Consider the following 120,456-nt stretch of genomic DNA (forward strand, 5'->3'; position numbering starts at 1 on the left):
AGCATATTGGGGTCATATGACAACCCTTGTAGTATGTTAGTGTCGGGGCCCAAGGTTTTCAGAGTGATTTTCACGAAGACAAACAGCCCCCTCTCGCCTCACACACGCCTCTTCTAAGTATGCTAAGGAGAGCGGGAGTTGTAGTTAAATGCAGAAAGAGATTGAAAGCGAGGGATGAAGATAAGTGGGACAGGATTAAGTTGTCTTGAGTCTGTCTGAGGGTCTACATGGCAGAATGGCAGCTGCTGAAGTGTTTATCAACGGGAGTCCTGCACCGACGCTCTGTTTGTTTTCAGCTGTATGCAGACAGCTCAGCAGTTCACACGCAGAGACGGGCGCGAGCTGTTTGATACAGTTATATTGACACTGACGGTGATATTCACATGGTCAGATCTGCTGTTATATGATGTACACTCTTAGAAGGAAAGGTTCTATATAGAACCTTAAAAGGTTCTATCGGCGCTATTTGGAACCCCTAAAAGGTTCACTGCAAAAAATGCTTTTCTTACTTTTCTTAAAATTCTTAAAACAAGAAGTATTTAGTAGACAAGCAAAAGTAATCGTCTTGTTTTGGAGAAAAATAACAAAAAATTAAGAGAATTTTTGCTTAAAATAAGCAAAGTAATCTGCCAGTGGGGTAAGCAAAATGATCTTAAAACAACATTATTTTACTCACCCCATTGGCAGATTATTTTACTTATTTTAAACAAAAACTCTCTTCATTTTGAGTTATCTTTTTCCAAAACAAGACAATAATTTTTACTTCTCTGGTAATTGTTTCCTAAATGTAATAATTGTTAGATATTTAGAATAGAAACAAGACAAAATAAGGCATTTTTTGCAGTGTTTTTTTGTTGTTGTTGTATACTCAACTCCAAAGAACCTTTTATGCAAAAAAGGCTCTAAAATGACAAGAAAGAACCTTTTTGGCACTTAAAAGTTCTGTATAGAACCTTTTAGGGGAACCTTTTCTTCTAAGAGTGTGCTGTAGCTGTAGGTACACTTTAAAGTCCCCATGAAATCAAAATGTAAGTTTTTGGGCTTTTAGTATAAATATGTTAGGCTTTAGGTTATCTGCAAGTGTCCTCCAAAACAATAATGCAATTCACATTTAGAAGATATAAGCATTCAAAACTTAGAGTCTCTCATTTCTGCCAGTAGAGGGTAGGCATTGACATTACATTACCGCTGGAACACTGCAAATCTACGTTTCACCACTGTGAATGCAGTTTATCCATTTGCTTCTCTTTTCTGTAGCTTTTGGCAGTCGGTAAAAGTATACCTCAGATTTCAATTTATGCAGTCAATCTCAAAGCTCTTTCCCATTTTAGATGTGTTTTGTGTATTATTCGCAGCATTGACGCTGAAACAAATGCTGCTGCTCAGTCTTTTTGCCACTCAGAGTCAGTGGGCGTAACCACAGTCACTCATCACGTGCATACCCTCTATATAGAGTAATGATTTTGATGACATCACTCTGCTTCGCATCAGATTTTCTGTCCAATCAAATCCTCTCTAGAATCTGAAGCGTCCCGGCCCCTACACTATAAATAGATGTCGAAACTGCAACTGAAATCAGTCATTTGTTCACACATTTACTATTTTCTATATGGTGAAAGGCGCAGTTCACTATATAGGGAGTGGAGAACAATACAAAGAGTGTAAATATGCTTTCAATTGAGGCGAATTAAATCTGATTTGACATTAGTGTCACGCGAACTGCCGCAGCGCACACAGTCAGCTCCGGTCCAGAGACTTGATAGCACAGAACAGATCAGCGCAGACGAGAAAACGTGTCCATTTCAATTCTACAGAAAATGCTATATTTTAACACGAAATCGAGAAGATTAGGAGTGGAAAAGCTTCGAAGAGTCTGCATTAGAAACAACATTGATGAGTAGAAGAAAAAACACTGGCGCCATAAATTACACACTTTTTAATCTACACAACAGCATGATTATGATCACTGTTTTGCTTAAAGGTGCACAGTTTAGGATTTTTGCAGTCAAATATCCAAAAACCACCAGGCCATAGTTATATACTGAGTTCTTACAATATCCCAAATATTCTTAACTATTTGTAAATTGTGAGAAAATTGCTAGTTTAACCAAGGAGCCGGGACGTCTGAGGGAGTCGCCTGTCAATTGCATAATATCTGTGTTACCCTCGTTTTTTTCAGTTTTATTTTGGCAGATGCGCTTTACTCTTAGCAATGTACAACAAATGTGACAGCAGCCACTGAGCAAACGCACAGAGTAATGTTATAGCATAATTTTAAACACACTTAAATGTATCTAATATGATAAACAGAACTGCGTTACCTCATACTCATGACCCGAAAAGTGGAAATGGCGCCGGCGACTGTGTCCCCGTCATAATAAAAGTCCCGTCGCTTGCGAGGCGTGTGTTGTGCAGCAAACCGCTCCAGCGGCCTTGCTCAGCTCCTCAACATTCGGTCCTGCTCTGCTTCACACTACAGTAATGTTAATAATCGCATCCATGAACACGTTTTCTGCCCGAGTCCAATCCCGATTCTTTTTCACCCGCTGTGAGGTTGTCCCACATGTCCCAAGATCAAACTACACCTTTGTTTTGAATAGGCTTTAATATCCTCCTTTTGTTTGGAATATGTTGCAGAAACACTGGAAATTGACTGCGTTTATGTCTTTAAATGCTTTTAAAACCAAGCTTAAAACAGTAGAGACTGCCTCAGTTGTTTGTGATTGCTTCTCATAAGCTGTTATTTTAATGTTGAATGTACGTTTTAACAGTTTTTAATTGTATAACTTTGCTGCTTCTTGACCAGGTCTCCCTTAAAAAAGAGGTTCTTAATCTCAATGCGACTCTCCTGGTTAAATAAAGGTTGAATAAAATAAAATAGTGCAGCTTTAATATTTCAATAATTCAACAATAAATTAGCATGGTTATGTTTATCTGATGGTCACATGACTATAGGTTAACAAATAAACAATTTTTTTTATATAAATGTGTGATTTCACTTTAAATTATAATATTTTATTTATTTTTTAATATTAATTACATTTTTTAGTTTTATAACCCCAGGGGATTGAGAAATGTATTAATTATTGAGTCAATTATTCATTATTACACAGCTGGTCATATAATCATGGACATGGCAGACGAACCTAATGTGGAATAAAACTGCTTCATCTTAATTTTATGCACATGTGCATGATTGTAAAACATCCTGTATTTGTCAAAGTACAGTCACTCACTGCTGTATTCGTAAAGCTCTTAATTACTCACAGTGAGACGCAAGTCCACGTTTTAAGCTGTCAGGCAACACACTGAAGTTTCTTATCTAAGGTGCCCCTTGCAGCGGTCTGGGTTTCTGGTCCTGTGGTCAGCATGGACAGTGTCCATATAGTGGCATGCAGCGATCAGCATCGGCCCTGCCGGGATAAGAATGGCAGCGGTGAGGTGAGGGATGAGGAAGGTGACAGAATCCTGTGTGAACTGGCTGATAGAGGAAGCTATTCCTGCCCATTCCCACGGGCCGGCCCAAAAAACATACGCTAGAGTGTCAGGCACGCCGGCATCACTGCTGACCATGCAGAAAGTGACAAGTGTGTTTGCTGCCACCTCTCTGAAGAGACGCAGCAAGGCCCTCACGTGTGCGTTTACGTGTACATCATGCTCTAACAGACATGCACCACGAGCAGTGCTGAAGCTGTGGTCTCCCATGGCTGTTCTATGTAACCTTTCAAACTAATTTAATTGAGGTGCTGATGGCCTTTTCTGCACACTTTGATCATAAAATCTGGAAGGAAACAGAACAAAGCACTGACAGGAAGACAGTCACCATGCGGCCAGTCGATTGCGTGTTTGTGTTTTGAGAGGTTGTTGATTCTGAGCATCAGCACCTTTTGAACTGTGCAAATATAGCATTCAAAAGTTTGGGGCCAGTAAAAAAAATTATATTTTTGAAAAGTGTCATGCTCAGCAACAATTACTTATCAGAAATACAGCAAAAATAGCTATATTGTGAAACATTAGACTCTATGGACATTTTGCATTGTTTTACGGTTAAAAGAAATGTCTGTAAACTTAAAAGATAATGTTTCCCCCTTTTCTATTGCTTTGTTTCTTAAAAGTGTATTAAAGTTTATGCAAAGTGTAACTGTTTTCTATGTTAATATATTTTAAAATGTATTTATTTTTGTGTCGGCAAAGATGAATTTTCAGCATCATTACTCCAGTCTTCAGTATCACATGATCCTTCAGAAATCATTCTAATAGGATGATTTGCTGCTCAAGAAACAATTCTTATTATAATTATCAATGTTGCAGATGTTCTGCTTAATATTTTTGTGGAAACCATTGTGGAAAGCATTTTTTTAAATAATATAATTTATAAAATAAAAGTTATCTAATGTCACTTTTGATACATTTCATGAGTCCTTGTTGAATTAAGAGTTAAAAAACAAACAAACAAATAATATACCGACTCCAAACTTTTGAACAGAGGTGTATTTTTTGCACTGCATCCGGTTTTTAGGTTAAAAGGTTTTATTCTATATGCATGATTTCTGCTCAAGTTTATGTTCTTTTCTATTTTTATGTTCTAGTTCTGCTTTTTGCACTAGAAAAACAAGGAGTGACATGCTTTGTCTGGCATTGAACACGTGGTGCTGGAGAATGGATGCGCTGGCAGTGCGGGAATGAGCTAAGTGATGTTTCACTCTTTGGCCTGCCTTTTTGCTTTCCGCTCCCAGTGTCAGCCGTGGATAGCATCCTTCCATTCAGCTAGTCTGTGGACAGATCCTCAGCCTGCAGACAAAACATTGTCACCCATCACAATTGACTGCAGCGGCCATGCCTCTGCGGCAGATCGGCAGATCGGTCCCTCTTTGGCTCGGCTCAAACCCCCAGCTCCGCTGACAGCTATTCCTTTTGTCCATCACTCAGACCGCCACAAGCCACCCCTGCACGCAGGCCAAAGCGCAAACAAGAGGACAAAAAGAGAAAGGATGACACAGATATAAAAGCCCTCCCCCTGGCTTCCTTTAATCCAATTAGAGGGCTGTAAATTTGATTGGGGCCCTGAGAGTGTGCCTTCAGCTGTCCGTCATTAGCGAGTGGTGAGAGGGGGCTCATACCTCATAGCAGAGGTAAAGACTGAGATCAGAGTACAAGGAGACACGTATGTGAAAATGGAACCGCAAAGGACACGTTTGGATATTGCACAACGTAAGAAAAAAAATCTGTAAAAAACGGAATAGATGCCAGGGCAATTTAAAAAGTTAAACGAAAGTGAATGAAAAGTTTATGGACATTTCATTCAACACTAAAACACAATGCAATGCGAAATTAAAAAATATGGCTAAAACACTTGTGAAAAATCAATATTGAAAATTCCTAATACAATCCATTGTACCCTATTTGTATTAACTGTTTACAGAGGTGGAAGCTGCTGAAAAAATATGATTGTATGAAATGTTAAGTTATGCATGTTAATTACTAACATTCGCTTAGAAATTAATATAAAATCGAACTGCTGATCTTATCTTCTGTGGGGAGGATATTGGTGGGAAAAGTTTTATTGTGATAAAACAAAATGATTGTGATGTAACAAAAAACTAAACAAAAAAACAGCAAAGCAAAACGACACAAACTAAACAAAAACAGCAAAGCAAAACGACACAAACTAAACAAAAACAGCAAAGCAAAACGACACAAACTAAACAAAAACAGCAAAGCAAAACGACACAAACTAAACAAAAACAGCAAAGCAAAACGACACAAACTAAACCAAAACAGCAAAGCAAAACAACACAAACTAAACAAAAACAGCAAAGCAAAACGACACAAACTAAACAAAAACAGCAAAGCAAAATGACACAAACTAAACCAAAACAGCAAAGCAAAACGACATAAACTAAACCAAAACAGCAAAGCAAAACGACACAAACTAAACAAAAACAGCAAAGCAAAACGACACAAACTAAACAAAAACAGCAAAGCAAAATGACACAAACTAAACAAAAACAGCAAAGCAAAACGAAACAAACAAAGCAAAACGACACAAACTAAACAAAAACAGCAAAGCAAAACAACACAAAAACAGCAAAGCAAAACAACACAAAAACAGCAAAGCAAAACAAAACAACACAAAAACAGCAAAGCAAAGCAAAACAAAACAAAACAAAAACAGCAAAGCAAAACAAATCAAAACAAAAACAGCAAAGCAAAACAAATCAAAACAAAAACAGCAAAGCAAAACAAAACAAAAACAGCAAAGCAAAACAAAACAAAAACAGCAAAGCAAAACAAAAACAGCAAAGCAAAACAACACAAAAACAGCAAAGCAAAACAAAACAAAACAGCAAAGCAAAACAAAACAAAACAAAAACAGCAAAGCAAAACAAATCAAAACAAAAACAGCAAAGCAAAACAACACAAAAACAGCAAAGCAAAACAAATCAAAACAAAAACAGCAAAGCAAAACAACACAAAAACAGCAAAGCAAAACAAAACAAAAACAGCAAAACAAAATAAACAAAAACAGCAAAGCAAAGCAAAACAACACAAAAACAGCAAAGCAAAACAAAACAAAAACAGCAAAGCAAAACAAAACAAAAACAGCAAAGCAAAACAAAACAAAAACAGCAAAGCAAAACAAAACAAAAACAGCAAAGCAAAGCAAAGCAAAACAAAACAAAACAAAAACAGCAAAGCAAAACAACACAAAAACAGCAAAGCAAAACAAAACAACACAAAAACAGCAAAGCAAAGCAAAACAAAACAAAACAAAAACAGCAAAGCAAAACAAATCAAAACAAAAACAGCAAAGCAAAACAAATCAAAACAAAAACAGCAAAGCAAAACAAAACAAAAACAGCAAAGCAAAACAAAACAAAAACAGCAAAGCAAAACAAAACAAAACAAAAACAGCAAAGCAAAACAACACAAAAACAGCAAAGCAAAACAAAACAAAACAGCAAAGCAAAACAAAACAAAACAAAAACAGCAAAGCAAAACAAATCAAAACAAAAACAGCAAAGCAAAACAACACAAAAACAGCAAAGCAAAACAACACAAAAACAGCAAAGCAAAACAAAACAACACAAAAACAGCAAAGCAAAGCAAAACAAAACAAAACAAAAACAGCAAAGCAAAACAAATCAAAACAAAAACAGCAAAGCAAAACAAATCAAAACAAAAACAGCAAAGCAAAACAAAACAAAAACAGCAAAGCAAAACAAAACAAAAACAGCAAAGCAAAACAAAACAAAACAAAAACAGCAAAGCAAAACAACACAAAAACAGCAAAGCAAAACAAAACAAAACAGCAAAGCAAAACAAAACAAAACAAAAACAGCAAAGCAAAACAAATCAAAACAAAAACAGCAAAGCAAAACAACACAAAAACAGCAAAGCAAAACAAATCAAAACAAAAACAGCAAAGCAAAACAACACAAAAACAGCAAAGCAAAACAAAACAAAAACAGCAAAACAAAATAAACAAAAACAGCAAAGCAAAGCAAAACAACACAAAAACAGCAAAGCAAAACAAAACAAAAACAGCAAAGCAAAACAAAACAAAAACAGCAAAGCAAAACAAAACAAAAACAGCAAAGCAAAACAACACAAAAACAGCAAAGCAAAGCAAAACAAAACAAAACAAAAACAGCAAAGCAAAACAAATCAAAACAAAAACAGCAAAGCAAAACAAATCAAAACAAAAACAGCAAAGCAAAACAAAACAAAAACAGCAAAGCAAAACAAAACAAAAACAGCAAAGCAAAACAAAACAAAACAAAACAAAAACAGCAAAGCAAAACAACACAAAAACAGCAAAGCAAAACAAAACAAAACAAAAACAGCAAAGCAAAACAAATCAAAACAAAAACAGCAAAGCAAAACAACACAAAAACAGCAAAGCAAAACAAATCAAAACAAAAACAGCAAAGCAAAACAACACAAAAACAAAATAAACAAAAACAGCAAAGCAAAACAAAACAAAAACAGCAAAACAAAATAAACAAAAACAGCAAAGCAAAGCAAAACAACACAAAAACAGCAAAGCAAAACAAAACAAAAACAGCAAAGCAAAACAAAACAAAAACAGCAAAGCAAAGCAAAACAAAACAAAAACAGTAAAGCAAAACAACACAAAAACAGCAAAGCAAAACAAAACAACACAAAAACAGCAAAGCAAAGCAAAACAAAACAAAACAAAAACAGCAAAGCAAAACAAATCAAAACAAAAACAGCAAAGCAAAACAAATCAAAACTAAAACAGCAAAGCAAAACAACACAAAAACAGCAAAGCAAAACGACACAAATTAAACAAAATAAGCAAAGCAAAACTAACTAAAACAAAAACAGCAAAGCAAAAAAATAAACAGCAAAGCAAAACAGCAAAACAAAATGAAATAAAACAAAAAACAGCAAAGCTAAATCTGGGTTTTTTATAATATAGCCTGAAAACAGAAAAAGAAGAAAAAGAAAAAAAGTCCTGTTTGTGTGAGTAATAGTAGAAACTATTAATAAATAAACAAATAACATGCACATTCAACAGTTGTAAAACTGTATCAATTAATTAGCAACTAGTCACAAACCCAGCTAATAGCTGCATTGAATTGAATGCAACGATATAAAATTGCTGCAAATATTTTGTGTTGAAAAATTGGACTCAGTTATCGTAACATAATTCTGTATCCTATTGTAATTGTGCTTTGTGTATTGGTTACACCCCTTTACTATGGTAAAAATCCCTGAAACACAAGGCCTTCATTATCATAGATCTGAATCTTGCATCACTGAATTCGACTAAACTAAAATAATAGTATTATTAGAAACAAAAGGACAGAGGAAACAACTTTGAAAACATCAGATCTGCCATAAGCGAGTACACTGTAATAATGCTGAGGTAAGTTCAGCCATCTTGTTAGTTAAACAAGAAGAACTGACCAACATCTCCATTTCTCCTCTGTCACACAAACACGCGTCTCAGAGTGGCTTTGTAGGAGCTGGTGGATTATGGGGGTGGCGGTGGTCAGAACCTTGGACGCTGTGGTAACCAGGTTTGCTTGCCGCGCATACAACGGGACAGCAGGGCCTTTTCTTTAGGTCATTGTGTAATTATTGTGTCAGAGCTGCATTAGTCTGATGGCTGTCACAGGCCTGTCCTCAAGCTCTTAGGGTCAGACTAATGGATGTAGTTACAGTGGTCGGTAAACAAATTGACTGTGGAATCCATACGGGAAAATAAAAAGAGAAAAACAGAGAGAGAGACCGAATGAGCAGAAAAGAGTTAGACAATAGAGAGAATGACAGGAGAATGAAAAAAGGAAAAGGTAAAAGAAGAATACGCAGGAGGGAAGATGAAACAAGAAAAGACCAAAATCAATAAAAGTCTGCGGGATCAATAAGAGCTACATTTTCATCTGTAACAGGATTGACTCTCTGCGACCTTATTTAACTATTCCCAGTGCATATGTTGAATAGAGGAAGTCCTGCCCTGGGGACGTGACTGACAAGACTGAATCATCCGACTACAATTTGATTTGAATTGTAAAGAACAAATGACAAAAACAACTGTAAAGCAGAGCTGTGCAATTTATGGAACTAAATTGTCCTGTATGTTTATTGTTTTCATATATTCACCTTAAAAAAAACTTTTACACATTTTCATTGACTGCTCACATCTTTTTAGAGGTGGTATACATGCAATCCCATAATCACCCTTATGTATTATGTTGAATAAAAATATTTGGTAACACTTTATTTTAAGGTTCAGTAATTAACTATTAACTAGTTGCTTATTAGCATGCATATTACTAGGATATTATTGGCTGTTTATTATTACTTACAAAGCACTTATTAATGCCTTATTCTACATTCCTTAATCCCACCCAATACCTAAACTTAAATGCTACAAAAACTACCTTACTAACTATTAATTAGCAGTAGATTAGAAGTTAATAGGCAAAAGTCAAAAGTCAAAAGTCGTAGTTAATAGTGAATAAGTGTTCCCCATACTAAAGTGTTACCAAATATTCAAAATAAACTGATAACATATTTATTTTTATTTATTTTAAAATAAATAAAATATTTTTATTTAGTCATTTATTTTTATAAGAAATAAAAGGTATTGACAAAATATGTTTTTGTGAACACTAAATTCTGAGTAAAAAACAACCCAATGTTGGGTCAAATATGGACTAACCCAGCAGTTGGGTTGTTTTAACCCAGCGATTGGGTTGTCTTAAGCAAATATTTAACCCAACCCTGGGATTAAAACAACCCAATCGCTGAGTTAGTCCATATTTGACCCAACACTGGGTTAAAACAACCCGGCCTTTTTTTAAGAGTGCAGTAACTACACATATTTAAAGATAGTTCACCTAAACATTACAATTCTATCATTGTTTATTCACCCTCATGTTGTTCCCAACCCTATGACTTATTCTATCTTCTGTGAAACATGAAGGAAATTATTTTGAAGAATGTTGGCAACCAGTTTTGGTTCCCTTTTGTTCTCTTCGGTCAATAGGGAACCAACACTGCCAGCAATCTTCAAAACATTTTCTTTAATGTTCTGCAGAACACAAAAATCTATATAGGTTTTAAATGACCCGAGGGGTAATAAATGATGACAGATTTTTTTTATTTTTGGTGGTACAGTCCCTTTAAATCCTACAGTTGTAAGCTACATGAGTTTGTTTCACTAAAAATAAACTGCTCATTAGAGTCATTTGTTTTAGAATCTGATTCGGTTTGCTGTGCCATATAAAACATTTTTTAACTAAAAAGAACTAGAAACCATTTAAAGGGTACATAATACACAGTTTCTGCCAGTCTCATAATCCTGAGCACCTATATAGTAGTTTTGCATCCTTTATATCTCTGAAGAGTCTTTAGTTTTATCATATTTATAAAAGAAAGACAGCCAATGCTGTACCGATTCTTTCCAAAAACAGCCAAGCTCGTTCAGGCGTGCAGTGGGCGGAGCTAAAAAGTCGAGAGCACCCACACACACACAATACATAATGGCATTATCCCTGGATAACTGTCAATTTACTATAAGTTCATGTTGTTTACATCATATGCATCATCACGCGGCGATTGCCAACAAAACACAGACATTTGATGCAGAAAACTCTTTACATTCGATTTCCATGAAAACGCATCCCAGAGAACAATCTACTCGGTAACCATCTGTTAATTACCCCTAGGTTCATTTCTCACCGGAGTTGTCCTTTAAGCATGAGAATGCAATAAGTCACATTTACACTGTCAAAGTATACACCCCCCCCCCCCTCCACCCCCCAAGAATGCAAGCATGAGACCTGCTCACAGAAACAAACGATCAAAAATGGAAAGAATTCTGAATAGCAACTGGTTCTTGGTTCCCAATTGTATGATATGTGGGACCTAGTGGCACTGAGAGTATTTGTGCCATAATTAATATCTGCAGTGTACTCCCCACTACGGAAATCAAAGATACACTCAATCTTATCTTTTATTGGCTGGCTCCTCTCAGACTTATCTTTTATTGGCTGGCTGCTCCTGATGAGAACCTATAAGCTGAGGCAGGCCTGCCCAACTGTCCAGCAGATAAGTCTATCGCCACAGTCTGGGAAAGCAAGCCTGTTTCCACTTTCTCTGTCTCCTGCGCGTTTCTTTCTCCTCTAGGCCTCTTTCTCTTTCAGTGTAGGGTATTTGTGGGGACAGAGAGGCCGGACAGGGATTAGAGTCTGCAGAGCTCGTACATTCATCATCGCCCTACGTGCTCTTTTGATCTCGCTGCTGAGCGACAGTAAGGGAAGATGTTCAGAGTCAGGAAGGTTTCCACAAATTAAAGAGACATGTAAAGAGAGGTCGTTTTTAATGCACCACTTTGTCTGACATGACCTGCTGGTTTATGAAAATCTGCAGATGAAATGATATGCATTACATACATACAATTTGTATGCATGCAATTTTAAGGGCTCGACAACAATGCTTTTTTTCAGATTTCTTCAGATTTGCCATAACCATTTAGCCTGACAAGCCAGAGCTACATCAAGATGTTTGGTCTGGGAACTCACCATTGACAGGGCTCAATCCGAGGGGCGGGATAAACGGTTGTCTTTAAAACTCCCTCTACACGCGATAGGATAGCGCTACCACCAACCAGAGCAACGAAGGTGAAGCAGAGCTTGTTGATAGATTAAACATTCGCCGTAACCGGTCAGCAAAACTCCGAACACATCTTCCCTTCTTAAGAATGACTTCAGTGCCGTTCTTTGTTCTTTTCTCAGAGAAAAGCTTAACTCCAAGTCTTCCAGAGACGCGGTCAAAGCTGATTCGAAAGACCGCCGTTCGCCAGTTTCTGTGTTTACTAGAAGCACGCAAACGCAACTCGGCCGTCGTCATTATGGCCCCGCCCACCGACTCTATACATGATGTGATTGGGCCATCCAGATTTTGAGGAATACAGCTCAGAAGGGTATTGAGAGTTCCTAGACGACACTTGCGGGCAGATTCAATTTGTTGCCGCTAGGGTGCGTCTAGATTTTGTAGGCTAATAACCATTTTCATTGGCCCCCAAAAAAATATATATAAATTTTTATGCATTCAAATTTATAATTTAGTATATACAATTATACTTGTAACTAATTAAATAATCTTAAAAGTGTTATTTAATTTTTTTAAAGCCACAGTATGTTATTTTTCGCTGCTAAAGGTCGCTTATTCAAAATAAAGGCGTAGCTCGATGACTCGCAGACAAACTCTTGTGCTTTTTTCCAGTGAGGCGTATGTGCAGTGCTCATATTAGACACATTCTTTGAGTGTGTTGAACGTTATGTTATGATGTTACTCTGTGCGTTTGCTCGGTGGCTACTATGAGACACTTGTTGCACACTGCAGTGAGCTAGATCAAAATTAGGCACAGTAAAACATGGTATACTCGCGGTAAATCAAGAAAAGGAGATTTGAACAATAAGACTAACTGTGTTGAGCTATATAACAATTCGTTTTCTGTAGATGACTTTTCAAACAGTTGCTCACTCACGTGTCTAATAAAACACATGATATATTAAAGCGTCTTTGGTGTTTCAAAATAAAAACAGAAATTGTGGGTAACATGATGTCACTGATAGGTGACGCACAGACACATTCCATGTCCTGGTTAAAATCGCTTATTTACATTTACGCATTTAGTAAACGCTTTTATCCGAAGCGACTTACAACTTATTCAGGAGTACAGGAAGCGATCTGTCAAGAAGAGGCAAAGAAATGCAAAAGGTGGCCTAAATACCAAGATCTGTATACTACTCAGAGTAGGAAAAAACAGAAAAGGGAAGGAAAAAATAAAAAGTAGTGGAGGCAGGGGCGTCGGACTGGGGGGGTAAAGGGTACTGAGTACCCAGGGCCGGAGGCAGGGGGGCCCTTAGAAGTCAGTTTTCTATATACATGCACTAACATTTGTATAGAATTTATGTACAAATGGCTTATTTGGTTTACATTTTAAGTGTTTTTATGATAAAAATGCAATACCCCACCCATTGGTATCACTATGGTATTTGGTACAGGGGCCCAACAAGATGGTTTGTACCCAGGGCCCAAAATTTGGTGCTACACCGAATATATACATATATTTTTAAATATATACATACTTCTTTACATATATATATACAGTCTTGTTCAAAATAATAGCAGTACAATGTGACTAACCAGAATAATCAAGGTTTTTCGTATATTTTTTTATTGCTACGTGGCAAACAAGTTACCAGTAGGTTCAGTAGATTCTCAGAAAACAAATGAGACCCAGCATTCATGATATGCACGCTCTTAAGGCTGTGCAATTGGGCAATTAGTTGAATTAGTTGAAAGGGGTGTGTTCAAAAAAATAGCAGTGTGGCATTCAATCACTGAGGTCATCAATTTTGTGAAGAAACAGGTGTGAATCAGGTGGCCCCTGTTTAAGGATGAAGCCAACACTTGTTGAACATGCATTTGAAAGCTGAGGAAAATGGGTCGTTCAAGACATTGTTCAGAAGAACAGCGTACTTTGATTAAAAAGTTGATTAGAGAGGGGAAAACCTATAAAGAGGTGCAAAAAATGATAGGCTGTTCAGCTAAAATGATCTCCAATGCCTTAAAATGGAGAGCAAAACCAGAGAGACGTGGAAGAAAACGGAAGACAACCATCAAAATGGATAGAAGAATAACCAGAATGGCAAAGGCTCAGCCAATGATCACCTCCAGGATGATCAAAGACAGTCTGGAGTTACCTGTAAGTACTGTGACAGTTAGAAGACGTCTGTGTGAAGCTAATCTATTTTCAAGAATCCCCCGCAAAGTCCCTCTGTTAAAAAAAAGGCATGTGCAGAAGAGGTTACAATTTGCCAAAGAACACATCAACTGGCCTAAAGAGAAATGGAGGAACATTTTGTGGACTGATGAGAGTAAAATTGTTCTTTTTGGGTCCAAGGGCCACAGGCAGTTTGTGAGACGACCCCCAAACTCTGAATTCAAGCCACAGTACACAGTGAAGACAGTGAAGCATGGAGGTGCAAGCATCATGATATGGGCATGTTTCTCCTACTATGGTGTTGGGCCTATTTATCGCATACCAGGGATCATGGATCAGTTTGCATATGTTAAAATACTTGAAGAGGTCATGTTGCCCTATGCTGAAGAGGACATGCCCTTGAAACGGTTGTTTCAACAAGACAATGACCCAAAACACACTAGTAAACGGGCAAAGTCTTGGTTCCAAACCAACAAAATTAATGTTATGGAGTGGCCAGCCCAATCTCCAGACCTTAAGCCAATTGAGAACTTGTGGGGTGATATCAAAAATGCTGTTTCTGAAGCAAAACCAAGAAATGTGAATGAATTGTGGAATGTTGTTAAAGAATCACGGAGTGGAATAACAGCTGAGAGGTGCCACAAGTTGGTTGACTCCATGCCACACAGATGTCAAGCAGTTTTAAAAAACTGTGGTCATACAACTAAATATTAGTTTAGTGATTCACAGGATTGCTAAATCCCAGAAAAAAAAAAAAATGTTTGTACAAAATAGTTTTGAGTTTGTACAGTCAAAGGTAGACACTGCTATTTTTTTGAACACACCCCTTTCAACTAATTGCCCAATTGCACAGCCTTAAGAGCGTGCATATCATGAATGCTGGGTCTTGTTTGTTTTCTGAGAATCTACTGAACCTACTGGTAACTTGTTTGCCACGTAGCAATAAAAAATATATTAAAAACCTTGATTATTCTGGTTAGCCACATTGTACTGCTATTATTTTGAACAAGACTGTATATATATATATATATATATATATATATATATATATATATATATATATATATATATATATATATATATATTTTATATATATATATATATATATATATATATATATATATATATATATATATATATATATATATATATATATATATATATATTTATATATATATAAAATATCTAGTAGTTTTTGGATATTTTAAATAATTATTATTGACACTTTAGGGCCTGTCAAGAATATCCCCAAATTATCCATTTTAAAATCATTTTAAGTTTATAATTAAGTTTTATTATACATGTTAAGTTTTCCCTTAAAATACGGGAGGTAGAAATTATGCATTTTATATTACATTATTCAGAAAACTAAAAGACAACCATATATTCATAAACACTTGCTGGGAAATGACAAGTAGCAAACCAAATTCATATAAAACAGCAGAAGTGATTGCCGTGAAAAGACAATAACTTAATAAAAATGTATTTGGCATACCGTCATTTCAGTGCATTTAGCATCTGGATAAACTGGATTGTGGTGCAACTGCTTCGTGAATTCACCCTTTAGCGTTACCATGTCAGAGATCGGTCAAGAGCAGACACCAAGTCTCATCCAATCAGTCATTGACCCCAGACCCTCAAACCCCCAGCCAGTGGAATCTGGAGTCAGGAGCCAAAGTTAATCCCTGGCTCTCATCAGGATCTCTAAAGTTGAGCTGGGCAGAGGTAATGTACCATGGTTTTGTCTCTCTCTCTCCACTCACTGACATATGACAGAGCAGTAAAGAGCATCTTCAGCACTCATCTCCATAGCCCTAAATCACACTAAACCTAAACAAGACATTCCCAACTCAAAGCCTTTTCACCACAGTAGCACCACAGTGCAGAGGGAAAAATCATCACGTTGGCTTTTATCCATCATTCCCTCTGACACAGATGCATTCATCCCCTGTCAATGATCGAATCAGTTAACATTCATGTTCTTTATAACAGGGATTTTTAAACTTTTTGATGCCAAGGTAGGACCCATAAATATGACAATCCCTTTGCAAGAACTAAAAATAAAAGTGTTTATTATGTCTGAGACAATATAGACAACTAAATTAAAGGGGCTATGTGTAAGAATTGTCATGTATTAATCACTATTTTATTGCCGATGTGTAAACAGCTTGAGACAAAACTTACAAGATCTTGCGGACTTCCTATGAAAGCCTGCATGTGGACTGATTGTGAAGGACTCAGGGCATTTTTGCAGTAAAAATCAAAAGGGTGTGATGTTTATTCACGCTGTTGGGAGCCTCTCCTCTTGAAATGAATGCTTATTCAATATTCAGGATAATGCTGAAAGAGCATTCTGTACTGTAATGTCAATGTGTCATGTATTTAAAGGGTTACTTCAGCGATTAGCATATGGCTTTGTATCAGTAGAAACCCTGGAGTATATTCATATAAATGTGCTTTCCCCCCTCATATCCCCCTGAGACAAAAGATATATGCATTTTATTTCTGGAAAAATTCCTCCTACGATGCAGATTGATGATATTTGCATCATAGAAGGAATGTTTGGCCAAAGGCTAAAGACTACAGCCAGCAGAGGGAGCCATTTCCGCATGTATTGAACCCGCGCATGGGGGATGGAGATCACACTCACAGCTCAGCTCAGCTACAGGCACTCATTTAAACAGAGCTATGCTGAGCAATGTAAGTCTTTTAACTTCTCAAATTAATTTTTTTGAAAGTTAAACTTGCAAAGGCATGAACTGAAACACGCCAGACTGAACTTGCGTTGTGACTTTCACGTGCACACGCAATAGTTTCTCGTGATTTTTTTGTGCGTGCTCATGTGTAACAATTTCCGGTTGATGTATACTATAACCTTTTTCATTTGTGCATCATTGAAGAAAGCGTGAGTATGGAGGCACATGAATTAATAAAGTTGTATTTGCTTAAAATGTGACTTTCGTTAGGGCAGTAGTAGCCTAGGCTATCTCTATATCACAGCCTTACGTCCACTATAACGCATTCTCTGTGACGGCAGAAAAAAATATGACTGTTTTTTTTTCTTTCTTCTATTTGCCAAGTTTAAGGGTCCATAAAGCCAAGTTCAAGGGTCCAGATCACTAATATCATATCACAGCTTTATGTCCGCTTTAACATAGTCTCTGTGGCGGCCCGGAAACCGTTCTGTGAAATGGGCTGATGGCACAATAACGTTGAGTGCATTGGGCAGATAAAATGTGCTCAAATTTGGATTTCATTAGAGCAGTTTGTATGAGGATGAATCCAGTTACTTATTATATAACCTTGGTATTTACTGTACCAAGATTTTTTCAAGAACAATTAAACTTGGAATATGACAATGCACACTGATTCTATTTCACTGCGCAATTTTGGCCACCACAAAGTTAAATTCGTTAAAGTGGGCATAAGGCCTTGAAATATGACGTACTGCCCTACCCATAAAAATAATGCCCCCACCAAAAAAAAATATATAAAAAAACATTTACTAAGTGCAGGAAAGACACTAAAGCCCCTTTCACACTGCACGTCGGACCCGCAATATTCCCGGAACATCGCCGGGTCGCCTTCTGTGTGAAAGCAACCACGTCCCGGAATTGATTACCGAATTGAACCCGGGTCGGGGACGTAGTAACATTGGGGGTTCGATCCGGGACAAGCGCTGTGTGAACAAAAGCCGAAACTAATGCCGCAAGGTGTACGTAGTTAACGTGCGACTCCTAGAGCTTGTTTTTTCAAAAATACAACCCTGCAGTGCCAGAAGAGCTAGTCAGTGTTTTAAACGCAGAGAGTGTTCGTATACAAAAGAAACTAAAATCAAAAAAGCAGAAATGTGTGCAAACTGGACACAATTCGAGACCACGGAGCTCCTTACTATCCGCGCTGAAGCGGAGATCGCTCGCCATTGTACATCACCTCCGGATGTCACGTGTCAACTCGATCCGGGACCGTTACGGGTTGTGTGTGAAAGCGCACATATTACGGTATTTTGCTGGCAGTGTGAATGGGCCAAATCTAGCGGCCCAGGAACAAATGTCGGGTCGCATTATCCGTGTATTTGCCGGAATCGCAGTGTGAAAGGGGCTTAAGACACTAATTATTTTTAGAAATAACTTTGTTGAATCGTCATTTCACTTAAGTAAATTATGAAAATATTATCTGGGGAATATACATTTTTAAAAGTTTCTTTTGTTTTGTTTACAAAACTATAACAACTTGAATTTTAGCAGCTACAACACAACACCTGCCTGATTTCTTGTTTTTCACAATTCCTTTTAATAAAACATAGCTGTTTCCTTCATTGGCCAAAACCGTTATCTCTTTTCTTAACTGTTAGCAATTAGTGACTGGATAATGGGTCCACGGCCACACCAGACACTCCTGGTCCTCATACACACCAAGCCTGGTTCTGTCAATGACGCACAATCAGCCACCCCATCCTATGAGTTTAGACGGCTGCGGTGCAGGTTGGGTGAGCAGGTGCAGCTGTCAGGGAGGGTTCTGTAAGAACTGGGTCTGCTTGTTTGTTTTGGACAGACAGGGTGTCATGGCCCTTAGGGCTTCACTGTCCAATATCACAATCAACAGTTAAAGCCAGGTCTGTTTTTAATGAAGATGTTAAAAAAGAATTATGGGTATTATGGGGTATTTCCCTGTTGAAAAGATCTGCAAATGGCTCTGTGTATTAACAAACGCTCAGTAAGTGATCTTTTTGTGTTTAAATGAAACCCATGTGCTGGAAAAAGCTGATCTTTTCAGGAGGTTTGCTCTAAAGCCGAGGTTTTAAAACTGGGTTCCAGGGGGCCACAAGGTGGTGACCCCACAAAACTTTTAAGAAAAATAAATGACAAAATTTTGACAAACAATTACATCCCATTAAAACAAATAATTAATGGAAGCATAGCTAAAAAAAAACTAAAATTACAAAATGTTTACTTTTGGGCCATATCAATTTCAGCAACTGTTTTTAAAAAATGTATTGCAGGATCAAAATATATGAGCTCCATATATTGCCAAACGTATTGGTACACCTCTCCAAATCATTGAATTCAGGTGTTTCAATCACTTACTTAGCCAAAGGTATGAAATCAACCATCTAGGCATGCAGACACTTCTACAAACATTTGTGAAAGAATGGGTTACTCTCAGAGCTCAGTCAATTCAAGCGTGTTACCGTGATAGGTTGCCACCTGTGCAATAAGTCCATTTGTGAAACGAAATATTCCACTGTCAACTGTTAGTGGTATTATAACAAGTGGAAGCAATTGGGAACAACATCATGAAGCCACGAAGTGGTAGGCCAGGTAAAAAAAAAAAAAAAAAATCACAGAGTGGGGTCAGCGCATGCTGAGGTACACAGTGTGCAGAAATTGCCCACTTTCTGCAATAGTCAGTAGCTACAAACCGCCAAACTTTGTGTTGCCTTCAGATTAGCTCAAGAACAAGTGCGTAGAAAGCTTCATGAAATGGGTTTCCATGGCCAAACAGCTGCATCCAAGCTTTATATCACCAAGTGCATTACAAAGCGTCGGATGCAGTGGATTAAAGCATGCTGGACTAGAGTAGTGGAGACGTGTTCTCTGGAGTGATGAATGACGCTTCTCTGTCAGCCAATCCGATGGACGAGTCTGGGTTTGGCGGTTGCCAGGAGAACAGTACTTGCCTGTGTAAAGTTTGGTGGAGGAGGGATTATGGTGTGAGGCTGTTTTTTCTAGGGGTATGGCTTGGCCCCTTAGTTCCAGTGACAGTAACACTTAATGCTTCAGCATACCAAGACATTTTGGACAATTTCATACTCCCAGCTTTGTTGGAACAGTTTGGCAATGACCTCTTCCTGTTCCAACATGACCGCGCACCAGTGCACAAAGCAAGCTCCATAAAGACATGGATGAGCGAGTTTGGTGTGGGGGAACTTGACTGGCCTGACCTCAACCTGATAGAACACCTTTGGGAGGAATTAGAGCGCAGACTGTGAGCCAGGCCTTCTCGTCCAACATCAGTGCCTGACCTCACAAATGGGTTTCTAGAAAAACATGTAAACGCAGACGTCTCAAAACTATAGGCAATATAGTGTATGTCTTAAAAGCCTGATGTATCAAATATGATACTCAACAAAAGACACATGCAACCTTAAGGGGATAGTTCACCCAAAATTGAAACTTCTATCATCATTTACTCACCCTCAAGTTGTTCCCAACCTATAAACATTTTTTTTTTTTTGTTCTGCTGAACACAAAGGAAGATATTTTGAAGAAAGTTTGTAAGCAGGCTGCTTTGGGGAACCATTGACTTCCACAGAAGAAGAAAAAAATACTATGGAAGTCAATGGTGCCCCAGACTGTTCAGTTTCCCACATTTTTCAAAATATCTTCCTTTGTGTTCAACAGAAGAAAGAAACTTGAGGGTGAGTAAATGATGACAGAAGTGTCATTTTTGGGTGAACTATCCCCTCAGGTTCAATTAACGGTTCCATTTCTATATGTAAAAAAAATATTTTTCCAGCTATATCCAGTCTATTATTATTGTTTGGATAAAAGATTAAAAAAAAAAAAAAATAGTCCTGATTTCAATAAGGAGGTTCAACCAACTAATTTGGTAATAGAGAGCTCTTGAAACCCCTTTCACTAAGAGGTGAGAAGATAAAGAAAAAATTGACTGAATTGACAGAAGACTGCCCCTGGCCTGAGAGTAAAATGAATATGAGACACTGAAGCTGCACAAAAGTGAGTGACCTTCACATGGCCTTTGTGTCCTTTGTGAAACTGTCAAAAGTCCAACACTGGAAGTGAGAAAAAAATGCAAAAATATACATTTTCACACTATATTTACTTTGAATAAGGCCAAACAATTCCGTCCCAGGACAGATCATAGCCTGAAACAGGAGCTTTAAAACTTTTGATGACAGACGCACAAATATTAACCACCTGTTAATAAAAATTATAAATATAATATTAGTAAGTCTTTTTGGAAAGGAAATACATAATACGAAAAAATCTTCATTAAAAAACAGGTCTGGGTTGAACAAAAGCATTGATTATTTAAAAATATATATATAATAATGGTGGTGTAACATTATTACATTATTATAACTTATAGGAAAAAGGGGGTAAATAATTCCCAGTAATTTAACATGTTAAATTAAAGAAGGCTTGATCTTACTTTATCTTGCCAATCACAAATGTTGAGTGTCACATTTACACAAAAAGGATGCAAGACTGAAGAGGTCCCTTTGTGTGATGAATAAATCAATAACTGATATAAACTTCAGACAGTCATTTATATTATACAAATACACAGTAAATGTCCTTTTACAACATAACGTTTATGATTAAGCACAAACTTTTTGTCCTTGTAGTTTTATTTGTGCCACTTTTAACAGAGGGGAGACCAGAAATGATTTGGGGAGGAAATGAGATCACAATGCAGACTATATTTAGACCTACATCTTCTGAACGATCACTATGGATTAACATGTCATGTGCTCTAACCACTGTGACAAGAGTTCGCCCTGTTTTCTGATAAATTTCTTTCTGAATCTGACCTAAATGGTGCCCACACTGGCCAGGGTGTGAGAGCCTGATGAAGGAAAGTTTCCTTCTATCAGTGCTGCTGCTTCCCTCTCCAGCCTGCCTGTCTCCCTCTTATCAGAGCAGACCTCCCCCTGCCGGCTCCTATCAAACCCTGCTGTAGCCATTCTCTAACCGTCTACCACTCCGCATTCTCTCTCTCTCTCTCTCTCTCTCTCTCTCTCTCTCTCTCTCTCTCTCTCTCTCTCTCTCTCTCTCTCTCTCTCTCGCTCTCTCTCGCTCTCTCTCGCTCTGGAATATCTCTCTTTCTTTTGTCTGCAGCCCCACTATAGTTCAGCATAACACTGCAGTAAAGCTCTCGTCCTCTCTTTGGCTTTTCATAGACTCTCTTGGGATTGGCCTGCTGTCCGTGCCGCACTATCAGAGTGTGAGGGAGCGCTGTGGCTCTGCACAGTGTCTCAGAGCTGGAAGTGTGCGCACATACACAAATATATACCGGTTAAAAGTTTGGGGTCAGTACTTTTTGTTCTTTAATGAAATAAATTAATATTTTTATTCAGCATTAAATTCACCAAAAGTGACATTAGTAATGCTACAAGCAAATAAATGCTGTTCTTTTGAACTCTCTGTTAATCAAAGACTAAGACTTTCAACTTAAAAAAAAATAAAAAATCTTTCTTCTCAAAAGTTTATTTACAATCTAAAAGGATTGTTTTGTATATATTTTAATTTCTTCATTGTTAGTTCATGTTAACTAACCAAGTAACAAAGTGCTGTCAAAAAATCTTACCAACCCCAAACTGTTGAAAGGTATAGTGAATATATCACAGCACCTGTTATTGGGTGGGTTATAATGGGCAGCAAGTGAACATTTTGTCCTCAGAGTTGATGTGTTAGAAGCAGGAAAAATGAAGAATTTGAGCAAGTTTGACAAGGACTAAATTGTGACGGCTAGACGACTGGGACAGAGCATCTCCAAAACTGTAGCTCTTGTGGGGTGTTCCCGGTCTGCAGTGGTTAGTATCTATCAAAAGTGGTCCAAGGAAGGAAAGGTGGTAAAATGGCAACAGGTTCATGGGTGGCCAAGGCTCATTGATGCACGTGGCGAGTGATGGCAGGCCCGTGTGGTCCAATCAAACAGACGAGCTACTGTAGATCGAGAATTGCTCATGAAGTTAATTCTGATTCTGATAGAAAGTTGTCAGGGTGCCAATGCTGTTCCTTATTCACCGCCAAAAGCACGAAAAGTGGAAACATAAGAATCAGAACTAGACCACGGAGCAATGGAAGAAGGTGGCCTGGTTTGATGAATGCGTGTGTGTCACTTACCTGGGGAACACATGGCACCAGGATGCACTATGGGAAGAAGACAAGCAGTGCCAGCAGAAGCCAGCAGACGCAGTGTGATGCTTTGAGCAATTTTCTGCTGGGAAACCTTGGGTCCTGCTATTTATGTGGATGTTACTTTGGCATGTACCACCTTGGCATTGTTGCAGACCATGTACACCCTTTCAAGGAAATGGTATTCCCTGGTGGCTGTGGCCTCTTTCAGCAGGATTATGTGCCCTGCCATAAAGCAAAAATGGTTCAGGAATGGTTTGAGGAGCACAACAACGACGTGTTGAGTTGCCCTTCAAATTCCCATCTGTGGGATGTGCTGAACAAACAGGCCTTACAGGACTTAATGTCATTATGTTATGTCATTAAGGTCATAATGTTATGCTTGATCGATATATATATTATTTCATTATAAAACCTCTTCAACATTGTTATGTTAACTAATGTATTTTAAGTAGTTGAATTTGTATAGTGTTACCCCCCCAAACTGTTGAATGGTATAGTGTTTGCTTACATATGAACATACTATTATACAAGTATTCACATACTAACAAAGAGAAACATCAAACTATTTTCAAAACCCCTTGAGTCTAGTTATCCACATCTACAAACAAAGGAGGTAGCATTATTTAACACATACATGCTTCATCCACATAAAAGAAAGCAGGAGACTTTATCAGTACTCTGGAACCAATCCAATTGCTGTAAGCAATCTCACTTCTTGTCACTGAACAGACAAAACTGTTTTGGTCACCCTGACAGAATTGTGTGGTCTTCCACGGATACCTTCGTAGTGACGTGAACATTTTGAATTTCACCCAGTCTGGATTGATTTTGCTTAAACACACATAACACACAAACGTCCCTTTGACCACCCACATTCCCTCCCCAAAAACATGCTCTGCCAACAGACGAGAGCTGCCATGCTTCGCCTCAGTCAGCGTTGAGCTGTCATCTTCATGCGTTACGTCACGTCGTGAGTGTGGGAGCTCTGTTCTGCTCTGCACTTCAAATGTGTGAGAAACAAACTGATGTACATGTCTGCGGACCACCCTGCTTCTGTTCAGATAGTGCCAAGATAGGATAGCAAACCTAAAGCGGAGACTAATCTATTGTATATTTGTAGCTCATCATAGTTGATAGGGACAGCACGTTTAACCCCCATAATATTATATTAGTCACATAAACAAAATTATATTGCACCCTATCATCCATACAGGACTATAGTTGTGGGATACTATAAAAAACAGGATATAATATACACTACCTTTCAGTATTCAGTAAGACTTTGTTAATGATATTAATACTTTTATTCAGTAAGGACGCATTACAATCATTAAGTGATAGTAAAGACATTTTTTATTGTAGAAGATTTTTCTTTATATATATATATATCTTTTACATTTTCTATTCATCAAAGATTCATGAACAACTGTATTACGATTTCCCCAAAAATATTAAAGATTCCCATTACTTAGTCATCCTTAAGCCATCCTATAGGTGTATATGAGATTATTCTCCAAATACAATCGGAGTTATATAAAACAATGTCCTGGCTAATCCAAGCATTATAATGGCAGTGAATGGCAGCCCAAAGTTTGAAGCACATAAAAAGTGCATCCATCTATTATAAAAGTAATCCACACAGCTCCACACACATAAAAAGTAATACACACAGCGGGTTAATAAAGGTCTTCTGAAGCAAATCAATGGATTTGTGTAAGAAAAATATACATATATAAAACTTTATAAATTAAAATATCTAGCTTCTGGCAGACCACCTTCCATATTCAACTTATGAAGAAAGTGTAAAACGCTTATGCTACGTCCGACGCCATCGTCGCACCAGTTACACTTTTCCCCAAAACTGAATACAGAAGGCGCCGGAAGCTAGATATTTTACTTTAAAAGTATAGCGTTAAATATGGATATTGTTCTTAAAAAAAAAAAAAGCATATATTCACTTCAAAAGGGTGAATCTCCTTAAGCAGCACAACTGTTTTCAAGATTATAAAATCAGCCAATTAGAATGATTTCTGAAGGATCATTAAGACTAGAGTAATGACTGCTGGAGTTGTAGCATATACATTTTATATATGATATCATATCTACTGTATTGTGAATTTGTGATACTATCAACAAATGTGGCATTTTTTCCTAAATGGTGTCCAGGGACCCCCAGAGAGCCAGAAGTGCATACTCCCGGACAATTTCACAGAAAAAATATATATATTTACCATTAAAAGAGCAATACAAATAAATCAGAATTAAACGTAAAAAGGTTTATCTTAATTTGTATACATATAACACTGCTGATTATATTTTCCAGATATTATGATTACCAAAATTATGTAATTTATCCAACAGTGCTGTCTCTATCATATCTTATTTATTCTTATTTTTCACACATGCTATAATGCATCTTCATACATTAATATATATTTACATTTAGGGAGAGGATAATCCTCATATCTGGAATCCCTGGCATCAAAAAGTCTGAAAACAGCTATAAAGTATATGGCATACAATAAATGCTGAATATTTCATAACTGTAGTCAAAGTGTACTATAATACAAAATAGTTTACAAGGTGTTTTGGTCTGGTTACACAAGATGTTTAAAGAGATTCCACAAATGGAAGTTCTGTTACATTCCATGAGTTTGACTTCTTTCTTCTGTGGAACCGAAAAATACATTTTTTTTTTTTTTTTTTTACAAATAGTTTGTTTGGACCCCGACATTCTTCCCCCCCAAAAAAAACATGTTTTGGAGTCCAGAAAAAAAAGTCATATATTATGATGACAAACTATCCCTTTAATTATAAACACATGACTATTTGCCATTCTCCACGACTAATCAAATCAATAAAGTTTGGGGAAGTTGCAGATTATTCCCAGCGGTGCTGACTATGGCTCTATCCTTATCCCCTCCTTCCTCTTCCTCACTGTGCAGTGCCTTTGCCCTGTCTATCTTTCTGGGCCAAGGAAGAGCGTGTCACCCAGTCACTCAGGGGGCTCAGATAGGCCTGGCTCCCTGCTAGGCCTGGGACGTGGCTTATCAGTCAAGCCTGGCTCCATTTGAGGGGGAGTGGGCCGACAGCGTCTCCACACCAGACCTGAGCGCCCCCACCCACCATCCCAAAAAATACTGATAACACAAAGCAGTGAGTGTGAGAGCGTGTAGTTCCCATTTCGTAGTGTTCGCTTATAGTTTCCACAAAAATATGAAGCACCACAACTGTTTTCATCAACCAAAATCAGCATATAAGAATAATTTCTAAAGGATCCTCTGACTGAAGACTGATGCTGCAAATTCAGCTTTGCATCACAGAAATAAAATAATTAATATTTAAATGTAATATTTCACAATTTTACCATTTTCACTGTATTTTAGATCAAATAAATGCAGCCTTGGTGAACAAAGAGATTTATTTCAAAAGCATTAAAAAAATCTTACAGAGCCCAAATTTTTGAAAAGTAAATTGCATCATATACAGATGTTTGGCATGCAATCAATACTACACTATGCATGTATTTAAGTTAGTAGTAGCATATCTACTCGACATCGACATCAGTGACAAAAAACCAAGTGTGTGAGAGAAAAGTTCATTTTTAGTACCATCTGCTTGTAGTTTATATAATTTTAAATCAGCACACACATTTGCGCAACATGTATCCGCTCATTCTGAAACCAAATCAATGAACCAAGAGCAGAATCCATCTTATATGACAGAGGTTCAGTAAAAGGAAAGTTTAACCAAAGGAAATGGGATTGGGAGTAAATAGGTTAACCAACCATTACAAAGAATTCCCGTATTCTGCTATTAATACGCTGATGAAGCCATTTCAGTGTTGTCATTTCTCCGTTATACCTTCGGGCCATTCAGCAAGCTCTAACTTTATGGTGGTGCTTTTCATAAAATTAGCATCGCGTAATGTATTTCCTGTCTGACTCATGACTAGAGAGAAAAGAGGGAGTTTATTAGACAATAATGCTGCGGCACTGCAGAATGTCACTGTGTGCTGTCAGGCTTGATTTCATTACCATACAGGATAAGAAATGCACCGTGATATTGAGGAGAAAGTCCATCATTCGTGGTGGGCATTGACAGGCAGGGAGGAGAGCCAAGGAGCCTCCGCATCTCCTGGGGGCCATTTCCTCCTGTAATCTATGGGACCCAGGCCGTTAGAGCATCCTTCCACTGGTTCGCTGTCTCTGATCCCGTGGCGCTATCATCTGCTGGGGCGTCTGTGGGCTACATGTGACCCATGTATCTCGCACACATACAGAGACGAAGCCAGTCAGCTCATCTCTTATCGCCTCGGCCTGACGGCATCTTGAGAAGCTAACTGTCTACAAATATAGTGATTGGAGGATTTGTCAGCACCAGCCTTGTGGCCTGATATCACTCGGACACTCACTTAGGAACCGTTCAGAAGCACAGCTCCAGCCTTTTATCTGTCCCTCTATTGGTCAAGCCAGTGTAACAGGAGAAGACGTTACATATCAGCCTATAAGACAGTACAGGCCAATGCTAATCTTGTCAGTAGCAACTCAATATTATATATTGCACTAAAATCATAGCCACTTAACCATTTAAAAGTTTGGGATCGATAAGAGATTTTAATATTTTTGAAAGAAGACTTTTATACGCACCAAATAACTGTTTTCTATTTGAATATAATTAAAAATGTAATTTATTCTTGTGAGGACATAGAAATCTTTTGTAACATTATTAATGTCTTTAGTCTCACTTTTGTTTCAGTTTATACTATGGGGCTGTGAATGCTTGAATCTTACTGGTTGACGAACGTTCTAAAGTGTGAAATTTTAAGGGAAACCCGACATGGTCAAAGTTGTTCCAGGCAGGTCTTGACCGCATTACAGTTCCATATCACTTCGCCAAAAGAACCAAAACCCACAATGACACTGAACAAGCAAATAAATATAGTAAACAATATGATAAAAAAAATATATATTTAAAGGGGGGGTGAAACACTTTCTCATGTCTCAGTATCTCATGTCAATCTTGAGTACCTATAGAGTAGTATTGCATCCTTCATATCTCCAAAAAGTCTTTAGTTTTATTATATTTATAAAAGAAAGATAGGCTGTACCGAGTCTTTCCGGAAAAAACGAGCGGCTGGAGGCGTATCGTGTGGGCGGAGCTAAAGAATGACGAGCGCACACAAAGCTGTGACATCCTCAAGCGTGGAGAAGAAAACTCTACCCTAAATCAGGTTCAACTAATACAGATATGATCCAGAATCATCCGGAGGCTGAAATAAATTGAACAGGAGAAGCAACAACAGCAGGACGTCCGTCTCTGTGGTATGTACTGTATTTAGTGGCCTGTCAACATTTGTGTGTGTTTACTCGTGGTATATGATGACATGATTTGGTTTATGGACTATTGTATGCGACTAAACCTTAGCAGTAGCAAACAAAACGGTTTTGCACATCAGACTAGTGTAACGTTATACATAGAACAACAATGGAGTAACCGTTAGCGCATTTGAATGACGAAGCACGCTTTGTGAGAACGCTAGGTTTATGTTTGGGTGGTTTTACTGACACCTATAGTGGTCAGCTAAACAAATGTATTTAAACACACACCATAGATCGCATGCTCCATTGATAAATTAACTAACGTTATACACGATCGTGTTGTTTACTGATGTTTACTTACGTGACGATAGCCAACAACATAGACATTTGAAGCAGTTTTACTCACCGCCTGCTTCTAAAGCAGGACCGTGAACCTTTATCGTCACCGCTCCATCAAAAACACACTTCTTTGGTAACTGTTGATTTCGTGATGTCCTGTGACAGCAGTGACTGTGGAGATCCACTTTTGCGTCGCAACTGAAGCAATGTTGTGACGCTTCCCGTCATTTCTGCGTTCAAATCGGATCAAATTAGGGCTGGGCGATATGGCCCAAAAAAAAAATCCCAGATTTTTTCACCAAAAATTCGATTTACGATTTAAAACGATTTTTTCCCCCTTCCTACTTAAAATCAATCTGCAGATGACAAAGAAATTGTTCAAAACAAGTTTTAACTTTATTTTGTTTAGGTAAAATTAAATATTTGCAGCTTGGTAGAAGTGTCACCTGGGGTGCAAAACTTTCCGCATGTGAATAACCCCCAACTATTCCACAGTATAAATGGGCACCATATCTTTTGCAATATACAGTATACATATCAAAGGTTTATGAATTGATATGCAGATAAAATTAACTTTTATTAACAACAGTAATGTGCAAAAAAAGTATAGGGAAAATTTAAATGTAATGCTCTTATTAAATATCGATTAGTATTGTTCTTCAATAGTCTCACACTGAACTGATCGACAGCTTCAGTGATTATTAAAGGAGCTCTTTACTTTACTGTAATTTAGTCACAATTTGAAGAAAAGTTTAGTTTTTCCTGAGACTGTGACTTCGTACTTTTCTCCATACATTAGGGAGTGGAAATCGCTAATAAATCAATAAGTGCTCTTCTGCTGGTTATAGTGGTGGGCATTTCATATCTTTTTTTAAATAAAAATGCTACAAAATGGATTACACATTTTAAAAAAATAAACTAAAAAAAAACATTCGACTATTTCTTTCACAAGACCCCTTTAAACTTTTAGTTTTACAAACCATCACATTAAAAATAACATTACAGTCGGATATCTAGAGCTTTGAAGTGCTGGAATATAAGTGTGAAGCTCTTGATAACCATTGGAAAGTGCTTGAATTTCAATCTCAAATGGTTGTACGAATCCTGAGATAAATAATGACAACAACAACAACATTAAATCCATGTGGTTTTACTACAGTAGCCTACAATCGTGGTAAATGTTGGTGTTTTGTGACTGAAACCCCTGACCTTCGCTCAGCTCTGTTAGAGCTGATATCTGTGGTTTATAACAGAATTCTGCCCCGACCGCTTCCACTAGATCACAGTAGCGATGGTATTAATTCTGTGGTGAATTTAAACGCTCTCTCACTGGATCACCAGCGCTGTGTCTGTCACGAGATTGGCCCGTGTGTGAGCTCGCGCTGAAAGACTCGCACTAAAAACTCGAATTAATCCATACAATCGATTTATCGCCCAGCCCTAGATCAAATGCAGCGCTGCCTTCCTGGAATGCTGTGCTGAAGCGTTGAAGTCGCTTAATGTCACCCATAGGAATAAAGTGGAGCGCGGCGCGACAGAAGTGTTGTACGGACGACTGGATCTGCACCTTGAGAGAGTGTTTATGGGCGTGCATTTGCTCTCTCGCTCTAGTCACGTGCGCGTGCACCCTTCCGGGAGCAGAGCCCGTACGGCCCATACAAGGACCTTCAAGCCAAACCATACTCGGAAAAAAAACTCTCAGAAACTTGTGAGAAACCGGAAGGAGTATTTTTAAAACAGAAATACTCCATCAAATGTCCAACATTAGTTTTTGAAACTTCTATGTTTAGGATGGGAATCCAAGTCTTTAACAGTGTAAAAAGCTCAGTATGCATGAAACAGCATTTCACCCCCCGTTTAATAATAATACATTTTATTTGTAACACACTTTATATTAAACAAAATCTCAAAGTGCTACAGATTTAAAACGATCCAAAAACTTAAAATTTCAAATTTAAAAAAAAATAAAATAAAATAAGAATTAACAAATTTCAAATTTATGCTGAGCAGAAAGCCCGATCTCTCATAATACGGAGTTTGGTCCTGTGAGTTTTGAGAGGATTTATGTTTTTGCCACAAAATTACATTTGAATACTTTACAGAAACACATACTCTCTTTCTCCAGCTCTTGCTCACTCAAACACACACACACACACACACACACACACACACACACACACACACACACACACACACACACACACACACACACACACACACACACACACACACACACACACACACACACACACACACACACACACACACACACACACACACACTTGTTGTCAGTAATGCTCTCACACACACACACACACACACACATGTTGTCAGTGATGCTCTGACAATTTTATCAGTAAAATAGTTTAACAAACTTAAAAGCTACATGACATTTCTCAGTCTCTGTTCTTGGAGCAGATAAACGTACAGATTATGAGCAAGAAATTAGTCCTACACACAAGAGTCTTTTAAGGACAAATACCTGACAAATGTCTTGAAATAAATCATTTGAACAATGTTTTGGGGTGTGGTAACTGTAGTATAGGAGGAATGACTGACTCTGGACCCTTGAATTATAAAAAAAAAACCAATGCACACCCAAGGTGTAAAAGGTGTGTTTTTTTTCTAATAATTAAATAGCCCATTGTCAATTATTCCTATTTTAATGTATCCTGCCTGAATAAAAGCATTAACAGTGAAAACATAATATTATACTCACAACTGTACAAAATGATGTGAATGAAAAGACAATGAATAATAAAGGAGTTGTAGTACTGCAGTACTTTCAATATATATATATATATATATATATATATATATATATATATATATATATATATATATATATATATAGTATCAAACAAGACTTTTGGGGGTATGTATCCCTGTGTTCTGTGGGTGCAAATTTCTGTTTGAACTATTTTCATGTGGGCAGTTGTCATGCTCTGGTGAGGGAGTAATTGGGGGTTTTCTGAAGGGTTAAGGAGAGCAGGATTAACCCCTTGACAGACTGCAAGCTTCCAGCCTTTCTCCCCCTGCCTGACCCCAACACATGTACACTGGGTCTAAAGTTCAAGGTTCTGAGAAAAGAGTTCAAATCCAAAGTCTGATAACACCTCCAGTCCAGAGACAGCAATGCTGCTGTATAAAAGAACCCAAAGGTCAAGGTCTCAGAGACATCTATCTGTACATTCATCCTCAGACCTGGAAAGATAAGGAGAACCCTCACACGATGTCTCAAAGGAGGCCTGATGGGAAGCAGATGAAAGTCAGAATAACCACAGTGTCAAATCGTCAGATCTTGATGTTTCAGGACATCATACAACCTTTAGACTTCATCACAAATATGATTACAACATTATGATTTCACTACAAGACCAGGGACCAGCTTCATCTCCATCAAAAGCAAAAGGAACTGGGTGAAATATTTGAAGGCTAGCTATCCACAATCTAGTTCCTGACAGAATGATGAATCATAATATCCCCATGTTCATTTGTTGGCCAGAGGAGATCTGGCCTCCGACGGAGACTGGTTTATCCCAAGGTTTTGCTTCTCTCATTCAGTCACCTGATGGAGTTTGATTTCCTTGCCACTGTCGCCTCTGGCTTGCTTAGTTGGGGACACTTAAAATACAACATTATTGATCTTACTGCACTGACACTATTGGATGAGAACTAGGGTCCGTTATTCGTACATCGCTAACTTAGCTGGATTTGATTGTTGATGATTTGGCATGATCTTGGATTGTTTGGTTTTTTCGACGCTCATCCTGGACTTGCTTAGCCTGACAAGCCAGACCTACATCAAGATGTTTGGCCTGGAAACTCACCACTGACAGGGCTCAAACCGAGGGGCGGGATAAACGGTTGTCTTTCAAACTCCCTCTGCATGCGATAGGATAGCGCTACCACCAACCAGAGCAACAAAGGTGAAACCGAGCTTGTTGGTAGATTAAACATTCTCTGTATCTGGTCGGCAAAACTTCGAACACATCTTCCCTTCTTAAGAATGACTTCAGTGCCGTTCTTTGTTCTTTTCTCAGAGAAAAGCTTAACTCCAAGTCTTCCAGAGTCGGGGTCAGCTGATTCGAAAGACCGCCGTTCGCCAGTTTCTGTGTTTACAGTCCCTGACAAAAGTCTTGTCGCTTGTGTACAAATTAACCTAAAGTGCCGCTGAAATATATTTCTAATCAAGATTTTTTTTTACAAGAAATGGCTCATTTTAATCCCACCAGCTTTTGTGACAATGTTTCAGTGAAAAACTAAACTTTCAAAAAGTATTCTAATAATCATAGCTTGGTAAAGCCCATTGATTCAATTTTTGCAAAGACATAAGTGTTGTCACCTTGTCATATGAGCTTCACCTGTGACTAATAATGGATCAATTAGGTCTCAAGTGTGTATAAAAAGAGCCCCAGTACGCTAGACCTTCACATCAACTGCAACTAGACCTCTGCAAACATGCCAAAAGTTTTGATTATCAAGAGGCTGAAGACCAGACCCACTGCTGATGTGGCAGACACCTTCAATGTGTCTCAGCATCAAGTACAGAGGATTAAAAAAAATGTGAAGAGACTGGAGACGTTTTTGACAAGCCTAGGTCAGGCAGACCCCGCAAGACAACTGCTCGAGAGGACCGTTTGTTGGCTCGAAAATCCAAGGCCAGCCCATTTTCCACTGCAGCAGAGCTCCACGAGACCTGGTCACCTGAAGTCTCTGTGTCAACCAGAACAGTTTGTCGGATTCTGTCTCGAAATGGCCTCCATGGTCGAATCAGTGCCCAGAAGCCAGCACTAAACAAAAGACAATTGAAAAACCGTGTGGCATTTGCCAAGGCCCACAGCCTGCTAAAAGGATGGACGCTGGAAAAGTGGCAGAAGGTGGATTTTTCAGATGAATCTTCTGTTGAATTACACCACAGTCGCCGCAAATATTGCAGGAGACCTACTGGAGCCAGAATGGATCCGAGATTCACCCAGAAAACAGTGAAGTTTGGTGGCGGAAAAATCATGGTCTGGGGTTACATCCAGTATGGGGGTGTGGGAGATCTGCAGGGTGGAAGGCATCATCAATAGTCTAAAATACCAAGAAATCTTAGCTACCTCTTATTCCCAACCATAAAAGAGGCCAAATTCTGCAGCAGGACGGTGCTCCATCGCATACTTCCATCTCCACATCAAAGTTCCTCAAGGAGAAGAAGATCAAGATGCTCCAGGATTGGCCAGCCCAGTCACCAGACATGAACATCATTGAGCATATGTGGGGTAGGATGAAAGAGGACGCATGGAAGACGAAACCAAAGAATATTGATGAACTCTGGGAGGCATGCAAGACTGCTTTCTTAGCTATTCCTGATGACTTCATCAATAAATTGTATGAATCCTTGCCAAACCGCATGGATGCAGTCCTTCAAGCTCATGGAAGTCATACAAGATATTAAATTTGGATCTCACAGCACCACAACTTAATTTGCTGACATATTTTTGTATTTGCAGTAAATTTGTTCAATTTCTGTATAGGCGACAAAACTTTTGTCTTGCCAAAATTTGACCTTTCTGTCTTGATTAAATGATAAATATTTTTTGTATGAAAATTATTTATTTCAGTTCATTAAACATCATTTGGGAGGGTTTTAGCTTTTCATATGAGCTATTTCTAACACCAATTAATGAATTAAAAGTCAGATTAATATCAGGTATTTCTAGAAAATAGATAAGCGACAAGATTTTTGTCAGGGACTGTAGAAGCACGCAAACGCAACTCGGCCGTCGTCATTATGGCCCCGCCAACCGACTCTATACACGATGTGATTGGCCCAGCAAGAGTTAGGGGAATACAGCTCAGAAGGGTATTGAGAGTTGCAAGACGACACTCGCGGCAGATTAGATTTGCTGCCGCTAGGGTGCGTCTAGATTTCTTGGCTAGGACTTGCTGTCATAGCAGCAACAGGCCCGTAAGCTCAAACCGGCTCTGCAGCAGTTTATTTAATGTAAACAGGATTAGACTTCATCTTTTTAAGCAGTGCTGATACTAAAAATCAATCCCAACCACCGTATTATTACAAGAGTTCCTTAATGAACCAGGGGCAATAATCATTTTGAATAATAATAATATAAAAATATATTTTAAATTAATATTAGAATGTTGTGTATAATACAATAAACAGAAATGTATGTGATTTGTGATGAGTTTTACACACATGCTATACAGTTAATCTGAGCCGTGCTATCTGGCTTGATGCAGCACAAGACATGCAGATAACTTGATCTTGACTCTTAATAAACTTTAAGAAGCTAAGCAGGGCTGAGCCTGGTCAGTACCTGGATGGGAGACCAACTGGGAAAACCAGGTAGCTGCTGGTAGAGGTGTTAGTGAGGCCAGCAGGGGGCGCTCACCCTGTGGTCTGTGTGGGTCCTAACGCCCCAGTATAGTGATGGGGACACTATACTGACAAAGAGCACCGTCCTTCGGATGAGACGTTAAACCGAGGTCCTGACTCTCTGTGGTCTTTAAAAATCCCAGGATGTCTTTCGGAAAAAGAGTAGGGGTGTAACCCCGGCATCCTGGCCAAATTTGCCCATTGGCCCCTGTCCATCATGGCCTCCTAATAATCCCCATATCCTGATTGGCTTCATCACTCGGTCTCCTCTCCACCAATCAGCTGGTGTGTGGTGAGCGTTCTGGCGCAATATGGCTGCCGTCGCATCATCCAGGTGGATGCTGCACATTGGTGGTGGTTGAGGAGATTCCCCCTTCTATGTAAAGCCCTTTGAGTGCCTAGAAAAGCGCTATATAAATCGAACGCATTATTATTATTATTATTATTATTATTATTATTATTATTATTATTATTATACAGTACTATCATGTAGCAATGCTTCAAATTGAATTAAAATTTAAATTAATGGCTTATTGAAATAATATAATGGGTGTGCAAATACTATACTATAAAATCGTGAAAAATTGTATTTATCTATAATAACTTGGATGTTGTTTTGGTTGTTTCTATATAAGGTCCTTTTTCTTTTTTTTGGTCAAGTTTTTCGCCAGGTGTCTTTTTTAATTATATGATGTCATTAAGTTGCTGTCTTGCCGCCAGCCAATCGCTGCATTACTTATCATAATTTTTGAAACATCTGTCCTCTTCAGGGAGCACAGGAACTCGCAGTAATCTCAGATAACTTAATCCAGATATTTTAATCCACTCCGCAAATTTGTTTGAAGAACCAAATTAGCCAGAGGTCAGTCATCACGATTAGAAGATCTGGGATCTGTCAAATCATCTCAGATGTATTAAGACCACAGAGATGAGCTGAACGACGACATCACTGTTTTTCTGCAGAACTGCCTAATAGATGAAATGAACTAATTTAATAATTCATGGTCTTTACAACGGAACTGAATCAACACTGAGTTTACTTCAGCTGAGCAATGACATTACTTTTCTTTTAGAGCTGCTGTACAGTCGAAATGAACCGTTTACATCACTGAATCATTTTCCTGTTAAATCACTGTAAAGATGCTTTGGAATGATCCGTAATGTATAAAGTGCTTTATAAATAAAGGTAACTTGGGTGGTTGCTAAGGCTTCTACTCAAAAATAAAAATTATGTCATCATTTACTCAACCCTAATGTCCTTGAAAAACCTTTCCCTTGAACAATAACTTACAGGTATTGTGTCAAATAATTATTTGTTCCATCCTCATCATGTGAGGTCCTAATCCCATTCACTTGACATCATGCTTCTAGAAGATACAAGAAATGTGTATAAAAATACAACTCACATAGACTTTGCTGCATAACGGCGTGCTTATTCTACTCTTATATTTTGTCAGAGAGGACGAGCAAAGGAGACATCTAGCAGATTGTAATGGTGTGAATGTCCCTGTCTGTGTTTACTTCACGCCTTTCATGGAGTGCTAATGCAACCGGAGCATTTGACAGCTAAATGAGCCACACTTGGGACATCTAGGAAGCAGTGACACTCTCTGCCCCATGTGCCTGACAAACAGCGGTGGTAATGGACGCTGCCCAGGGGGGCGGGGGCACGTAAAGAGTGTGGGGGGGGGTTGCGATGACCCCCTGCCATGACAGATGAAGGCCGTCTGCACGTTAACCAATTTCAGAGAGATTTTCTGCTCCAGTGGAGGCACGAGGAAGCCCTCCTGTACCTCGGCCTCACCTCCCCTCCTCCCTGTCTTCACGTCCCCCTTGGCACCCTCTCTCCCACCACTTGTCTTATCCTCTAGGTTTTTGGTTCTGTCCCTCCTCACAAAAAACTCAATCATTGACTAATCAGCAAGATTTCCCCTATAGAGAGAGTGCCCAGCAGGGGCATTTCAGGGGGAAATGGGCTCAACCCAGTACTCCCACACACCCTTCTAGCAGTATTTTAATTGAGCGTATATTTAAACTAAAGAGAACATTTCATCATGGTAACAGAAGCTTGACCTCAGATGTCAGTCATGGGGTGATGAATACCAGTGCATTGTCTGTTTCACACCTTCACTCTTGGTCTCACCCATACACTTGACAGACTATAAAGGAACTGAGGTTACGCTAACCAAAAGGTACAAAAATGTAAAAATCACATCCAAAATGTTCTGTTTTAATGCATTATCATTTTGCCAGACAAAGAACCTGAGGTTATGCTGACTTAACATTCACAAAAATCGCATTCAAAATTTTAAATTTTCACAAAAAAAGGTAAAATGCTACCTGTCATTTAGACAGACTACAAAGGAACTGAGGTTATGCTAACTGAAATTTTACTGCAATAAAAAAAAAAAAAAAAATCACATTAAAAAAATTATATTAATGTAAATATTAAAAACGTATTAAAAAAATGATATTTAGACAGACTACAAAGGAACGGAAGTTATGCTAACTAGTAACTAGTTTACTGCAATTAAAAAATAAAAATAATTTTTAAACAATTTTAAACAAATTTTAAATGAAAACTTTATATATTAAAGTTATATTATAAAATATATTATATATTAATGCAAATATATATATATATATATATATATATATATATATATATATATATATATATATATATATATAATTTTTATTTATTTATTATTAATTAAAAAATAAAAACTTTGACATTTTGACAGACTTCAAAGGAACTGAGGTTATGCTTACACTGTACCTAAAGTTTTTATATATTCGAAATTTCTAATAAAAAAATGCTTTCTGTCACTCTGATATCAATATGATATCAATAGCCAGGTTTCCATTACAGAGTTGCACAAAACGTGAGCGATATTTTCTAAATGTCGATAAAATACTTCTGTGAAACGACAGGATTTCCATTAACCAATGTTATTTGACTAAAACATATTTTTTCCTCTTGCCATAAGTGAAAACAAAGCCTGAGGCTAATTAACGTCAATTCAATTTGCATTAGCCTGGTTTATTTTAGTTTTACTAGTTATATTAGCTCATGCCAATAAGAAAGAATGTTTGTCTTACCTGTGCTGTTCAGAGCTGTGTGACAATTGTTCTCTGGCCATGAAGTATTTTGTCCATTAGGTTGCCATCACCAGCTCCGCTTTTGCAGAAAAGCCCTTCTCCTTCATATCTGCTTAGAGGTCTTGACAAATGATGTAGGTTTCTGTTGAAAAACCACCTCATATGAGCATTAAAAAAATATTTTATGATATATTGGAGTTTTTGCTAAATTTAAGTTTCCATTGGGCGTATTTTATATATTTACGATTTGTGCAATTTGAAGGGTAAAGGAAATTTGAAGTATTATAATACTGAAGGTTACAAATAAAAACAACAGAAAGTATTATAATTTGTAGACATTATTATTTGTAGTGTTATATCTTCCTCTGAACACCCTGAACAGAGTAGCAGGAGTTCACAAGCTGTGCTAATACCTTCAAAAGCCTGAAATGTTTTTTTGTCCCATCAACACTCACATTGTGCTGTATTTGACCCCATAAAGTGTATTAGGGCAAATCTCTGAGAAAATCTCTGCTAAATACTTAAGGGCTTCTGCATGAGACTGACATAGGTTGGATTCTAGGGGTAACAACACAGGGAAACAATGGGCCTTTATTGGCATCTCACTGATATCTCACTGAACTACAGTTTTTTTTAATGTTATGTTAGTGTCATGACTAATTCCACTTGTGTATGCATATGGTGGCTACACTATATAGTGGTCTCAATCCGACAGCCTGCAAAACCCTACATAAATCCAGACTGAGCTCGATTAAACCTCACAGATCATAAAATTAAAACAGTTCAAGTGTGAAATAGTGTGTGAAATCTGCACACATAAAACCAGTTGAATATTTTCACTCTTTTTTCGTCCTTTCAAACACTTTCCCTATTCACCCCAAAATGAATATTGTGCCATCCTTTACTCATCTTCATGCAGTTGAAATCATGTATTTCTTCAGTGAAACACAAAAGGAGATGTTTTGGAGCTGTAAATCAAACACAAGAACGTTCAAATTATTTAAATAGATTAAGTAGTGTATACTCAAAATTTTAGAAAAAGTTCTACTAACTTAATTATTTCAAGTTGATGTAACATGGTCTTCATTTTAAGTAATTTTAACTAATAGTTTTGATTAAATTAAACTTTTTTGTAAATAAGTAAGCATAACTTAAAAAAATAAATTAAATATAACTTAATAGAATTAAGTAATTACATGCTAGAATGAAATACATAAACTTAAGATTTCAAGTTGTATGAACTCAAATTCATAAATAATTCAAATAGCTCACTCTGGTCTTGCTTCGATGTGATTGGCCATTCAAGGAGTTCTGTCTGGCAACAAGAGAACTAATTCACTGATTGGAGGACATTTACAAAAGGCGGTCCTTTTCGCCTCGTCTGTTGGTGATTCAAATTATGATAGGGACTTTTTCATTGTGTGCAATCTTAAATTCGGTAAGTAAAAATTTGTAAGTTACTAAACCTAACAATAATATGTGAACTAACCATAACTAACAGGATTGACTTTATTTCTGCTTTAATGAAAATAATTGTTTCGTTGGAAGTCACCATGATGGAGATAAGTGTTTGCTTTAGTCGGGTCTTAACCCTTGACTGTGTAATATTAGTAGTTCTGTGGCTGTTTTGTGTTTGTGAGACACATTTGCCGCAATGCATGTTGGGACCCATGGGGAAGTTTTGATTGGTAGTACCCAGCATGGTGAAAGAATGACAACATAAACCAATACAAATTGAGTTTTGTTGACATAAAATGGTGTGTATGTGTACTTAATTTTTAAAGTTCTGTGAAAACTCCAAACTTTGTTCTAGTAACTGAAAATAATTGAGTTACCTTAACAGAAAATGGTAAGTTATATTAACTGCAAATATTTCAGTTGAGCTAAATGAGTACTTTAATTTAACTGTTATCAAAAGGTACAAATAGCAGTTAATCCAACCTTTTAAGTTCTGGAAAATTGTGACTTTTAAGTTAATCAACTTAAAAAATTTGAGGCAATCGATTGCCTCAATTTTTTTGAGTTCTGGTAACTTATTCGGGGTTTACAGTGTATGGACTGCTTCTGCTTGGGTAATTTTCTGGACAAACAGCCTGGGCCCGGTTACGTAAACTTAAGGCACCCACAAACAACAGGACACCTGGAGCAATTTTGGCCCTGTTCTCTCCTTTAGCGAATCATAGGTAAAGTCCCAATTATCTTGATGGTTTTACAGATTATTTTGTCTGATGTTTCTGTGGTGGGATGTGTGTTAAAAATGACTGAATCTGCCTCAGAAGACCTCGGGCTTCACCGATTCCAGGTTTCGTTGAAGAATAAAAAGTTCAAAATACAGCATGGGAATGAAATATAATTGTTTTGTAGCAATGTATAAGTCTAGAGCCCTGAAGCAGTGCAATGTGCAGTTCCTGAACCACAGCAGAAGGCTGTGAGGCACAGGAGGGAATGGCCCAGGAGAGACACAGCAGGAGTGCTTAAACAGAGCAAAGGTTAGATTCAGAAATACTAACAGAAGCTCTTTGCACATGCAGCACCTTGGCCTGAGCTGGGTTGAATGGCCCCTGTTCACAAATGGCACCTCACCAATACTCCTTCTTGCTCCCCATCTTCAGAATAAGCTATTATATTGAGCATGGCACATTTGAGAAAAATAACATCCAAACTAATTTAAAGCCTCTAATATGTTCTGTATTTAAATGAATGCCCCCATGATGCAGAACTGAGCTTCTTCCATAAACTAACGTGATTTGAATATATCGGGACAGATTTTTAAAGAAATTCCAAGGATAATTGTAGTAAAAATAAAATACTGTGATGATTTACTCACCAACATCGTTCCAAACCTGTACGACTGACTGATTTCTGTGAAATAAAGCAAAAAAAATTTGAAGAAAATTGTTATACATAATAGTATACATAGTAACTAGTTAAGTTTAATTTGAAGTATTAAAAGGACAAAAGCACATAAAATATGACAAAAAATTGAACAAAATAAAATGGAAGCTGAAAATATAAAAATAAAAGCCAACTCAAAATATTTATAAAATGTATAAGAGTAAATAAATAATACTAAAATAACACTGACATTGAAGAACCTATGGTAACGGCATCATTAACATCAAATATCAAACATTCATGTGGCATAATGGAATATGCAAATGAGATATATGTATGGCAGAAAGATTTTTAGTCAATAATGACTTTGGCATGTTAATGTATTTCAAAAACTCATACCACTGGGAATTCAGCACATTTTTAAACAATTTTCAATATTATTCCTTTTGTGTTCCACAGAAGAAGAAAAAGTAATTCAAACAATAGGAATGAATAAAAAAAAATGAGAGAATATATTTTTATTGAGTCAACTAACCGATTAAATACAGTTTGCACACTTATCCAGTAGGCATCGGTTTGTGCTAGTGAAAATCTGTGGAAGTTAAGAGTGAAGATCAGAAGCAGAGGTCAAAGTAAAGAAAGGACACCAAGTCAACGCCCACAGTTTAGAGCGTCAAGTACGATTACCACTTCAGTCTTTTCTGGAAATGTGATCACTGCTGGAGAGGCACAAGGGGGATGGGATAAAAGTGACAGAGCAGAAACACAATTAAAGTGCCCCTTAAAGAGATGTTTGTGGGCTTCGGTCCCTCTGCAGTTTGCAGTGTTGTAATATTGGAGACCTGCTACTCTTGGTGGCTTTTATCACCGCACGCTTGCTGCTAAAACCCCAACAACATCGGTGTGATGCTGCAAAAAGGCTTTCAGCATCACAGACATCCTCTCTCCGCACCATTCTCTGTCACACCCTTTCCCCCTCGTGGGATGGGCCGCTCATATTCTTCCTTCGCAAGTGTGTTAAACCACATTAGTACCGTTTTAACCACCAGGCTTCTCTATTATTCATGGCTGTGGCAAAGTCAAACATTCCATTTAAAGATTTTACACTTGTTTGACCAGGAGAATGTCCGATAGTCATGTACGGACAGGAGAGTATCTCAGAGAAAATGAGCCAAGGGGAGGGGAAGGACAGGCGCCGTCTCCTTTTTTTCCTGCAGCTTCCTATTGCCAATGCGAGAGGGAGGAAAAGAGATAAAGAGAGCTGAAAGACAGAGGCAGTGAGAGAGATCCAATCACATCTCTGATGGGGACCTTTGAAGGTTGTGGGGAGCACATGCTGACCGGTGAGACCATGGAGAGACTGGGCTGTCCATGCCAACACTTTTATCACACACTCACTCTGTCCCACATCGAACAAACACTCTCTGGAAGGACAGTGACGTGGGCAGATATAGGACGGTTCACTCGGGCATGAGTACTACAGTGATAACTGCATTGAAGGGTTAGTTCCCCCAAAAGTGAAAATTCTGTCATCATTTACTCATCCTTGTGTCCCTCCAATCCCATAAGGGTTTTGTGCATCTTTAAAATGCAAATTAATATGTTTTTCTGTCCCTCAATTGACCGCTATGCAACTACCAATTTGATTTGATTCTGATCATCATATAAAGCGATCGCGTCCCTTCAGAAAAGTTGGACTACACCGCTTGATTCATATTGATTCTTTTTACAATCCTTTTATGAACATTTTGAAGTAACAAAGTGGTAGTTGTCAATGGAGGGACAGAAAGAATAAAATATCTTAATTTGTGTTTAAAGATGAACAAAAGTATTTTGGGTTTGGAACGACATGAGGGTGAGTAAAATTGACAGAATTTTCTTTTCCTTTTTTTGTTTAGGTTAGTGAATGGCAGTTTTCAGGTGGATTTGTGGACTTTTATACTAAAATATTTTTTCTATTTTAATCCATTTTAAAATGTAATGTATTCCTGTTATGGCAAAAGCTGAATTTTCAGCATCATTACACCAGTCTTCAGTGTCACATGGATTGAACGTACAGCTATTAAAATATATCTATAAGTCACTTTTGATCAATTATTTAATCAATTATATATTTGTGTGTATAAAATACTATTAAAAATGTAAAAACTTTTTTTGCTTTTTACAAAAGAAGCATTTATTATTATTGATCAATCAGTTAAATTACAACTTTAACAATTTTCAAGACAGTAGACAGTGAGAACAACTCTATTATGGTAATGAGAAAGATGAATAATGTTTTAGAAAACTAAATAGAAATAAAATTCACTTTATTACTAAATCAAAAATATTTGGGATTTTAGAGTTATCCTCTTATAAATTATTTAGCTTTGATTTTAAATAAACGTAACTCAAAAGTCAAGGTGGTGTAAAATGAAGATAAATTAGTGTTAAAGGTCGAAGCCACATCCATCAGTATTATTGGCACCCTGTTTACTTGCGATGTTGCACCCTGCGTTAACCAAACTATGAGCAGCACTCTGACAAGTTCTCACTCACTCACACAAGACTAATGACTTTAAGCCATTCTCACTCTTACTTGGGGCCGCCGTCCCCCTCTGATGGGCCCTGATACAAGCTGGAAGTACAGAGGGGTCTGAGGTGATGAGAAGACAAGAGGTCAGACTCAAACTTCCTGGGTTGATTCATCCCTGCCTGAGCAAAGACACCTCATTCGTTTTCAGTCCTTAATGAGCCTAATCTGAGATACGCTAACACCCTCTCCGCATTACCCCTCCTTCTCCTCCAAACACTTATCCTCTACAGTCCGTGCTCCCTGCACACACACTGGCTGATCCCAAGCCGGTCCCTAACAGGCCCAGTCCTGGCCCAGGTCAGGGCAAAAAAAGGGTAGCGGGAAGGGGCCATTTAGACAGTGGAGGAGTGCAGCGAGCCGGCACTGCATTTGAACTTAACCTCTATGTGCCCCAAGACAGACGTGGCAATTAGCACTAGGGCTCAGCATCAAAAAGAACAGCGCAGCGTGAAGCTTGTCTAATTAGTCATATGAACTGGAGGCACTGGCTCGGCCAATGCATGCCTGGGAAGGGCATGCCTTCCCTTGGAAGCGAAGGGGGAAACTGGAAAAGCTTCTCTTCTCTACTTTTCTTAGAACCAGCCTGATGCAACAGGACTTATTTTGCTGCCCTAGAATTTTAAGGTCATTACTAACCATGGCAACTTAGTACAGCTGAACGAATGTTTTACTTTTCCTGTTGAGGCCTCTGAATGGCAGATGATTGTTGTATTTCACGCCTCTGGATTAATCCACAATATAATTAATCCACTTAATATAGGCCTAACAGGAATTTTAATGCTGACAATACAATTCACACTTCATGGGATAATTATAAAAAAAAGACATTTGCATAAACATACACAAAATATTTTGCTGAAGCCTTTTTTTTTTTAAAACTCTAAACAAACCCCAACAAAATAAACACCAAATCTAAAATAATCTGATAGCACAAAAAAATCAAGGGATTTAACAACTGTCCAAAAAATGATTTCGATAGGGTCTGGTCATTAAAAATAATAACCATATTGTACAAATCAAAATGAATAATCAGCATATATCCATATCTGATGAACATGACATGTTTTTAATAACTTGTTTAATTCATGACACATTATTTATATTGGAGATAATAACATAGAAGTAGCTTTAGTTAAACTATGACAATGAAGTAGCTTTTATAGGCCTACACTTGCCTTAGAAAAAAATAAAAATAAATAATAATAATTTATATATATATATATAAACTGGTGTCCAAAAACAATGGCACTGACATAGGCCTATTTTAAGATATGCTAGCAAGTAAATGGGATGGAATTAATTCACCTATGGAGTCCATTTAGATTGGACTCCATAATAGCCTAAATATCAACATGTTCATACATTGTTTACGCGATTACGTATATAAAAAAAAATCACGGGCAGGACTTTAGTTAGGCTATAATTTAGGCCAATTCCAAAGTAATTGTAACGTTTGTCTCACCGCTGTTATATTATCACCGTGACCCCTTCTGATGTAGAGAACTTATTAAAATGTCGTTTGTTGAATGCAGATCATGATATAGCAATCCTCGAAATGTATCAAAATCCACTAGGTGGGTTTTTCAAACACCATTTCTGTTTCCCTTCTATTTTTGCTAGTATGTAGCCAAATACTAGGCTACATAGGCTACTCGACCGGTGTTGCCAGATCTCGCAAGAAAACAACCAAAGTGATTCGATAAAAGTCATGAGGATTGCGTCATCAAAAAACATAAAGCATACGAAGTTGCTTAAAACATAAATTAAACAATGCTAATTTGTAAATTACAACGCAATGTTTTATTTCAATAACTATAAAAAATGATTCAAGTTCACACTTATCATAAATAAATAAATGTGTGTGTCTGTGTGTTTTAGGCTACACTTTATTTAAGGTGTCATTAATTGTTACAGTGTAATTAAATAGCCTACTGTGTAAAGTTTCGTTTCTTCTATTAAGTTAGGGTAGGATAGGATTTGGTTGATTGTTCGTTGTAATTATGCATAATTTACTGTTACTATGGTAAGTAGGCTAGGCTACAGGGCCTACTATAACACTGTAACAATGTTAATATGTAGCCTAGCGTATAGGATACCGCCTCATCCTCTGAGGAATCGCTGAGGAATATATCGCTGAGGAATATATATATATATATATATATATATATATATATATATATATATATATATATATATATATATATATATATATATATATATATATTAAGAGGGGTGAACTGCTACATTCATTAATAATGGCACAATATATTGCAGTTTCAACAGCAGGTGGGGATATTTGGCAACTACGTCGGTCACTTTCTGCCAAACGCTGGCAAAGCTGTGACTGTGTAAGGCCAAAGTCGCTAATGCGGTCATGGTAACACTGCACCTGACGGGCACGTTTCGGGGGTTTGCTGTATCTTTAAAAGTCGCCTTTGGCCGGCTGTTACATCGGCCCCGAAAGTGTGAATAATATTCAGTAAGAAGTTACGCTAAGTGGGAAAGCTTTTAGCACATTATCCGCTGGCAATTGCAGAGTAATCTAATTTTTCCAGCCAAGGTCCCTTATAATATATCTGCAGCATTGGATTTGCATTCGAGTGTCGCCTTAATGGGTTTAAACGCTGTAGATCTGGGGCTCTTGCGTCTCTCCATGCTCTCCAGAGAGAGGATGAGGCGATTCCTCATGCGGAAAAAAACACAAGAGTCAGCGCTTCTAGGATATATTTATACACACACTACAAAAGCACAGATCGATGGTGAATTAACAGGGAATAATCAAAAATAGATAGGCCTATCTTTATTTTGTTAATCATATGATATGGCAAATAGAAATTCAGCATGAATCTTCAAAAAGAAGTGCAAAAAGGGCAGTTGAGCTCTGGTTAGGCGTAATAACCCGAAAGACAAGTGCTTTATTTGTGGGAAACGTGTTAGTTTAAATCTGCAGTAATGATTTCACCAAGCTTGATCGGCATAATCTGTGTTTGACTTAACAAAGGGCCGTTGTCTCAATGTTGGCATTCAGGTGGCTTGAGGTGGCGTCTAGACAGGATTTGTTCTTATCAAAAGTTCAAAAGGATAACGCAGAAGAAAAAGCAAGACGAAAAAAAAAACAGAGAAACGTAACTGTTACTAATCAGATAAAGAATGTTACTGAATCCACGAAAATACCACAATAAAATATAATAATAATAATAATAATAATAATAATAATAATAATAATAATAGTAGCCTAGTAATAATAATAATAATAATAATAATAAACATAAATGTCCACGTGTTAAGGGAAATGTTTTATCAATTTAACTAATTTTATTTACTTCCCAGCGGGCAATTGATGTCAAATTGACGTCAAGGTGCCCGCTGGGTTATTTATTACTTTAAATCCAGGTGCTTTAAAAAAGGCTACTTTTTTATTGTTATCTGGTCAAATGAATTGATCAATTAGCCTAATAGCATGTTATTCTTGCAGCTAATATCTTTAACAGAAAATTATTATACTAACATTTTAATCCGTCTGGATTTCAAATAAAACCAAATTAGTTTAACTGATAAAACACTTGTTTTAAAAACTGGAAATTTTCTCACAAGACGTCGACATTTAGGCTTCCATGCATGAAGGAAGCTAATAAGCCCACATAACCAGCTTTTCTGTGTAGACAGATGTGACGTGTAAAAACTGTGATGAAGTTTATTTAGTATTTTGACGGCTGCGGCTCTGCCCGTGAGATGGATGCTCTGATGGAAATCATAATCACAGCGGCCCGGAATTGGCGAAAGCGCCTTTTGACGTTGCGTGGTAACCTTGAGGCGTCCAGTCACAAACAGTTAATAAATATTCAAAAGCCACACCTTCATGATTCGCCAGCTCACTGACGCCTTCTCACTAACGTCACTCTTTCAGCAAATCAAGAAGACATACGCCATGTGAAAAAATTAATATTCATGAGCCAAGCCTTCAGCATAGTAGGGTTTGTAAATAAACTCACCGTAGACATTGGAGTGTGTTGAAGAGCCAATGATCTAGAAGCAACACAACGATTGGTCGTGGCTGTGTACGACGGAGGGGCTAGTGAAATTAAGGAGACTGCAAGTGTCCCAACACTTACAATGAAAACCTTGCTTGTGCAAGAGAACTAGAAGGTGACTGGAGCACGAGACACACAATGTCCCAGACGCTTTGGAAGTAACAGTCTGTTGCAATTTTCTTAATCCTGACTAAAATATTATCTCGCAATTTAAAGTAATTTCGGGGCTTAATCTGGACATTTGTGCTGTCGAGAATAGTTTTGAGCACCCGCATCATGGAGTACACCTCTTCCCCGAAACCGCAGCTCTCTTCCAGGGCGAATGCTTTCTCCATAGCCGCACTCATGTCAAGTGGGAAAGCGAAGGACAAGGAGTCGGAGGAAAATACCATCAAGCCGCTGGGTAAGATCTGACTCTTTAACGAGTGAAAGTTTGGATGACAAGGGTTTGGGGTTTTGTTTTGCACGTGAGACGCACGTAAGTTAACGTCAATGTTAAACTAGAGCAGTAGCCTATGTATTTGGTCTATATACAGACAAATAGCCTATAATGTACATCGTTCGAATAAATAATTACATAAATAAAATGCATAAATATTTACACAGGCTTTCAGCGCTCCTGCGGTCGTAAAATTGCAAATATCCTGAGGAAATTGAGTAACCTGGTGACCTGTCAATATCAAGAGTAATTCTGTTAAGCTAAAAAAAAAAAGAAAGAAAAGGAAACAAACATGAGATTTAAAAAGATCAATTTTGTTTTTGACCAATGGTTTTGTAAAGATTTTGTAGCTTTCCTGAAAAACCCAATTGTTTTAATTTTAGGTGAACCAACAAACGACAAACCATCTCGTGCGCCTACCAGTTTGTTTTACATTAAACTTACACATGATATCAAAACAAGAACGAAGTCTTAGCGATATCAGTAAATAGGCTATAAAATTAAAAAACATATAGTTTTTAATGTCCACTGCATTAGGATTTTTTTTTGTTGGGGCTTCGTAGCCTACCTACGATTTGTAGCTAATATTAATTTCAGACAAATTCATTAAAATAAAATAAATCCATAAATAAATATAGACTAAGCAAATAAAACATTTAAAAAATATATTTTGGGTCATTATTATCGAATTGTTTGTTTCTGTTATTAAAACATTCCAAAACATTTTTTATTTTGGATCATTATTATCGAATTGTTTGCTTTTGTTGTTTTATAGAGAACCGATGCACGCAATAGGATGCATTTACACTTCATATTGTATTCTAATGTTAAAACAAATAATGCAATTGGTATTATGCTGTTCCTGTAGCCTGATTATTTGATAGCCTATTTTATTAGATCTGTAGGCCTATCCCAGACTTATTTGGTAACACCAACTGCAATAGCTACATTTGTGCACATATAGGCTACATTTTAAAAATTAATTGCATTTTAATTCTAGAACAATTCGTGGAAAAGTCGTCGTGCCACCCAAACCTCGGCGACCTGCCTTCGCTGGAAACCCACGGCGACTTCAGCAGCGGCGGCACCGGCACCGGAGCTCCGTTATGTACCGAGCCGCTCATTCCTACGACCCCCGGCGTGCCCAGCGAGGAGATGGCCAAGATCTCCTGCAGCCTCGAGACTAAAGAACTGTGGGACAAATTCCACGAACTCGGCACGGAAATGATTATCACAAAATCTGGAAGGTAAAAAGGCAGATAGATGAATTTACTTTTTTGTAGTTTTAAACCGATACGACTTTAGCCTATTATTTAGGCTATTCGTTTTTTAGGTTATTATTTTTTAATAGGTCTGTTGTCTGAACGACTGTTGTCAGAACACAAATTATGCTACTTCAGTTATTTTTTCTGTTTCACATAGGCCTACTTGAACCAGTTTATTCTTTAAAAACATTGTTACTCACCTAGCATAAATGCCGCTTATTCTGCTTCAACAGGCGAATGTTTCCGACTATTCGCGTGTCATTTTCCGGAGTGGACCCGGACGCCAAATATATCGTTCTAATGGACATCGTTCCAGTGGACAATAAAAGGTATCGATACGCCTACCACAGATCCTCGTGGCTTGTGGCCGGAAAGGCAGACCCACCTTTACCTGCTAGGTAAGATGCTTGTCACATTACTTCCTAGGCTATGCGTTCTTTTGCTGTTATTAACTTTAATAGGTTTTAGGTAGGCTACTTTAGCCTAATTATTAAATTGTGAACGGCCGCTGTAACTGAAAAGAGAATAGGCCTAAATCATTACGAAACAGATTATTATTATTATTATTTTGATGCGGTAATTAGAATGTGAACGGATAATTCTTACAAATTTAAATTTCGCACGTTCTATTATTTTCATTGTTTTTACGTCGTTTATTTTTAGATAGCCTAGAGATTCAAATGCAAATCAAATTTTGTGAAATGTAGTTTAATATAAGAATAAAAGGTAGGCTAAATTAAAACAATCTAATAATACACACGGGCTATTAAAATGCTATAGCATGAATAAACAAACGATTTGGTTCTGTTATTATTTTACAGGTTGTACGTGCATCCGGATTCGCCGTTTACAGGAGAACAGCTATTGAAACAGATGGTTTCCTTCGAAAAAGTGAAGCTTACAAACAACGAACTGGATCAACACGGACACGTAAGTCGAACACTTTTAAAAATATCTGCTTTACATTTTATTCTGTGATATGTAATGGGGAAAAAACGTTTATCTAAATAAAGTTGCTTACACAGAAGAGATTTTGCCTGTTAAGTCGTTTTCTCAATTGTGTTTTTGACAATTCAATATATGATAAACTGATAATGTCAGTCAAAACTACATTTTCGTTACAAAACATTTGATTTTCAAGAAGCCGATGCACAATATAGAACACAACATTTTGAGTTTAATTTATATTAGGGTGATGATGCATAAGGGTTGTTATTCATAAATATATAATATTGTTTAATATAATAATAATAATAATAATAATAATATATTTTATATAAAAATGTGATATTTATACATTTAATATAATTTATTAAATGCATAATACACTCAGGTTTGGGAAGGATTATTATATATTAAATATATTACTCACAAACTCTGATAGACAAATTTCTTTATCTTTATAAATGCTGCTATATAATCAACACAAAATTCTTGCTGTAAATAATATAAGAAACATACTGTTCTGTTTTATTGAAATACGCTCTATTATATAATATACATTCAGGTAAATATATGAATTAAGCAAATCACAATTTGTTGCTCATATTCCTTTAACAGATCATCCTGAACTCCATGCACAAGTACCAACCCCGAGTTCATATCATCAAGAAGAAAGATCACACGGCGTCACTACTTAACCTAAAGTCTGAGGAGTTTCGCACATTCGTCTTCACCGAGACCGTTTTCACTGCAGTCACTGCTTACCAAAATCAGCTGGTGAGTACAAATCAACTACTTCACCAGTAAGGCACTTGGAAAAGCCAGTATATTTAAGCAAGAATGCTTAGATGTATGTTTTTTATATATTTCCCCAATTATCTATTTTTATTCTGCTCTAAACTAGTACTTACATTTTGGCAACGGTTTGAAATTGATTCTCTTTTAGCAGAACATTTTACTGGAAGACATCAGTCATTCCATCCGGCCTTATGTTTAATTGAATGCTTATGGTATCATGTGGGAGAGAAAAAGATCTGCTGGAATAATTTAGTTGTTTCCTATTTTCGCTACAGATAACCAAACTGAAGATTGACAGCAACCCTTTTGCCAAAGGCTTCAGAGACTCCTCCAGACTCACGGATATTGAGAGGTATGAGGAATTCTGCTGCTAGTCGTGTGTTGATTTCTGACCTGGGTTCAGTGCAGTGAGTGATTGCAGAGGGAGGAGCAGCTGCTCTGAGGAGTGGTGTGTGTGTGTGTGTGTGTGTGTGTGTGTGTGTGTGTGTGTGTGTGTGTGTGTGTGTGTGTGTGTGTGTGTGTGTGTGTGTGTGTGTGTGTGTGTGTGTGTGTGTGTGTGTGTGTGTGTGTGTGTGTGTGTTGGTGGGGGACCGCACAGTGAAACTCATTAACAAGTGCAGAAGTGGCTTTTCATTAGACTCTTATTAGTGTGTGGGTGGGTTGATTCAATGAAAAAAAAAAAGAGAAATTAAGCACACAAAATGTGTGGATCATGTGGTAAACGTATAAAATGAATTAATGATAAAATAAATTTGGTCCAAGCCAAAAATATTGTTTTAACATCACAGAATAAATCGAACAAAACTAAATGTAAGTTTTAGATCAGAAACATGTAACATTTGCAGGTTAGCATGCTTTCATATCATATGCTATTTTTTATATATATATTTTTTATAAAATGAAAGTGAATGTGTGTTTTATGATCTTTACTTATCATATATTTAATATTTTTAAGCTGCATATTTTTGTATGTAGTGCATTTTCTTGTAGTATATGTATCTATTATTTTCTGGCCCAATATTTAGAATCAAAAACAAATGAAAATGGCTTAAAATATTTGATAAAACTAGAACTGAAACGGGCAATGTACTCCCAAATCACATTAACAAAAGCCAATATAATGTTTAGAGCAGATGGAGCATCTAAAAGTAATGCCCCCTTTTTATATACATTTATGAATAATGCTGTTTTTTGCCCACTAGTAAATGTTTTATATGATTTCTAAATACCATATATATATAAATATATATAATGCACAAGAAAAATAGCTTTTCTAACACAAGATTCACAAACAAAGTAATTGAATGACCCAAAAATAATTTGATAAGGTTAGAAATGCTGGAAATGACTGATTTTGGCAATATGCTCTCAAATTAGCATTCCAGTTAAACATTTGCCAGCAAGGTCCATTTCAGACCCCAACGAAAGAACAAGCGAAAGTCAATGACTGCCAAAAATACCACACAAAAATGCATCCTGCTCTCTCTCTCTTTCTCCGTCTCTCTATTTCTTTTTCTCTTTGGAAGGGCTGTGAATTAGATCTGATCAATTGATCTTCAGGGAGCTGCAGAAATCGCATTAGTCTGGAGTCGGGCACTGCACTAAAACACAGCGTAATTCAATTGGGCCCTGTGACTGATTGAAAACAGCCACCCAAGTTGTAGGGCTGCGAGGCCCCTCTCCTCGGGAGCGCATCGCAGATAAAAACACACATATTTGTATTGCGCTGCTGACAGATATTGCACTTTCCTAACCTAATTGGGAGGCTAATGTGGACGCATGGCTCTTGTGATGCAGACCATCTCAGCCTGTCTGAGGAGTCTAATCTAACAGGAGCTAATGCACTTACTGCAAGGCTAGCAGACACACTTCTCTCTGTGTGTTAACATATTTTTATGTGCATGTTGTTCAAGCCAGTTTGAACTGTTGCAGTGAACGCAGAACCTTCAGACAGACAAATTGGATGTGTAATTTGTACCAGTAAATTAGCATATTCACACCATAATGTATGGTTTAAAAAGTTAGTCAATAAGTTTGCTCACTTTGTTTGTTGCTGCCACAAGGAGTGTGATAACGTTTTTTTTTTTTTTTTTTTTTTGGTTTACCCAAAAATTATTTACTCACTCTCAATGTTGTTTCAAACCTGTATGCCTTTTTCTTGATGGCTTTCATTGTATGAACAAAAAGAGTGAAAACTTTCTTTAAAATGTGTTCATGTGTGTTCAGTTTTAGATGAACTATCACTTTAAATGAGATCCTTTAAAAAAATTATAGTTCAGTTTATTAAAATGCAATATATTTAGGCTATTTAACCACATCACATGATTTTATGTAAGCGGTTGTGAATATAGAGATATATTTTGGGCTCTTGTCTTTTGATTTTGTTGTAGGGAAAGTGTTGAGAGCTTGATCCACAAGCACTCTTACGCCCGGTCGCCCATTCGGACTTATGCTGGTGATGAGGATACCCTGGGTGAAGATGGGCACTCGGCACACAGTAGAGGTAAGAAAATCTGTACACTGTAAATTTACTTTCACTGTGAATGCCATAAATTTACTGTAAAAATAATGTGACAAGGTTGCATATTGGTGCTAGTATATTTTACTACATCGAACCATATATTGAGTGATACAATGTTAACCCCTTAAGTGTCACCCCCCTTTTTGAAAATATACATGAAAATTCACTATCCAAACTTAAATGGTTGCAATTCAAGAATGCTTTGGAATATAGACATAAGTTTGGTCTCATTTTAAAGAAGACAGTCAGCAGAGTATTGCTCAAGTGAAATCACTTCAAAAAATTTAAGTTTAAAAAAGTTATGGAAGTTTAAATGTATTGTAAATCAAATATACTGTACTAGATATTTAATATTTAATATAAAATATATATGTTACAAAATAATGTGGACTCTAAAATTACTATCAAATCAAAGCCATATGTCTAATCAATTTTTGTTCCAAATTTGAAGTTGATATCACAAAAATTGAAGTTCCCATGAAATTTTGTTTAGGCGTTGTACCACAAATAGCCACCGGGTGTCATTGAAATTCCATTGATTTTTTTAAATGAAATTTCCTGTGTCAAATATATATATTTTTGTGTAAATATCACAAAACAGTTTGCAGATATAGAACCGTGAGACTAAGACCTTTCCGACGATATGCGTTTTGTCAAGATTAGAAAAGGTTTTTATTATAAATTAAATAAATATGTTAAATAAATATGAAACATTACAACGCCACTTGGGGAGGAGCCCGCTAGAATAATTTAGAGCACCGTTTCCATGGTAACGCAAGGTCCGATTTCAAATCGGTTTGCACAGAATGAATCTTGAGTTCGTAAGCTTTCGAATGATATATAGTTTGTCAACATTAGATTAGGATAAATATAGGATATATTGTTTTAAACATGCAGTGCCAAATGGGCCCACCGGTGGGCCAGTGACACTTAAGGGGTTAATATACCAATTTACTTTAACATATCTCCTTTTTTAAAATGCAGTGATAACTACTATAATAATACAGGTAAAATAGAAAGAGTTCATTGTAGACTACACACAAACACCCACACACATACAAAGCACCTTGCAGGGTAACACACGACACTAAAATTATGCAATAAACGTTAACTAAATAATATAAAATGTAACAAAACTACAAACTAAAGTAAGAAACAAAAATATAAAATTGAATCATGTGTAATTTCACGGATTCAATATTGTTTATTACCGTAAATTATATGGCAATTCATAGTTTTACTTCCATTTACCATAAAAAAGTAAATTACATATAATGCAAATATTAAACATTTATTAAACACTCTTAAAAATGAAGATTCTGTATTGGCATTGATTGTTCCATGAAGGTTTATAGTAGAAAAATGTACACTAAGAAAAAAGGTTCTTTTAGGAACTGTTCTTTGGGGAACCAAATAATGGTTCTTCTGCTTAAGCCTTAATGCAGAACCCTTATTTTTAAGAGTGTAAAATCTTAGTTAGCCAATTACAGGTTTTTACTGCAGCAAATATGACTAACTTTATGACATAAATATGCTCATTTTATGGTAAAAATTATGCATTCAATTCTTTCCCTGTATAGGTTCGGCATTCACTGCATCGGACAACCTCTCTCTCAGCTCCTGGGTCACCACCACATCTGGTTTCTCGGGCTTTCAGCACCCTCAGTCTCTGTCTGCCATCGGAACCAGCACGGCGTCCCTGGCCAGTCCTCTTTCACACCCCATCCAGGGCTCTCTACCCCCTTACAGTCGCCTGGGCATGCCTCTCACCCCGTCCGCCCTGGCCGGCTCCATGCAGGGCAGCGGGCCTACCTTCCCCTCCTTCCACATGCCACGCTACCACCACTATTTCCAGCAAGGGCCCTACGCCGCCATCCAGGGACTGCGCCATTCTTCCACAGTCATGACCCCCTTCGTATGATTCCTGCTACTTCAGCCTGATAAGATTTCCCTATCGCCAGCATGCGAAGACATACGGCACCCTTACACGCGCAAAACACACGCTTACACGAAAGGAAGAACCACATGTAAATAACATTGACTGAAAGGGCTTTACCTGACGACCCGGACGTGCTGCTTCTCGCAGTTGTGCTGGAGAAAAAGTGAACGAACGAGCCCAAACGGACATGGATTCTTATTACTTTGAGGAGTTTTTAGCATTGATAAGAGACTCGGAGATCTGTCTAACATGTTTATGCTACCTGTAACGATTCATCTCACGCCTTTATCGCCGCTCGGAGCCAAATAAGGGAGAACGTAACGCGCTGAATGTTACACTGGACAACTGCTGTTTCTCATTCCCCATGATCCATCACCTCTTAATGATATGATACGATATCTGTGGAGCTGCCAACCACTCAGCCCTCCTGTTCAAATTGTCGACACTAGAGGGCGCTGTGATTTCTGAAACCCGCAATACTGGATGGAAACATCATATATGTGGACTCAAAAATGTTGGACAGGTTGGTTTGATCTTTCTGGTCAGATAAGTATCTTCTTTAAAAACTGTTTAAGGTATTTCATTGTATTTCATATTTAAGTTGCTATTCTGTTCTCAGCAAGAAAAACTATAATTCTGTTAAAATAAGGGTGATCTGCAACTAATGTGAACCTGTGAGGCCATTTGTACAAATTGCAACCAGGAAATCCAGTTTTGGAACTGGGTAATAGAAGAGCGAACACACAGAATACTGATCATAGCCACTCAAGGCTGCTTGCCGACAGCCAGCTTGCAGGAAGTCTACACCTGTAAATAATGGGCTAATTTTTAAATAATAGGCTCGTCTTCTCCAGCGGAATGAGGGAAATTGGGTGATTTGTGGCTGAAGTGATCCTATTTGTACAGTCGACATCGACGACAATTCATCAACATCCTGTAACTAAATCACACAGAAACAGCACTAGCCGTAATAGCCAGATGAAGAGGAACTGGTGCGTTTGTGTGTGTGTGTGTGAGGAAGTTAATGATGATGGCACTGTGTTTTATTTATCCTTCAAATTTGACCAGGACAGATGAGCATAAATACACAAGCATCAAAGCAGAGCCGCACATTGCAATTAATGAGTCAGATTTTTCTGTGAATTTTAGCGTTCAGGGTGTTTTATTTAAATTCAATGTGATGTCAAAGGTAAAGCTGATAAAAACACGTGCCCACCATTTTCAAGCCTTTGATTTGTTATGAACAGACTGTACAAACAGTTATGTAGTTGCAATATATTAGCAAATGTTTTCTCTTTATTTCCTTTTGTTTGTTTGTTTGTGTGTATTTTTAAGTCAGATGTATCCTACTTATAAGGAGATGCCTGATGCATTTTGTTTTGATGCCTTTTTTAAGTGCAATATATTTATTTCAGCTATGAAAAAGATATGGCTAATGTAATATTTGAAGCAATGATAGATGTTATTTGTAAACAAAAAGAAATATATATCACCCCAAAATAATGTTGTGAGAGTGTGATTTTTACATTTGCATTTTTGTTATATGCCGCCTTCCGCAATCATTATATTAAGTAAATATTGAAATATGTTTACACTATGAAATTTGAAACCAGTGTGTTAATAATTAACCAGTGCATCTATAATAATGTAAAATTACATCTTTTTGCGAGCTTATCTATTTGTTATATGATTGAAATAAGGAACATTAATTTAAGCATCTATTAACATAATCAAAAACTACCTTTTTATTTACTTTATTTTTAATAAATGAATATACTTAATTTTACAACATTTGATGCTGTGAAAATGAACTGATGGACAGCAGACATAAATATGTGGAATTATTTAACGTTCTTTTTCACATAATTGTACAAATAAAAAGTTATGCGGCTCTTAATGATTGCACAGATCTTCAAGAGAGGTGTTTATTCTGTTTTATAAACTAAAGAGGTTCTGTTCCTCTTAAATAACTTATATTCTCTTTCAAGAAAGCAAATTATACAATTTCCTTCATGTACATTTTACGCTGGAAATTCAGTAAGTCAGAGAACTATCTCCGTATGGATGTCTGCATGTATTCATTTAAAAAAATCAATGGTTTTATGATCATAAATTCATTGAAGCCTTGGAGAGTTGTTTAGGCAGTTAAAGGGATAGTTTGCCTAAAAATGAAGAAATTTACTTAATTTTCAATGTCATTACTCACCCGTTCCAAACCTGAAAGGCTTTCATTCATCTTTGAAACATAAATGAAGATACTTCGAATGAAATATGAGATTTCTGTCCCTTCAGCTGCACTATTTTGACACTTCAATAAGTTCATAAATAGATCGTAAAACTAATCAATATGAATTGAGCGGTTTAATCCAAATTTTCTGAAGAGACACGATCGCTTTATACGATGAACAGATTGAATTTAGGCTTTTATTCTCATACAAAAATTGATCAGAACATAAATAGAAGCATAACCATACCTGCTTGACCTGTAAGAACAAACCTTATTGGTCCTTGCTGAAGCTCAAACGTGATTCGTAACACGAGAATGAACCTCATTGGTTCTCGCAACTCAATCAGACATGCTTGAGCTTCCGTTTACCACAACTGATGTGTGAGTTGATGAACGTTTATATGTGAATAAAAGCCTAAATTCAATCTGTTCATCATATAAAGCGATTGTGCCTCTTCAGAAAATGTGGACTATTGATTGTTTAATGTAAGTATTTCAAATGAAATCTGAACGATTCTCTAATTGCATTGTATTAGGTCAGCATAAATGGCATTTTGATTGAAAAGTATGCCTTGAAAACTATTAAACATTTTAATTATTTGGCATTGTAATAAATGTATTAATTAAAAAAAGAACAATTTGTACAAACCAGAAACCAATTTTCTGTCATTTCAGAATTCTTATAAATGGATTTGATAGCTAAATCCCCAAAAATGACCCGACTGTTTCTGACTAATCATATACAGAGGTGACACCAATTATCATTTATTATACTGCAAGTGTTATTTGTTTGGCAGGAAGCTGTATGGCTGTAAGGTCTAAAGCATAATTCTAAAAAATAAAGATGGCCTCTCTGTCACACAGCCATCACTATCATGGCCAAACCAACAAATCGATCGCAGGTCGTTAGTCACCGTTTCACCAGGAAGAAAAGGCACTTCTATCCTCTGATAAAAATCAGTTGCATCCTTTGAAAATAAATAAATAAGCAAATAAATAACATCCAGTGAGAGGGTGATTGGATTAAACAGATAGGGGAAGGGCGGTCTGAAGGCCGTGAGGTATGGCTAAAGAAATTGAAAGGAACAGTTCACCAGGGAGTCCATTTTAAGGAATAAGAGTGTAATTTACACAGCAAGGACTGCCAGCTTAATCTAATGTAATTTTATTTAATTTTGCATGTTTTTCCCCCTCCCCGCCATGTTCCTTTAATTTGTCCGCTAGACAAAAAGAGCACATTTCAATGATAGGCAGGAATGGAAAACTGTCTGCTGTCTTTGCCAGTGAATTAAGGTTAACCCACATCCCTGTCAATAGAGTCCATGTTGTTTATTGCCGCTATTAAACACTGGTTAACCATGCATGGCAATTTTAGAAAGAGTTTCATAAATGCCTCACTTACTTTTATTTGAAAAAAAAAATGTAAATAATTAGATAGAAGATTTAATTTCAATAGTCAGAGTCAAACAAATCTATCTATCTATCTATCTATCTATCTATCTATCTATCTATCTATCTATCTATCTATCTATCTATCTATCTATCTATCTATCTATCTATCTATCTATCTATCTATCTATCCCGTCTGTATGTCTATTCTTTATTGCCCAACATTTAAGGGTTAATTCACCCAAAAATGAAAATTATTTAGTTTATTACTTCCCCTAATGTCGTTCGACACCTGTAAGACCTCCGTTCATCTTCGGAACACAAATGAAGATATTTTTGTTGAAATCCGATGGCTCAGAAAGGCCTCCATTGGCACCAATGTTATTTCCTCTCTCAAGACCCATAAAAGGCACCAAAGACATCATTAAAAAGTCCATCAAATAGCTGTTATGCAAAAAAAAAAAAAAAAAAAAAAAACGACATATAGAGATGGACCAATTTCAAAGCACCACTTTGTAAATCTCGGAGCATTTTGAATCAGCGCATCGATTCATGATTCGGATTGCGTTTTAAACCGCCAGCGCCAAACTGCTGAATCACGTGACATTGGCGATCCGAACCACTGTTGCTGATTAATTAAAGGAACACTCCACCGTTTTTAGAAATAGGGCTTATTCAACTACTTTCCTACATTTAGATATGTGGGCAAATGCATTTTTGTCTCAGTGCATGCATTGTTTTAGTTTGGCAGGGTCGCCGCTAGCTTAGCTTAGCATAATGAATGGAATCCTATGTTGCCAGCTAGCATGTCCCGAGTAAAAGTGATCCAAAAAAAAAACAAAAAACACTCACCTAATTACTTCTTGTGGCCTGCATATTCACAAAGAGTGCAAATAGCGATGCAGATTAAGACTAGGTGATTTCCTAGGCAGATATTGACTTGGGACTATATTATGGGGAAGCAAAGGCAAAGCACTGCTACTTGGGCGCAGAGATATCATGGCTCTCATCCTTACTAGTGGTGGGTGATGCTGCAAAATTTGGTATCAATCCGATACCACTTTTACTCGGGACATGCTAGCTGGCAACATAGTATTCCATTCATTATGCTAAACTAAGGTAGCGGCGACCCTGCCAAACTAAAACAATGCATGCACTGAGACAAAAATGCATTTGCCCACATATCTAAATGTAGGAAAGAAGTTAAATAAGCCCTATTACTAAAAACGGTGGAGTGTTCCTTTAAGCTGCACAGAAACTATTCTTAACATTCATCAAGTCTTTAGTGCCTTTTATTGTCTTTTTATTGAGAGAGGAAATGACATTGGTGTCAATGAAAGCCTTTCTGAGCCATCGGATTAAAAAAAAAAAATCTTCCTTTGTGTTCCGAAGATGAACGGAGATCTTCCGGGTGTCAAGCGATATGAGGGTAAGTTATTAATGACAGAATTTTCATTTTTGGGTGAACTAACCCTTTAACTGAACACGTTTACCTTTTGTTACCTTATAGGGTCAAGTGTCATAACTGAAACTGCCTTTCAGCAAAATTCTAACAGCAACAATTATGAAATACAAAACAGTTCATTATACAGCAATATACTGTACACACACACGCGCACGCGCACGCGCACACACACACACACACACACACACACACACACACACACACACACACACACACACACACACACACACACACACACACACAAACAATTACAGTTTTTTTTCAAACGCTTGGGCATATTTTTCAAAACCGTCTTTAACATTCTCCAAACTATATCACAACTGTTTTCTGGATTATCAGAACTATCAGAACAAAAAAAAGTCACCATGGAAATATATTTTTTAATACTTTTTTTTACTACTTTTATCTGCTTTCTATTTTACAAAAGATTATCAGTTGTGTCTAGTAATTGCACTAGTGTATCCCACTCAGCTTTTTAGATATTTCAAAATAAGTAAAAATGTACTGGGAAAAGTCAACACTGTAATACATAAAAACATAATAAACATTTTCATTTATACAGTACATTTATTTTTGCAGAAACCGAAAATGACAGTTGCTTGTTCACATTCATTTTACACATTATGTCTTCTCCGAACACACCACCACACACTCTTCCACAACAAGCAACTGGGAATTTTCAGTTGTAATATAACATTTCTACAAAAATAAATTCCATATATGCTTTCTAACTTGTTTGGTTGATTTGTAAAATTGTGATTCCTATTTAAAAAAAAAAAAAAATAGGTAAGATTTCTGTTTCATTACAATTTCAGGCCATTTGCCAATTTAGCAGACATTACAAACGTTGCATGTCAGATATGTATGGAATAGGCTTTTACATGCATGTCTGACAGATTTGAATAACTGAATTGACTGTTTTGCATGTGATGGCTCACACAATGAAATAATGTTTAGAAGAGTTTGACAGTTTCACTGAGAATCAGCTTGTCTGTTATAAGCAAAACAACAAGTCAAGTGCATTTGGTTGTGCAATTGCAAAAAACGCTGCCAAAACACAAGCAATTTGCTTAAATCAATAAGAAATTCAAATCTGATGTGAACAAGAAATACTGAGCCAAAGCCATTGAGAAAAACTGTATACAATTTTTTTTTCACAGTGATGCCAGAGATAGAAGAGCTGTTGTTAATTTAATAAATATAATATAATACAATATAATACATATGACACACACACACACACACACACACACACACACACACACACACACACACACACACACACACACACTTGTAATTATTGCATTTAAACCTACATTTCAGTTATGTACTTGAGTCTTATCTGAAGGTATTTCATTGTAATTTTGTTGTGTTTTGTTTGTCCAACAAATATTTCAAAAATATGATGAAATGTACTTTCGTTCAGACAACAGGATTCACACAATTATTTCTATTTAAGATCATTTGATTCATGGTGTATGAAACCCACAAAAAAAAAAAAAAAAACAGCTTTAGGAAAACACTAAACCTTAGTTAGCCTACTCAGAAACTGCCGAGCCATGTGACAACTAGGCCTCGTCTCCCTTAATTGATAAAGTTATAAATCACATTTTTATTCCTTTATGTATTCCTGGAGAAATCAGCTTCAATTCAAGTGAAATAATTTCAACAACTGCATTTGTCTAGGTCTATCCAACCAAGGATGGAGTCATGATGAAATCATCGTCTGACAGAGAGCCCTCTTCGGAGATCGGTTCTCCTGATAAGAGTTGTCCTACCTTGGGAAGAGGGACTATAACCCGATTTGTCCAGTTACTTAGTGGAGTCCGGGTGAAATGAGCCCAATAAATGTCTCTGTCATGCATAATTAATTGTGTTGTTACAATGAACCGTACAAAATCCATCTTCATTTGATTAGAGGTTTTCTGAAGGCACAGAAGTGCATGATGGTCTACTTTGTCTCAATCTCACCTCAAGACAATGTCTGTATACGACTGGACGGAGAGATGTGAATGCTGACTCTGGCTTTTATTTCAAAATGTAAAACGTAAAAATTCAGATACCTATATAGATATATTATACTCTCTTATCAATGCCATCCAAATTATATACTAATACACACATGAATATATTTAACCTGAAAAATTCTTCCCAAATGAGAAATAAATTACATTATTAAATGAGAAATGATCAGGCTAAATATAGTGTATATATGCTACTATATATTTCACAAGAGAGACACATCTTAAAATCTGTGCAGCCTATGTAGATGCGGCGCACAATTTATTTTAAACCAGTGGCGCCCACTAGTGGTGTATCAGTTGATCAGCTGAAGGAAATGAAAACCACGTATTAGGATAAGAAACCAAAACCTGATTTTATTCAAAAACACACCTTATTTCAATGAGATGCATATATTCATATTTGTAAATATTTACTATTTATTTACACACAAGGAAGAGAAAAATAGTTATGCACTAAAGTAACTGGATGATTCACTAAGTCGTATGGTCGTATGAGTTTATCAACCAGTCTTGAGAAGAAAAGTCTTTTGTAACAACATGGACAGCACATCCATGAAACCTCCCCCCGACTTATTGATAAAGGCGGGAAGAGAAGCATTAGCCAATGGCATGGGGGAGGGAATTGAACACCATTGAAGCAGCATTACAGACTTGCCAGGACATGGCTGACCATGTTGTACTTGTTTTTGTATTTTATTATATATATTTTTAAGTCTATTGTCATTTTTTCCTCTTTCTACTGTCCACAGAGAATGTGGAGACATCGGAGTTCAGTTGGCAGCGTTTGCAGGTCCCTCTGGGATTAGGGAGGTGAAGAAAGTGCTGATGAACGACCACGCGGCCGACAGGAAGCCCGGCTGATGCGGGCCTGCGTTCATGGGATCGTCAGGACCTTCCTCCCCGCTGTCCCCCTCATCATCCTCCATCCCATCATCCATCATGCGCTCCTACAGAAAAACAAAAAGAAAAGTGATTGCTACGTTTGTTTATGATGTTTTAGTTCACAAGAAAGTGTATACGTCTCATAACGAATTAGTGTGAGAATGATATGACCATTATAAGATTATTGGTAACTGTTGATAATTGTGAAATGTGTTATTAATATTAACTCCTAATGGTATTATTATAAAATTAACATTCTTTTTTTATTCTATACTATACTAAAAAGCATATTTAAACTAAAAACTAAAGTTTGAGTTTGTTTTTCTAAGAAACCAATACTTTTAAGCAAAGATGCATTAAAAATTAATCAAAAGTGACAGTAAAGACATTTATAATATTACAAATGATTTCCATTTCAAAGAAATGCTGTTCCTTTGAAATTTCTATTCTTCAAAGAATCCTGAAAAAAGTTATTTCCAGAAAAAATAATAAGCAGTATAATGTTTCTAACACTGTGTAATTAAAGGAAGTGTTCAAATCAGCATATTAGAATAATATCTGAAGGATTATGGGACACTGAAGATAAATTTCATTTTAAAATATCATTCAATTTAAAAACATTATTTTAAATCGTAGTATTTCACACTAATACTGTATTTAATGCATTTGTTGGTGAGCATAAGAATCTGTTTTCAAAACTAGACATTGTACCATTCCCGAACTTTTGTATGTAAAGTGTAAAAAAATTATTCTCATTTGCCAATATAAAATTTGATTATTGCGTCCGATGTAGTTTATAGACACCCAACCCATGATAATGGCTTTCCCAAATTTTAGAATAATTGGAAATTTGTTTAAAAAAATAATAAAAAACACAAATGGAAGTATGGGGATTATATAGAGACCAAAATTAAAATTAAACAAGAAAGATGTTAATTTCAAAGGAAAATTCATACATGTGCACAATTTTCATGTCTACAAAACATCAAGATCCTACAAACATGATCTTTTAGGGAAATACAAGTCTAAACTTTTGAGTTCAGTCAGTATGTCAGCAACCTTAAAAATATTAGCCACTGTTACGAACCATCTCTTGGAGATCCTGATTTTGCTCAGCCTCATCTTGTGGACCATCTCCAGCTCTTGGATTCTGCAGTTCTGCTCTAAAGGGAAACCAGCCAGCCTGGTGCCTAGAGCACACAAACAAAGACAAACTATAAAACAATGAAGTGCAAATACAATGCTAAATTTCGTAAAAGAACAAGTCAACTTCTGCTCATCAGAAAACTTCTGTTTAGTATGTGACCTACAGATAAACCAGCAGCATGGCACCAATCACCATGACGAAGCGGCCGAATGAGGAATAGAAATAGACGATGCTGAGCAGGATGGCGGCACGTGACACTGTGTACATCCAGTCCAGCCAGTCTCGGTTGAGCTCATCGTCATTCAACATGGCTCCTCCCTGAGCGTTCATCTGGATGTTGGGGTTGGCAGGGCGGTCCTCAGGGGCAGGGTTGGGCCCCATAGGGGCTGCAGGTTCATTAGGCTGAACTGGCTGTGTGGCGGGGCCAGCGCTGGGAGCTGGAGAGGGGGCTGCGCTAGATGCCCGGGAGGCTGCCATGGCAGCTTGACTAAAAGACAGAAGATTGAGAATGAAAAATTAGGAATAAAATAATGCACAGTGATGAGTTGTGCACATTAAAATGGTACATTTATTAACAAAGTATAAAGGGTCACTTTTTATTTCATGATGTCTTTATAGAAAAAAGTGCCCTACCTTTAAGTTCTCTACATTGATAATAATAATAATAATAAATACATATTTCTTAAGCAGAAAATCAGCATATTACAATGATTTCTGAATGGTCATGTGACGCTGAAGACTGGCGTAACAATGCTGCACATTGTTGAGGAGATTGCCCCCTTCTATATGTAAGCACTTTGAGCACCCAGAAATAATTGTTATTATATTATAATTATTACAGAAATAAATTACATTTCAAAATATATTCAGATAGAAAACTGTTGTTTAAAAATGTAATTTCACAAGATGACTTTTTCCTGCATTTTTTAATCAAATAAATGCATGAGGCCTCTTTAAAAAAAAAAAAAAAAATTAAACTATTTCCTGAAATCACAGTCTGAGAGGACTGAAATATTTATTCAGGGTCACATCTTGTGTCTAATAACACCTGGGCTGTAATAACTTACTATTGCACATAATAATGGCGGGCATACATCTGCTGCCACCAAAACATTTGCATCGGCATATACATAGGGTGGGCAGGGAAGCCAGCAGCAGCACCACCTTGCATGGGAAGAGGCATTCCTTCAGGCCTAAGTGGGACAACAAAAGACCCTCAAAACTCAACTCAATTCAACAGGCTTTGTCTTGAGCGGGATATTGTTATTTGTGCATTTACCTCTGCATCATACCAGTAGGGGCAGGATTGAGGCCATGTGTTTGCACTGGGTTTCCCCGGTGCCTTAGACCATCAGCGTTGGTTGGGGTTTCCTGACTAGGGATAGAAGATGAAGCTGGACCACTACTGTCTGACGTCTGGGAATAAGAAGGAATAATGGATATAATAAACAGCAAGAATGATACAATACTTATTGTTTTTAATGCATGCATTGTTCTTCTAGGCACTCACTGAAGAGCTGGAATCAGAGGTGCTAATAGGGCTGCTGAAAGTTGGGGATGACGGGGGGCTTCGTGATGCACACACCAGGTGGACCATGTGATATTCATCTTGCTGTTGAAGAAATAGTGAGTAGAGCACTGGTCAAATACTATTATACAATAATACATTAAGAATTATACAATATAAACAGCCCTTTCTGCGTTATATTACCAAGAAGGTGGTCACTAGACAAGTTATTGCATTCAGTTTGTGCTATTTTTAATTACTGGTTGATGTAGAAATGCATCAAATGAATGTCTTTGCAACTGTGTCATCTCTCTCAATGTTTTTAAAATTCCATGCTAAGTAACAGACAAAGTGTCAGATCTTTTGTTCTACATTGTGACACATCCAGGTGAAAACCAAAGAAAAATGTAGTGCAGAGACTTTTATCCAAATTGTTGTTGTTGAAAGGAAACATGCATGGATGAATCGATCACAATTCAAACTATAAGAAGCATAAACATTTTTTTTTTCTATTTCTTGTTGACTTTAAAACTATTTCTTAGGGCTGCCCCCGACTAAAGATTTTAGTAGTTGTTCATTTAAGCCATTAGTCAACTAATTGCACGTTTATATTAATTTAATTACTTAAATATACTGGGGGAATACGAAACCATAATTAGCTTTTAATAGGATAACTATTAAGACTAACATGTAGCCAATTCCAAGCTCAAGCACACGCAAAGCTTAAAGCAAAAGTATATGCGTCTAATAATAGCACACATGTGAGGTTGCTACTACTTACATGTTGCAAATGATAAGCCATAGTTCAGGTCTATGGATGATAGGCAAAGGTTTGGACTTCCTGCACAACATACTGTAATTACCACAAGGCCCCACAGTTGATGATAGGTCCCTCATGGATTGCGTATCTTCTCCATTTCCTGTGGAGTTTTTTTTAAACTGACCAACTAATACAATTTTGGTCGACTAACGTTTTAGTCGACTTTTAGGGGGCAGCCCTACAATTTTACTAGGGGTAAAATCACCCCAAGATGGTGGGAAATGGCCCAATAACTGTCAATATCATGAATATTGTGGTGAGATACAAAAGATTTGGGATCTATAAGTAAAAAGGAAGTTTCAGAATCACTCATAAACAGCTTGAAACACTTCCATTTTCTTCAATTGTTTTTGTGCATTTGATTTGATGTTTAAACAGAACTCAGAGATTAGGAGCTTACCTTTCTTAGCACATCCCTCAACTGCAAGTGATCCTGCAGAAGTCGCCCAGAATAGACAAGTCTCTGGTCCTTGGATAACTGAAAGAGGAAACATAAACATGGACTTTATTTTTATTCAGCTTTTCTAAATGCAAGAAAGGCATTGAGTTTTATAAGAAAGACTTGCGATGAAATCTCTGATTAAAATGTCGGAAGGGCATGTTGAAAAAAAAAGAAGTTAATCAGTAAATGGCATAAAAGTAAGAGGAAGTAGAACCTGTACTGCACAGATCTGCATGGGACTCTGTGTAAAAATACCATTAATGCCACCTGCTCTACAGGAATGTTCAGCATCTAGCTGTAATCTCATAAAGTCAATGCACAATTTCATAGGCTTCTTCTGTTTCAAAACCTTGCCTAAAATGTTAATTCTGTGATTTACCAGTAGAAACCTCTTTACCAGCCATAAATGAACTTGAAGAAAGAGGAATTATGACACTTTTCATCAGCTTATTTTAGTTCTTGTGTATGAAAATAAGCATTAATCCTTCTCAAATCTATGGAAATACCCGAAATACTGCACTAATGATTAGTGAGAGACTAAACATTTCATCATAGAAATAAAATGCTAGTCTACTATGAATGCTCACGTAAAAACTTTATCTTTTTCTTGGGTGAATGGCAACAGACATACTTATAAAAATAAATAAAAATTATAATAATCTTAATAATATAAACTCACCGGCTTGCTAGGATACACTTTGGAGATGTGTTTTTTCAATTTCTCTACGGTCCAATTCAAAAAACAATTGATGGTCTGGTCATCATATTTCTGGTTGGGTGCCTTGATGACAAGAGTAACAGGGCTGTCAACTGTACCCTGGTCCATATTTCATAATAAAGCAGCTCTTGAGCTTTGAATCGGGGGAATCACACAGAACTTATTGTCCTGTTCAAGGGCAAGGATATTTTCCTTCCTCAGACTTGATTCATGGCTGATAAACTTTGAAAGTATCCTTCATGTTGCTTTCCAGGCAGTCTCAGCACTTAACATTAGACATACAACTTAAAGAGAGGAATGTGTCAGAGACAGGTTGATGTACTCAGTCTGTCTATAAAGAAAAACAGAGGGAGGAGAAATATGTTACTCGTAAATTAAAACATGACACTTCCTTTTATATACGAAATGTATAATTTACATGAAAACCTGTTAAATCATACAGTACATACTGGCATGAAGGACCTATGTGATAGAAAGAGTGTACTTTCTTCATTAATGTAAGATTTCTAACACCTGACACAAATCTTGGCAGCAATGTAATGAGTCCAATTTTAATTTTGTGTGTTAGATTTGTTGAAAAGCAACAAGAATATTAATTTGCCCAAATAATCCCAGCAGTTGGATAAAATCTAACTTACATGTTCACACAGTGCAACTATTCATTATTTAACATTTGCATATATGATGGCAGAAACCTTTCAGTAAATGATCAAATAGCATAAAACAATGCGATATAAATTAATTAAGAAGAGAATAAAATTCATTATGTTCGTGACAGTTACCAAGCTAACTGTTACAGATACAAGATTAGTAACGTTACTAGCTAACTAAACAGCACTAATGTTACAGAATAACCGTTGGTTTGCTTGATCAAATACATACATATAAATTAAAAACAAGTGTTCTCTTAAATAAGATTGTTTACCCGTAACATTATAGTAACAGTAAATACATAGAAAGCAAACAAACATCAGACGATATTGACCAGCAGCTAACTAGCCAGTGTGCTATAGGCTTCACACACTAATCCCACAAACAGCAAGAACCCTTAAAATGTGTTCATATAAAAAATAAATACCGGAATTTAAGAAGCAAACTAAAATTATACGTACCCGAGTACAAAATATCTTGCCCTAAAATTGTTTTCTTGTAAAATGGAGTCGGGCGTAACTCCGGAAATGTCGTCATCAGCACAGCAGAACAGAGCCAGAGCGGACAGTTCCGTACATTTGGAGATGTTTCCACATACATAAAAGGTGGAAATATGCACTGACCCCAGATCAGCTTTTCGATTTCGTTCTCTTATCGAATAAAGCTGGTATGGGGTATTGTTGGCTGTTCCTAATTCAGCATGAAGGCGAAGCTTCTTCTCAAAAGACAAATACTTTTTCATGGAAAGACTTTTATACCACACACCTGCTGGGAAATTTTGGCTAATAAAATATTATATTGTCACTAATTATATTAAATACAGCTAAACTATGTCCTGTAACTAAACAATGTAGATAAACAGGACACGCGAATGTTATAAATGGAAATTAAATAAATAAAAATTAGTAAATCACACTATCTGCAATCATACTGCTTGTAGTATCTAATAAAGAACGTTTCTAATGACACCTTTAGAATTATAATCTACTGTAGTTTCTACTACAGAATACAACAAATTCTATATCAACTAAATAAAATACAAAATTCAAGTATTTCCCCACAAACTTTATATGCACACTATTTAAAATAGTTTTTGTCAAATAAAATAAGCAATTTAAATTACCTGAAATATACTCCTTGTTCTGCATTATTAAAGAAGGTTCTTAATGATGCCATTGTAATTTTAATCTAATTATAAAATATTTCTATGAAATATTAGTACGAGTGTGTGGGAATGCTTTAATATTAAAAACAAATATAGAAAACAAAAATTACATAGAAACAAGGTTTTTTTCTCACAAACAAATGTTTACATTCAGAATAAAGACAGTTCTGTAATAATCAGCATCTTGTGGTTTAGCCCTAAAGACTCTTTACACTCCAGTGTAAGTTTAGCATAAAACTGTCATTCTTCCTCTGTGTTTCAAGCTGACTGTGATTGCTTCAGTTTGTGTAAAACCTCCTGAGTGAGTCTTTTGCTATATTTATTAATCTTGTGATGTCCTGGCATCCATCCAAGGAGAAAGCGATGAAAATCTGTCCAAGCGAAAGCGAACATGCTTCGCCATTCTTTCTCCAGCTCTTGAAAGTTGGTCTTCATGTCCAAGGATTTCTGTAGCTCTGAAAAATAGTGATCCAAAAAGCCAGGCACTCTCTTTTCACACTCTCTCTCATCCATACAACTGCCCAAAAAGTAAATAACATCCTTCATCCCACACCCTCCACCAACATACTGAAAATCAACAGCTGCAACCTGTAAACCATTTTTAGAAAAGCAGAAATTTGCTAGTTTTGCATCACCATGCAGGATTGTCTTGAAGCGGCAGTTGTTGAGGATGCTGTCTATCTCTGCAGCAGCTGCTTTGAGTTTTTGATCTGACATGGCTTCTAGCTCTTCAGGTCTTGTTTCTAAATGCCAATATGTGCCTATAGGCCAAAGTCCTTCAGGGGCGACATCAAGAAAAAGGGCATGAAAGCTGGCAATCCAGCTGAGGCAGGCCTTTATTTCAGCATCATTAACATAGGTTTTCCTCACCGGGAATCCTGCAATATCAAGGTCCTCTAAAACAATCAACTGCTCATCACCAAATGACTTGACAGCAAGACAAACGGGAACTCTGCAGAATTCATTGGTAGTGTAGTTTTGGTACCAATAACTTTCTACTTGATAGGACCGCACTTTGCGCTGGTGAGATACGTCTGTGTTCCAGCCCCCTGGATGCTTCTGGCCTTGGGGAAACATCACATGTTTGACAACCACAGAGGGACGGTCACATCCCTCCAAGTGGACTCTTAATATTTCACCATACCCGCTCCACAAAGTCTGAATCTTTGCACCAATCTGCAGAGACTTTGCTCCACATGCTTTCAAAACGAGATCTTCGTGTTCCTGCTTCATTCTAGAGATTCAAATTAGTAGAAAAGTTGCTTGTATTAGGTAATGTGTCATGAACTGTAGTGTCAAGTTAGCAGTGAATATGTATTAGGCTAGACAAAAAAAGATATAAACATTTAATCACACATTTAATTACATAATTAACTTTAGATTTTGGGCTGAAATAACAACAGAGATAATTTAGGAGATGTGTAGATAATCATTAAATGTTTTGTCAAGTCTCAAACAGCAAAGGAGGAATCGAATAATTAGATTTTACGATGCACCTTTGTTTACATTACCTTCTGTATCTTGAAGCGAAACGTGTTGTTCGGCAAATGATTATGAGAATGTTGGTTGAACTTCCGGCATACGAGACAATGCATTCTGGGAAGTGTAGTCTTTAGCTGAATGAACGTGACCTCACTGTTATTTCGACAATTTTGTTCTTATTATTATTTCTCAGAAAAGATAATTGGATACAACGAGGGCTTCTGCTAAGTTTGGTAGATAGTTATTCAAGCGAGTAAAAAAAAATATGTCAAACTAAATAAGTCTAACTATAGGCTAATTTGATTAAGTCTCTTGAGTGGCAATGATGAGTAGCAAAACGTCCACGTTGCTTCTAATTAACTTCTACACGGCATTTTACGATCTACAATGAACTGGAATGCTGGGAATCCTCTAAAAGCTGAGTAAGAAACCCATAATTGTTTTGAGAAATTCCCATTATTAATGAAGCAAAAATAACATAATAATATAATGGCTGTAGAGTCAACGTGATTAGCTCACGAATATGATTAGATCTCTTTGTATTTTTCTGTTTGGAAAAGAGTAAAAGATGGAGTCTAGTCTAGTGAATTCGAATGAGGTTAGCAGACAGAGAGAGCCTACTAGGCCTATCCATATACACAGTTTCAGTCCACCAAGGGAATATCGCAGGTGAGCACGAGTGATAGCATATTTCAGTATAGGTAGTAATTGTTGCCATCATTTTCTTGCGCTCCATCAATCATTCCTTGGCCTTAAATTGGCCATGATGAATGATTGTTCGTCTTCTTCTGGTCAACCCTGAACCGTCCACTAGGGGGCAGTCTGGGTGTTAGTATTAGTATTTCTGTCCTAGATGATTGGGTTGCCTTCTCCATCTTTACACCCGTATTTGTATTGTACAATAACATTTCATAAATTTGAAACATAAGAATAAACTGCAAATGATTTGTTTATATAACATCTATTTGAATATCTTGACATTTGTGTTATAGACCTATTTTAATAAGAATTAAACATTTAGGATTGCATGTTTTATTCCCCTTTTAGTTATTTTATTTAATATATATATATATATATATATATAGCCTAAGGCCTTGTTTTTGCTGGGATATTCCTAGGTTTATTTTTTCCAGTGACATTTGCAGTTATTTTGATTTTTTTCCCCATAAAATCTTAATTTTAATAATTACAATTTTTTATTTTACATAGGCATTTGCTAGACACTATGCAGACAAAATGATCATTCATTCATCAACATACAATTTTTACAGCTACATTACATTACAAAAAAAGTGTTGTTCAATTTGTCTATTTCCCAGCGTATTTCAATATTCACCCAAATCTGTGTAGTATTTTCTGCAGCATGCAGTGCATTAAAGTATACAGAGGCTTAAAATAATACATGCCCTGTTTTGCAAACTCTGTAAACCCCACAGCCACCAATATTTTTATTTATTTTTTATTCAACATCTTGTTGTTTAAGTGCTTCTCAATCCAGTGGTGATCCGTACACTTCAACCTCACACAGTGTAAGATATTCTTTCCGTCCTGGAATAATAACATTAATGTAACGTCCTTCCATCCCATCACATTCAAAAGAGGTGGAAAAACCAGGAGGAATAGAAGAGATTGTAGCACACCTGAAGAAAGATTGAGTTAAGCATCTTGAGAAACTGAACCACCGTCACATTCAAAGCAAAACACAGGACAGCATCAAGTCAAACGGCTGTAATTCTGAGACATATAAAGATGAATTAATTTACCTGGGATTATCATTGCCATTGTTGTCCAGACTGTTTCCAATTCTGATTTCTGCCCCATTTAGTCTTGAAGGAACACTGTCTAATGTGTTTGTAATTACCACTGAAAACACTTTATGCCTTTTCAATAAGTTCAGTCTCCACCAGGGATTGAGGACATCTTGAGTGTGGGTACAGGATCCATGATGGTAAACACCATCTTTGTTCCCATCAATGGCATTGGATGCAAAGCCGTTTCCATAGAGGGCACTCTGTGTAGCTACTCCTCCTAAAGCCACATTTTCACCTACAACAACAGATGGTTTCACTTAAATTCATAGTTTTGAATAAACTAAATTCACACTGATCAAATCCTGATGGTAAATGTTCATATTCTCACCATCAGGAGCTGGATAACCGTAAACCTCAACCTCGCAGAGAGTAAGAAGCCGATCACGACCAGGTAAGAACACATTAATGTAACGGCCTGCAATACCTTTTCCCCATTTTAAAGTGAGGGATCTCCCGGCTGGAATGGATGAAATCTTTCCAGCCCTGATAAGAATGACAGCATATTAACAATATTTGATTTCATGTTTGTAACCTCATCAAATAGTTCTTTAAGAGAATCTCCTCTTGAAAGACTTACAATGGATTGCTGTTGCCGTTGTTCAGCAGAGAGTTTCCAATGTGTATCTCGGCTCCATCAAGCCTTTCGGAACAGCAGTCTTTTCTGTTTGTGATAGTTATGGAGGTCACTACGTACTTGTCTAGTAGATCTAACCTCCACCATGGGTCTTCATGAATTTCAGTAGAGATACAGGATCCATGATCATAATACGAGTCACGATTGCCATCAATAGCATTACTGGCATGGCCCCTTGCTGCCCAAGGTTCCACAACCAGGTCAGACTGTGTGGCCTTGCCATATAAAGCAAGGTTTTTAGCTGGAATTGAAAAAGCACTATAATCAAATAGTAGGATTTATGCACATGTAATATTTATATAATACTTTTTGGCTGCAATTGATAAAGCATAGTCAAAACGTGTAATAAAAACAATTAAATTAATAATAATAATAATAAAACACTTGACCACATAAAATTCACTTTTGACTTTAGTGGTTATTTCTCAGGGTTTTTTTATTTAGGCCTACATTTTTGACGGTACATTTTTGTATAGATGTATCCCCTTACTCAGTCTATAGTCTACTATAGTCTGAAAAAAAACTGTTTAAGACAGTCCTTTTGGGACGATATGCCCTGATCTTGAGTATTAAAAAAAAAAAAAGCTATCTAAAACATCTTTCACATTATAAGATTAGCATTTTCAGATAAATGTTAACAATTATGATTTCATAAAACAAAAAATAACAATAAACACTTCCTATAAAATATCAAAAGGAACATACAAAAATATTAAACCATAGCCCTGAAGACATTTAATGAATTGTATAAAAGTACAACATATGATCATAGGTGACAACTTGCCCTGCTAAAAATATGACATGTGCCGTGATCAGCAACCAGCGTTTATATTTTGAGTGTGTCTGTGTAATTGAAACATTTGTGCCATTTTGAATTGTACCTTTAGCTGTTGTTGTGTCTGTAATATAAGGCATTATAAAAATCCAAAGATGGAAAAACATGTGCATTTCCATGATCCTATGCACATGGGAAGAAAAAAATAGATAAATGAGAATACAAAATCTGATAAATGTTGTTAATATTGTTTGTTTATAATCTTATAATTGGATTTTTTATGAGAGTTTGTTCTAATATTAAACAGAACGTAACTGGACTTTCTTATCATTTAACTTGATAGGCAATTAACTAAATCATGTCATTCAAATCATAGCATGACCTTTATTTTTATTCTTTTAAATAATCAAATCACTCACCTGTATTGTATAATGTACAAAAGTTTTCTCATAGGCAATATGAAGTTTACTCTTTGGGCAAAAAGGGTTGATCACAAAAACCTCAATGGTCCAGCTATAAATACGGACACTTTTAAAGGCCTGGATGTTTTATCTAAACAGGCCATCTGAGATAAATCTGTTTTACCACAACTGTAACAAAACATTGTTTGTTAAGTTTGCAGTATCTTTACGGATACAGACAATGTTTTTCAAAGTTTTTTTGGTTATTTCAGCTAATCTAAGTCATAAAGGTGCTGTGCATTTTATTGCAGCATGAATCCACCACATTTCCCTTTCATACAGTATGCATTATAACTTATGGCTCTGTATGTAACACTCTGATTCTTGATTTGAGCAGTTTATTACATGTGACCTTTATGCAGTCTGTAAAAATGCATGACTTACTGCATGAGCAAACCAACAGATTCACTGAAGGCCTTCAAAATACCAAATTACAAACAATGTTGAAACCATAAATTCTACTTTAACGTGACATACGCACTGATAATTATGTTAACACTCCTGTGTAGAGCTATCTATTCTTTTGTGTGCTCAAGGATAGTGTCTTATTTAAAGTTATCATCATGAAGAAAACTGTCTTCTGCACAATATGCAGGTAATATTGCTGCAAGACTGTGCTGTTCTGTGAATGTTCTGTACGGTTTTATATTTCTCCTGCAAAGCAGAATATTATTCATTCAGTTATTTTTGGGATGTTTTAAATGGCACATTTCTACTTCAAATTCATGTTCAATAGAGCAAAACACAGTGGGTGCAAGGTTTCAGATGTATAGTAGCCTATTGTTTGTCTCTCCCACATAGTTTGGTTAGAGTAACAGGACAAAAACACTTCAAAGTAATTTACTGGAAAACATTATTTAGATTTTACCTAATATTTCTTAAAGGGTAAGTTCACCCAAAAATGAGATTTATTTCATTAATTACTCACCCTCATGTCGTTGGACACCCGTAACACCTTCGTTCATCTTCGGAACACAAATGAAGATATTTTTGTTGAAAGCTGATGGCTGAGAAAGGCTTCAGATAGGCCTCCATTGGCATTCAGTACATTCCCACTCACAAGACCCATAAAAGGCACTAAAAACAATGTTACAAATTCCATCTCACTACAGTGGCTGTGCAATAATTTTACGAAGCGGCGCCGGCGAGAATAGTTTTTGTGCGCAAAAAAAAAATCAAAATAATGACTTTTTCCGCCAAGATATTGTCTTCCGTGTAGGTCTCGGGGACGTGAACTCACACGATAGCGGCGCTCCTCCTCTTCTGGGCCATGTATTCAAACGGTGGATCTGCGTCGTATTCTCGTGCATGCGTCGAGTTCACGTCAATAACTTGGTGGATAAAGTCGTTATTTAGATTTTTGTGCACACAATAACTATTTTCATCCTTTGTATGGACTTTGTATCGATGTGTTTAGTGCCTTTGTGGGTCTTGTGAGTGGGAATGTACTGAATGCCAATGGAGGCCTTTCTGAAGCCTTTCTCAGACATCAGATTTCAACAAAAATATCTTCATTTGTGTTCTGAAGATGAACGAAGGTCTTACGGGTGTCCAACGACATGAGGGTGAGTAATTAATGAAATAATTTTCATTTTTGGGTGAACTAACCCTTTAAACTAACTAAAACAATACAGTACTAACTAAAATAAATACAGTAAATGTCAGGTTAAAGTAAACCCCACAGCCACCAATATTTAGTTTTTTTTATTTACATCCTGTTGTTTACGTGCTTCTCAATCCAGTGGTGATCCGTACACTTCAACCTCACACAGTGTAAGATATTCTTTCCGTCCTGGAATAACAACATTAATGTAACGTCCTTCCATCCCATCACATTCAAAAGAGGTGGAAAAAACAGGAGGAATAGAAGAGATTGTAGCACACCTGAAGAAAGATTGAGTTAAGTATCTTGAGAAACTGAACCACCGTCACATTCAAAGCAAAACACAGGACAGCATCAAGTCAAACGGCTGTAATTCTGAGACATATAAAGATGAATTAATTTACCTGGGATTATCATTGCCATTGTTGTCCAGACTGTTTCCAATTCTGATTTCTGCCCCATTTAGTCTTGAAGGAACACTGTCTAATGTGTTTGTAATTACCACTGAAAACACTTTATGCCTTTTCAATAAGTTCAGTCTCCACCAGGGATTGAGGACATCTTGAGTGTGGGTACAGGATCCATGATGGTAAACACCATCTTTGTTCCCATCAATGGCATTGGATGCAAAGCCGTTTCCACGGAGGACACTCTGTGTAACTACTCCTCCTAAAGCCACATTTTCACCTACAACAACAGATGGTTTCACTTAAATTCATAGTTTTGAATAAACTAAATTCACACTGATCAAATCCTGATGGTAAATGTTCATATTCTCACCATCAGGAGCTGGATAACCGTAAACCTCAACCTCGCAGAGAGAAAGAAGCCGATCACGACCAGGTAAGATGACATTAATGTAACGGCCTGCAATACCTTTTCCCCATTTTAAAGTGAGGGATCTCCCGGCTGGAATGGATGAAATCTTTCCAGCCCTGATAAGAATGACAGCATATTAACAATATTTGATTTCATGTTTGTAACCTCATCAAATAGTTCTTTAAGAGAATCTCCTCTTGAAAGACTTACAATGGATTGCTGTTGCCGTTGTTCAGCAGAGAGTTTCCAATGTGTATCTCGGCTCCATCAAGCCTTTCGGAACAGCAGTCTTTTCTGTCTTGGGCATGCAAGTACAGCTCCTATTTCTTTGAATGGGGACACATCAAATTCTCCAAAACTGTCACCAAACTTAAATTTCCATCACCAATTAAATCTGACAATATGTCTCTTAAATTTTGTTTCTAAACGATCAAATCATGACAAAAACTACATTTTTCAGCCAGCCTGGACAAAGCTAATGCACATTCGCAATCCTAACTGCACCAAAACAGCTGACAAAATGACTTAAGAAATCAACGATTGGCTCTTTCATTTAGAAGGCGAGGCTTATTCTGCATATTGGGCGTGCAGTCTTCCTATAAAGTCGCTTTGAAAATACCCTTATGTTATCAAACTTTACTTATAAATATGTACACCTTTATGCAAGACAAAGCAATTTACCAAATAGGCTGAAGGCAACATAGAAATGTGAAACCAGTGTCTACAATGTATTGTTAGGTGTATTGTATGTAATGTATTGTACAAAGTACAATGTATCTGCATTATTGAAGTAAACTAACTGTAAATTGTTGAACTTTACCTTTAGCTGTCGTCATGTCTGTAAAATATGGCATTGCAAAAATACAAAGCAGGAAAAACACGTGCATTTCCATTGTTCTGTAAGTGACAAGTAAATTTTTCAAGTAAAGTTAAAAAGTTAAGCTTTCTTTGCATTTTTTTTTAATGTGGTTAAATAATTATTTTGTAATCCTATATATATATATATATATATATATATATATATATATATATATATATATATATATATATATATAATACACACACTCACCTAAAGGATTATGTGCTTGACCCCCTGTGTTTGACCCCCTTTCGCCTTCAAAACTGCCTTAATTCTACATGCCATTGATTCAACAAGGTGCTGAAAGCATTCTTTAGAAATGTTTGCCCATATTGATAGGATAGCATCTTGCAGTTGATGGAGATCTGTGGGATGCACATCCAGGGCACGAAGCTCCCGTTCCACCACATCCCAAAGATGCTCTATTGGGTTGAGATCTGGTGACTGTGGGGGCCATTTTAGTACAGTGAACTCATTGTCATGTTCAAGAATCAAGAACCAATTTTAAATGATTCTAGCTTTGTGACATGGTGCATTATCCTGCTGGAAGTAGCCATCAGAGGATGGGTACATGGGGGTCATAAAGGGATGGACATGGTAAGAAACAATGCTTAGGTAGGCCGTGGCATTAGAACGATGCCCAATTGGCACTAAGGGCCTAAAGTGTGCCAAGAAAACATCCCCCACACCATTACACCACCACCACCAGCCTGCACAGTGGTACCAAGGCATGATGGATCCATGCTCATTCGGTTTACGCCAAATTCTGACTCTACCATCTGAATGTCTCAGCAGAAATCGAGACTCATCAGACCAGGCAACATTTTTCCAGTCTTCAACTGTCCAATTTTTGTGAGCTTGGGCAAATTGTAGCCTCTTTTTCCTATTTGTACATTTCCTGTCCTGTGGGCATTTTCGCCCACTGGACTGCTGCATACTGGATGTTTTTCCCTTTTCACACCATTCTTTATAAACTCTAGAAATGGTTTTGCGTGAAAATCCCAGTAACTGAGCAGATTGTAAAATACTCAGACCGGCCTGTCTGGCAGCAACAACCATGCCATGCTCAAAATTGCTTAAATCACCTTTCTTTCCCATTCTGACATTCAGTTTGGAGTTCAGGAGATTGTCTTGACCAGGACACATTGAAGCAACTGCCATGTGATTACATAATTGCATTAAAATTCCATTGAATTGGTGTTCCAATAATCCTTTAGGTAAGTGTAGTGAGTGTATGAATGTTTGTATGTATGAGTGTGTGTATGTATGAGTGCATGTATGTATGAGTGTATGTATGTATGTGTGTATATATATATATATATATATATATATATATATATATATATATATATATATATATATATATATATATATATATATATATATATATATATATATATATATATATGCATATACATACACATACACAGGTCCTTCTAAAAAAATTAGCATATTGTGATAGTTCATTATTTTCCATAATGTAATGATACAAATTAAACTTTCATATATTTTAGATTCATTGCACACCAACTGAAATATTTCAGGTCTTTTATTGTTTTAATACTGATGATTTTGGCATACCTATCTCAAAAAATTTGCATATCATGAAAAGGTTCTTTAAACGAGCTATTAACCTAATCATCTGAATCAACTAATTAACTCTAAACACCTGCAAAAGATTCCTGAGGCTTTTAAAAACTCCCAGCCTGGTTCATTACTCAAAACAGCAATCATGGGTAAGACTGCCGACCTGACTGCTGTCCAGAAGGCCATCATTGACACCCTCAAGCGAGAGGGTAAGACACAGAAAGACATTTCTGAACGAATAGGCTGTTCCCAGAGTGCTGTATCAAGGCACCTCAGTGGGAAGTCTGTGGGAAGAAAAAAGTGTGGAAAAAAAACGCTGCACAACGAGAAGAGGTGACTGGACCCTGAAGAAGATTGTAGAGAAGGACTGATTCCAGACCTTGGGGGACCTGCGGAAGCAGTGGACTGAGTCTGGAGTAGAAACATCCAGAGCCACCGTGCACAGGCGTGTGCAGGAAATGGGCTACAGGTGCCGCATTCCCCAGGTCAAGTCACTTTGGGCTACAGAGAAGCAGCACTGGACTGTTGCTCAGTGGTCCAAAGTACTTTTTTTAGATGAAAGCAAATTTTGCATGTCATTCGGAAATCAAGGTGCCAGAGTCTGGAGGAAGACTGGGGGGAAGAAAATGCCAAAATGCCTGAAGTCCAGTGTCAAGTACCCACAGTCAGTGATGGTCTGGGGTGCCATGTCAGCTGCTGGTGTTGGTCCACTGTGTTTTTTAAGGGCAGGGTCAATGCAGCTAGCTATCAGGAGATTTTGGAGCACTTCATGCTTCCATCTGCTGAAAAGCTTTATGGAGATGATTTCGTTTTTCAGCACGACCTGGCACCTGCTCACAGTGCCAAAACCACTGGTAAATGGTTTACTGACCATGGTATTACTGTGCTCAATTGGCCTGCCAACTCTCCTGACCTGAACCCCATTGAGAATCTGTGGGATATTGTGAAGAGAAAGTTGAGAGACGCAAGACCCGACACTCTGGATGAGCTTAAGGCCGCTATCGAAGCATCCTGGGCCTCCATAACACCTCGGCAGTGCCACAGGCTCGCCGCCATACCACGCCGCATTGAAGCAGTCATTTCTGCAAAAGGATTCCAGACCAAGTATTGAGTGCATAACTGAACATAATTATTTGAAGGTTGACTTTTTTGTATTAAAAACACTTTTCTTTTATTGGTCGGATGAAATATGCTAATTTTTTGAGATTTTGGGTTTTCATGAGCTGTATGCCAAAATCATCAGTATTAAAACAATAAAAGACCTGAAATATTTCAGTTGGTGTGCAATGAATCTAAAATATATGAAAGTTTAATTTTTATCATTACATTATGGAAAATAATGAACTTTAATTAACTGGGTTTATTTAATTTCTATGTTAAATGTCAGGCAATAATGACATGCATTTTAAAAAAATCATGATCATGAATTAATTTCTGATATTGATTTTAATAGACTCACCTTTGTTTTAAAAGTTACAGAAACTGTTCTCCCAAAGACAAGATCAATGGACAAAGTGATCATCACCCTTTATATAGGCCTATCAAGGGGTCCAGCAATAAAAATCAACATATAATCGTGTAGGTGCTTTATCTAAATCCTCTTAGATGCATTTTACAACTTTTATCACTTTTTGAGATATGTTAAACAATTTATGAGCTTTCATAAATGCTAAAGGAAAATAAATTACCTGGTGGCCTAAATTTTTTTGAAAATCGACAACCTTTATTCAAATATTATTAAAAGATTTTGTAAGCATATTGAGTAATTGTGTGTGTTTTATTAGTGATAACACAGGGAAACCAAACTGTGCTATTTTCATGATTTATCAAATTTTTTTGGGTGGTTTAGATACAATAATATTTAGAGTTTCTATTTATTAAACAAATTTCCTTCATTGTTTTAACTCAATTTTTTTATTTTAATAAACTTAAAATTTTAAGGCAACCAGGTTACTTCCTTTTTTTTAATTAAACCAACAATTTTTTTTGTGTTAAGATCTATAATTTAAGTTAAAAACGGTTAATTGAGAACAATTAACAAGATTAAATTAAAAATTTTATTAAAAAATAAATCATAACAATTCAATCTTTTATATACCAAGAAATATTGTATAATTTTTATTTTATGCAAATAGTGGCACTCATTTGTGGGGTTTAGAAACACTGAAACCTTAAAGAAATATTACACAACAAATAGTTTTACGGACATTATACATTAGAACTGAACCTTCAAACATTGTCTCAATCCCCATATCTTATCTAAATAGCATCTGAAATTGCATGTTGGCACATTAGTGTTTTATGAGTTTATGTGAGTATGTGGACTGATATCGCTGGTGTGTGGTGAGCGCACGTGCGCTATTGCCGTCACATCATCCAAGTGGATGCTGCACACTGGTGGTAGTTGAGGAAAGATCGCTGATATGAGTGTTAAGTGCTTTGGGTGTACAGTAGTAGGCCTACATATGAAATCGCTATTAAAATGTAAAAATAATAAATGTGATAACCTTATTGGTTACAAAACTCTACCAAAACATTTCTTTCTTCAGTCAATCAATTTTTTTCTCTCGCTATAAATGATTAACCGATCTTGATTCATCAATAGGACCATTTACACTTGTACACAGAAAAAAAAGTACGGTGCTGTCACTGGGGCGGTACCCTACACTACTCAACAACAACAACAAAAACAGCAGACAGTTTAGTTTCAACAACTTGTTTCATAATAATGCTTACACTGCCATACACAGGCAAAACAAAGTAACTACACCTTTTGTCAAAGGTCTCTTCTAAATGGCTTGTTTGTTGAGTTTGTCACAATTATAATGTTTAGCTACTATGAATAAACAACCCTAATGCTTCTGATTAAGTTCTACAAGACATTTTACGATCTACGATAACCTAGAAAACTGGGAATCTTTTGAAAGCTGCATGAGAAAACAATTATTTTCAGAAATTCACTATAAATAAAGCAGTGTAACAATACTATTACGGCTCCGTCTGGTTAATATGATTAGCTCAAGACTAACAGAATGCTTTCTATTGCCTTTTCTAATATCTTAACAAACACTTTTTGTATTAGGCATATTTTGTTTGGAAAACGAATAGAAGATAGTGTCACACATATCGAACATACTTATATTATTATTACTCTTTTGTTTCATGAGGTTTTTTCTTTTCGAATAGACTTAATAATGTCAAATTTACAGGGAGTGGAATGTTAGTTTGTAGTGTTTTAAAGGTAGCCTACTATGAGTTCATTCACAGATCATCACATTATTTCATTGATAACATTGCAGTTGATTGCTCTAGTTATTTTCTTGAACGCCATAAATCATCTCAGGTTTTTCATTCTCTTGGTGATGGTCATGATACGGTCTTCTGCACAAAAGAGAAACAAACAAATAGTACATTTTTTTGGGTGGAAGTGGTGATGAATATAGGCAACATAAAAACATTTGATGCGCTATATGCATGGATCCAAAGGGAACAATATAAATACTCAAGGATGTGTAGGATCACATTGTTATCACAAGATGGCACTATTTTCTTGTAGGCTTACTTGTCCTTGACATTACAAAATGATTGCTGGCTCTAATTTCACTATGCTACCAGAATTCTCTGATTAGGAATAAACATTCTGCCAAACATTTTTAAATTGAACTATTAGAAATGTATAAAATTTAGAGATGAAAATAGAACGTACTCCTTATGTTATAATTGTATATACTTATTTGCCAAAGATTTGTATTATTATTATTATTATTATTATTATTATTATTATTATTATTATTATTATTATTATTATTATTATGGTTCTTAAATTTCGCCTGCGTCTCAATCAGCTCCCTAGTTCAGTAGTCGGGGCACTTCGTCTAGTTTCTTACACACATGACTTCTCGCGAGATTTTCCCCCAAGCAACTACTCCAGCGTTGGCCGTTGCGCAGGCGCAGTGTTGTTTTAAAACAGTTTCCACAGAACTAGCCTCTATCGCTAATAAAGAAACAATGGCGACAGCGGCGACTGCAGCAGGCGGAACGGGCTCCGGAGGACCATCGGCCGGCCAAGCAGGAGCCGGTTCCTCAATTGGACGGAAAAAAGATGGAGGGCCGTCTTCCAAATATTGGGAAAGCTCGGAAACGGTGTCTCAGTTGGAGACAGTTCGGCTCTGGATCGGGAAACATTATAAGAAGGTCTGCGGCTCATGAGGCGCCCGTTGAATGGGGGCGCGCGCGCATCACACAATAGCTATAAGAGGCGGCATATAGTTTATTCACTATTATAGTCGGTTATTCGAATAGGCCGAAACAGGGCGGTGGTGCAGATGTTGTTTAGGTTCCGGGCTGGATTTGTAGTCGGCAAGTATCGTTCTTGTGTAGTTTTAAACGGCAGTGTTGTGTAACGTTACTGTTGAGTTAGCTTGCGTGCTAACGTTGGAGACTGGTGCCCGATCTGCTATGATGGCTGTGTTTTAAAATCTGCCAAAATACTGTCTTAGTTTTCACCATTTTGGGAACACGCTTTCTTTTCAGTTAAAAGCACTGGTTAACAACTTAAAAGTCAGAGGACATTTAGTCGTCCACCTCACGGACCCTCGGTTATGTTGAAGTTTGTTTACTGACTCCCCAATGTTGATTGATTAGAAGCATTATTGGTACTATGGTATATTAGCCTACATAAGGTATTTTATTAACATTGTTGTTAATTGTGGCAAATTGTTTGTAATGGAAACTTACTGTCTCTTTAAACCATTATATTTTGTTAGTGTGCTATGCAAAGCGACTAATTGTTATCCTTCCCAGATTAACTTAAATCTCTTTATTTTCCAGCAATAGTGTTGTCTAATGCACGTTTGTGGCTGAAGTTTATATATTTTTCATGTTTAGAATGGTTTCCTCAGATATGTGAACATGGACCACAAAACCAGTCTTAAAGGCATTTTTTCTAATATTGACATTGACACATCATCTGAAAGCTGAATACATAATCTTTCAATTGATGTATCGTTTGTTATGATAGGACAATATTTGTTTGAGATACAACTATATGAAAATCTGGAATCTGAGGATGCAAAAAAAAATCTAAATATTGAGAAAATCGCCTTTGAAGTTGTCCAAATTAAATCCTTACCAATTCATATTATTAATAATAAATGTGATATATTTACAGTAGCAAATTTACAGAGTGTCTTCTGGATCATGATCTTTACTTAATATCCTAAGAAAAAAATCTATAGTTTTTTTTTTACTCATACAATGTATTCTTGACTATTACCACAAATATACCTGTAGCTTATTACTGGTTTTGTGGTCCAGGGTCACATACTGTAATGATTGCTAAAGATCTAAATTGTTTTTGTCCTTGTATGTTAATTAAAAAAAAAAATAGCAACATGAATGTTGAATACTTGTTTGATTTCAGTTGAATTGCTGGTATTTATCGTGACCTTTCTTTTCTGCAGTATGTCCAAACCGACTCTCCTACAAGCAAAACTCTGGCTGCGCTGGTGTTGCAGTTGCTGCAGTTTCAGGAGGATGCATTTGGACGTAGGGTCAGCAATCCTGCCCTTACCAAACTACCCGTGAGTCTGGATTTACAGTATTTGTTCATGTTCCAAACTCATAAGACTCTTTGTTCATCAATCTGAGAGATTTCTGTTTCTCCATTGACAGTCATCAAAGTTCATAAAATGTAGACCATTGTAAGCCATATGAATCGTGCAGTTAAATCAAAGTATTCTTTATAGATATATAAAACAATCTGATGAATGGATTTAATTTGGGCTTTTATTCACATTAACTGTGATCAATGCACATACATGGAGCACATTAAATATGGTAAACAGAAGCTGAAATGCTAACGCTTGAAGCACAAGAACAATGAGATTTGTTTTTGCATGTTTGAGCTTCCACAAAAACCAGGTGAGGTTTATCATGCATCAGTCATGCCTGATGGATCTGCTGTTCACCGTTTTTGATGTACTTTATGTATGTTTTGATCAATGTTTATTTATAAATAAATTGAAATCTGTGAAGTGTCTTTTCAGAAGACTTGGATTAAATTGCTCAAAATATGGATTTCTTATAGGATCTCTAACTTTTTGAAGCATCAATTTTGGTGGAATGGACTTTCAGTTGAGAGACTGAAATTTCTCAGGTTTCATCAAGGTTAATATAATTTTTGTAATTTGAACATGAACAAAAGTCTTGTGAGTTTGGAACAACATGAGGGACAGTAATTGATGAAAGAATTTTCATTTTTGGTTGAACAATCTCTTTCAAAATTAATATGATCACACTTCTATTCCATAACTTATGTGATGCGAGACATGGTTAAAGTGCAATGCAACATTTGAGTTGCAAACATTGCAGAAATGTACATTTGTAATTGCAAACTAATTGTATTGCTGTTGAATTTTGGTTCTCTCCTAGACGAAGATCTTTCTGGACTTCAAACCCGGAGGAGCTCTTTGCCATATTCTGGGTTCTGCATACAAGTTCAAAAGCGAGCAGGGCTGGTGAGTAGAACCTCAGAAAAGGTGAACAACAGGATGGGAATAATGAATCACATTCTGTGATTCTCAGAGTGGTAATACTAATATGTTTAATATTGATGTGCCTGTTTTTCTTCAGGCGGAGGTTTGATCTGCAGAACCCATCCAGAATGGATAGAAATGTGGAGATGTTCATGACTATTGAGAAGACTCTTGTTCAGGTAGAGATCCTTGTCTTTGTGTCTAAATATATACAGGGGAATATATTCCCAGGGGTTCTTGAAAGTTTGTGGAAAAATCTGGAAAAAAAGTTTTTGAGAATAAACATGCATAGATACAGGTCCTTGAAAGTGCTTGCATTTATTTTGTTGAAGTTTTCTGGAAAAAAATATTATTCGCTCTGCTTATATTATTTCACCGACACTTTGTGCCCTATGCATACTAGCTTGCTTGATTTGCTTAAGTTATATGCATTTATGCATAAGTGTTTCCCGTGTGAGGTAGTTTGTGTTGTAATTTGCCATGATGTTCACGCATGCACTAAACTATGGTCATACTACGACCTGAACATTTTCAGTGCTTACACCAAACCCAAATGTGTTCAGTCAATATATCACTGTATATTGTGTTCAATTATCATAAAACAGTTGTGATAATTTGTTGCCCAAATAATTTAATTAAATGTAATGTTGAACTGCTTTGCTTGTTAAGATAATGTGAACCCATTAGGCAAAATTTTTAAATTTAAAAGCATTTTCATGCATCTTAAGAGTTTAGGCTCATGTAACCTGAAGTTTTTTCAGTAAAATCCATGCAAAAGTTAATTTATAACTTATTAATATGAACTTATTATTGCATATGCATGTGTAGGAGTTTCCCTTTCAGGATCAAAATTCATGGGAGGAGAGAATTTAAATTAATCATGCAAGGTTTGAAGGTAGATTGCGCTCTTCATTAGGGAAATTATCCGGCTTCTTCTGAGTTCATTAATTTGCGTGTCATCAGTAGATCACGCACAGAACTGTCCTCTCCCATCGGCGCATTTATTGCATTGCGCTCTCATGCTAATTTGCCCTGTTAAGTGAATATGGCACTAAATCCTTGAATTTAAGGGTATTGAACCTGGAAAGTCCTTTTATTTGAAGTTAACCAAGCTTTGGGAACCCTATACATATAGGCTAATTGCTCTCAATGAGAATGTACTTCTTTCTGTGATTTGTTCCCAATCCTGAATATGTGGTTACAATCATGGTTCTCATTCTTGTCTGCAGAACAACTCTTTGACCCGACCAACTGTGTACATAGTGTCTGACGTGGAGCAAAAACAAGCCAATAAGCTCAAAGACATCATTAAGAGACATCAAGTAAAAAAAAAAGATCAATTAGGTCATTTTTAAAATTCTATCATTTGTTTTCTGTACTTTTCTGATGTTTTGTTTTACTCACACATCTAGGGAACCATCACGGAAGATAAGTCAAAGGCCACTCATATTATTTACCCCTCCCCAGCCCAACTGGAAGAAGGTTGGTTGGTGTTTTTTATTTTATTTTTAAATAGCATCCAACCTTGGTTTATTCACTGTCATCCTTCAAATATTTTGTTTAATGGGACACTATAATTGGTGTTTCATGAGATTACCATGTGAATTCTGCTTTTCAGAGGAATGGCTGCGTCCCGTCATGCGCAAAGACAAGCAGGTGCTGGTTCACTGGGGCAATTACCCTGACAGGTTGGTAGGGTTGCAAATGATAGGGATCAAGGAATGGTTCACCCAAAAATTTATATTCTCATTTTCTCCCCCTCATGCCATCCCTGATGTATATGACTTTCTTTCTTCAAAAAAACACAAACAAATTTTTTAAGGCAAATATTCCATCTCTGCGAGTCCATTTAATGCTAATAAATGAAGCCAAAAGATAGGTGTGTGCAAGAAAAATACTAATATTTTAAGCAGTCCTCTGTGCTTCCACGTTACTTCTCACGTGAAATTCACGACGTGTCACAAAATCCCCCTCAAGAATGCTCGTCCATGAGGGTAAATAAATGCAGAGAATTTTTATTTTGGGGTGAACTATTCTTTAAACCCAAAATATAAATGGTCGTGTCTTGGACTAATGTTGCTCAAACATAAAAGGAGATATTTACATTTCAAGTAATTTTATAGCTTTTTGTTTGTTTTTCACTCTGCAGTTATGACACATGGGTATCAACAAGTGATGTGGATGGAGATGTTGAGGATCCACCAAGTTCTGAGAAACCATGGCGGGTAAGACAGTTCCACCATGACTACGACGGATATGAGCATGTGACAAAAGGCAACCATTATAATCAGTGAAGTTGTCTACACTTCATGCGTCGCGACAAATCCCCGACTGTAAACCGATGCCTCGTTCTATTTATGATATAATGACATGAAGGACAAATGCTTTGTTGCGTCCAGAGTAGATGGCTTCTAGCTGTTGGGGCATGATGGGTCACGTCCGATGTAGATGTGCACACTCACAGTGTTATCATAAGTTTCAAAATAAACACATTTCAAAATCCTTATACTATGAAGCCTTCTCATATTGTAAGCCAGGGTTAGAGCCAGATTCAGTTTTCCAGTAATTTCTCAATACGCTCTGTGATTCCCTCAGGTGCATGCTAAATGGGTCATCGACACGGATGCTTTCAACGAGTGGATGAATGAGGAAGATTACGAAGTGGATGAGAACAAGAAGCCTGTGAGTTTCCGCCAGCGGATCTTTCCAGGGGAAGAAGTGGTAAGAGACCCAGAGCGCTAAAGAAATAGATATGGTTCACATTCAGATTTGTGTTGTGTGCTAAGCCAGACCTTTGAGGTCTTGGCACAGTTTGTTCTGTCGCTGTGTGTCTGTCAATCATCATCTAAAGCTCTTCCTCGCTGCCTCACCCTCACGTACCTCACCCCACCCGCCTGCCCACCCACCCAAATATTCCCTTAGCAACCCCCCCTCCCCTTTGTGTGTAAAACCGTTCCATTCTCTCATTCTCTCGCTCTTTCTCTCATCCTTCACCCCTCCATGGTTCTGATCAGTCTTCCCGTACACCCGATCGTAAGGACCGCAAGTCCCTGGTTGGCGGCAAGAAGAGGAGACGCTCTCCATCCCCACCCAGCACCCCTGCGGAGTCTCGCAAAAAGGGCAAGAAAGGGTAATTATCTGCTAAAGTAATAAATGTACTCTATCATTCAAATGTTTGGGGTTGGTAAAACATTTTTTTTTTCCATTTCTCATTTTCACTAAGGCTGCATTTATTTAATCGAATGTACAGTGTAACTTTTATTAGAATTTAAAATAAGTGTTTCTATTTAAATATATTTTAAAATATAATTTAGTCCTGTGAAGGCAAAGCTGAATCAATCAGTGTCAGTCTTCAGTGTCACATGATCCTCCAGAAATCCTTGTAATTTGCTGATTTGGTCCTCAAAAAAAAACTTTATCATCAAAATTGAAACCAGTTGTGCTGCTTAATATTTTTGTGAAAATTATATATATATATATATATATATATATATATATATATATATATATATATATATATATATATATATATATATATATATATATATATATATATATATATAAATGGAACCTTCAAAAGAACAGCATTTGTTCGATATATACATTTTGTAACAATGTAAAAGTCTTTACTGTAGTCTTCACATTTGATCAGTTTAATGCATCCATTTGTCTCGAAGTTTAGATTATGCATGTATGAATTGTATTTAGTCAAGATCACTTTAAGTGTAGCATAGTCTCATTATTAATTTACATTAAAAAAAACAACAGGAATCCTGGAGGACAGTGGAGGCGTCGTGGACACCAAAATGATGACGAGCAGGATGAAGACCTCACAAAGGACCTGGAAGATCCCTCCCCTGTGCCAGGAATGGAGGAAGTTACATTGCCAAAAAATGGTCATTCTTCTTGATTAATAAGAGACTTATCTGAACCGGTAGTGTTTATTTTTGGAACTGTGCAAAGGGAATTTGAAGAACTACCAGCATTGTACTCTTGATCTTAACCCCAGGTTACCTGAGGTGACCTGTCCCTAATATGAGTAGTGTGTAGGGGTGTAGCGATTCATCTACTACATCGATGTATCGATTTATATTCGTATGGTCCAACTACATTGATCTGTGCTCGGCAAGTTGGCCTTCTGGACGAAATGTATCGATCTAATATAGTTTTAAAAGGTAATCAATCGATTGTATTGATAATAGGAAATAACGCATTTGATTTAAGTATGTCAGACTTTATATGGATGTTTTTTCTTAGCACTTTTAATGATAAAGGCGTTTAACGTTACTCAGTCTGCCTATATGTGATGTCAGCCACGCTCCAGCAGCAGCACAAAGAAAACAAAACATAGCATGGCGGATGACAGAGGAGAAGCCAACAAACGAGGAATTATCAAGCGACTATTGCAGTCCAGTGTGGGGAAACGCTGTGGCTTTAGAAAAGACAGAGATGTTTCAAATAAGTCTGTTGCACTTTTTTGATATTAATATTATATTTGTATTATTTTTATGTTGAAAAACAACAGCAACAGTAGCAGGTAAACCTACTGTTAATTAAACCGAAGATATGTTAGTTGCACTTTTTATACTTTTTATGCACTATTTTTTATATTAATATTATAATATTTTTATGTTGAAAAACAAGCAGAAGTGCCAGTAGTATGTTGGTGGCACTTACTGTACTTTTATTGTAAATACACGTTTGCCATTAATTGTTTACGTGTTTATATCCATAATTAATTGATTCCCTTAAAAGAAAACAGGAATCTAGGAAACTTTACCTGCACATATTTATTTGTCACACTGCTTAATTTTTGGCTAAAAAGTTACTGAATCGATTTTAAGTCACTGAATTGTTTCAGATCGTATCGTTCTAAATGAACCAATATCATCCTTGAATCGTATCGACAACCTCAAATCGTGATACGAATCGAATGGTTGTTAAAATGAATTGTTACACCCCTAGTAGTATGCTTAGCAAGTCATTTTAGAAAGGCTACTTGAACTTTCCTTTTCTTGTCATGTTTTAATGCACCTATTTTAAAAACCCTCTTGATACATGTAAATTCATTGCATGGCTAAAATAGACACTGGCTATTACATGCTGCAGTCCTACTTTCATTGTCCTACTTTACACCCAAAGCTTTTAAATTGTATTGTATTGGAATAATGTCCTGTCTGATAAATCATCGGCTCTGCTTGATGTCCTCTGCTTTTCTGTCTGCAGTCAATCAGAAAAAGGACAGCGAGAACACACCAGTGAAGGGTGGAACTGTTGCAGATTTGGGTGAGTATTTTGCTTCTGATTTGATGCAGGAATAAACGTGATGGCTGCCTACATTGTCAAAGGACATGCAAATGCTCACATTCATTTTGTTTGCTGTCTTAGATGACCATGAAGATGATTCGGTAGCGTCTGGTGGCAAGGTAGATTCTCTTCATACTTTAATCCAGATATGTTCAGGTCCATTGTCTCTCCATTATTATATCAGATGCACACAGCATTTGGTGATAACAGCCTTTGTTTTTACCCATTAATTCTTTTTATCGTTTTTTTTTATTTTTTTTTTTTTACATAGACTGAATTAGACTAGGCAAAGCCATTTATAGTGTCAATTGTTCTAAGAGTGTTTACAAACTGTAATTGACAGGAGGATGATGAACAGAGCAAAACAGAGGTCAATCGTCTGATCGACTCAGAGGACAATGTGACTGAGCAAACACATCACATCATTATCCCCAGCTATGCTGCCTGGTTTGACTACAACAGGTACTGAATTCCTCCTATGTACTGCAATGTCTGGAAACAGAATGTCTTTGCATATTCACATTTTTTTCTTTTTTTCTTAGTATACATGAAATTGAGAGACGTGCCCTGCCAGAGTTCTTTAATGGCAAAAACAAATCGAAGACTCCAGAGATGTGAGTTCACACCAGTCTATTTGTCATGTACACAAGCCTTTGAATTCATCAATATCTTACGTTGTTACCTTATTCTCCAATGTGTTTCTGTGGTTCTTCTGCGATGCATGTGTGTTTTACTGTTCCAACTGTCATGCTCTGTTTATTACCTCTTCCTTAGATATCTGGCTTATCGTAACTTCATGATTGACACATACCGGCTAAATCCTCAGGAGTACCTGACCTCCACCTCCTGCAGGAGGAACCTCACTGGAGATGTGTGCGCGGTCATGAGGTCAGAATCCTCATTTATTCTCCCTGTGTACCATCTTTATATTATGCAGAAAGCCTCACATAACATTAATTAGGTTTAAATTTTAATCAATATCAGTTCTTAAAATTCAAAGAATCTTTTTGCCTGTGCTGCTTTGATGCATTAAGAAAAAAAAGAAGAAAACTCAAACTCAAATTTAATCAATCTGTAATGAAACCTATATAGAGTAACATTTTTATTATATAATATAAAAAATGTTTATTTGAATGTTTTGTATTTGTTTTAAAGTTAATGTACCAGCTGGGTTCCCTATAATTTACAATAGAATATTTTTTGGGGAGAAATATCAACGTTCTGTACCTGATATATCCAGATCAATTGATATTGAATGAGATTGAATTAGAATCTAATTAAATTTGTGTAACTACACAGGCCTATTGTATATTGATTTTTGAGTGTTTTCTTTCTCTCAGAGTGCATGCCTTCTTGGAGCAGTGGGGGCTGGTGAACTACCAGGTTGATGCTGAGAGCAGACCCCTCCCAATGGGACCTCCACCTACCCCACATTTCAACGTTCTAGCTGATACTCCCTCTGGTTTGGTGCCGCTGCACCACCGCCCCCCACAGGTGAGACTGGGGTGACTTTCCTATTAATTCCCAGAAGGCACAAGCTTTTTTGTGAGATAGTTGCAATAAATTGTCTGCTATTCTTTCCAGGTTCCCCCTGCTCAGCAGATGCTGAACTTCCCAGAAAAGGGCAAAGACAAGCCAAGTGACCTGCAAAACTTTGGCCTCCGTACAGATATTTACTCAAAGAAGAATCCCAAGGCAAGTCCCAATCCCTGTGCCTGCTTCCAAACCTAATACTTTCTTTTTCTTAATAGTTTCTTGATGTAATTATTCTTTTGCCTAAAAGGGTAAAGGAGCCGCAGGTGGCAGAGACTGGACAGAGCAAGAAACATTACTTCTGTTGGAGGTGAGATTCGAATTGTCTAAACATAATCATGGGCACCATAAACCTCTCAATATTCTCCTTTCTTAAATATTTTCTTGTTAACATTTTTTAACCTGATTATTCAAGGCTCTGGAGATGTATAAGGATGACTGGAATAAGGTTTCGGAGCATGTAGGAAGCCGTACACAAGATGAGTGCATCTTGCACTTCCTGCGGCTACCCATAGAAGATCAATACCTGGAGAGCTCTGAAGCCTCGCTAGGCCCTCTGGCTTACCAACCGATCCCCTTCAGCCAATCAGGAAATCCTGTCATGAGCACAGTTGCGTTCCTTGCCTCTGTGGTCGACCCGCGTGTGGCGGCAGCTGCTGCCAAAGCTGCTCTGGGTATGTCAAGTTTTGACCTATTTGGAGCATTTAATAGGCAAGTTTCTGAGGGGTAAGATTTTGAGTTAGTAGTATGTTTTGTGATGTTTTCATCTACAGTGGCAAATTTAACTTAATCTTCAGCCCATGTATTTAAGAGAACTGAATTTGAAAACCTGGGAAATTTGTGGGAAATATATTTTAAAAAGTTGCTGCAATTGGGGAAACAGTTGAAATGCAATTAATACTGTCACGTTATCTTGCGTTCGGAGGCAGATGCCTGGTGTTTGGAAAGGAAATCGTGTGAGGCATGTCTAGGTGGTAATTCTACCCAAACATTCTGATGATAAACAATTTTAAAATGACCAAACCACCATTTGATATGCTGTGCAATGAAATTGGTCTGCTGCATATTCTAGTTATGTCATCTCAGTCCCATTTTTCCAATCACATGATCTGTTGAAGCAAAGTCTCAAAAGTCTCTTTTTTTTTTGTGTGTGTAGAGGGATTTGAGTAAATGTGTTTCCGTTTTATAGTTTATGCACATGTTGTCCTATCATATAAAAAATGGCTCAATTGTGCTTTTTTCATGCACTGCTTGCCGTTGTCATCTTGCATTTTTAATGATATCCCAAAGTTGGCATAAAAATAGGTGGATAGAAACAGCCTTAGTCAATGATTGTATTTCTCACCATTGCATTTATAGAGGAGTTCTCCCGTGTGCGTGAGGAGGTTCCCACGGAGCTGGTGGAGGCTCATGTGAAGAAAGTGCAGGAGGCCGCACGCAGCACAGGAAAAGTGGACCCTGCATTCGGCCTGGAGAGCAGTGGTATTGCTGGCACAGCCCCTGAGGAGCCAGAGAAAACGGGTAGGAAACTAAGTTTAGGTGGGGTGACGATATATATTGTGGCGCGTTTTTGCTATAATGTTTTTATTGCGGCATGTAAATATATCCACTTGGCACAGTATGTTAAAACTGTCCCTTTAGATTGATTAAGACAATTCACAAATGAGAAAATCGAGCAGGGCGTGCATGATATTAAAGTGATATTAAAGCATGATATTAAGCCAAATATGTTGGCTTATTTGTGGTGACGTATTCAAGTAGCGTCGTCATATTGGGATACAACATGTCTATGCCAATAACACGCTCGTGTTTATTTATTTTTTTACAATTTGCCAGGAGTAAAATGTACATATGTGATTTAAACAACCAGATTTTACACTTGTCCAGTTTTATCTGAAATGCATCCCAGACCACCTTCTGAATTGTTATGAGTGATAGGATATAAATCTGTCTCAAAAATTTCGGAAGGCGTTTTTATTCCTGTTTTTTTTTTCACAATCGGATAGATATCTGATCAGAGGAAACAAATTAAGTGACCATTTGTAAAAAGGCTATAACTCTTGCAGCTGCGCTGAAGGAACGATCGCTGCTGCTGGTGTGGAGTCTAAACACTGAGTGAGCCAGTCTCGAGAGTCGCAGGAGCAATGGTCTGGGGTTTATATGTGCTGACTTTCAATCAGAATCATTTTGTGACAGGCGCACACAGTTTGTCTGCTGCATCAGAAATGTCGCCGCCGTCCTCTCCAGCAGCTGGAATGTGTTAACGGCGGTGTTGGGGACGTTACTTTAAAAAAGTAATTAGTTATAGTTACTCACTACATGTTCCAAAAAGTAACTGAGTTAGTAACTGAATTACTCTATAATAAAAGTAACTCATTACCAGGGAAAGTAGCTATTTGCGATACTGAATTAAAAAAAAATGTAACCAGTTTTCACAAGTCAGTTGAAATGAGTAGAACAGACATGTTTTTGTAACTTATTTTTTTTTTAAATGTTCTTGTATGGTAAATAACTTGGATGCCCGAATATTAAATGTTAAATGAATGAAAAGGAAACTAAATAGAATATATTATGATTATAAAACATTGTACACTAATCTACACTAGGGCTGTCAAAATTGCTCAAAAATGATGTTCGAATATTCCCTCTAAAACAAACGTGAATATTCGAACTATTCGAACATCTGGGCGCGCATATAAATGCACAGCGCGCACAGATAAAATTAATACAAAGAGACATTAACTACTTGTATAGGTAGTCTATTTAAGTTTATACATATTTGACAATGTATTACTTACAGAAAAACAAGTAGATTGTTATTATAAATTATATAATTATTATTATATATAATTATTATATATAAATTAACTAATGGCCAAGACCGCAGAGTGCAGACCTCTCTCTCGCCCTCACGCTGTCTGCTCTGCGGATAAATAACGGTTTAATTAAACAAACTTTAAGTGCTGATCAAGATTTTTGTGCAAGCAATTTAAGGTCGCGAGACTCGCGACTCTTTCCCAAATATAGCAGGCGTCATTCAGTGATTAAAACAAATATTATTCATTTTAATTGAAGTTTTACAGCATACTGAATAGGGGTGTAAGAAAATATCGATACACGTGAATATCGCGATATTATGTTTGGCGATATTGTATCGATTCTCAAAAACGCTGTATCGATATTTATATATTTATTTATTTACATCCAAGTTTCGTGGCTTTGTGTTCGGTTTAAACCACAGACTGTATAACACCCAACCGCTAGATGGCAGTGTTATCTCAGAACGCATAACAGACGCGGAGCCGGAGAAGCGCAAGGTGAAAGTGCTAGTGTTTACATTAGCAAACCCAGCTCTCAAGACTATAGAATTATTCCGCTCTTGCAGTATACAGAGCTGAAGTGTGGACTCATGTTGGCTTCAGCTATAAAGAAGCCACTAAGGAAATCGACAAGAATCATTTTGTTTGCAAAATAGGCCAAGTTATAATCTAATACTCGGGAAACACATTGAAACAGAGAGCTCGCTTAACATCCTGACGTCACCCGCGCTGCTGAGAAGCGTTTCGATAGAATGTCCTGCACGCTTTCCTCTCAGTAACAAAATAAACACACTCCAAAACTGACAGCGGTGGCAGGAGAACGAAAGATAATAGCGATGTGGATATGGATGCACCAGCTCTGCAGCTCAGTAACGTTACTTGAAATAGCACTTTATACAATAGACTGCTTTATAGAAAACAGCTTTAGGGTCCGATCACACAGAACGCGTTTTTCAGGTTCGAAAACGCGAGGCGCACTGCACTCCCTTTTTTGGTCGGCGTTTTTTTATTCAAAAATGAGCAGTGCGCTTTAATGTTTCTAGGCAACCCCCGAATCACCTGTACTGTCAGTCAAATCAATGTAACGGTCAACACAACGGAAGGCCCGCCACTTCATTCATTTGATTGGACAACAGAACATAAGCGCGATGATGTTGCACGCTTTTCCGCTCAGAGTTGACTTTTTTTCAACTTCATGCGCTCGGAGCGCTCCTTCAGAAACGCGAGGCGCAGCAAGCGGTTTAAACGCGAGGCGCCCAGGGCGCATAAGCAGCGCGCATAACGCTCTCTGCCAACCGAAATCCATTCAAAAAAGGCTTCTCGCTGCAAAAACGCGTTCTGTGTGATCGGGGCTACTGTGTTAAATATAAAACAAACAGTCATTCAGTCATGAAATGGACTGCACTTTCTGTTGTTAAATAGCCACTGCTATACTGTGAACCTTTAAAACATATACACATAAAGAATCCTGCAGTCACTTTACATTTCCCTTAACTTAGATTGCACATTGCATATGATTAGTGATATAAATGATACTGTATTAATTAAATAAAATACTTTGTCTCGTGTTTTAGGCTTATGGTTGTGTTCTTTATTCTTTTAAATTATAAAAAACAAAAACACACAAAAAAGAAATATTGCAATATATTGCCTCTCTTACAATATCGCAATATATTGCAATATATCGTATCGTAACCCCTGTATCGTGATACGTATTGTATCGCCAGATTCTTGGCAATACACAGCCCTAATACTGAACGCTCTGAGTGAGCTGTGCTGTGGTAAACATGGAACTTTTCACTGACATGGTAAATAATCACACCAGTGAAAGCAGTGCATTTATCCTTTATTCATGCAATATCTCTTCAGTCAGTACAGTAGCCTACATTTTAGTAATGTTTCTGTTTAACGTTAAATAAAACGAGGCATGGTATACTAACTGTATCTTACATAGCTTGCATATAACTTTATCCCGCGGCTCAACAATTTTACCTCCTACCGACCAAAATCCAACGTACTTCCAGACATGGCTTTTAAGATTATGGAGTTAATCTCTTTCTCTGCTGCGGTCGAGTTGGGCTATGCACTTTCTGCCATTTTCCCTGCAAGACGCGTCCACTTTCATCAGTGACAGTGCGACTCCTGTGACCTGTCCCTGAACCCCCATGTGGTCGCACGCTCACTCGCAAAGTAGACAGCCACGCCTCTACTAACGCGGCGGGGGATTTTTTTGAATTTTTGAATATTAATTTTAATCTTCGAAATTCGTTTTTTAAAAACTATTCGAATATATTTTCGAATTTAGAATATTCGTTGACAGCCCTAATCTACACTATTTTAATGAAACAAAATAAAACAAAATAGATTGTTTAGAACTGTAATATTTATTGCACAGACCCCAACTGGCCATCAAATAAATCTTAAAATAAATGATGCTCTTTAGAAAAAGTCTAATTTACATAGCCTAGACTCTTTGTAGTGCTCTAATTCTAAAACTGTCACACAACTGGTTGACATACTGTAGCCTGCTTGGAAGTATTTTCTTCCTCACAAAATTAAATAGTTTAACAACAAGTGCCCTCAAGTCTTGTTTGTAGTGCGGGCTTACCCACTCTCTCTCAAATGATTGCCCGGAAAGAATCCCGACTCAACTGACGTCAGCGGCAGCATGTCCTCGACTTTATATCTAGGTATTATTTTGTTAAATTCTCTCTGGGTGATAAGAGTTTGCGGTGGAGAAAAACATAGTTTTGGTGTCTTTAATGTCATGGCTCTGTGTCCTCCTTTGGTAGCGGTGCTCACGTAACGGTGCATAAGCTGCACGTTACATAAACATTCTTACCTTTCACCTCAACGAGGGAAAAGTAGCGTTTATACTTCCAATTTGCGAAAGCTACCTTTGAAGTCATTGGACATACCATCGCTCTGACTCCTGATCGCTAGTCGCATGCGCGTGTGTGTTTGACACACACACACACACACACACAGCTGCAGGTCCTCTGACAGAGCGCGTGCCTGTTCGGATGAAAACCGCGTCAGTGAGCTTAATTGTAGTAACGGTTACGGCGTTGCAACAGGGTTACTCGTTACTGAAAAAATGAACGCAGTTAGTAACTCCATTTATCTATAATGCTGTTATTCCCATCACTGGTTCATGGTTGCCTTAGCAACTCCCAACGGCCTCCAGGACTTGTACTGTTTTATAAAAGCTACTTATTTGTTGTAAAGTGTAATAATCATGTCAGAAAATGAATTCTTCTGTCAGGCGCATTTAAAGTAAAAAGTGCCTGGGACAAACGTTGTCAAGATGAGCGGGTGTAGCCAGGCTATGTCTGTGTCATTATTCCAACATTATCATCATAAACGTTTTATTTCGTAAGAAGTTACTCTTCAATTTTCCTGGTGTGAGCTCTTTAGTGGTGGAGGCGCGCTGTACATACCGTCACATAAGGGCGTACACTAACGGCTGTTTCACACCGCAAGCGTGAGCGGCGCATATTTTTTCCGGCGCCTATGTTAATCAATGAGTGCATTCACACCGGGAGCGTCACGTGAGCGGCAGTGAAGCTGGGGTTTCAGCGTTTCCTTCGCTGCTGACGCTCAATTAAAGTGAAAGCACACTTTTAAAGGAAAAAATAAATGTGATTTCACACAAAAAGTGCTTAAAATGCACACACGAAGCACGTGTAGTGTATTTGAACAATAACTGGAGTATGTCAAAAGAAAACGAAGAATAAAAAATATCTGTGGAAGATTTACCAATTTAAACTTGTTTTAATGATTCAGTTTGGGTGAAAGTATGGTTATGGTTATAAAAAATAAAGTAAACTAGCCAGAAAATATAATAAACTTTCGTTTAGTATTTAATACTCAGACAGGTATAGGTTCTCGGCCTGCAGGTGCAGTCACAGAGGAAAGTGAGAGCACACTTTTGATGGACAAAATAAATATAATATCACAAAGCGCTCAATGCACACAAGAAGCACATGTGGTGTGTTTTAACAATAACTGGAGTGTCATTAAAGAAAACGAAGAATAAAAATAATCTGTAGAAAATTTACCCATTTAAACTTGTTTTAATTATTCAGTTTGGGTGAAAGTATTATAAAAAGTTAAGTAAACTTGCCAGAAAATATATTGACATTTATTTTATTTTAGTTTAGTATTTCATACTCAGACAGGTATAGGCTCTAGCATTGTGGGAGCCGGTGCTGTGGCGCTGCACCAACGCTTCCAGTGCGAATACTCTCGCGCGTCGAGAATTTTATTTGGTTTGGGCATTTTTATTAGGTTTGAGGTGTTTATATAGAGAATTTTTATTCGAATTGGACTTTTAAACCGATTACAGTGCCCCATGTAAACGCACCTAGTGTTTGTGGCAGTGGCTCAGTAGTTCATGTAGGTCGTCTACAAACCAGAAGGTTGGTAGTTCAATCCCCGGTTCTACCTGTCCTGACCAAGTGTCAAGGTGTCTATGAGCAAGACGCCTAACCCTAGCTACTCCCCACGAGCTGGATGGTGCCTTACATGGCTGACATCGCCGTCGGTTTATGAATGGATGAATGTGAGGAAATATGTAAAGTACTTTGGATGGCCATAGGTCTGTTGAAAGCGCTATAAATGCAGTCCATTTACCATTTTGCTGTTTTGTTTTTTTGTTGTTGTTTTAAAATAACAAATAAATAACTATATTATGATGTATTTACATGAAATACAATTTCTCATTTTGTGAAATAAGATTTTGGTAATATCGCCCACCCCTAGTAGGAACCGGGAAGCTCTGATAGGCAGGCTTTCAGTCTTACCTAATTGTGCCAGTGTATTTGTAGCTCCTTCCACCAGGTGGCATTAAATCAGTACTTATGAACAAACCAGGTCTTGTCAAACCCAGTGACCCTGATCAGCTGTGTGTAAATTGGTCGTGATCATTTAGAAATGATTTGAGTCGAGAGAAGGAAAAAATAATGATGCACTCCTTTCTGAAAATTTAAGAAGCAGTATGAGAGCACATTTACTGTGTGAGTCATAACAGTGCTGGAGATAGCATGTGCCACTGCATATAATGGTAGCCGATGGCTTTTATGCAGCGCTGGCAGATGGGGCACAGATATGGGAGGGGTTGAAACTGGGTCAGTGGAGTGACCTAATGTGACATGGTTTGCCAGTGCAGGCTTTGCCACACGTACCTTATTAAAGGCTCCGTCATATGTGGCATAACATTTTTCAGCTGTGATGCTCAAATACCTCCATTTTTTTCACCCTGTTTCTTTTAGTCCTTTTCTGTGCTGTCAGGCTCTTTAGTTTGGATTTTGCAATGTGTTGGTTCGACAAAGAAATCACTGACTATATTCACACGCATTGAATGCATTAAATTGATTAAAAGTGACAGTGATTTTTTTTTTTTGTTGAACTTGGATTTTAAAGAAATGCTGTTCTGTTTGAACTTTCTATTCATCATAGAATCTTGGGGGGGGGGGGATCGCAATTTCCTTAAATATTGGGCGTACAGGGATTTTCAACATTGACAATAAGAAATGTTTCTTGATCACCAAATCATCATTCAGAACGATTTTTGAAGGATCATGTGACACTGAAGACTGGAGTAATGACAGCTGAAAATTCAGTTATGCCATCATAACTTTATATATTTTAAAATGTAATTATTCCTAAGTTGTAGTAATATTTTGCAATGAATAAATGCCATCTAATATTTCTATCAAAAACATTGAAAAGTCTGTTTCTAAATTGTGTTAACTTTCTAGTGTTGGAACTAAATGCATTAATTTCTGCATTTATAAAATAAAAATATATAAATTATGAACTCTTTGTAGGCTGATATGGGCCACAATAAAAAGGTCATATCAGTTTGAGCAGAAAATAGTGTTTTACTGCATCTGAAGTACTTTATGTAATATTTACTTGGCTTTGTTCTTTTTTTTGTTGTCCAGTGCACCCCTCCATCTGGCATTTGATGTTTTAATCAATGTTTGTTTTCCTTTACTCACAGAGCCTACAGAGACTGAGAAGATGGACACAGATTCGGACTCCCAGCAGCCTGATAAGGTCAGGTTTAACCCTGCCGCCAGAATCCAGATGTTGACTACTGTCATGTTTACTGGTTGATTTTTGGATCAGAAGTCATAATCAGTTACTGCACTATTTGGATTCCTAACAATGCACCTTTTTCTAGTCTGTCTCTCCATTTTGATTCTAGTTCTTCCAAGAGTGCATTCTATACAGTAGTCTGTACCTGTGCTTCATTTGTATTTCACCAGTCTCATGCTGTCTGACTCATGTCTCGCCATTTCCTGTCTCATCTGTTGCAGGCGGAGGCGAAGGATGAAGCGGAGAAGCCCAGCGAGTCTGCAGAAAAGCCTACAGAGACGGAAAAGGAAAAGAATGAGATTACAGAGAAATCTGAGCCACAGGAAGAGGAAGAGAGTGAGGGAGGAGAATCCAAGACAGCAGGTACAGACACTCACTGCCACAGCACTGAATGCTCATGGGCTTGAAATCTGACACAAGCCTACTTCATGCCTTTTAAATTGAGCCATGATGCTTGGGCATGCTATGGAAGATTGAGTGCAGTTGCAAAACCCCTTTCAACATATTGGATTTAACACGTTATCAAAAGTTATTTATGCAAATGTTATTGTCCTAGGGATAGACAAATAATACATTTCTCAGCCGATTGTTCTGAATGATATCTGCTGATACCGATAGTTGGATTTTCTTAAAGGTCCCATTCTTCACGATTCCATCTTTCAAACTTGAGTTAGTGTGTAATGTTGCTGTTAGAGCTTAAATATTACCTCTAAAATTATAAAGCTCCAAGTTCAATGCCAAGCGAGATATTTTATTTAACAGAAGTTCCCTTTCAAAGCCTACAGCGAACGGCCGGTTTGGACTACAGCAGGAAGTGCAGGGATGTAATGACGTCACTAGAACTGTTTGTTGACTAACCCTCCGCCCACAAGAACACGCAAAATAGGGGGCGTGGTCTTGTTGCTCTCCCACGTGGAGAAGAGCGCGCATTCAGCGATTGCATCTCCCCGTTATGGTAAGAGGCGGGACCTTTCCGGGCAAAGTGCGCTAAGCTGCTGTCCAATCACAACACGGGAAGCGCTGGCCCAATCAGAACTCGTTATGTATTTCTGAAGGAGGGACTTCATAGAACAAGGAAATCATCAGGCCGTTTTTAGGACAGAGAAAACAGCGCTGTACAGATAAGTCAATTGTGTGAAAAATACTGTTGTTTTTTTTTACACGCGAAACATGAACTCATGTTATATTGCACTCTGTAATCATAATCAAAGCTTCGAAAACACGTGAAGAATGGGACCTTTAAGGGAAAAAATCTCTCCCAAATAATGCTGCAAACTTACAGGGAACCTTCTCACTTGGTACATTACTGTAATTTTAGAGGTTCAAATTAACAACAGCGCTATTAAATTCAACTGCTATTTATTTTCAGATATAATAATTACACTCAAATAAAAACTGAGATGTTTGTATGCAACTTTTACACATAAGGTAGACTTGATAATTGCTTGTCTTCATGGCAAATTTATTCAAACATAAGATTCTCTAGGTTTTTTATTTTTTTAAGCTAACTAACGAACTTTAAACATTGTTAGGTAAATGCAAAATTAAGTGATATTTTTTCACAAGCGGTTAAATTGGCATCTTTCTGCGGGTGAGACACTGAGCGATTACATGAGTCATGATTAATTTCAGTAAGTTGTACTGTATCTTTCAGCATACCTTTTGATGTTCATGCATGTTTTTTCATTTTATAAAATCTATTAAAGCAGAAGAAAAGACTTGAACTGAGTTGCTACAGCGATCTGTCACATCACATTTAAGAGCGTCAAAGCTGTGTTTATTGTTTAAATGTCATGGTAAAATGGACAAAATTTGAAAAATTAGACTTTATCACAACAAAGCTTTTTTGTGATTTATTGGATTTGAAATGTGCAACAAATAGTTTGTTTTAAGGAAAAAGCTTGGAGCAGTGGCAACCCTGGCTTGAACCACAGGTGATTCCTAGTGTCAAATAGAGCCTAATTTTGTTGCCTTTGTTCTTATCACGTTAACTTGCCCTGAATTCAAAACAAGATTTTCTTCTCACATAGTATGAATTAACTAGGTTTTCTGAATCTTTTTGATTAACAGGATATACTCGACCCCGATCATCTGCAATTTCTAAACAATTGGCCGATAGTGAAAATAATTGCTTTTATCAGTTGATGCCAATATATTAGGATTAGCTTTTCGAGATTATTCATATAGCACATTTCACAATACAAGTCGTTCCAAAGCAGATTTACAGAAAATGTATGTGTTAAGAGTTAAATGTCTTTACACCCTAATTAACATGAAATCTATTAACAAAGCAATTAAAAAAATTAAGTATCAGGGAATTTAATTATTTGCCCTGCATTTGTCATGGAAATAAACTATAAAATGTCTAATAATTCTATAGTCTGTTTTAATTCTCAGTTGTTAGGCCTATGGGACTAATGACCCTGTACATTTTTATTCTTCAGAGAAAGACAAAGAGGAGGACATGGAGACCACAGAAGAAGGGAAGGAGGGTGAGGAGGAGCAGGAGGAAGGAAAGAAAAAACTTGAGTTGGATATCGGAGAGGGTAACATTGCCACTGCTGCCGCTGCTGCCCTGGCTTCTGCTGCCACCAAGGCAAAGGTAATGCGCCCCAAGGATGTTAATGTTTTGCAGTTCTTTAACTTCCTCTGTTGGCACCAACACAAAACTGTGTGCTTTGAGCAGCTGTTTCCAATCAAAGTGTGCATTGGATTTTGTGCATTTTCTCTTACTTGTTTTTCTTTGTCTCAGCACCTGGCTGCAGTGGAAGAGAGGAAGATCAAGTCTCTTGTGGCTCTGCTGGTAGAAACTCAGATGAAGAAGCTGGAGATCAAACTCCGACACTTTGAGGAGCTTGAGACCATCATGGACCGAGAGAAGGAAGCTGTAAGTATTGCTGATTATTTGGGTAAATCTGACTGACAAGAACACGTCACATTTCAAAATCAGAAATAATACATTTTATTTGAGAATTAAGTGCATCTCTTCCCCCAATTCACCTTAAAATTCACTTTAGTAAAGTAGTTTAACTATTTTTTTTCATCTATTTATCTGCACCATTAAATGACGCTTTGTTGTAATTTACTCCTCTCCTAAATATAATCTGTACATTTGTAACTTTCTTTCCCCATGTAAAGCAGCGTTGCAGACTTTGAATTAGTTGTACTGAGGCTGTGATTTACATTCCCTTTTACACATTATTTTGATGTTTTGTGTAAGAAAAGTGCATTCTTGGAAATATATTTACAACATAAATTTGCATTAACACATCCTCTGAATTGTGCTGTGCATTGTTAATTTTTGTCCTGTAGTCTTGTCTGCACACCAGAGGCACTCTACACAAGAGATTTGAAGAGCTCTGCAAAATTCTTTCGCAAATGTAGCTGAAGATAGTAACCCAATTTAGCGGCTGTAAATAGTGCATGAAGGAAGTGTCTTTAAATAGCCCAGCCCAGTGGTACTTTTTCTTGTAGGGTTCATAAATTCCCTGAATATACCTCTTGATTTTAGTTAAAATCATGCTGGTGACATTTGCCTATGCAAACTTGGTTCCTGGAGGGCCATAGCCCTGCAGAGTTTAGCTTCAACCCTAATTAAATGCACCTGATCCAGATTCACAACATCAAGTCCTTTATGCTCATTTGATAACTACAGGTATATGTGTTAAAGCAGGTTTGGAACTAAACTCTTATAGAACTCTTATATGTTGGCCTCCCGGAACTATTTTTTATTTGGCATTATGCCCATATTTATATAAAACAACCAGGTGTAGATGTACCAGATGTCGGCTACACCACTCAAACAAATATATTTAATTAGAGTGCTTGCGAAATAAGTGCAGGCATTCCGTTCTAATGATTGGATCTGAAAAAACAAATCAAAATTGGTTTCTGAGGGTTTACTCACACGCACATAATTTAAACTTTCCCTTATGTGCCATCAATCTAGGAGTTGATTTTACATGTGTTATTGTCTTTTTAGCTGGAGCTCCAGAGGCAGCAGCTTTTGACAGAGCGACAGGCGTTCCACATGGAGCAGTTGAAGTACGCTGAGATGAAGGCTCGTCAGCAGATGGAACAGCAAGCAGCCGCACAGCAGAACACAGGAGGACATCATGGACCTCCTCCACACGGTCCACCTCCAGGCATGCACCCTGGACACCCAGGGCATCCTGGACACCCCGGCCCTGGATATCCCCCAATTCACCATACCATGGGTCCCCACCATGCCCCTCAGACAGGTCAGAATTTACCCTCATCTTCCGATATATGAGGTACATGTAATCTGTAGTATTTAGCAGGGCGTATGGCTGCGTAACATAAAATTTAGATTGCCAATTCAGTCTTAAACATGGGCACAGAAATCATCCTGCGGAACACTGCAAATTCTTTTTTGCAGCTTAATACCCAGTACATGGCATTTTACGACACTCCGCAACGTGTTTGACTGGTTTGGATGTTAAATTTGGGCTTTAAATGTGGGGCATAAGCACACTGCTGAAGGAGCAGCACAATAATAGTTTTATCTTGATGAATCAACTAAAATTAAGTTAAAACATCACCACCCTAATTATTCTCAAAGCAATTGAGGCACATCAATACGCCTCTTCAAGTGTCTTTTGTTGCTTCATATAGGACCAATGGTTGGACCAGGCCAGCCCATGCCAAGTCAGCCTATGCCGGGCCGAATGATGCCTGGACCTCCCCCTGTTGGACCCCCACAAGGTGGCATGCCCCCCATGATGGGACCTCGACATCCTGGACCACCCAACGGCATGTGTGAGTATTCGTTCTAGCACTAGATCCAGTCCTCTTGTTCCTCTGTATGACGCATTTGTCCTGGACTGTGCTTTTGAAACTGCATCATTGTCTACTTATAGACCCAGGTCCTCCTCCTCCAAGCGCACAGCCTGATGGGATGCCCCCTGGCCCAGTGGGAACTCCTGCATCTGCGCCCCCTCCTCGTGCTGCTGAAAACTAAATATTCCCGTCCCTGTCCCCGCACACATGTACACATCCACACACAGATACACATGCGCATTCAACTTAAATCCAGATTAATCCGGGATACCTGCAGACCTGCTGTTGTCGCCCTCTGTAGTTTTGCCTTGCTGATGGGTGGGTCATCTCTAAATCCTCTTTCCCCCGATTGAGCTGAGCACTCGCCGCCTCACCTGTAAACATTCACGCGCTCAGGGCACAAAGTCAAGTGTGCTGTCGTTTCAGCATCTCTTGGCTAGTAATAGCACTGGCTTCTGTTCTTTCTCTCCTCTGTGTTTGTGTTAAAGAGCGTGCTGCAGGCTCCTATGTTAGAGGGACATCGCTGCTGGCGTCCGGCTTCTCCCTATAATGTGACCGATAGAATCATATGTGTATATTGTGCTAATCCACGTAAGCTAAATGCTCCAAGATCGAAATCACACTGTAGCTACGAGCCGTCTCCTCCATAGACTCGGGAGTCCTGTGGCACGCAGAGAACCTATCCACTGCCTTACGCGTTTGTGGTACAGTATCCATTTCAGCAGGGTTCCCGGTGGCTTCCTTGAGCTTCCTTTTAGTACTTACATCATCATCTAGTTGATAATCTACCTCGCCGGTGAAATTGTATTTAATCTGTGCACAGTGTGTAAAGCAGACTTGTTTTATGGTGCTCTGCTTGGTCAGTCACACTGTGACACAGTCTCGGAGATAGTAACTCACACCGACTGAGTGCTCCACTGTCCAAAACGTGCCCCGAGTACTGTATCGTTAAACGAGAGCACACCAAACTGCTGTTTTTAGAGATGTACCCACACATGCATTAACCTTTTTTGCTTCTAATACTGTGCAGATGTAGAAACAGACACACAAACACACACATACACAAAATCCTCCGTTTTTGTTCTCTCTGAGAAAGCAAATGGAGGTGTATATGGTATCACACTGAAGTGATGGAGGAACTTTGCTTATCTTAGGTGTAGCTGGCCTTTTGTGCTCCTCCCTTAGGTGCTGACAGAGTAGCTGCCCTGCCTCGCTCTACCTCTCTCACTTTACTACCTCTCTTCTCCCCTTCTCTCTTCCTGTTTTGGCTGTTCTCTCTTTTTTTCTTTGTGTGTGCCCATGTGACTGCTGCATTACTGCTGTGTGGAGGCTGTCGTCCTCCTCCTCCTCAGGTGAACCAAGCCCTCACTTCAACATGGCCCGCCCCGCTACACTACACACACACACACACACACACACACTGATACACGCATTTCTTCTTCCAAAAAATTCCAGGCTGTACATCACAGGAAAACCCATCCCGATCCCCATATATATCTTTTATTGCTTTTTATTTTATGGTAATGTATTTTTAAGAAAATAAAGTTTGTGTAGACTCAGTTATCGCTGTTCTTGGAAGTTTGTAGCTTTCTCTTTTCATTTTTACCCAGCACATTGATACTGAGACCTGAACACTGTCTAAATAAAATGGGTTTTTGTTTTTGTAAGACTGCTTTGTTTCAGTTCTAGCAATTCTTCATTATGATGTGTAGGTTTCCAGGAGTTTGATTATTAAGTGTATGAATCTCACAAATGTTTTTTTAGGACAATTTATAGTTTTTGCATCCTTTATAATAACTACATTTAATGTTTAAATCTACTAGTTTCAAGCAGATTTTTGATCCTCATGAATGGTTCAGTGGCCGGTTTATACAATTGCTCATCATTGGCTCCTAAATGCACTTTGGCAAATCCTGCTCTTTGAGGGAAAAACATGCAGGAATTATAACAGCCTCATGTAATGTAATCTCTAACCCATATAATCCGACATGTGGAGGGCTGGAACGTGTTAGGGCCGGCTCACACAATGTTTTTTTGCTGGTGATAAGTTGGTCAGTGGAACGAAAAAAGCTAAAGTTCAAGAGATGCATTTAAAAAAAAAAAAAAAAAAAAAAAAAATATATATAAATATATATATATATATATATATATATATATAGATATAGATATAGATATAGATATAGATATATAGATATAGATATAGATATAGATATAGATAAATGCATTCTGTGTAAACGGCCACTTAGACTGCCTGGTAAAATGGCTGTGGTGTTTGTTTGTTTTGTTTTATCATTAATGGATTTTCTAAAGATTGCCTTTTAAAAATAATTACCCATTTGAGGCTATGCATTAGTGGTTTGACCCCCAAAGGAAAGGGATGTTCATAATTACTAAATGTAGTGTAACTTTTGTAAAACTACGGAAGTGGCAACTCAAGATTGCTTTAATAGTCAACTTGGATGATCTGATTGTGGTGCAGTTTCAAAGGTTTTAATACATTATCCTTTATCTGTAAATAGTTATTTTTAAAAAAATCAAATCATTAGACCCTTGCTTTGGGATGAGAACTGCAATTATGTTGTTTTTGAATTTGTCATTTATTAGTTTATCCATTTTGAATGAGGTTATAGTATTTTTACAAGGGCGAAGATGATGATTTAAGATGTTTTCTTGTATATAGATTGGATTTTGTCACCTTGGTGTTTAAGCACCTCACTGCCTCCACATGGAACATTTACAGCTGTTATTTATGTTTGGTGTAATGATACCAGGTGAGGCCCAGATCATAAAATTGTGCTTGAGGCATACCTAAATGTCCATTTCGTGAGATATCAAACACCTCCTCCACTCAGATACAGACTGGATTTGTGGCCCTCTTTGAGAGCCCTTATGCTTTGGTAAAGAATAAAGATGAGCACAAGGCACAGATTTCCCAATTTGTTTTGACTATGTGGTTCCTTCACTAGTTTACACTTTCATTTGTTTCATGCTGCCTGAATGAGAATAATTGGTGGAAAATCATGTTTTCAAAGAATGTTAGTGCTTGAATGTTAGTTCAAATAAAAACAATTCAGGATTCTCTGATGAATATAAATATTTTTTAGCACTTGAATCGTTTTGACTTCAATTGATTAATTTAGACAAGCCAGACTCGCATCAAGGTGTTCTGGGAACTCGCCATTGACAGGGCTCAATCTGAGAGGAAGGATAAACGGTTGTCTTTTAAATTCCCTCTGCATGTGATAGGATAGCGCTACATCCAACCAGAGCAACGTGAAGTAGATGAGCTAGTTGATAAATTAAACTTTTGCCTTATCCGGTTGGCCAAACTCAGAACACATCTTCGCTTCTTAAGAATGAATTCGTGCCGTTTTTGTCTCAAAGAAAAGCTTTACTCCCAAGTTTTCCAGTTTCGCGGCCAAAGCCGATTCGAAAGACCGCTGTTGGTCAGCTGCTTTGTTTTTAAGTAGCACGCGGAACCGCAGCAACTCTGCCGTCATTATGTTAAGCCCGTCCAACGACTCTATACACGATGTGATTGACCTGACCAGAGTTTTTTTGTTTTTCAAATCGCAAACCAATGGAGAGTTGCTAGACTACCCTGGCTCCGAAGGCATTTAACTGTTTAAGAGGGAAAATTGCCTGTGGGAACAAACAGTTCCTGTTCCTAGTTGTCGGAGGCGCTGTCTGGGACGGCAACAGTTCAGATAGGTTGTGGCCAGGGTGAGTGGAATCTGTGGTGATTTTTACCTGCCCTTTTCTTCATTGTGGAAGAGTACAGTTCCTGGAGGTTGGGCAAGAGAGCATCCACAATCCTTTCCCGAGTCCGGACTGTCCGTTGTAGTATCCTGATGTCTGATTTGGTGGCTGAACCAAACCAGACAGGTATAGATGAATACAGGACAGACTGAACAGAGTGGCTGTTCCTCATGAAGTCCTCTATCATCTCCACAGTTTTCAGCATGTTCAGTCACCATCCTGGAGGACACCTGTGGTGTTGTCTCCAAACTTCAGAAGCTTGACTGATGAGTCTTTAGGTGTGCAGTCTTTTGCGTAGATTGAAAAGAGCAGCAGGGAGAGGACGTAACCCTGAGGAGCACCAGTGCTGATAGTAAGAGTACTGGATATGTTTTCCCAGTCTCACTAGCTAGCTGCTTTCAGAAATCTGGTGATCCACTGACAGATTGAGCCTGGTCTGTGTGTATGATGGAAGATCTGGTCTGATGGTGTTGAAAGCTGATCATTCAATAAGTCCCAGGTGTGTTGAGATGTTGCAGGAAATATTGCAGTCCCATGTTGACTGCATCATCCACACACCTGTTTGCTCTGTAGGCAACCTGAAGAGGATCCATCAAGGGTCCAGTGATTGTTCTTCAGGTGAGTTGATGCTAATCTCTTCAAAGGACTTTCATAACCACAGATGTGAGAGTCACCGGTCCAGTGATTTTTGGGGTTTTTGGGGACCGGAGTGATAGTGGAGCATTTGAAGCAGCAGGAAACTTTACACTGCTCCAGTGATCTTGAAGTTAGGGTCCAGTTAGTCAGCGCAGACCTTTAAACAGGCAAGTAAAACACTGTCTGGGCCTGAAGCTTTTCTGGTCTTCTGTTTTTTTGACAACTCTGCTCACTTCCTCCATGGACGTGTCACCCTCCTGACCAGGTTGAATAGCAGGAGGGGGTGTTGGTCTATGTGTGGAGTGCTGATCACAATGGCTGTGAGAGAGAGGGCTTCTCTCTCACAGGACAATAAAAAACAGTCAGATCCTCAGCCAGATTCTCCACCGACCTTGGTGTCTTGTACTTGATGTTCCTCAGACCTGTCCAGACTGACGCCGTGTTGTTGGCTGAGATTGACAAGTTTTTTTTTCAGCTTTTCAGAGTAGCTTCTTTTAGCCACTTTGATCTTCGTTGTTAGTCTGTTTTTTAATAATATTAGAAAGAGGAAATATTGTATGTAATGCATATTTAAATTCAGTAATGCAGTGCACACCTTATTTACTATAGTCAAAATAAAGCAGTTTGCATGTCATTTCCCACAATCTGGTGTTTTTCAAGGTGAAGAAATTTTATTCAGTAAGGAAAAATTATTTATTTTTATCCACCTGAAATAGATTGGATTGTGTAAACTGTACATTATGTGCTGGAATGTATAATAGATTTGTGATGTACACAGGAAGGGCAAATAGCCTGAGGGGTTTTGTAAATTTGTACACAATCAGACCAGAAATGTGCATTAATGAAGTAAATCAGGTCAAATATCATATTGGCTTTAAATTGTATTACGTCTATATTGGTCGAGCACTTGTTCGGATGTTTCAAAATAACCTTTATTTTCTTGAGCTGCAGCTGCCGTCGTCACCGTTGAAACTTATGGGGTCACTTCGCAGCCGCTCAGGCGAACTTGTCACTTCATTTGTCTCTCATCATCTCCCTCTTCTCAACCCATTTTGTTTTCCCCAGGTTTTTTTCCGCGGCTTTCCTCTTATTCTTCATGTTCCACCCTGTTTCTTCTCTTTCTCTATGTCTCTATCCGTCACCTCTTTTTGCTTGTGTGTTCTTCCATCAATCTTCATCCTTCACCTCCGTAACCATGGTGGCAGATCCAGAGATGTGTGAAAAAAAGAGAGAAGAGGGTGCTCTGCTCAATGCCACAGGCTGTGTCGCTGCACGGAAGGAACAAGGACAGTTTTGCTAAGCCCATATTCGGCTAGTCACGTTTATGTTCAAATAATGCTATGATTTCTTCCTGGAAGTTTATGGGGTTGATTTCCAGAAAACATGAATGCTATACCTTGAATTCACCGAATGCATCTCCAGATTTTGATCAAACCTGCCTGGTTTATGCTTACAGCTAGTACAGAAGGCTAAATGTACGGTATGTTCTTCAATGTCTTCTGTATTTCAAATTGATTGCTTTGCGTTACTCCCTGTGGAACTGCAAAAACCCCGTTTGTAAGGACTTTGAATTAAAACAACAAACATTGACAGCCTGTGTGTGATGTGCAGATGGCTCAATCTCTTGGGCTGCCAGAAACAGTTGGCATTCTCAATCGAATATAAAGAATACTTCCCTTGTATACCCAGCACCATCGTTTCAGTTCGATACGTGCTTGATGGAGGCATTTAAGCATTTCATGTTTGTGCACCCGCACTATCTCTGAGGACGTTTCCATGGAAACAGGTCTCATGGTTCTGCATGAAGAGTAGCTGAAGAGGAGGGGCTGTTTTGTGCTTTAAAGATTGAATGTTAAAGCAAGGGCTCCGGCGAATCTAATGGCAGAGACTCCATTACCGGGAGAATTGCTGTCTATAACGGTAGCCGCCCTCTCTAGTCACGACTGTATTTGTAACGCAAAATTAATTACCCCCCTAATCAGCATTCTTGTGTTGCGCTACATGTACATGACCTAGAATATGCACCTTGAGGGTCATCGAGTTCAGTCTCTACTCTGGAAAATCTTGATCTTAACTTCGTTCTGAGACTTGAGCGGGTTTGTTCATTGAATCAAAGAAGCAAGTGCAAATCTTTAGCCTTTCAGATTGAAAGGAGAAAAACTGGGACCGTCACCAGGCTGTCAACAACTTCTCAATTAGGCACCGTCTGTGTTTGCGCCATGGGCATTTGGCATACCGCTTGTGCAAAAGTCATTTCTGCCACAAAAATAGGCAGAGGCGTTGGAATCCCAATATGGTTTATTGTATCAATTCTCAAAAAACTCGTACTTGCTACATATTCATATGGGTGTGCCCATGACTAGGTTCGGGAGAAACTTTAATTTTCAAGGGGTCGATTGTAATGTCTTATGTTTCAATCTTTGCCGATTTGAACCAGCAACCTTACAGTTTAGCAGCCATAAGCTGTAAATATTACACTCCACCTACCATCATCTAGTAGTTTAATGGAGGACTTAAGGAACCAATTATTGCCTGCATGAAAGTGTGCTAATTAATTGTGATATATTCATCTTACTCAACATCAGATTCTACAGCTTAAAGGGATACTCCGCCGCGTTTTCATATTAAACTGCTATTCCCTTAACTAAGACGAAGTTGATACATACCTCTCTCTTCTGAGTGCCTGCACTTAATCGCTCTGACGTGCGGTGACATTCTGATAGCATTTAGCTTAGCCCATTAAGCCCAGTTCATTCATTAGGTACCAAACAGAAATCAAGTTAGAAGCGAACAAACACCTCCACGTTTTCCCTATTTAAATACAGTTACACAAATAGTTGAACGATCAAGTATGGTGACACGAAATAAAACGTGGCGCTTTTCTTAGCGGGTTAAAATGGAAATATAATGTATGGCGGAATAGCACTTCTGAGAGTACTTTGACTCGGCGCAGTGAAAAGTCCCGGCTGAAATTGATTTCTGTCAATAGGAGGGAGGGGGAGATGTGAGGGAGGAGCCGGGACTTTTTACTGCGCCGAGACAAAGTACTCTCAGAAGTGCTATTCCGCCATACATTATAGTTCCATTTTAACTGGGCTTAGTGGGCTAAGCTAAATGCTATCAGAATGTCACCGCGAGTCAGAGCAATTAAAGTGCACGCACTGAGACGAGAGAGGTATGTATCAACTCGTCTTAGTTAAGGGAATAACATAGTTTATTATAAAAAACAGTGGATTATCCCTTTAAGCCTGTCTTAGCCACTAGCTCTGGGGATATTAATGCTACTCAAAAAAGAATTTAATGTAATTTTGTTAAAGTAACACATTAGGTTGGTTGAATGGCTATACATATATGGTCATGGTGGCCACCATAAGAGGCTAACCTGCAGTCTAAAATAGCTTTTCTAGGCCAGTGGTTCTCGAACCTGTTCCGGGGACCCTTCACCATTGCACATTTTGTAACCACTGTTCTTGGCCACTGACATAATTGAATTCTACTGGTCCAACTATTTGTTAATTTTGTTGTAAAGGACAGTGTTAATTGAAAAAATGGCTTGCCTTAAGATACAATTCCTGGTCTCAACTTTGTATATGAGCCATGATGGGGTTTCCCAAAAGCATTTGTAGCCAGCTGTGGTCGCAAGTTCCATTGATCTCTGTTGGTTGACAGAACATGCAGCTTTTGGGATGATGTAATTTTGTAGGCCAACCCAAAAGTAGACAGAAAAGGCCTAAAGTTCATGAGTCACGTTTTGTTTTTCAAGATAATCCTTAAAATTAAACACAAATTTTACGAATTTTGAAGCCTAAATGCAATGGCCAGAATTAAAAAGCTAAATTATACTATAAACAAACTACACCATGGACACGGCACCACCACTAATGCTGCGTTCACGCCATGTTGGAATTACCATAATTACAAGATTTCAACTTCCTCATTGAGCTCATAGTAACAGCTTGTAAGATGTGGATTTTTGGAGAGCTCATAGTTGTACCACGTGACTGTTGTAACTGACCGCTGTTGATTCATGTTGATAGTATTGCCATAGAAACGCATAATTCCCAGTCTGAGGACGTGAACAGCTTTGACTAGAAAGTCACACGTTGTCATCTCAAAACTCCAGTAATAACGACATGGCATGCACTCTGTTAATCTAAATTTAAAATATACAAGTTGGAAAGTTTAAATTATAATAGTGTGGAACAGCACATGTATAAACGCAACAAGGCTGTAAAAATTGAGCAAGTGATTAGATGTTTTTTTGTTCTGTGTAATGACATTGTCCCTGATAACTTCTGTAGTCCCCTTTAACTCCCTTAGCAACATTTTTAAGAACATTTAACATTTAAGTAAAAGCTTTTTCTTTTTTTTTAATAACATGATCTCATCCCCCCGTTTTAAGAAATATCTGAGTACACACAATATCACTGAAACCGACTAAAAACGGTGTAGTATACATGCCAGGCCAGTGTTTGGTGCTGTAATTCTGCTCTCATTTATGATAATAAATGCTGCTATAAATAAGGGCCCAGTTCAAATGTTTACTTGCTTTTTTTTATTTTTTTAAGAAATGCAAGTCTAGAAATGCATCCAAATAACAGCAAAGAGCAACCGTATGGTGCTCTGCAGTGGTCAATAATGATTATAAAAAGTGAATTTTGAAGTGATATATTCTTGAAAACTCAGAGATGTGGATTCGGACAGCTATTACATCACCACACGACCTTGGTGTTTGTCAAAAGCAGTAGGTAATTCGACCTGGGATTTTTACGCAGGTGTTGGGAAACGGACGGAAATAAAATCCCTGGCTAGCCCCTGTAAAATGATGGCAATACCTTCCGACCCAACGAGGAACAATTACCATCCAAATAGGGCTTCAGCAACTCCTTCACCAATAATGGAGCGAGCTGGAAAATCAAACTTTTCCCGAATTCACCTTGTTGGGGAGGAGGGCCACAACATCATGGCCACCAACAAACCCCAGCAAAGATTGTTATTGCGCCGGCTTTAACTTCTGGATATTCGGCAGTAGTGCCACAACAGAATGAATGGTTTCATTTGCATCTTTCTCTGCCGCCATTACTGAACTACAGCTCAAACTAGCGCGTAACATCAATGTCAGTGGCGGAAGTACATAGGAGGGCAGAGCTAGGCTAAAGCAATGGTAGAAAGTGAGGCAAAATCTTACTCTAAAATAATATTAAATACATTTGCTAATTAAACCTAACCTTACAATAATGCAAATACGGTAATTAATTGATGCAATATTGATGTGCGCATGCACAGTGCTCGTAGTTGTATCCCTTTAGTCTTTCACTGAGGTGGAAAGAGTAACAAAATATTCTACTCAAGTAAAAGTACTGTTACTTCAATGAAATTTTACTTAAGTACAAGTAAAATTACTGGTCTAAAAATTTACTCAAGTAAAAGTAAAAAGTAGCTCATTTAAAATGTAGTCAGAGTAAAAGTTACTTAACAGTGGGGGTGGGGGACTCTCCCCTGTAGGGTTGTGATAGGATGAGATTTTCACGATATGACAACTATCTCAGAAAACATCAATTAAACATTTACTGTACTATTATTAAATGATGGTTATTATCACTAGTTAACATGATGTTAAATGAATGAAGAAGATTGGTCTTTTTTTATTTGTTTGAACAAATGCTTTATTATAACAAACTTAAAACCATTTGTTTATTTTGTTTATTAAAATTTCAATAAAACATGTCTAATAAATTAAATTCAATAAATTATTATGAATTAGATTAACAACTTATTTTTATCATTAATTCGTAATTTTTTAAAAAAGAATAATAGAGTATGTAGTAGACGGAGCAGCTCATTCACAGAGAGAGAACAAGCAGATCATATATTCATATAGCAATGTTTTGTGCTTTAATGTTCACAGACCATGTCGCGATTTGATTTATTTCTAAGGCCTACAGCTCTACATTTGAGTTTTTCGTTCATCCACCAGTTTGCCTGTATTACGCCAATTCTACTTTATAATGTAAAGTTAAGGTTCATGACTGGATTCCGGGATTCCCTCTGCTTCACAGAAATCAATCGGCCTAAGTTATAAACATACCTTTATTTGCACAGAGGGATGTGTGCCCGAACATGTTCTATGCGTTTCTTCATTTGCATCCACATTTTGTGCACATTTGATATCCTCCAGGACAACACCACATTTTTTTTTTCTATATCCAAAGTATTTCCATACTAGCCAGGGTTCACGACGGCGTTTTTACCTGGGTCTGCGTCACTGACGTCTGTCTTGTTCGTCTCCATCTGATATTTGCGCTCATGTTCTCTCCCGCGCCCCGCGCCCTCTATTCAATATTTCCGGATCGCGTTTTTTTCCTCCCCTCTTTGCATAATGCATTAATGATTAATTTTACTCAGTAACGGATGTGGTTTAAAATGTAGCGAAGTACAATACTTTAATCAAAATGTACTTAAGTAAAAGTAAAATTACAGATTTTTAAAACTAGCCTACTTAAAAAGTAGAAGTACACAGAAAAGCTAGTAACGCGAGTAAATGTAATTCGTTACTTTCCACTGGTCTTTCACCATAATGGACATGGTGTGATGATATCACCGTCTCACAAAATATACGGATTGGCTGTACACACGAAAATAGATTTTTCAGATTTATCCACTCTGGGACCCGGTTTCAGAAAATATCGGATTCATGCTTCCAAAATGCTGGGTCCGTGTGGACGAAACGCTGATACAGTACAAAATGTATACGTATACAGCTAAACGCGTCTCCATGTGGACAGGCCCAAAGCATACTAGAATATTCCAGGCAGGTGTGTTGAGGCAAGTGGGAGCTAAACCAGAGATGGTCTTATTACTGGGAGATACAAGTATGGGTGGAAAAAGCATATGGCTAATTTGGATCACTTGTGCCTTTATAACAAATCACATCATAGCCTTGACGTCATTGAATTGCATTCAATGTTGTGAGACAGTGTTGCAGATATCATAGAAATGAATGGGAAGTGCAGTAAACTGAAACTACGCGTCGCATAATTGTCTGTGACTTCTCTTATAAAACAGCTTTTTTTCCGGTTTAAACTATAAAAATAAATAATTCCAAAACAAAGATTAAAATGAGCAAACATGTTGAAGATAAGCTAATGGGTTGTCAATTCATTAAAGAAGCCATTTCCTCACAAAAGCGCAGCGAAGCCCCTACTCCGTTGACATTGGCATCTCCTTCCCTATACTGCAGCGTTAGCAGGCGTTATGCTTTTTTTGGCTAAGGTTGCAGGTTTGCCTTCAAATGGCTTTAGCTAAATTCTGCAGGACAGTGGCCCTCCAGGAGCAGAAAGTGCTTAGTTAGAAATGTTGGCCCATATTGATAGGATAGCATCTTGCAGTTGATGGAGATCTGCGGGATGCACATCCAGGGCACGAAGCTCCCGTTCCACCACATCCCAAAGATGCTCTATTGGGTTGAGATCTGGTGACTGTGGGGGCCATTTTAGTACAGTGAACTCATTGTCATGTTCAAGAAACCAATTTGAAATGATTCTAGCTTTGTGACATGGTGCATTATCCTGCTGGAAGTAGCCATCAGAGGATGGGTACATGGTGGTCATAAAGGGATGGATATGGTCATAAATAATGCTCAGGCAGGCTGTGGCATTTAAACAATGCCCAGTTGGCACTAAGGGGCCTAAAGTGTGCCAAAAAACATCCCCACACCATTACACCACCACCAGCCTGCACAGTGGTAACAAGGCATAATGGATCCATGTTCTCATTCTGTTTACGCCAAATTCTGACTCTACCATCTGAATGTCTCAACAGAAATCAAGACTCATCAGACCAGTCTTCAACTGTCCAATTTTTGTGAGCTTGTGAAAATTGTTTCAGTCAATGTTGCTCAAAGTTGCTCAATGCTCTTGGCATTCAAATGCTCTTGGCATTCAAAGTGGCATTACTTTGTGAAAATGTGGACTCAGAGGAAGATGTGAGGGTTTAGGGTGCCATTTGGGACAGGGCCTTAGACATTCTAAAAGTGCCAGCTCGGTTCATTTAGGACTACTAGCTTTTTTCTTTTTTTGCAATCATGCATGAAAGTCTCTCCTTTCCTTCCAAATCCATCCACATTTTATCTCAGCTGCTTGAGTCGCACAGATGAAACAATTATAACCAAAGAGATCTTCCAGTATTAAAATGTTTTTGGAAGTATTTTTCGCTTGATTGCATTGAAAGTGTTAGATATTGTATATTTACATATTTGATAATAATTCCAATGGTTAAAAACACCGGAAAATGATAATCTTGTGATGGTCTGTTTTTGTTTATGACTCTGTAGATCAGTTTCCTAACTGACCGCCTGGGTCATGCTCTGTGAACACATCCCAGAAAAACTGGAATTTTGAAACAGATTTTTTTTCCCTTCATTTTTGATGGGTGAGAGTGAGAACATGAGACCCTCTCAGCTAAAGAAGATTGTAGGACTGTGTAATGTTTTCCGGGAGGGGTTTGTTGAAGGTTGCCCTGAAGTTCTGTGCTTGATGCATTAGAAGCGCAGGTGTGACCTCCAGCCTGCCTGCCGAAAAGAAATTGGATCCAATGCCAACTTTCCAGAGGTTGAATACATGTGTAAAGGTAAGTGTGAGTTCTTTCTTTTTAGTTTAGCCTGTTAATTCACCATGTTTCATATGGCCTTGTTTGTTTTAAATTACCCTGTTGCTTTCAGTTGCATTGGTGCAAATCTGTTTTTGGTTATTTCTCTAGAATCTTGCATGTAAAAAAAAGAAGGAAAACAAGGTGATAGACTGACTTTATTCCACACATCTGGAGCACTAAAGGTCAACCGCATTCCTTAAT

At 37.5% G+C, this 120,456-nt stretch overlaps 6 protein-coding genes across 10 annotated transcripts; 2 read left to right on the plus strand and 4 right to left on the minus strand.

Annotated features, from left to right (window-relative positions):
• Positions 1-47,705: 47,705 nt before the first annotated feature.
• tbx20 (T-box transcription factor 20) lies at positions 47,706-57,232 on the plus strand. 2 transcript variants are annotated; one of them, XM_067449554.1, is made up of 8 exons: positions 47,706-48,142; positions 49,179-49,425; positions 49,677-49,841; positions 50,265-50,373; positions 51,004-51,162; positions 51,459-51,535; positions 53,574-53,686; positions 55,285-57,232. In XM_067449554.1, the coding sequence occupies exons 1-8, from the start codon at positions 48,016-48,018 to the stop codon at positions 55,623-55,625; spliced, it is 1,338 nt and encodes a 445-aa protein (XP_067305655.1). In that variant the 5' UTR covers positions 47,706-48,015; the 3' UTR covers positions 55,626-57,232. The 2 variants fall into 2 exon arrangements, with proteins under 2 accessions (XP_067305655.1, XP_067305654.1); XM_067449553.1 differs by having other exon boundaries at positions 51,459-51,534; positions 53,570-53,686.
• Positions 57,233-63,076: 5,844 nt separating this feature from the next.
• Positions 63,077-69,567, minus strand: herpud2 (HERPUD family member 2). Of its 3 annotated transcripts, none has more exons than XM_067448110.1 (9): positions 69,377-69,567; positions 68,226-68,591; positions 67,505-67,582; positions 66,288-66,389; positions 66,057-66,193; positions 65,845-65,970; positions 64,941-65,264; positions 64,718-64,844; positions 63,077-63,695 (listed from the first exon to the last, which is right to left on the minus strand). In XM_067448110.1, exons 2-9 carry the CDS (start codon positions 68,370-68,372, stop codon positions 63,519-63,521), a joined length of 1,218 nt encoding a protein of 405 aa, XP_067304211.1. In that variant the 5' UTR covers positions 68,373-68,591; positions 69,377-69,567; the 3' UTR covers positions 63,077-63,518. The 3 variants fall into 3 exon arrangements, with proteins under 3 accessions (XP_067304211.1, XP_067304210.1, XP_067304212.1); XM_067448109.1 differs by having other exon boundaries at positions 68,226-68,595; XM_067448111.1 differs by having other exon boundaries at positions 64,718-64,820; positions 68,226-68,595; positions 69,377-69,555.
• A 549-nt stretch (positions 69,568-70,116) lies between these two features.
• On the minus strand, positions 70,117-71,949 carry pkdc (protein kinase-like domain containing). Its single transcript, XM_067449555.1, has 2 exons — positions 71,592-71,949; positions 70,117-71,314 (listed from the first exon to the last, which is right to left on the minus strand). Exon 2 carries the CDS (start codon positions 71,311-71,313, stop codon positions 70,339-70,341), a length of 975 nt encoding a protein of 324 aa, XP_067305656.1. The 5' UTR covers position 71,314; positions 71,592-71,949; the 3' UTR covers positions 70,117-70,338.
• A 1,102-nt stretch (positions 71,950-73,051) lies between these two features.
• On the minus strand, positions 73,052-74,922 carry LOC137083497 (uncharacterized). The gene is made up of 5 exons (XM_067449446.1): positions 74,889-74,922; positions 73,951-74,248; positions 73,702-73,856; positions 73,326-73,608; positions 73,052-73,202 (listed from the first exon to the last, which is right to left on the minus strand). Exons 1-5 carry the CDS (start codon positions 74,920-74,922, stop codon positions 73,052-73,054), a joined length of 921 nt encoding a protein of 306 aa, XP_067305547.1.
• Positions 74,923-76,976: 2,054 nt separating this feature from the next.
• On the minus strand, positions 76,977-83,686 carry LOC137083498 (fucolectin-like). Its single transcript, XM_067449447.1, has 6 exons — positions 83,674-83,686; positions 82,571-82,618; positions 77,876-77,963; positions 77,627-77,781; positions 77,251-77,533; positions 76,977-77,127 (listed from the first exon to the last, which is right to left on the minus strand). Exons 1-6 carry the CDS (start codon positions 83,684-83,686, stop codon positions 76,977-76,979), a joined length of 738 nt encoding a protein of 245 aa, XP_067305548.1.
• Positions 83,687-84,070: 384 nt separating this feature from the next.
• Positions 84,071-108,770, plus strand: smarcc1a (SWI/SNF related, matrix associated, actin dependent regulator of chromatin, subfamily c, member 1a). Of its 2 annotated transcripts, none has more exons than XM_067448112.1 (28): positions 84,071-84,305; positions 85,574-85,693; positions 86,544-86,629; positions 86,745-86,826; positions 87,877-87,969; positions 88,060-88,129; positions 88,266-88,335; positions 88,797-88,872; positions 89,243-89,368; positions 89,662-89,777; positions 90,416-90,543; positions 91,874-91,933; positions 92,036-92,073; positions 92,298-92,416; positions 92,497-92,568; positions 92,729-92,842; positions 93,295-93,448; positions 93,539-93,649; positions 93,738-93,797; positions 93,903-94,161; positions 94,847-95,008; positions 102,314-102,369; positions 102,633-102,774; positions 104,856-105,013; positions 105,164-105,298; positions 106,394-106,652; positions 107,047-107,190; positions 107,292-108,770. In XM_067448112.1, the coding sequence occupies exons 1-28, from the start codon at positions 84,120-84,122 to the stop codon at positions 107,390-107,392; spliced, it is 3,297 nt and encodes a 1,098-aa protein (XP_067304213.1). In that variant the 5' UTR covers positions 84,071-84,119; the 3' UTR covers positions 107,393-108,770. The 2 variants fall into 2 exon arrangements, with proteins under 2 accessions (XP_067304213.1, XP_067304214.1); XM_067448113.1 differs by having other exon boundaries at positions 89,686-89,777.
• The last annotated feature ends 11,686 nt before the right edge of the window (positions 108,771-120,456 follow it).

Source organism: Pseudorasbora parva, chromosome 7 (genome assembly GCF_024679245.1).
Source record: "Pseudorasbora parva isolate DD20220531a chromosome 7, ASM2467924v1, whole genome shotgun sequence".
Taxonomy (NCBI): domain Eukaryota; kingdom Metazoa; phylum Chordata; class Actinopteri; order Cypriniformes; family Gobionidae; genus Pseudorasbora; species Pseudorasbora parva.

What these genes read in the sequence shown, in the direction of transcription:
- tbx20 (XM_067449553.1), top strand. Translation starts at nt 48,016, where the DNA reads ATGGAGTACACCTCTTCCCCGAAACCGCAGCTCTCTTCCAGGGCGAAT. An exon ending in ATTATCACAAAATCTGGAAG is followed by an intron (nt 49,426 to 49,676) that starts GTAAAAAGGCAG and finishes CTGCTTCAACAG; the next exon opens with GCGAATGTTTCCGACTATTC. An exon ending in GACCCACCTTTACCTGCTAG is followed by an intron (nt 49,842 to 50,264) that starts GTAAGATGCTTG and finishes ATTATTTTACAG; the next exon opens with GTTGTACGTGCATCCGGATT.
- herpud2 (XM_067448110.1), bottom strand. Translation starts at nt 68,372, where the DNA reads ATGGACCAGGGTACAGTTGACAGCCCTGTTACTCTTGTCATCAAGGCA. An exon ending in TGAGGGATGTGCTAAGAAAG is followed by an intron (nt 66,390 to 67,504) that starts GTAAGCTCCTAA and finishes TTTCTTCAACAG; the next exon opens with CAAGATGAATATCACATGGT. An exon ending in CCTACTGGTATGATGCAGAG is followed by an intron (nt 65,971 to 66,056) that starts GTAAATGCACAA and finishes TGTCCCACTTAG; the next exon opens with GCCTGAAGGAATGCCTCTTC.
- pkdc (XM_067449555.1), bottom strand. Translation starts at nt 71,313, where the DNA reads ATGAAGCAGGAACACGAAGATCTCGTTTTGAAAGCATGTGGAGCAAAG.
- LOC137083497 (XM_067449446.1), bottom strand. Translation starts at nt 74,922, where the DNA reads ATGCCTTATATTACAGACACAACAACAGCTAAAG. An exon ending in AACGGCAACAGCAATCCATT is followed by an intron (nt 73,857 to 73,950) that starts GTAAGTCTTTCA and finishes CATTCTTATCAG; the next exon opens with GGCTGGAAAGATTTCATCCA. An exon ending in AATGGCAATGATAATCCCAG is followed by an intron (nt 73,203 to 73,325) that starts GTAAATTAATTC and finishes ATCTTTCTTCAG; the next exon opens with GTGTGCTACAATCTCTTCTA.
- LOC137083498 (XM_067449447.1), bottom strand. An exon ending in AATAGCGATTTCATATGTAG is followed by an intron (nt 77,964 to 82,570) that starts GCCTACTACTGT and finishes TGCATGCCCAAG; the next exon opens with ACAGAAAAGACTGCTGTTCC. An exon ending in CGGTTATCCAGCTCCTGATG is followed by an intron (nt 77,534 to 77,626) that starts GTGAGAATATGA and finishes CTGTTGTTGTAG; the next exon opens with GTGAAAATGTGGCTTTAGGA.
- smarcc1a (XM_067448112.1), top strand. Translation starts at nt 84,120, where the DNA reads ATGGCGACAGCGGCGACTGCAGCAGGCGGAACGGGCTCCGGAGGACCA. An exon ending in TGCTGCCAAAGCTGCTCTGG is followed by an intron (nt 94,162 to 94,846) that starts GTATGTCAAGTT and finishes TTGCATTTATAG; the next exon opens with AGGAGTTCTCCCGTGTGCGT. An exon ending in TGAGGAGCCAGAGAAAACGG is followed by an intron (nt 95,009 to 102,313) that starts GTAGGAAACTAA and finishes CTTTACTCACAG; the next exon opens with AGCCTACAGAGACTGAGAAG.